Source organism: Phyllostomus hastatus, unplaced genomic scaffold (assembly GCF_019186645.2).
Source record: "Phyllostomus hastatus isolate PE091 unplaced genomic scaffold, TTU_PhHast_1.1 phas_scaffold_11, whole genome shotgun sequence".
Classification (NCBI taxonomy): Eukaryota; Metazoa; Chordata; class Mammalia; order Chiroptera; family Phyllostomidae; genus Phyllostomus; species Phyllostomus hastatus.
Genome location: NW_025334005.1, coordinates 5,628,406 through 5,771,882, shown reverse-complemented (window position 1 = coordinate 5,771,882; position 143,477 = coordinate 5,628,406). Strand labels below are relative to the sequence as shown.

Genomic DNA, 143,477 nt, shown 5'->3' with positions numbered 1-143,477 from the left:
GATGAGTGGATCCACAGAGGAAACATGCTGCACAGTGTCTGGAGGTCAATGTCATCTCTTACACTTACATCAGGAAGGAACAAATATAAACACTAAGTGACACAGAGTGAATCCCCTCATTCCTCAGTCAAACAGCAGATGGGGTCTAACTGACTCTGCCAACAGGAGTGTTTATTTCTCCCAAGTGTTTTGGCTCTGGTCCCACTGAGATTTCTATCAGTTAAGAGAAGATCATTACTTTTCAATCACTTCATTTACTATTTTATGACCACCTCTGAGTCACAGTTATTGTGATGTTAAACCCCTAATACAGGTTATTGGAGCTAAGAGGAGAAGAGGGTGGCAGGTGGGGATGGCTGTTACTTACCCAGGGCATGCAGGGTCTATGGGTTCTGTCCTCAGCAGGATGAGCAGATACATATGTCCCTCAGGTCTCAGGATGACATCCAGGAGTTGTGTAGTGTTTTGATCCTCAAACTGATAAACACACACCAGGGGGATGAAAACTTCTAAGGGACAGGGAAATCTCTGTGTCTTGCTCCCACAGCTGGCAGAACTCCACTCTGGGCATTCTCTGTCCCAGACCTGAGGTGCTGGGAGGGGAAGTATCCAGTGAGGGAGGTGACTCAGACAAAGCAGGGCTGCATCCTCTCTTAATCCTGAAAGTTGATATATGACACTATCTTGAGTTTAACAACCTTTCACTAAAAAGTTATGACTGGGATTATTGGTGTCCCCTTAAACTGTGTGACTCTCCCTGCAAGTGGCTATTGGCCCATTCTCTTGTTCCCACCATGACCTACAGTCAGGGAGGTTCAGGGGAGTTGCATTTGTTTCACAGGAATAAAGCAAAGCAGGAGATGTTGAGATTGAACCTCAGCCCTCCTCCCTTTGCCAGTCCCCAGAGTCCTGTCTGCAGGCAAAAGTTATGAACACCCTTCTGCTCACACTTCTGTGGGTCCTCTTCCTTCCCACGTTATCTGCTCACCCAGAAAGACCTCTGACCTTTCTCGGGACAATTCTGCTCCTTGCAGGGTTGACTCTTCCACCAGGCAAAACCCAAACAGGGAATTATGTAATCAATACTTTTAGGTTCCACCAAAGTGTTATAATTTCTTGACAACATTAACCTGTCATGAATATTGTGATAACAAATATGTACCAATGAATCTTTTGGGGTGTGTTTGTCTATTTTTAAAATTATATTTTATTGATTATGCTATTACAGTTATGCTATTCTTTCTTTCTCCCCTTTATCCTTCTCTGCTCAGTACCCTTAACCCCTCCAGCATCACCCCTTAGTTCATGTCCATGAGCCATATATACAAGTGCTTTGGCTTCTCCATTTCCTATGCTGTTCTCACCATCCCCCTGTCTATATCGTACCTACCATTTATGCTTCGTATTCCCTGTACCTTTCCCATTTTTGCTTCTCCCCCTCCCTGCTGATTACCCCCCATGTGTGGTCTCCGTTTCTATGATTCTGTTCCTGTTTTAGTTGTTTGGGTTTTTTTTTTTTTTGGTTCAGTTGTTGACAGTTGTGAGTCTGTTGTCTTCTACTGTTCATAGCTTTGATCTTCTTTTTCTTAGATAAGTCCCATTAACATTTCATACCATAAGAGCTTGGTGATGATGAACTCCTTTAATATGGACTTATCTGGGAAGCACTTTATGTGCCTTTTCCTTCTAATTGATTGCTTTGCTGGATAGAGTAATCTAGGTTGTAGGTCCTTGCTTTTCATGACTTTGAATACTTTTTTTAAAAAGATTTTATTTATTTATTTTTAGAGAGGGAAGGAAGGGAGATAGAGAGAGAGAGAGAAACATCCATGTGCGGTTGCTTGGTTACACATCCATGTGCGGGGTCATGGCCTGCAACCCAGGCATGTACCCTGGCTGGGAATCAAACCTGTAACACTTTGGTTCGCAGCCTGTGCTCAATCCACTGAGCTATGCCAGCCAGGGCCTGAATGCTTCTTCCCAGCCTTTTTTGCCTACAAGATTTCTTTGTCTTATTGGAACTCTTTTGTAGGTAACTCTCTTTCATTTCCCCTTACTGCTTTTAAGATTCTTTTCTTATCTTTAATCTTATGAAATGTGTCTGGGTGTAGTCCTATTTGGATCCAAGTTGTTTGGGCCTCTCTGAGCTTCCTGGACTTGTATGGCTATTTCATCACCAGACTGGGGACGTTTTCTGTCTTTATTTTTTCAAACAAGTTTTCAATTTCTTGTTCTTCATCTTCTCCTTCTGGCATCCCTATGATTTGGATTTTGGCAGATTTGGAGATGTCCCAGAGAATTCTTATACTTTCCTTGTTTCTTTGAGTTCTTGTTTCTTCATTCTGTTCTGGTTGAATGTTTCTTTTTTTCTTCTGTTCCAAATGATTAATTTGAGTCCCAGTTTCTTTCCCTGCACTGTTGGTTCCCTGTATATTTTTCTTCATTGCACTTTGTATAGCCTTAATGTCTTCCTTTATTTTGGGGCTGTACTCAATCATTTCAGTGAGTATCTTGATTATTAGTGTTTTTGGACTGTGATATGTGCTATCTCCTGGTCACTTAGTTCTATTTCTAGAGTTTTGATTGGCTCTTTAATTTGGCCCATATTTCTTTTTCTTAAATTATATTTGATTGATTATGCTAACACAGTTTTCCCACATTTTCCCTTTTATTTCTCCTCCACCCTGTACCCCCAACCCTCCAGTAATCTCCCCCTTAGTTCATGTTCATGAGTTGTACACGTAAGTTCTTTGACTTCTCTGTTTCCTATACCATTCTTAAGCTCTCCCTGTCTATTTTATGCCTACCAATTATGCTTCTTACTCCCTGTACCTTTCCTCACCCCATTCTTCCCCTCCCCATCCCCACTGAAATCCCTCCATGTCATGTCCATTTCTCTGATTTTGTATTTGTTCTACTTGTTTGCTTAGTTTTTGTATTTTTAGGTTCAGTTGTTGATAGGTGTGAGTTTGTTCTCATTTTTCTGCTCATAGTTTTAACCTTCTTTGGCCCATATTTCTTCCTCTAGGCACACCTGTTAATGTTGTAAGGGGCAGAGCCTTAGGTATTCTCCAGGGCAGGACAACCCACATAGCAGTGTTGTGGAGCTGTATGTGGGGGAGGGGACAGAGAGGGAACAATGGCACTTGCTCAGCTCTCAGCGCACTTTCAAGAGACTGGCAGTTTCTCCCACTGCAGCAACCCCCACAGGTTTTTACAGCCAGAGGTTCTGAGGGCTTATTTCACCCACTCTAGAACCCTGGATTGTGTGGGCTGTCTCACTCTCTAGTTGTTCCACCCGGTTTGTCTTCAGGCAAATGTGGGACTGTCTGGTCCACCAGTGGTCACCTTGCTATGCAGCTTCTCTGCCCTGGCTGCCCATGTCTGCTGCTCCCACCAGTCTAGTTGATTGTTGCTTCATTAACTTCTTCATTGTCAGGCTTCCATTCAGTTCGATTTTCTGGTAGTTCTGGTTGGTTTTTGTTTTTAAATAGGTTGTTTCCTTCTTCTGATTGTGCGAGGACATGAAGCATATCTACCTATGTCCATATCCTGGCCAGAACTCCTATTTTTCTTTATATCAATGCATACAGAAGAGGCTGAAAGTACCAAAGACTCAATAGGTCATAATAGAAAATATCTTCCACTTCTTCACAGCACCTCCAGGTTCATGACACTATTAGGCCCAGATAAAAGGATCGTGTCCCTGGATCTACACCTCACATTTTAACATTTTGCTTATTACACCCCCTACACACACACACTTGTTTATTAGGGACTCATGGTCAGCACTCAGTCTTGGTGCTTTGTACATACATGCAGAATTTGGCCTTAGCTCACTAATTGATGTGGTCCACTTGAAGAGGTGTCCACATATCTGCACTCAGACTGGACATGTGGAGGGAGCAACAGAAGGCCTGTGATGGGGAGTGAGAAGGAGAAGTATGACTGCAGTCACGGAAATGGCCATGCTTTCATTGGACTGGTTATTGGCTTGAAAGGGAGGAGAGGCCTCAGGATCCTGAGCCATGGCAGCTAAAAGGGGCCTCAGAGCAAGAGTGCAGAACCAAAGGTCAGCTTCTGGATTGGGCAGTCTGGGATGCCCCCCAACTCCTCAGACTCGGCTCCTGGACCATGTTGGCCCCAGGTACCTCAGGACATCTCCAAGCTAACGCAGTGCAGTTAGGGAACCATTTATGTGTTCTTGTGTTTCCTGCATGCTCCACCTGTTGCATGACATAGTTGGGGGGGGGAGTCAGTTAGAGGTCATTTGCCTGCATCTACTGGAAAAGATGCCATGAACCATGTAGGTTGTGTTGACACACCAGCAATGGCTGGAGAACAAGGTTGACTGAAGTATTAGAATGAATGTAGGAGACAGGGGCAGGGATGCACTGGCACCAGAGTTCCATGCCAAGTGGTGGTGTGTGTGGACCCCAGATGCGGGGGCTGACTCCTGAGAAACTGTCCATGCCCATATATCCAATCCACACCAGTGAAAATGCACCAGGCAGGCAGGGAGGAAAGTATCTGAAAGCTGTAGAAATCAACCAGGGAATGAACATTTTTGTGAAAGGGATTGAAGTAATTCAAGGGGGATTGGAAGATGTGAAAACACCTTTCAGACATAAGCTGCCCAATGCACACCCTGCCTGATGCCTGCTGGGAAGCTTGCCAGTAAGCTGTGGTGGCAGGCTTAGTGGGGGGACACAATCCAAGGGGTAAAGATGGGGAACAGATGAGCCACCACTTGGCTTAGAGGGGCCATCACAGATGCCTGATTCTCCAAGGAGGAAAGCCCAACATCATCAGAACCCAGGTGTGGAAAGTGGACATTCAGGCAAGGCTCAGTGCCTTGTCAGGAGGAGGAGATGACATTGATTTGCTGTTTGGGGAAATTTTTTCCCATAGGGGTTCACCTGTGGGGTGAGAATTTCCTCTTAGGGGTGTGAATTGAGGGAGAGGATCTTTGTTAGCACTGGGTGGAGGTTTCATGCACATAGATGGTGAAGGTCTTTGTCAGCACTGGGTAGAGACTTTGGGTCTAGGACATAGAATGCAGAGAGTGGAGCCAGGCCATGGTGAGAGGGCACAGTATCAATGTGAAACTCGCCATGAACCCAGGCACCTGAGCAGGCCACCATCACTAGGACCTGAGAGCCTTTCAGTGCCCCAGTGGTCCTGGGGGTGGGGATGAGGGAGAAGATTCACATGGTGGAGGCAGGATCAGTTTTGGGATGTGGGTGGTGAAGGACAAGATGCCCTTCAGATTTTCAGTTCTTTGCTCTTGAGTTCTGTAAACAATTATTGTGTGCTGGTGGGTGTGCATGTGCGTGTGTGCAAGCAACTCATATGTGACACGAGTCTCCCTAAGCCTCCATTCTATTCAAAAGCGAAGAAACAACTTGAGTTTTGCAGATGCTTTATTGAAATGTATGTGAGGTTTCAACAATCGGCTTGCATTTGTAGATCCAAAGACAAAGAAGGAAAGCTAAGCTGTGACTTCGACTCATGAACAGTCTGTTTCTGGAAAATCTCTGAGGTCATGTGGAAGTTAGTACCGAGCACACCAAAAGCTACTGTATATTGCTTGCTGGAAAACAAAAACAGAGACATCACTTACATCTCACTTGTTCCTACCAAGGTGCATCCTGAAGAATAAACATGCCTCCTCACTGTTTTCCTGGGTTGGTCCACACGCATTGACAGGAAGCTGGTGCTGGAAGAGAAGTTAGAATCATCTCATCTGTTCTATTGTTCAGGTGACCAATTACCTATCCTGAAGGGTGCTGGTGCTGCCTGATCTTGTCCCCACCAAAGATCCCTCAATCATTTTATCTTCATGTTTCCTCTTCTTTGAAATAACATAGCCAACAATATGCTGTGTTTCAGTTTTCAGTACCTCAGTCCAAATATAAGGGATGTGAAGTTCTGAGTTCCTGCACGTCTGAAGCAGAGTGAACAGCCCCATGTCTTCCGACCCCAGCCCCTGTGGTTGACAACACATTGCAGGTGTGTGCTCCTTGTGATCTGTCTAACCAAGGTTTTAAAGAAAATTCCTGTCATCTTGAATTGAAGGGACTGACAATTTAAATTTTTTTAATTACAGTAAACACACATACAAATGTTACCGTTTCAAAGCACAGCTAATCATGTGAGGAACATTCAGTCGGCAGCACACCTGACCTCCAGGACCTTCTCATCTTGCTGATGTGCAGCTGCAGACACTTATCCCCGGTCAGTTTCCTCCCCACCTGACCTGGAGACCTCTCCTTGACCTCTGTGTCTAAGAGATTTGCTACTTTACAAAGTGTGATATTTGTCTTTTGGTGACTGACTCATTGGTTTTCCCATAGTAACTCCAGGTTCATCCATGCCATCCCCTGTGTCAAGAATTTCTTAGGGATGTGCACTTTCTTCTTTGTGCTGTGGCAGTGTGTCCAGGTGGTTACCCTGGAATGTTGTAAATTGTATATTAGGGCAGGGAACGAGCACTAGAAAATACTACACAACATCTGTCATATGTGGAAAGAGTGCCACATGTGAAACCGCTGATTTCTGTTCTCAGCTCTCCAACCACCCAGGGGATTGACACCCATGGATTCAACATGTTACTATGGGGCCTTTGATTCACGGTCAAGGAATCCAAGCACTGGTGCCAGGAAACCTAGGTTGCTTGACAGTGCACTGAAGGTTGTGTTCATGAGATGGAAGGAACCTTCCTGACAAGCATGACCATCACGTGCTTCAAAAGAGTTGTCACAAACAGAGCTTGCATGTCCTGTCCCACAGTTCAAAAGCAGTTAAAGAGACACCAAAATTATCTTCATCTCCGAGACATTCTCCAGAGTTTCTTTTCTAAAATATATTTTATTAATTATGCTATTACAGTTGGCTCATTACCCCCCCTTCATTCCCCTCCACCCTGAACACCCTCTCCCACTCACATTCCCCTTTAGTTCATGTCCATGTGTCATAAGTTCTTTAGCTTCTACATTTTCCATACTGTTCTTGCCCTCCCCCTGTCTATTTTCTACCTACCATCTATGCTACTTATTCCCTGTACCTTTTCCCCCTCTCTCCTCCTCCCACCCCCTGGTTGCTAACCCTCTATGTTATCTCTATTTCTGTGGTTCTGTTCATGTTCTGGCTGTTTGCTTAGTTTGTTTTTGTTTTTGTTTTTGTTTTAGGTGTGGTTGTTAGTAATTGTGAGTTTGCTGTCATTTTACTATACATGTTTTTTTATCTTCTTTTTCTTAGATAAGTCCCCTTAATGTTTCATAAAATAAGGGCTTGGTGATGATGAACTCCTTTAACTTGGCCTTATCTGAGAAGCACTTTATCTGCCCTTCCATTCTAAATGAAAGCTTTGCTGGATAGAGTAATCTGGGATGTAGGTCCTTGCTTTTCATGACTTGGAATACTTCTTTCCAGCCCTTTTTTGCCTGCAAGTTCTCTTTTGAGAAATCAGCTGACAGTCTGATGGGAACTCCTTTGTTGGTAACTGTCTCCTTATCTCTTGCTGCCTCTAGGATTCTCTTCTTAATTTTAGTCTTGGGTAATGTAATTATGATGTACCTTGGTGTGTTCCTCCTTGGGTCCAACTTCTTTGGTACTCTCTGAGCTTTCTGGACTTCCTGGAAGTCTATTTTCTTTGCCAGAATGGGGAAGTTCTCCTTTATTATTTGTTCAAATAAGTTTTCCACTTGTTGCTCTTCCTCTTCTCCTGCTGGTACCCCTATAATTTGGATGTTGGAATGTTTAAAGATGTCCTGGAGGTTCCTAAGCCTCTCCTCATTTTTTTTGAATTCTAATTTCTTCATTCTTTTCTGATTGTATGTTTTTTTCTTCCTTCTGGTCCATTCCATTGATGTGAAACCCAGTTTTCTTTCCATCACTACTGGTTCTCTGTGCATTTTTCTTCATTTCACTTGGTGTAGCCTTCATTTTTTCATCTAATTTGCGACCAAAATCAACCAATTCTGTGAGCATCCTGATCACCAGTGCTTTGAACTGCACATCTGATAGGTTGGCTATCTCTTGGTTGCTTAAAAATACTGCTTGTGGGGCTTTCAATTCTGTTTGAGCCATCTTTTTTTCCCCTTTGGTCTGGTCATGCCTGTTATGTATGAGGGGCAGAGCCTTAGGTGTTCACCAGGGCGGTGCACCCCTGTTGCAGGGTTGTAACATTGTATGTGGGGGCAGGGTCTGAGAGGGAACAATGGTGCTTGCTCTGCTCTCCGTAGGGCCTCAGTCCCTTCCACCGCTTCCCCCAAGCAAACTGGGCCCCTCTGGTGCCAATTTCCATGTGGGAGGGCTTGTGCACCCTGTGGGACTTTCCAAGGACCTCTCTTGTAAGGCTGGGAGTCTCTCCCTGCGCCTTAACCCCCACAGGTGTTTTCAATCAGTGCCCAAGGCTCTATTACCCAGCACTGTGATCCTGGGTTGTGCGCAGTGCCTTGCTTCGCAATCGCTGTCTCGCTGGGTCTGCCAGCTGCCACTTGTGTGTTCAGGGTCCACCTGCTGTGGTCTTGCATTCCCTGGATGCCTTACACACCTGGTCCCAGTGCTCTCTGCTCTCCACATCGTGACCCACACCTGGCTGCCTGACTCTCCGCCCCTCCTACTGATCTGGATGAACGTGTCTATTTTAACTTCTTGGTTGTCTGACTTCCATACGGTTCAATTTTCTGTCAGTTCTGGTTGTTATTCTGTTTCTAAATTGTTGTTGTCCCTATCTTGGTTGTGTGAGGAGGCATAGTGTGTCTACCTATGCCTCCATCTTGGCCGGAAGTTCCAGAGTTTCTTTACTTTGTTGGAGAAAGCATTCCTTCATGAATGTGAAGGACTTTAAAGTTTCTTCACCTGGCAAGAACTCTTGGACATTATTGATGTATTCAGTCACACCCAAATTAGGATCAATGGTCATATTGACCACATTATCCAAAATATCACAGCCAATCCCTGGGATGAAAGCCTGCAAACCTAGGCTCAGTGACAGGTGTAAGCTCTGTGTGGGGCCTGACTGTGATGCCGTCATCTTATGACCCTGCAGGAACATTTGTTCAGAAAGGCCTTGGGAAGGGTTTGAGTCCTCAGTTCTAAGGGAGTGAACTCAGGACCTGGGATTTTCTTTTAGCCCTAAAACATCTGCCTCCTTGTCCTCTGCCCTCACCTGCCCCCATACACACAGAGCTGACACTAGAGAAATGGGCTGCTCTGCACAGGGGCTTGGGGAACAGCAGCACTTGCAGAGGGGCCCTGAGCACAGCCCTCCTCCATATCTGGCACTCTGTGCTCACGCAAATAGCAGTACAGGGGGAGGGTGGTCAGCATGAGGACTGCCACCAGCTTCATGGTTCAGGCAGCTGCTGTGGGCTGGTCACTCTGGTGTGACAGGGAAGAAGGAGGCTTTGTTGGAGGTGACTGTCCAGAATGCAGCCTTTTATTCTCCTGGCAGCTGCCCTAATCCCTTGCACGAATGATTGGATGAGTCACAGAGTAAACCTGACCCTGGGCTCTGTTTGTACTACCTGAGGAGACAGAGTTTTGGAAAACTCTCAAAGGTTTCAGAGGGATGGGGCACAGTTGCTGGGCTGCAGGGCAGCGAGTGGAAGAAAGGGCACTGTGCTGCATGTAGGACCCTGGCTACTGCCAGACTCTAGGAGAAGCCTGAGGCCCAATGGTGAACGGCAAAGGGACCAAGTAGCCTGGACAGTTATGTAGCAGCTACCTGCAGTTTCTGAAAGGGTGGTATTTTTAAAAGGTAGAAGGTACTTGGGGTGTACCTTGTGTCGTCTGGCAGAGGGTGTTAGGTTTTTTCTGGGTGTACTAGAGGGAATAGACTCTGAGTGGGAAGCTTGTCATTCTTTCAAAACTGCAGCTTTTGAGTAAGTGACCTCTTTCTGTTTTCACCAAACCTCTGACTGTGGATTTTTACCTAGAGGGTGGCAACATGCAGCAGAACCCCTGATAGTGTTCAGTGACATTTCTTCTGGAAAGAATCACTTTTCTTTGGGGTGATGTTCCAAAAGTCACAAAAAAGTGTGGAAAGTGAGTGAGCTACCCCATTTCATATTTTTCACCGTGGGGAAATTTTCTTAGTGCATTTATTTGGTGACTGTCTTTCCATCACAGTTGTGATGAGATCTGTGTCATTTCTGCATTTTTTAGTTAGACATGCTTTTCTTTTCTTTCATATTCCTGTCTTTTATATAGCAGAACCCAGAAAAGCTGGAATTCATGCTGCCTATCACCTACCAGACCCAATAACAGAGGCAGAGATTGAATCTTTATGGGAGCTTTATCCAGATGGTTGATGAACTGAGAAGGTGGGAAGTTTGTAACCTAATAGATTATCTTACATTTCCTTTTGCCTCACTGGAGGGTGGGCCCATCAGCCTAGTTGGGGCTCCCAGGGGAGGGGTAGGCTGGGCACAGACACTGTGCATTGGACTGTTCCTCCTGTAGTAAGTGTGAACTATGTGCATGTGGTTGCACGGATGGCAGTGGGGTGCTTGTTTCTGGGCCTTTAGAGGGGATTTGGGGGATGAAGAGTTGCTGAGGGTGGTGAGCAATGTGAGTGTACAGAGAGAAAAGAGTTCCCTGAAGGCTGAGCCCTGAGATTCACTACAAAGTGAGAAGTGGACAGAAAACAAATTACCCTGGACCCTCCCAGCATGGAAACCCAGGGTAGGGTGAGAACCAGGCAGGCTGTTTGAGCGTCTGATGGCGATGGAATGGCAGTGGGGCTGCTGGTTGGGAACCGTGTGACTGCTCAGGGAGGCAGCAGTTCCCTCAGCAAAGCCCAAGGGCAGGACCCTTAGGGGAGCTTTTGATCCCTCACCACACTTTTCTCTCCCAGCCCCATGACTGGGGGTCTGTGCAGGGATGTGGGATGGCTCCTGAGCCCGCAGTCTCTCTGGGATCCCTCCCTCAGGCCACCATGGTCACTGGATGCTGTGTCACTGAAATGTACTATGGACACTACCCAATGGCCACTTCATGACAAGAACCACCACAACTCCAGGGACAGACTGTTGGACAAAAACAAGACAGGGAGAGGAGTGCAGGGCAAGTACTTTATTGAAGCAAGATGTTGAAACCTTCACATTTTTCTGTGGGTGATGAGGCCAGCCTTGAATGACAAGCACTGGTGTGTAAGATTTTTGAAGTCTAGCTGTTACATTGGGATGCCGCCTTTTTCTGAAATAGAGAGAGACAGGGGGTGTCAATCATGCTGCCCCTGGAGATGATACATTTACAGGGACTTCTATTCACACCAACATGCGAGGTACATCCCACCTAGCAAAAGCACATGGAGCCACCAGTCAGGAGAGCCGAGTGGGTGGGGAATTCAACAGTCCTGGTACAGCCATCACAAACTGTGCAAGGCAGGGAAGAACATGTCCATAGCCCAACAGATAAAACTCAAGTGAGCCAGGTCTGGGACTCAGGTTTCTAATGGAGTCAGGACAGAGTCAAAGGTTTTGTTTTGTCAAGCAGCCCAGGATTTCCTTCCTCAGAGTCCAGGGTGTGATAGCCAATGATGGGTAAGATTCCTCAAGAAAGAAAGCCCTGGCTGGCATAGCTCAGTGGATTGAGCACAGGCTGGGAACCAAAGTGTCCCAGGTTCGATTCCCAGCCAGGATACATTCCTGGGTTGCAGGCCAGAACCCCCAGCAACTGCACATTGGTGTTTCTCTCTCTCTCTCTCTCTCTCTCTCTCTCTCTCTCTCTCTCTCCCCCTCTCTCTCCCTCTCTCTCTCTCTCTCCCTCCCTCCCTCCCTTCCCTCTCTAAAAATAAATAAATAAAATCTTAAAAAAAATATCAAAGTCTTTTAAAAAAAAAGATTCCTCAAGAAAGAAACGTCATAAAACAGGCACAGTCATGAAGGGGCCATCAGGGAAGGACTTAGGGGATAGTGGAGAAGGGACAAAAACCCTCACCCCTTGGCTTTATCATAGCCTGAGTCCTCACTGTATCTGCCAAGTCTCCTAATCTCCTGGCTGCCTTGCTGCCCTGGCCTGACTCAGGCCTAAAACAATGCCAATGGGAGGTGCAGTCCTGTGCCAGAACTGGCGGCTTCTGGAGGGAGACCACCACATCTCAGAAAGAATGCATGAAGTCCTGTGAAACCTGCTTTGCTAAGAATGTCCTCAATTTAAGTGTTAACAGTCCAAGCACAAAATAAGTTTGTTTCCCGAGGTTTTACAGCTGAGAAGTGTCACACTGTCATCAGACTCTGATTCAAAAGGACTCCCCATTTCAGAAATGTTATCTGTAAACCACACCTCCTTTCTTTGATATGCACCCATATGTAAGCTAAACTCAATAAGAGCCCATTGGGAGAGAGGCTAAAAAACCTTTCTCCTCTGAGAGACTGGTCAGCCTTCTTCCCCAAAGAGATTCTGTCTTGGTAAAATTATTCCCATCCACAGGGCACGAGGGAGCTCTGTGGGCAGACCTCACCCTTACCACTATCCTTGCAAACACATAACAGAAGTGTTTCAGCTCCAAGCAAGGCTGCCGAGGATGAGGACGTAAAGGATGGTCTTTGCCCATTGGCCATGATTGGTGAGGGCTGGGAGTGTGGGGCAGAGAGACAGGGAGGGGCTCACTCTGTGAGAGCTGGTGGATTCCCCGGCCATCCATCCCTTCATTCTGACCTATAGCCTGGGCTATCACCCTCCCTCTTGCTGTCTCCCCTCCATCACTCCCCATTCTCCATGAGAATCTCCAAGGTGCCACTGGGTAAGGGAACTGGCCCTCCAACCTCTAAAACCTCCTAGAGAGGGAGGCAGCAGTCTCTGCCCTTCAGCATCACCACCTGGGACCTGGTTGTCCTTTCCAGGACACTGTGGGTACATGTGGCCAAGGAGGTGACCTGAGAAGCAGGAACATGCTACATGTACTTTGAAGCCTTAGTGTAGCTCATCAGGTGTCATGTCATCATCCACCCTGTGGCCACAGGCCACTCTGTCAGAGGTGAGAAGAGGAGCAGGTGCCTCCCCACCCTGTGCCCACAGTCTAGCACCCTGACCTCCCTCCTGGCCATGCAGAAGCCCCTATAGAGGAAGGAGAAACAATTTACCACAATATTGTATATTTTCTGTCTGCCCTCTCTAGGCAAACGATCTACGCATTGCTTCACTTGAAGCGAAGCCTCGGCAGCTTCTCTAGGTGGAGCAAACATCAGAAGATGGATGTTGTACATGTTTTCAGTTTCCAAAAGGAAGCCTTTAAATTCAGACAGAAAAGCTGGACAGACTTCTGCGTTTGCTGGAGCAGAAGAAAAAGAAATACAATTAATGTAAGGAAGTCACTTTTTCCCCATAGCTCTCTGACATTAGACAGGAACACCAGAAGCTTTTATGGTCCCATCCCATAATTGTCCCAATGACAATGGAAAATCCTAGAAGTCATGACTTGCTCAAATCACAGAGCAAGCAGCAGGGCTCGTTCTGGAAAAAAAAAAAAAACATTCACCGAAACCCAGCTCAGTGGTTCTCCTGTGTAAAGTACATGCACGTCTTTCCAAGATACTCCTGCTTTGCTGAAACTCATATTCCCTAGATTTCAGAAATTAAGGTTTGGTCTGTCATTAGAGCCACACTTTTCTTTTTGTCTTGGATGGTGGGGGAGAGGAGCTATGACTGATCAGTCTTTCCAGTGGAGTGGGAGAGGACGATCTCATAGAGATCAGAGAACAGGGACCAAGCCTGGAGAGGAGCAGGGACAATGATTGAATGTTGGAAGATGCTCTTCTGAGAGTAAGTTAAACAGTAGAATTATGTCATTGGGTGAAAATAGCTAAGAAGCTTAGAAAGGAATCTGAGGCTTACACACCAACCATGACTAGCTCTTCTGGTCTGCACTGAATACAGAATTCCTTTGAGACAGTGGGAGCTTGCCACCAGGGTCCGCTTTTGGCTCCATGGGGATTGTGCTGAGACCTGAAGTAACCACTCTTCTTTGTCTGAACTCTCCATCCCCACCCCATACTCTGTCTTCATATCTTTACAACTACCTGTAGCTAGGAATGTGCCCTGCCAGGCTCCCATGAGACCCAATCAGGCAGCAAGTACGCAGAGATGGGGAGAGGTCTGATCAGAGGCAACACAGGGAAAGGGGAGGAGTTCAGAAAGTCAGAGGAAAGAGAAAGAGTCAAAAGCACTTGGGTCAGAGTTGAGGGCATGATGACACAACCAAGTATTGTTGGATGAGTGGCTAGAAGTCACCTAGAAATTCAGCCAGTGTGGCCCTGAGATTGCCCTGTTTCTTCTGATCCTGGGTGGACTTCCAGAAAAGGAGCAGGGTGTGGGGATGTGTTGAGTGCTGCTGCTCCTGACTGAATCCCGAGAGAGCCAGACTACACTGGTTCTACTTGAACTGAGAGCTCTCCTAACGCCCTCCCAGACTCATCATTCGATGAGTCTGAAAGACAGAGTTAGAGAGCTGGGGACTCAACTGGCACCAAAGACTCTGGGAAGGAGAACAGAGCTCATGAGACCCAGATCTAGCTTCTGACACCCTTTGTCTCACTCCATGGTTAGAGTTGCTCTTGCTGGTGGTTGTGGAAATCAAGGATGAGAGGAGACTTGGGTGATACAGCATTCTGTTCAAGTCACAGCTCCGCCGAGTGGCAGAACAGTGATGCAGAACCAAATCTTATCGCATCCTGCTGTTTCTGAGCATAGACCCTAGATGGGGAGTGAGGCTTCAGATGAGAAGCTCTTCAAAGTGGCCTGAAAGGGTTTTCTGGAAAGTTCCAGGGTGTTGGGGATTTATACAGGATGCTTTGGTGTTCAGGTGGCTAGTCCACAAGTAGCAGGGCCTGTTTGGATTCTGATTCAGTTCACCCCTCCTCCCCAAATAAGTTACCCACTTCAGAGAAGGTTACTTATCTGGGCTGGTGGTAGTCTGATTAGGCGTGATACTCACCCTCATAGCAGCAAAGGGCCAGAGTGACCAGCAGGACACACAGGGACAGTCTCATGGTCGACGTTGCTTTGAGTTCAGTTTTAGCAAACAATGAGCAGTTAGCAGCAGGACTCAGTAGCCTGGGGACTCCAGGGCTATTTGTACCCAGTGAGCCTCACAGGTCCTGCCCACTCAGGCGTGGCAGGACACAAGGCCTGGCCTCCAGCCCTCCCTTCCTCACTGAAGCTTGATGCCAACCATCATGGTCACAACCCCGGTGACTTGGTCAAGAATAGGCTTTGCTGGCACTAAACACATTTTCTTTGTGTCAAAAATCTAGGCTGGAGTTTTACAAAACTATAATCAGTGACTGGCAGGCATCCCCCAGTTTCAGCTCCTTAACTGGAGTTTCAGAAATTATGATCAGTTGATTGATGGGAGCCTCCTTAGAATTTAACTCCTTAATTGCAGGTAGTGACCAGTTTTGCTCACCTCTCAGCGTAGCGCCGGGCAGAGAGAAGAGGATCGGCACATAGTCCTGAAATGTTTGTTTTAGGTGCATCTTTAGTGCAAAAGGTTGCCTGCTGGACCAGGGTCACTTTGGGCAGTTGTGGGAGACAGGTAAGTGGCATGGGGACATTTGTGAGGTTGTCAGTTGTTCGGGTCTTGAGAGAATATGGTGCCAAGAGGAAGACTACCTCCCCAGCTCTGACCTTCCAATTCTCATCTAATGTTTTAAACACAGTCAAGAGAGGGTTCCATCAAATCAAGCAGGAAATTGTCCTGATGGTTTTCTTGTCAGTTAGTAGGTGGCACCTGCTGGGTCCTCAGGATCCCAGCAGCAGCAGCACCCATAGGGCCCATCCTCCTCCTTCCCTAAAGATGTGCAGAAGCCTCATGGAGGCCCTCGGGCATGGACCGTTCTGAGGAAAGACACTGGGAAGCAGTCTGGGTACAGAGGAGCATGATTGAGAGCCTCTCAGGAGAAACAGGGTTTGACATGAAGTGGTGTTGGGAGGAGGGATCCCTCAGCAACAGCACGAGGGAAGACCAGACACCATGACCCAGATGGTGGGTAGGGAACACAGGAACCCGTGCACGTTACCCTGAAACACCAGTGCCCAGTGGGACAGGGATGGCTTTGTGACTGGAGACGAGCTGGGCCAGGTGAAGCAGAGGGCCTATTGTGCTCTGGCTGCCCTGGGGATTGAGAGGGGGCTAAAGCAACACCACTCCACTTGACCCAGTGCTTTCCTCTGTGGGGCAACAGGAACTGATCCTCTGGGTGTTGGGAATGCCAAATAGTGCTGCCATTCAGGAGGGCAGTGTGGCCATTTCTTGCAAACTAAACATCCTCTGTTCCCTCCACCCAGCAATTGCATTCTGCAGGGACAAAGATGACACTGGGAGTGTGATTCTGACCACAGGGAAGGCTGTGCTTGTCTGGAAATGAGGGGTAGATGGGAGCATTGTGTATTTTGTGCTCCATCTTCTGTGAACCTAAAACTGCCCTAGAACTAAAGATTAGTAAACAAGAAGGCCAACATCCTGTCAGCATCATTTTCTTCAAACAAGGGGAAAAAACAGACAAAAAACAAATCAATGAATTGGTCATGGTGCTAGATGGTGGATTGTCTCACCAAGAAATCTACAATAACCTCCTGAGGAAAACTGCGAGAATGAATGAACGTTTGTGATGCAGCTGAATGCAGGATGGCCTGTGAATGACACTCTCTTCCCATAAACCAGTATCACCACGTGACCCAACAGATATAAGGGCACCACTGGCTACAGGAACTCCAGCAGCAACAAAAGTACACTGAGGTTCACACAGTTCAAAGATACACACCTTGAAATATAAAGTCATGATATTTACTCACAGATATGACAAGGGATCTGAAAACACCAAGGCACATACCTTGTTCCTGAAGAAATATTAGAAAATGTAAAGTCAACTATTCACAAATTACTGTAGAGTTTCAGTCCTGCCCACATCAGAATCCTAATGGGCCAGTTTTATACATTGTTTTGAATTGATAATTCTGTTTGGATCTTTCAAATTTAGGATGTGCTCCCTTACTGAGTTGTGAGGTAGAGCCCAATTTTAGGGCCTACCTGGGTTCAAGCTCAGCTCTGGAACTTTCTACTTCTGGGATCTTCAGCAAGGTGCTGACCCTCTCAGTCTGTTTCCTCATCTGTACAATAAGGCTGAGAGCAAAGGATTTGTGTGAGGATAAATAAATTAATTCAGGAACAATGCTCAGCACAGTAACTGGCAGTGAAAGTCAGCTGTTCCTATTATGCAACAAAAAGGAAAAATGTAAGTCCTGAGTTAAATGAAAAAAAAACACCTCACCCCCAAAGATAAATATCAGATTGAATATAATGACTTTGCCAAGGAACAATGTTGATTTATTCTCAATGCCAACTGATTGTGCTTCTGAATTTGGCTCTGGTTCCAGTGAGATTTGTCTTAGTTAAAATAAGATCATCACTTTTCAATCACTTCATATCCTGTTTTAGGATTATATCTGAGTGACTGTTATTGTCATTTTCTAACCCTAAGTACTGCGTATTGGAACTAAGAGTATAGGAGGATGGTGGGTGGGATGGGTACTAATTATCCCAAGACACATAGAATCCCTGGTCTGTGGTCTTGAGCAGGACACACTGGTGACAGATGTCCTTCAGCTGTGGCTGAAATCCCAGGGCTCCTTCAGCTCTCTGTGTCTTACTGGGGAACAGGAAGGTGGGGCATGGAAACACTGGAGACATCATCACTTCTGGATCATGATGTCCACGTGTACTTTCAGATTCAATTTATGTATTATCTGGTGACACTGGTCGTCCTGTGCCACCTGCCCTGCATCAACATCCTTGTCTCCTTTTACCAAGACAGATGATGTACAGGTTGCCTGTCAGACCCTACATGGCATTGACTCTGCATGTGCAGCTCTGGACTGCAAAAACCTCAGTGTAGGCAGTATTTTGCAGGACACAATTTATATCTACAGAGAGAGGTCTCTGTGTCCTGGCTTCGAATAACATCAAAGAAAGACATAATGTGCTGTGGCTGATAAACCATTAAAATAATTGTGAGTGGCAGATCCCTCTGTCAGTCTTGGCCCATTCTCCAAAGGAACACATGGAATCCAGTGACATTGGCACCACAGACTTATCCTTTTCACATGTACACAATCAAGTGGCATGTGCTTTCAGAGTCAAGACCTCAAAGGATGAACAATGTGACTAAACGGGCCTCATTTTTACCAATACATGATGCTCTCCAGGGATACATAACATCAAAAGCAGGCCTCATCCATCTCATTAAGAAAAGTATTTATCAATAACATTTTACTTTGATAAGAAATATCAAAAATAGAACGATATGTTTTGGAGCTTTACCCAAGGCAGCAAGGATCTATGATGGTGCCCGCATCACCCATGTGCCTCATCTGACAGACTCCATAGGCATGTTACCACTTCCTCCCTGCCTTGTGCACTGAAGAGCCCCTGAGATGTGCACCCTGAGGCTTCAGGGACACATGTGGGTGGCTGCGCCTCTTCTTCCCTCTCCCACTGGCCCCTGCCTGCAGCCCTAGGTCCCCTAACCATGACCTGACTGCTTGCTCCAATGGTGAGCTGCCAAGGGAGACCCACAACCAGAAAAGGGCTGGGGAATCAGAGATGGCTCCCTTCCTCTTGTTTAGCAACTCTACAACTCCATTGTCCTAGGATAGCTACATCTTTTATCTGTGTCATAGCCAAGAATATCAACTTAGAAGGAGCACTATTAAAAATATATGCAAAGTTTTACAATCAAATTACAAGCACATACCCTGCCCCAATCCCAGAGCTCTGGAAGGTCACACAGATCCAGCAGAAGGTAAAGACTGAGTAAATTACAAAAAAGAATCAACCCAAAAGTGGCGTCAAGCCCTCTCAGTGTCACAGTGACCATGCAAGCTGTGTGCAAAGGTGCTTGGGGCTCTGCTCATTTGACCAGTCTTGGGCCCAGGAGACTTCCAGGTGGAACCCAGTGGTCTTCTTCACCAGGAGAAGATTCTTGGGTGTCCAGGAGTCTCCTTCCATCTTGAGCTCCTTTCCAGCAGGAGTCAAGGTTACCAGGCTAATGGGAGGGTACTTGTGTTCTACCTGGGGACCTGACATTATACACAGCCATTCTGAGAAAGAATTGCCTCAAAGCCATGAAAGCCACGTCTTCACTCACCTCTTCCTGACCCTCCCCACATGGGGGAGGTGAGCTGGCCATCCTTGAGGTCTGTGATCCTCAGTGTACATCAGCCCACATGTGGACAGGAAACAGGAGGATTGTAAGTCATAACCCCACAAGGGTACTTCCCAGGGAGTTTGAGTCCTCTGCACACACAGGTGCCACTTAGGCTGATGAAAATAAGCAAATGTTCTATGTCCTGACCCTGAAGAAGAAGGGCACTATATTGGGCCACCCTTGGGAGACTGAAGGAATTTGATTAGGGATTCTGGAGGAACTCCCTGGGAAAAGAGGCCAAAAGGCCTCAGGGTGTGTCAGATGGACCAGGAAACTGATGAAGTAACACTCACTGGAGGATCCTCAAGACTACTGACTTTGCTTAACGTTACCCCCTGCTCATCAGAAAGACCTTTCTTCCTGAACAGGCTTTTGTGGTTAAGGGGACAACAGAAGTCTTCTGTTCCTTGTGGATATTGGTCCTCATTAATCCCTAAGCATCTGACATTCATGTGCACGTAGCCTTGGCATCTTCTGTAAATCCCTGTCATTGTAGATCTGCTGCTCTTTGGTGTAAGATGTAAGACATGAGAATGTACAGGAATAATTGTTTCTCATCATTGCCCAGTACACAGGTATTGACCAATAAAGCTTGTATGTTGTTTAGTTGATGTGTTTATTATGCTAATGAAGTCATCATTATCTTCTTGTAGACTATTTACTTTACCTGCTATGAACTTTTCTGCAGGTCAGAAAAATGGCCTCTATCAGGCTGAAAAGTAAAACCAGTCACCTGTAGATCAGGTCATTGTGTGCCAGAGCAGGTGTGTGTGCATCACAAGACATGGCAGTGTTTGCCGTGTCACATTCCAGTGACTAGTCCCATTGTTCACCTCCAACCCTCCGCCAAACCCCATGCAATCTGGCTCCCATAACAACCATTTCACTGAAATCCCTCACTTCTTATGTGTCAGTCTTGAAGAAAGTTCTGATTTTTTATATTGTAAGAGGTAGAAGTCTTGTTTTCTCTCTTGCTGATGATTATTAGTGATGTCTGACCAAAACAGTAGCCTTTTAGCTGTTGAGTTGTGATGTTGTTTATGCCATATATTAAGTTCTCTCTATGTGGACATCCATTTTTGAGTTACCTAACATGTTCCACAGTATAGTTGTCTATTTCTAAGGCTACACTAATCTGGATGAAGAAGAGTTTTTTATTAATCCACTTTCAATAGATGAGTGAAAAGTAACCACTCAGTGTTTTTCTCGATCTTTTTGGCCATTTTCATTCATATATTGTTCCACATGAATTTTTAAAGAATTTTATCCAGTTCCTCATTAGGCTCCAGTGGCAGTCATGTTGAAGGGACATTGAATTTATATATCAATATTGAAAAGATTGACATTTTTATAATTAGTCTCCAAAGACAAAATATATACTACCTTACTCAACAGATTTGTTTCTAGGTATTTTATGGTTTTGTGACTTTTGCCAATGGGACAGCTTCCATTTCTAATTCTCACTGTGTCCTACAGCATAGACAAGCTGTTGTATTTTTCTATATTGAGCATGTATTCAGTCACTTACAATGTATCTCCTCATGTCATTTTAATATTCTTAGTAGGTTGTCTGTGGTCCAGTCTCCTGTCTCCTGCTGAAAGATTTGTGTTGTCAGCAAGTGGAAGACTTTCATTTGATTTTTACAAATATTTAGAATTATTTCATGTTCTTATTTTAGTGTGACACTTAGAACTTGCAGACCCATGTGGACTAATACTAGGTTCATCAGGTATTCCTCCGCTCCCATTATAATGGAAGCACCTTTAGCATTCACTATTTTAGAGTGTTGTTGGCTGTTGGCTGTGAACATTAATTTTGTTGGTTCTAAGGACTTTTCCTCTATTCCTACTTTCTTTAGATGTTTTACTAAGAAAGTTCACCAGGTTTTCCTCCTTGGAGCTGGATGGGAGGAAGACCAAGTGGTGTCTGTTGGGTCCAGGTCTCAGGAAAATTCCCGTGCTCACTCCCTTCACCACAGAAATGCCTGCTGTCCACACAGGCAACATACATGTCAGATGGGAGCCCTCCAAAGTCTAGAGATCAGGACTCTGGCAATGGAGACACTATTGGAGACTCTTGTTGCACAGGTTACAGGTTGTTAACACCAATATAAAGGGGTCCTCTAATGAGAAGAGAGGTCATTCAAAGAAGGCTCAGGTTTTGGCTCCATGTGTTCAACAAGTAAGTGGCAATTCTTGGGGAATCAGAATAAAATAGCAAAGGAGAGTCAGTTACTCAAGGAGAAGCTAGTCTCTGCTGAAGAAGTTATAGAAAACAATGTGATTTGATGCAGGAGGCTGCAGGGGAATTTGCAAATGTCATCTGTTCTGTGATGTTGGCAATGTGGTTCAGCTCTCCACTGTTACCTGGCTACTGTTTGGGCTGACATGACAAGTGTCTACAAATTACTTGTTCAGCTGAAATTTGTGGAGATGGTATCTTTTAACTGAGGAATGATGGGGTTGAACAAGACTTGGGAATACAGTGGATAAACTTAACATCACAGCAGCTAAGAGGCAACAGGAAGTGAAAGATGTGGGCCATTGTGATCATGTGGGGGCACTTAGGGATCGATATTTGTCTTTCACATCCGTATTTCTCCCCCTTTCTCTCTCCATTCCCCTCTCTCTAATAATTAAATAGTTAAATACATCAATAAGTAAATAAATAAACAAATAAATTAAATCTTTTAAAAAAGGAACTGATGCACTCAATTCTACAATAGGTAAAAGGATGAAGAACACAGACCTGTGTAGACAGCTTCACAAACTCTCATGCACCCCTTGTCAGGTTCATTCCTGGAAATCAATGTTTCCCTATTAGTACTGATTGAACTTGCAAAGAACAGAAATGAGAAAGAAGTTAAAGAGGGTGTCCAAGTTTTCTGGGAACACGATAATGATTTGACTGAGGTCACCCACTTGGCCTGTTCCATTTCAAACAATGAAGAGGATATCAAACTTGTTCAGATGTCTGCAAGCCTGCTAGAAGCCCTCTGTCCTCGGGTTATCAATGCTGCATTGGCCATCACAGCAAAACCACAGAGTAAACTGTCCCAAGAGTACGTAGATCTTTTGAAAGAACAGCAGGAAAAACCATTCCATGTTCTGCCAGGGGGTGTCAGTGGTGTTATTTCCATTGATGACTTCCTGGCTGTCTCAGAGAATCACATATTGGAAGATGTGAGCAAATGTGTCATTGCTCCCCAAGAGAAAGATGTGGATTGGCTGGACAATGCAGCTGGTGCCACCTGCGGCCAAGCAGTCTGGGTAACTCCTGCAGTCACTTCAGCAATGGACATCTATGAGCCAGGGGACCACACAGAGAAGGTTCTGGAAGCTACTAAGCTTCTCTCCAACACGGGCATGCTGCACTTTACCAAACAAATGGATGCAGTGGTAGGAGCCCTCAGCTCAGATCTCGCTAGCCCATGGATGAGAATGAGTTGATTGAAGCCTCCACCTGGTGTGCAATGGCATGAAGGACACCAGGAAATAGGTCCTGGTGATAGGGACTCCTGAGGAGTTGGGTTACTCTGACTTTGAGATGGACAACTTCATTGTCTGAAGTAAAACAAGTGTCCAGACTGGACATGATCAGCCTAGCTGGCCAGAGTGCCCAGGCCATCATGGCTCAGACTCCCCTAGAGCAAAAAGCAAACACTGTGGGATGGGTAGCAGCTTCCAGGAAGAAAAGAACCACTTGGATGCTGAGTGTTCAGAAGGGACGACAGTGGTAACTGAGCGTGATCATGGTGGAAGCCATAGACTTCATCAAAATTTGAGATGACTCAAAAATACATCAGATGTCCAGTGGTCCAAAAAAAATTGCCAAGGCAGGATTCAGGATGGACAAGTGTGGCCACATTACTGCAGACCATTGCCCAGACATGGCCTGCAAGCAAGACCTGCAGGTCTCCTTGCAGCACATTGCCCTCTACTGTCACCAGCTCAACATCTGCAGCAAAGTCAAGGCCGAAGTGCAGAACCATGGTGGAGAGCTCATTGTCTATGGGGTAGACAGTGACATGTCCCTCATCTGGTCTTCCAAAAGCTTGATGAACACTGTAGTGTGGATGGTGAAGGCATCCTGTGTGGCCTCCTTGAAATATCAGAGGTCTCAGAGTATGGCTTTGTCCAACCTGCCAGCTGTGTCATGGAAGATGAAGGCACCTGAGAAAAAAACCTTTCTCAGGTGAAGACAGAGAAATAGGACAAGACACAGGCCAATATTAAGTGGGCATCTCTGGGACTTCTAGCCAAGATGGAGGTGTAGGTAGACAAACTGTGCCTCTTCACACAACCAAAAGAAAGACAACAATTTAAAAGCAAAAAACAACCAGAACTGACAAAAATTGAACTGTATGGAAATCCAACAACCAAGGAGTTAAAGAAGACACATTGATTCAGACCAGTAGGAGGGGCAGAGACAGGCAGCCGGGTGGAGAAGACTTGTGGCAAAACAGTGGCTGGAGGACTGGGGCAAGCAAGGCAGCAGCGGGCAGACCTGGAGAGGTGGTGGATTGTGGACTGGGTGGTCCCACATTCGTGCACAGATAAACTGGTAGAAACAAATGGGGAGCTGGATGGTCTGTGCAACCCAGGGCTCTAGCACAGGAAAATAAAGTCTCAAACCACTGATTCAAAACACCTATGGGGGTTGAGGTGGCAGCAAGAGAAACTCCAAGCCTCACAGGAGAATTTGTTGGAGAGACCCACAGGGTCCTAGAATGTACACAAACCCACCCACCTGGGAATCAGCACCAGAAGGGCCTAATTTGCTTGTGAGAGTGGGGGAAGTGACTGAAAGCCAGCAGAGAGTGGCACAAGTGCCATTGTTCACTCTTGGACCCCTGCCCACATACAGTACCACAACACAGTGACGTGGGTTACCCCACCCTGGTGAACACCTAAAGCTCCACCCCTTACTATGTAACAGTTGCGTCAAGACGAAAAAAATGGCCCAAACAAAAGAACAGATCACAGCCTCAGAAAAAATACAACTAAGCATGAACAGATAGCCAACCTATCAGATGCACAGTTCAAAGCACTGATGATCAGGATGCTCACAGAATTGGTTGAATTTGGTTGCAAATTAGATAAAAAAATGAAGGCTACACTAAGTGAAATAAATGAAAATGTACAGGGAACCAATAGTGATGGGAAGGAAAATGGGACTCGAATCAATGGAGCAGACCAGAAGAAAGGAAGAAATATCCAACCAGAAAAGAACGAAGAAACAAGAATTCAAAAAAAATGAGGAGAGGCTTAGAAACCTCCAGGACACCTTTAAACATTCCAACATCCGAATTATAGGGGTACCAGAGGAGAAGAGGAAGAGCAACAAGTGGAAAACTTATTTGAACAAAAAATAAAGGAGAACTTCCCCATTCTGGCAAAGGAAAGAGACTTCCAAAAAGTCCAGGAAATTCAAAGAATCCCAAAGAAGTTGGACCCAAGGAGGAACACACCAAGGTACATCATAATTACATTACCCAAGATAAAAATTAAGGAGAGAATCCTCCAGGCAGCAAGAGAAAAGGAGACAGTTACCAACAAAGGAGTTCCCATCAGACTGTCAGCTGATTTCTCAAAAGAGACCTTGCAGGCAAGAAAAGGCTGGAAAGAAGTATTCCAAGTCATGAAAGACAAGGACCTACATCCCAGATTGCTCTATCCAGCAAAGCTTTCATTTAGAATGGAAGGGCAGATAAAGTGCTTCTCAGATAAGGTCAAATTAAAGTAGTTCATCATCACCAAGCCCTTCTTATATGAAATGTTAAAGGGACTTATCTAAGAAAAAGAAGATAAAAACCATGTACAGTAAAATGACAGCAAACTCACAATTATTAACAACCACACCTAAAACAAAAACAGAAACAAACTAAGCAAACAACTAGAACAAGAACAGAACCACAGAAATGGAGATCACAGGGAGGGTTAGCAACAGGGGAGTGGGAGGAGGAGAGAAGGGGAAAAGGTACAGAGAATAAGTAGCATAGATGGTAGGTTGAAAATAGGGGGAGGGTAAGAATAGTGTGGGAAACGTAGAAGCTAAAGAACAAGGACACATGAACATGAACTAAAGGGGGGAATGTGAGTGGGAGAGGGTGTGCAGGGTGGAGGGAAATATGGGGGGGAATGGAACAACTGTAATAGCATAATCAATAAATATATTAAAGAAAAGTAGGAGACTAAAAATATTCTATTCAGACACAGAAATAATCTATAAAACATGATCTGAGCCTAGGTTGTGTGGCTCAGAGCATTGGAGCAACATCCCATAAACCCAAAGGTCACAGGTTCCATTCCTGGTCAGGGCACATGTCTAGGTTGGGGCATCAATTGCTGGTTGAGGTGCATACTGGATGCAAACAATAGATCATTTTCTCTCACAGTGATGTTTTTCTCCCCTTCCCTTTCCCTGACACCCCTCCCTCTAAAAATCAATAAGGATGTCCTGATGTGAGGATTTTTCAAAAATGAATTGATGAGGACTCATGGACATGGGCAACAGTGTGGTGATTGCTGGGGGGAGTCGGGTATAAGGAGACTAAATGATAATGGAGAAAAGACACAATAAATAATAACTTCAAAATGAATTGATGAATTAAACATTTAAGATAATCTACTGAAAAAAAACTGCTGGAACAGATAAGAATTCCTAACATTAGCTTAATACCTGCCCAGCAGAGATCAAGTGACTCCTCTCCTGTAGCTCAGTCATTCCCATCACATGACGTCATGGGCAGAGTGGAGCTGTGGCAACAGGAACTGTACCAGCAGCATAATGCTGAAAGTGTGTTCAGGAAAAATCTTGAAAGTGTACTCACTGAGCCACACAACTTGTTCTTCAAGGAAACATTTACAATTTTACAAGTGTCAAATATTCTCAAATAATTCTACAGATTCAATGTTGCCCCCACCAGAGCCCTAGCAGGACAGGTGTGCTCTGTTTTGAATTCTAAAGTGTCATCTGCATGACTCAAAATGAGAACGTTTGCATTTCTTGGTTAGTGGGGAGAATTCTGACTTTGGGCCCAGACTAGCGGATACAAGGTCAGCTCTGGGTCATTCTACCTGTGGGTCTTCAGCTGGTGCTGACCCTACTAGCCCCACTTTCCTCATCTGTAAAGTAAGGGTGATATCTTAGTGCCGACCTCAGAGGACGTGTGTTGGGATGAGTGGATCCACAGAGGAAACGTGCTGCACACAGTGTCTGGGGGTCAAATGTCAGCTCTTACACTTACATCAGGGAGGAACAAATGTAAACACTAAGTCACATAGAATAAATCACCTCATTCCCAAGTCAGATAGCAGATTGAGTCTAACTGACTCTGCCAACAGGAGTGTTTGTTTCCCTAAGTGCTGACAGAGTGTGTTTCTGTACTTGGCTCTGGCCCCACTGAGATTTCCATCAGTTAAGATAAGATCATTACTTTTCATTCACTTCATTTACTGTTTCATGATCACCTCTGAGTCACTGTTATTGTGAAGTTCAAATCCTAATACAGGATGTTGGAAGTAAGGGTAGAGGAAGGTGGTGGGTGGGGATGAGTGTTACTTACCTAGGTCACAGAGGGTCTGTGGACTCTGTCCTCAGAAGGATGCACAGGCACACATGTCCCTCAGGTCTCAGGATGACTTCCCAGGAGTTGCCTAGGGTTTTGATCTTCAAACTGGTAAATACACAGCACAGCAACGAAAACTTGTAAGGGACAGGGAAATTGCTGTGTCTTGCTCCCACAGCTGGTGGGGCTCCACTCTGGGCATTCTCTGTCCTAGATCAGAGGTGCCCTAAGGGGAACTCAGCCAGTGAGAGAGGTGACTCAGGCAAAGCAGGGCTGCATGCTCTGTTAATCATGAAAGTTGATATATGACATTTATCTTGAGTTTAACAACCTTTCACTAAAAAGTTATGACTGGGATTATTGGTGCCTCCTTAAACTGTGTGACTCTCCCTGCAAATGGTAATTGGCCCATTCTCTTGTTCCCACCGTGACCTACAGGTAGTGAGGTTTGAGGGACATGTGTGTGTTTCACAGAAATAAAGCAAAGGAGAGGATGTTGAGGTTGGACCTCATCCCTCCTACTTTTGCCAGTCCCCTGAGTCCTGTCTGCAGGCAAAAGTTATGAACACCCTTCTGCTCATACTCCTGACAGTCCCTCTTCCTTCTTGGTCGATCTCCTCACCCAGAATGAACACTGACCATTCTCAGGGCAGTTCAGCTCCCTTCAGGGCTAACTCTTCCACCAGGCAACAACCAAGCAGGGAATTAGGCAGTCAATGTTTTTAGGTTCCACAAAACTGTTGTAATTTCTTCAACACTATTAACCCAAAGTGACTATCGTAATGATGAATATATACCAATGAATCTTGAGGGGTGTATTTGTCTATTTTTCAAGTTATATTTTATAGATTATGTTACCACAGTTGTCCCATTCTTTCTTTCTCTCCTTTATCCTTCTCCTTCCCATAGCCCTATTTCCTCCAGCACTCCCTCCCTTAGTTCATGTTCATGAGCCATATATACAAGTGCTTTGGCTTCTCCATTTCTTATCCTATTCTTAACATCCCCCTCTCTACATTGTACCTACCATTTATGCTTCTTATTCTCCGTAATTTCCCATTTTCGCTTCTCCTCCTCCCTCCTGATTATCCTCCATGTGGTTTCCATTTCTATGATCCTGTTCCTGTTTCAGTTGTTCGATTATTATTATTATTATTATTATTATTATTATTATTAGGTTGAGTTGTTGACAGTTGTGAGTTTGTTGTCATTCTAGTGTTCATAGCTTTGATCTTCTTTTTCTTAGATAAGTCCCTTTAACATTTCATATTGTAAGAGCTTGGTGATGATGAACTCCTTTAATATGGACTTATCTGGGAAGCACTTTATCTGCCTTTCCCTTCTAATTGATTGCTTTGCTGGATAGTAATCTAGGTTGTAGGTCCTTGCTTTTCATGACTTTGAATGCTTCTTTCCAGTCTTCTTTTGCTTACAAGATTTCTTTGTCTTATTGGAACTCTTTTGTAGGTAACTCTCTTTTATTTCCCCTTACTGCTTTTAAGATTTTTTCCTTATCTTTAATCTTGTGAAAAGTGTCTGGGTGTAGCCCTATTTGGATCCAAGTTGTTTGGGACTCTCTGAGCTTCCTGGACTTGTATGGCTATTTCCTCACCAGACTGGGGATGTTTTCTGTCTTTATTTTTATAAACAAGTTTTCAATTTCTTGTTCTTCATCTTCTCCTTCTGGCATCCCTATGATTTGGATGTTGGCAAATTTGGAGATGTCCCAGAGAATTCTTAATACTTTCCTAAGTCTTTTTGAATTGTTGTTTCTTCATTCTGTTCTGGTTGAATATTTCTTTTTTTTCTTCTGTTCCAAATGATTGATTTGAGTCCTGGTTTCTTCCCCTGCACTGTTGGTTCCCTGTATATTTTTATTTCACTTTGTATAGCCTTCACTTCTTCCTTTATTCTAGGGGCAGTATTAAATCATTTCAGTGAGCATCTTGGTTAGTAGTGTTTTGAACTGTGTATCCAAATAGGTGCTATCTCCTGGTCACTTAGTTCTATTTCTAGAGTTTTGATTGGTTCTTTAATTTGGCCCGTATATGTTCTTCTTAAATTATATTGTATTGACTATGCTATTATAGTGTTCCCAAAACTTCCCCTTTCTCCCTCCTCTACCCTGTATCCCCAACCCTCAGCATTCTTCTTCCCCTTAGTTTAAGTTCATGAGGTGCACACATAAGTTCTTTGACTTCTCTGTTTCCTATACCATTCTTAACCTCTCCCTGTCTATATCATGCCTACCAATTATGCTTCTTATTTCCTGAACCTTTCCCCACCGCATTCTTCCCCTCCCAACTCCCACTGAAAGCCCTCCATGTGATGTCCATTTCTCTGATTTTATTTTTGTTGTACTTGTTTGCTTAGCTTTTTTTTTATTTTTAGGTTCAGTTGTTGATAGGTGTGAGTTTGTTGTCATTTTACTGCTCATAGTTTTAACCTTCTTTGGCCCATATTTCTTCCTCTAGGCACACCTGTTAATGTTGTAAGGGGCAGAGCCTTAGGTGTTCTCCAGGGCAGGACAACCCACATGGCAGTGTTGTGGAGCTGTATGTGGGGGAGGGGACAGAGAGGGAACAATGGCACTTGCTCAGCTCTCAGCGCACTTTCAAGAGACTGGCAGTTTCTCCCACTGCAGCAACCCCCACAGGTTTTTATAGCCAGGGGTTCTGAGGGCTTATTTCACCCACTCTAGAAACCTGGGTTGTGTGGGCTGTCTTGCTCTCTAGTTGTTCCACCCGGTTTATCTTCAGGCAAATGTGGACTGCCTGGTCCACCAATGGTTGCCTTGCTATGTAGCTTCTCTGCCTCGGCTGTCTGTGACTGCTGCTTCCACCAGTCTAGTTGATTGTAGCTCCTTTAACTCCTTGGTCAGGCTTTCATTCAGTTGGATTTTCTGGTACTTCTAGTTGATTTTGTTTTTAAATTGGTTCTTTCCTTCTTCTGGTTGCATGAGGAGGTGAAACATATTTACCTATGTTCCTATCTTGGCCAAAACTCCTATTTTTCTTTATATGAATGCATAAAGATGAGGCTGAAAGTACCTAAGACTCCAATGGTCATAATAAGGAACATCTATCCACTTTTCCACAGCACCTCTATGATGGTGAAAATATTAGGCCCAGAGAAAAGGACACTTCCCCTGGACCCACACCTCATATTTTAACATTTTGCTTATCACACCCCCTATACACACACTTGTTTATTATGAGCTCATGGGCCCTACTCAGTCTTGGTACTTTGCATGCACATGCAGAAGTTGAACTTTGCTCACTGATTGATGTGGTCCATTTGGAGAGGGGTCCACTTATCTGCACTCGGTTGGATGTGTGGAGGGAGCACAGAAGGTCTTTGATGGGGAGTGAGAAGGAGAAGTATAAGTACAGTCACTGAAATGGCCGTGCTCTCATTGGACTGGTTACTGGCTTGGAAGGGAGATGAGGCCTCAGGATCCTGCAGGGAGCTGCAATGGCAGCTCCAAAGGGCCCCAGAGCAAGAGTGCAGAACCAGAGGTCAGCTCCTGGATGGGGAAGCTAGAGAAAATCCTCCCACTACTAATCAGATATGACTCCTGAACCACGTTGGCCCCTCTGCTTCAGGACCTGCCCAAGCTGCTCCAGTGCACTTAGGGGGCCGTTTATGTGTTCATGTGTTTCCCATGGGCCCCTCTTGTCTCATGATATATTTGGGGAGGTGAATCAGAGGGCATTTTCCTGCATCCCTTGGAAAAGTCACCATGAACCACATGGATTGTGCCGACACACCAGCAATGGCTGGGGGACAAGGTTGATTGGAGTATTGGAAGGAATGTTGGAGATGGGGGTAGGGAGGCACCAGTGTCAGAGTGCCCATGCCAAGTAGTGGCCTGTGTGGACCCTCAATGGTGGGGTTGACTCCTGAGAAACTGTCCATAGCCAAATATGTCTGATTCATGCTGACAAAAATGAAGCAGGCTGGCAGGGAAGAAAGTAGCTGAAAGCTCCATAAATGAGCCAGGGAACGAACATTTTTGTGAAAGGGATCCAAGTAACCTGAGGGGAATGGGAAGGAGTGAAAGGGTCTTTGATGTGTAAAGTGCCCAGGTACACCCTGCCTGACACTCCCTGGGAAGCTCACCAGTAACCTGTGGAGGTAGGATGAGTGGGTACACACACTCCAGTGGCTAAAGGGGAGGAAACAGGTGAGACACCACTTGGCTTAGAGGGGCCCTCACTGATGCCTGAGTGTCCCAGGAGGAAAACCCAACATCATCAGAACCCAGGTGTGGAAAGTGGACATTTAGGCAAGGCTCAGTGCCTTGTCAGGAGGAGGAGATGACATTGATTTGCTGTTTGGGGTAAGTTTATTCCATTGGGATTCATCTGTGGGGTGAGAATTTCCTCTTAGGGGTGTGAATTGAGGGAGAGGATCTTTGTTAGCACTGGGTGGAGGTTTCATGCACATAGATGGTGAAGGTCTTTGTCAGCACTGGGTAGAGACTTTGGGTCTAGGACATAGAATGCAGAGAGTGGAGCCAGGCCATGGTGAGAGGGCACAGTATCAATGTGAAACTCACCATGAACCCAGGCACCTGAGCAGGCCACCATCACTAGGACTTGAGAGCCTTTCAGTGCCCCAATGGTCCTGGGGGTGGGGATGAGGGAGAAGATTCACATGGTGGAGGCAGGATCAGTTTTGGGATGTGGGTGGTGAAGGACAAGATGCCCTTCAGATTTTCAGTTCTTTGCTCTTGAGTTCTGTAAACAATTATTGTGTGCTGGTGGGTGTGCATGTGCGGGTGTGCAAGCAACTCATATGTGACACGAGTCTCCCTAAGCCTCCATTCTATTCAAAAGCGAAGAAACAACTTGAGTTTTGCAGATGCTTTATTGAAATGTATGTGAGGTTTCAACAATCGGCTTGCATTTGTAGATCCAAAGACAAAGAAGGAAAGCTAAGCTGTGACTTCGACTCATGAACAGTCTGTTTCTGGAAAATCTCTGAGGTCGTGTGGAAGTTAGTACCGAGCACACCAAAAGCTACTGTATATTGCTTGCTGGAAAACAAAAACAGAGACATCACTTACATCTCACTTGTTCCTACCAAGGTGCATCCTGAAGAATAAACATGCCTCCTCACTGTTTTCCTGGGTTGGTCCACACGCATTGACAGGAAGCTGGTGCTGGAAGAGCAGTTAGAATCATCTCATCTGTTCTATTGTTCAGGTGACCAATTACCTATCCTGAAGGGTGCTGGTGCTGCCTGATCTTGTCCCCACCAAAGATCCCTCAATCATTTTATCTTCATGTTTCCTCTTCTTTGAAATAACATAGCCAACAATATGCTGTGTTTCAGTTTTCAGTACCTCAGTCCAAATATAAGGGATGTGAAGTTCTGAGTTCCTGCACGTCTGAAGCAGAGTGAACAGCCCCATGTCTTCCGACCCCAGCCCCTGTGGTTGACAACACATTGCAGGTGTGTGCTCCTTGTGATTTGTCTAACCAAGGTTTTAAAGAAAATTCCTGTCATCTTGAATTGAAGGGACTGACAATTTAAATTTTTTTAATTACAGTAAACACACATACAAATGTTACCGTTTCAAAGCACAGCTAATCATGTGAGGAACATTCAGTCGGCAGCACACCTGACCTCCAGGACCTTCTCATCTTGCTGATGTGCAGCTGCAGACACTTATCCCCAGTCAGTTTCCTCCCCACCTGACCTGGAGACCTCTCCTTGACCTCTGTGTCTAAGAGATTTGCTACTTTACAAAGTGTGATATTTGTCTTTTGGTGACTGACTCATGTTTTTTTTCTCAAGTTTCTTCCATGCTGTCCCTGTGTCAGGAATTTGTTAGGGATATGCACTTTCCCCTTTGTGCTGTGGCAGTATGTCCAGGCAGGTGGTTACCCTTCCTGGTAAATGTTGTAAATGGTATATTAGGGCAGGGAACGACCACTAGAAAACACTACACAACATCTGTCATTGTAGAAAGACTGCTGCACGTGAAACCACTGATTTCTGTATTCCCTTCTCCCATAACCCAAGGGGGATTCACAACCATAGTTTCCACATGTCACTCTGGGGCCTTTGATTCATGTTCAAGGAATCCAAGCACTGGTGCTAGCACACCTAGGTTGCTTGACAGTGCACTGAAGGTTGTGTTCATAAGATGGAAGGAATCTTCCTGACCAGCATGACCATCACATGCTTCCAAAGAGTTATCAGAAAGTAAGAGCCTGTGTGTCCTGTCCCGCAGTTCGAAAGCAGTTAGAGACACTGAAATTACCTGCAGCTCTAGGACCTTCTCCACAGTTTCTTCACTCTGTTGGAGAAAGCATTCCTTCATGAATGTGAAGGCCTTTTCAGTTTCTTTGCCTTGTAAGAACTCTTGGACATTACTGGTGTATTCAGTCATGTCCACATTAGGATCAATGGTCATATAGACCACATCATCCAAAATATTGCAGCCAGTCCCTGGGTTGAAAGCATGCAAACCTAGACTCAGTGACTTCTGTGTGAGTTCTGTGTGGGGCCTGACTGATGCTGTCATCTTCTTATCTCCCTGCAGGGACATACACTCAGAGAGGCCTTGGGGAAGGGTCTGAATATTCAGTCATAGGAGAGTCAACTCAGGACCTGGGATTTTCTTTAGCCCTAAAACATCTGCCCTCTTGTCCTCTGCACAGCTACAGCATACCTCAACCCCACACAATGACACAGATAGTAGTGAAATGGGCATCTCTGCACGGGGGCTTGGGGAGCAGCAGCACTTGCACAGGGCCCTGAGCACAGCCTTCCTCCAAAGCTGGTACCCTGTCTGTGCTCACCCTCATAGTAGTACAGGGGGAGGGTGGTCAGCATGAGGACTGCCACCAGCTTCATGTTTCAGGGAGCTGCTGTGGACTGGTCACTCTGACGTGGCAGGGAAGAAGAAACTTTCATTGGAGGTGAGTGTCCAGAATGCAGCCTTTTATTCTCTTGGTGGCTGTCGTAATTCCTCCCGTAGATGACAGGATGAATCACAGGGTAAACCTGGCTGTGGGCCAGGAAGGGACTGGGAAAATCTGCCAGACCCAGCAGCCTGGGCTCATTTCCTATAGCCTGAGGGGGTCAGAGCTTTGAAAACCCTCAAACATCTTGGAAATGCAATAATGGTGAGGATGTTAGATGAAATTAATGCCCAAGTGCCTGCAAAGTAATAAGGCAAATGACAACCTTGTGAGCCTCTGTTGTGATCCCTGTTGCTTTCTTATTGTTGTAGTCATTATCTCTTGCTACTTTTCCAGTTCTTCCTCCCCTTCCCCTCCTTCTTTTTCTTCACCATCAACTCTTCCTCCCCTTCTACCACTCTACTCCCTTCCTCTTCTTCCCCACCATGTTACTCTTCTTGTTTCTCTTTTACCACTTCAGGGTACAACACTCTTCACATTCAGTCTCTGTTCCATTTGAGTCTCCAAACACCTAGTCTGGGTGCAATTCCACATGCCGCCTCTGGAGAACAGATTTTCCTCTCCCATAGACTCCAATGCAGGTGCTTTTGCTTGGGAAATAGAAATAATTTCTCACCTTTTTTGAAGGTTGTTTTCACCAAGACCCTATCACTTAGGTCAACTTCAAAAAATAAGGTATGAATTCAGAATTAAGTTTAGTTTTTTGTTTGTTAGGGTTTTTGTTCCACTGATTCGAAGGATGATGTGAAAAGTATGATTACAAATGCTTGGGGTGAAGGTGGGTGGGAGTGATGTACAATGACGAGGATAATAACCTGGGCTCATGCAGCTGTAGATTTGAGTCTTGGATGCAACCACTAGTCATGACATGTTCTTGGGCAAGTTGTAGTGCTGGTTGTCCTGAGCTTCCCTCTCTCATTTCTGAAGTGGGGACACATGATTCCATGCCAAGCTTTGTGAGGATGGCTGACATTTATGTCAAAAGCCTATGACAGGGCTGAAAACAGAGTAGTTAGGACTAAATTAGAGGTTTCATTCTTCCATTCACCCATCCACCCATCCATCTACCCATCCATCATTCATCCATGCATTCATGTATTCATCCATAGTCCTTGCAACCATGAATCTCCTAGGATGGGCCCTGTGCTACATGTCTTAGATTCCATTAGGAACCAGTCAAGCAGGACCTTGCACTTATGCACGTTCCCTCTAACTGGAAGTAAGAAACAGCCTACAATTGTATAGGAGAGAAATGGAAAGTCACTGTGTCAAGAACAACCAAACAACCACAAGGGCAGCATCCTGTAGGAGGTCCAGGCAGGCTATTGTATTGGGACTTTTCAGCTCACTTGAGTAAATGGTTAAACCCAGGGCACCTTCTGGGATGATTTGCCTAGTCAGAGGGAATAGCAAGTACACAGGCCTTGAGTGCAGGTGGCACTTGGCCAGCTGGGGAAAGCAGACAATGTGTCTCTCTTGGTGTCAGTGAGGGGTAGGACAGCCTCATGGTACAGAAACACCACATCAGCATAAGCAGTGCTGATATGGAGGAACAAGGGAATCAAAGTTGCAGGGGAGTAAAGAGAAAAGACATGGATGAGAGAGCCTGGGAAATGCATCAATGGTCAATCACCTGTGGGTGCATTGTTCTCTGTTGGGATTGTTGGAGACTTATGTCTTTTGATCATTCAGCTAATCTGAAGTTGCCAAGAATAACATTGATTTAGGAAGTAGCTAGAAATGGAAAGAAAGTCATGTTCTTATGTGTGTACTTTCTTCCTCTGGATCACTGTTGGTGATCTTCATTCCAAAGGCAAGGGAAAAACTTTTGTAAGGAAATGGAGCTTGACTCATTGAACAGGCCTTGGTTAGGGTTCTGCCTGGTGCCCAATGGTTTGGACCTGCCCTGTTGTCTGCTGGGACGCTGGACCCTGTGCAGGTTTTGTCCTCAGCAAAAGCAATCTCACATCAAGTACAACGAAATGTGTGTTTCTTCTTCTTAGCCCACGATGACCTTTCCTGGTCAAAGGACTATAACTCCACTCACAAAACACACTTTTAAAAGCAAGCATTCTTAAAACAAAATAGAGAAATGTAAAAAGTGTGAAAGCTGATATTGTCAGGCTGGTGTTTTCTCCTCCCAAAGGTACTTGATTCAGGTGCCCAAATCAAATTGAGAAACTGGAGGTGTGAGGTAGCCTTTGGTTCCCATGTTGGTATGACATTTGCTGATCACCTGCTATGACAAACCATGCTGAGAAGGAGAACTACTCAGATTTTACCCTGTATCTCTTGGGTCATGTGGAACAGGTACATGTGTGGTAACTGAGAATCATATTGGGCCTGTCCTCGGGCTCAGTGAAGACCTGAGATATATTCACACTAATATTTTATCATCTGAGGTCTTGCCAGGTTCAATAAAAGTAATAACATGCAGTGAAAGCTATTTTTCCTCAGTGATTCATGCATGGGTACTAAGCCTATGAAAGAGTTCTGAAGATGAGATGGTACCTGACTTTTGTTCATTGTGAGTTAGTCCAGGAATTCAGCCCCACAGACTGTGGGCACAAGATACTTCACGCTTTTCTTTTGCTCTCATTCTGTAAAGTTGGTTTTGCCCCTTATCTCCAGGGCTGACATTAGCTGCCAAGATTATCTTTGGATCGGAACTTCTCTAACCTTCTAATCAAGCCACCATCTAGAAGTTGGGTGGGGTAGTACTTTCCCACATCAAAAACTTCAGGAAAGGCCCTGGACTTGGAGACATCTTTATGACAGTGAGATGTTTACTGATCACAGTTCCCTGGACACTCCTGGACCAGGTGCCTTCCAAGCCTCAGGGCAAGGCTGCTGTGGAGCTGTCTCTGCTGGGTATCTTCAGACATTGGGAACGGTTCATGGGTTGGCATGAGGCCAGAGTGAGTTACAGAACTTAAGTCCTCACATGGGGGCTGGTCACAGTGCAGGGGCTGCCTCCACACCAGCTGTCAGAGATTAGTTTGTAACATGGAGGAGGTTGTTCTGATCCCCAGTAGAGGACTGCTCAGACTACTAGAGACCCCTGAAACTTGTTGCTACTTTACATTCTCTACAAATCTAGAGATAATCTTGTTCCATTAGGAGGGAAACTACCAGATTTTAAAATAAGTCGCATATTTTGATCTATTCTTACTTGGTATTTGCCTGACACTTTCTTGAAGAGTTTTACTGAGGCGTCATTTACACATTGCTTTTGAACATATTGTACCTCCTGGTGGCCTGTTAATCTTCTCAAAATGTAGCTCCTACCTGTGCTACTTACTTCCAGATTTAGTAAAACACAAGTGGCAAACCATTATAGAGCACTTAATTGATTCTGGGCACTGTGACCACTGTGACCACTGTTTTTAATCTTCACAACAACCCACTGAGCAGAGTGATGAAAAATTACTGGCGAAAACTGAGGGCGATCCAGAAGGTAGAAGAGGTCACAGAACGGATGGAACAACAGAACAGGAGCACAGACCAGACCTCTGCTGAGCAAAGGGAGATGTGTGGTTTCTGATCCATGAGGCAGTCATATCATTTCCCCCCAGCTCAACACGGTGGGACTGAGAGGTCAAGTGACCTAACCAAGGGCACACAGCTAGTGTGGGGCAGAGCTGCCTAAGGAGCCAGGTGTCTGACATCAGAGACAGCTCTCAACACTATTGATCTCTTTAGTCTGACCCCTGTGGGCCTTCACTTTATGAGTCAGGTGGATTCTTGTGACCTTGACTTGCACAACTGTCCTTGTGGATTCCAGGTAGATCTTTGTGCAGGCCCCACAGTTTTTTGCTGAGGCCATTGCTCCATCTGAAGTTCTCTCCTCTGCTGTTCTTGCCTGAGTCCCTTAAGGTTAAAACTCCTTATATATTCTCGATGCCACATCAGAGAAAGCCTACTTCCTGTGTCATATCATGGTCTTAAATCTCTGGGGACCTCCTTTCCAAGACCCCAGGGCCCTCTGTGTACATCTTTCTCCTGGTGACCGGGACCTGACACCATAGCTCTTCTCTCTCTGTGAAGCTCCAAGAGAGCATGACCTGTGCTCTTCTGCTATTTGTGTCACAAAGGTGACATGTAGGCATTTAATTAGTTGATGTATAAATGTTGTGTGGGACAGATTTTGGGATTCTACAAAGAATTTTCTGATTACATAACATGTGTTATTCTTGGGTGTTTTTAGAAAGAGAAGCTCATTTAAAATAAGAAGTCACATAAAGGCAACACTCCCACCCAAGTCTAAGCCTGGGCACCAGCCTGACATCCTGGTGCTAACACCACGTTCTTCATGTTTCTGGAGAAAGCTGTGGACTCAGCCACCACAGGCAGGGCCAGGTGAGGAGAGGAAGAAGTTGGAGCCCTGACATCCAGGGACTTGGGCACTCAGACCTTCTGTTCCCTAGAAGTAAACATTAGCTTGATCCAACCTAACCCAGATCCATCCAATGACTGGAACAAGGAGCCGGATTTGGAAGGTGAATCAGGATCAGGTGTCGCCTGTAGGTATTCTCCTTGGCTTAGTCACCTAAACCCTGAACTTTACAGAACTTGACATTTCTTCAAAATGTGTGGTTAAATATTTAATCTACACACACTCATGACATTCACTGGGTCATTATATTTCTACACCAAATCATCTCTATTCAGTTAGTTATTTTCCCTCTGCTAATGCTCACATTTTCTTCTAACCATGGGCCTCCAGAGTGTGCCCTTCTGGACCTTAGGGTCATTAACACAGAGAATATGGGAGATGTAACAATCTGGTTTTGTACTGCTAGAATGGCAATTCTCTATTGGGGTGGATCTTCTCCCCCCTTGCACCCATTCCTGTGGACCTTTGTCCATGTCTAGAGATATATTGGTGTCCCCACAGGGCGGGTGGTATGCTATTGGCCTCAAATGGGTAAGACCAGGTGTGCTGCTAAACCAACCGTGATGCTCAGGGATTTCACTGCATAGAGACTCTGCAACTCCAATGGTATTAAAGCCATGGTGGAGACTCCCAGTGATGGAGAAATCTCTGTCAACTTTGTGGCAACATATGAGGAGTGTGAGGAGGCCTCAGTGGACAGTGAGTAGAACTGTAGTGCAGACTGATCCTGCAGCCCTGGGAATATCTTGGTTTTGACTTTTAGCCTCCATAACTATGAGACAATTAATTCCTGTTGTTTTAAGTTCCTTAGCTTGGGGGGTGCAAATGAGGGGGAGGTGTGGTGGGCTAGGGAGGTATGGGCTGGGCTGGGGGGAAAAGGCAGAAAACTGTACTTGAACAACAATTAAAATAAAAATGAAAAAAGAAAAAAAGAGTTCCTTAGCTTGTGGTAGTTTATTACAACAGCTGTTGGAAATGAATACACGAAACCATTTCTCACCCTGACCTTCCTTCGCATGACCTCAAACTGTTATTGTCTTTGCAGCAATTACGTCTTGTCCTCTGATGTGTTCAACACCATTCTTGTCTTCTCCTCACCCACCCTCCTGGATAGCAAATCTTAGCAGAGTCGTCCCTGGGTCTGCCTCATCCACACCTGAATTTCTACTGCCTGGAACCATACCTGATATATAACACAGACAAATACGTGAGTCATTTAGCCAGTTAAATGATGTTCTTTCCTTCCACATTCCTTATCATTATCATCTCCAGGCAATCATAAAAAGAAGAACAAGAAAAGTCTTCTTCTCTGATGTCCTTTTAACAAAATACAGCAAGTGTGGTGCAGTGTAGATTTCCGGTTGACCAGAGATGATGTGCAGCATTGTAACCTAATTTTTGCCAAATTTTATCTCCACTAATTTGAAAGCTGTCCTCCTTGCCATTTCTGTCTTAAATGTCCTGTAACTTTCAACATTTTTATGTTAAAGGTGATGGTATAGGAACATTGTCCCCAAAAGGAAATAATGAGAAAGAACTTCTGATGAGAAGCAAGAAATGCCTCTCTAAACTCGTCCACACCAGCTGCACCAGCCTCACCTGCAGCTTCTTTCACCGTGTCACCTGGTGTTGAGTGTGGGAATATTTTATACCCCTCTCTGTGGATGCATTATAAACACCCATGTTCGGTGCTGTGGTCACCTGATTGCATGCCTCATCGTTCTTTATCTAGGCCATTTTGTAGAGCATATTCTCTCCTGCCTTCTGAGAAGATCATTGGAGATAAAACTTTTGAAGGTTTGCAGTTCTGAAACATACTTATTTTCATGCTTAGAGGCTAGCTGACTGCATAAGAATTCTAGTTGTATACAAGTATAGGTCAGAGCTTCTGAATTTTCAGTATTACTTTGTGTTCTTTTATAGATTCAATTGATAGATATGTATGTTTTGCCTTTTTATTGTTCATAGTTTTGATCTTCTTTTTCTTTTTCTTTTTTAAAATATATTTTATTCATTATGCTATTATAGTTGTCCCATTTTCCCCCTTCACTGCCCTCCCCCCTGCCCACCCCTCCCACCCACATTACCCCCCTTTAGTTCATGTCCATGTGTCATAAGTTCTTCAGCTTCTACATTTCCCACACGATTCCTGCCCTCCCCCTGTCTTTTTTCTACCTATTGTCCATGCTACTTATTATCTATATCTTTTCCCTCTTTCTCCTCCCACTTCCCTGTTGCTAACCCTCCATGTGATCTCCATTTCTGTGGTTCCGCTCCTGTTCTCTTTGTTTGCTTAGTTTGCTTTTGTTTTAGGTGTGGTTGTTACTAACTATGAGTTTGATGTCTTTTTTTACTGTTCATATTTTTATCTTCTTTTTCTTAGGTAAGTCCCTTTAACATTTCATATAATAAGGGCTTGGTGATGATGAACTCCTTTAACTTGGCCTTATCTGAGAAGCACTTTATCTGCCCTTCCATTCTAAATGAAAGCTTTGCTGGATAGAGCAATCTGGGATGTAGGTCCTTGCCTTTCATGACTTGGAATACTTCTTTCCAGCCCCTTTTTGCCTGCAAGGTCTCTTTTGAGAAATCAGCTGACATTCTGATGAGAACTCCTTTGCTGGTAACTGTCCCCTTATCTCTTGCTGCTTCCAGGATTCTCTCCTTCATTTTTACCTTGGCTAATGTAATTATGATGTGCCTTGGCTTGTTCCTCCTTGAGTCCAACCTATTTGGGACTCTCTGAGCTTCCTGGACTTCCTGGAAGTCTATTTCCCTTGCCAGATTGGGGAAGTTCTCCTTTATTATTTGTTCAAATAACTTTTCCACTTGTTGTGTTTCCTCTTCCCCTTCTGGTACCCCTATAATTTGGATGTTGGCATGTTTAAAGATGTTCTGGAGGTCCCTATGCCTCTCCTCATTTTTTCGAATTCTTGCTTCTTCATTCTTTTCTGTTTGGTTATTCCTTTCCTCCTTCTGGTCCCTTCCGTTAATTTGATACCCAGTTTTCTTTCCATCACTTTTGGTTCCCTGTGCATTCTCCTTTATTTCTCTTATTGTAGTCTGCATTTGTTCATTTAATTTATGACCAAAGTCCACCAATTCTGTGAGCATCCTGATCACCAGTGCTTTGAACTGTGCATCTGATGAGTTGGCTATTTCTTGGTCACTTAAAAAAAACTAGCTCTGGAGCTTTTAACTCTGAGCCATCTTTTTTATTTTATTTTATTTTTCTCCCTTGGTCTGGTCATGCTTGTTACATGTGAGGGGCGGAGCCTTAGGTGTTCACCAGGGAGGGGAACCTCAGTCACTGGGTTGTGATGTTGTATGTGGGGCAGGGTCTAAGAGGGAAGAATGGCGCCTGCTCCATTCTCACTAGGACTTCAGTCCCTTTTGCCGCTTCCCACAAGCAAATTGGCCCCCTCTGTTGCTGGCTCCCGGGCAGGTGGGTTTGTGTAATTCCTTGGACTCTGTGGGTTTCTCCAAAGAGCCTCCTGTGAGGCTGAGAGAATCTCCTGGCCTCAACTCCCACAGGTGTTTTCAGTTGGGGCCTTTAGGCTTTGTTTCCTGGCACTGGGTCCCTGCGTTGCGCAGTCTGTGTCGCCGCCCATTTTCGCTTAGTTTGTCTGCACGTGATTGTGAGGCTGCGGATAGCCAGCTACCTCTAGAGCCTCCCTGGGCCTGCTCTTTGCCTCCCACACCCAGGGTCTGCCACTGGTCCGTCAGCTGCCCCTGTGCTTCTGGGGTCCACCAACTGCCGCCTGTGCCCTGTGTGCCCGCGTCTGCCAGCCACCTATTTTTCCTGCTGGTACCCCTTGACCCCTCTCTGTAGGCCTCCAACTCCGCCCCTCCTTACTGGACTGGATGTATGGTATTCAGACTTCCGTTCAGTTCATTTCTCTCTGTTCTGGTTGTGTTTTTGTTTGTAAATTCTTGTTGTCCTTAGTTTTGGTTGCGTGAGACGGTACAGTGTGACCACCTATGCCTCCATCTTGGCCGGAAGCCCCCTTTTTCTTTTTTTAACCTTTATTTTTTTCTAACTTTATTTTAATCATTGTTCAAGTACAGTTTTATGTCCTTTACTCCCATCCCAGCCCACCACCCCTACTTTGTGTTTTTCAGTCTTGCATTGATTGAATTTTTATTGTCCACCTTTGCCTGTGACTTAGTGCTTCTGATAGAGATGGGTCTCTAAGAGACCTGGCTAGACAGGGGTAGGGAGGAGCTGAGTGAGGGATGGGTTGCAGGAAACACCATAGGTTGAAAATGTGAAGCCACTAGTGTGGCGAGTGACAGTTGTCTCTCCCCACAGGCTGAGACTCAGTGAGAAGGAGGTCCTGCTTGTATTTGGCCCAGGCTGGCCATTGTGATTGACAGAAAGAAAAGCCCACCTACACCTTTCCAAAAAATGGTGGCAGGGGCAGGTGATGACCTGCCAGACTTGCTTGGGAAAAGGATGGGATTGGCTGTGGAGGCAGACCCCTTCAGAAGGGCACAAAATTTGGTCCTGGAGATATAAAACAGAGGGTAGGGAGAAAGAGGTGGGGTTTCTCCCTCTTGCTCCCTGTGTTGGGAGTCCAGAGTGCCTACAGACCAGTGGGCATTGCAAGCCACATGGCCAGGAAACAGGACCCGCCCCTGTCCCTGGTGCAGGAAGGGGCAGAGAAGCTGGTGACTGGTGCTGCACTGTCCTATTCTGCTGGTTGCAGCAATGTGCCAGCAAGCTGACAGCCAGAGGGATTGGGCACAGTTGCTGGTCTGCAGGGCAGCGAGTGTAAGAAAGGGCAGTGCTGCAAGCAGGACGCTGGCTACAGCCAGATTCTAAGAGAAGCCCTAGGCCCAACAGTGAAGGGGAAAAAAGCTAAGTGGGCTGGACCATTGTGCAGCAGAAAACTGCAGTTTCCCTATACAGTATTTTAAATGGAAGAAGGAACTCAGGGTTCACCTTGTCTCTGTCTGGCAGTGCATGGCTGGGTGTTCCAGAGGGAATAGGCTTTGAGGTGGAAGCTAGCTATTCTTTCAAAATTGTGTGGCTTTTGAATAAGTGACCTCTTTCCATTTTCACGAAACCTCTGCCTCTGGATTTTTACCTAGAGGGTGGCGGCGTGCAGCAGAACCCCCGTTACTGTTCAGTGACATTTCTTCTTCAAAAAATTACTTTTGTTTGAGGTGATGTTCCAAAAAGTCACAAAAATGTGTTTTCATGTGGTAAGTGAGTGAGCTAGTCTATTTGATATGTTTCACTGTGGAGAAATTTTATTAGTATATTTATTTGGTGACTTTTTCCCCACCACAATCTGTCTCATTTCTGAATTTTTTAGTTAGCAAAGACAGAAAAAGAATTTTCTTTTCTTTCATATTCCTGTGTGTTACATATACGAATCCAGAAAAGCCGGCATTTGTGCTGTCTGTCATCTACCAGAACCAAAACAGAGGCAGAGATTGAATCTTTGGGGCACTTTATTCAGATGGCCAAATATCACACCACAGAAAAGTAAAGTGCTGCCAGAGGCATGGCAGTGCCATTCTGTGTGTGTCTGGTTGTGACTGCATGTGTGCCTGTGGACTGTGTGTAGGCCCACGTGTGCATCAGAGAGTGTAACCTGTGTGTCTGTGTGTAAAGTTTTATTGTAGGATGTGAGAGAGGGAGGTCTGCCAAGGAGGGGATGTGAAAGGGGCCTCACAGTTGAGGCAGTCAGATGTCCCGTGCCAGGGACAATACAGAGGCACAGGGACCACCACCAGCCCCGTGAAGAAGTGTGACCCAGTGTAACACAGGAGGAATGGCACATGGACAAGGATGGCTGAGTAGAGAGCCTGGTGAGCAGGATGATGGGGTCTGAGGGCCCGGGCTCAGGGTGGTGAAGGGCCTTGTGTGCAACACCAACTGAGGAGCCACATGAGGAGCATGTGGTCCCCCATGCTCCTCATGTGGCCCCATCTGTGTTTCTCAGGCTGTCCCAAGGGCATCACGAGTCCCTGTGTCTACCAAGTATAGTGTGTAGACTGACTATATAATTCACTTCAGAAAACAGAGACTAATGTAAGTGTCCATGTTTCCCAAAGTGATCAAAAATACACATTTATTGTAAAAACTTTATACATAATGAATAATGGTAGCTAACTCTTAATTTTTGATTTCTGAATCATAGCTTGTCCTTCACACAACCTTCATAATTAGAGAATGGGACAGATCTAATACAAAGTACTCTTACCTGAAACATCTAGGAACTTAGGACCTCAGGTGTTTGCAAGTTGCAGAAGTAAGTTTGGATCCCACTTGGAAGGTCACATTGGGGTCAATAGGGAGGGTGTATCACAGGAAGGGCCTCTGTGACCCAGAGGGCTGCTTAGGGGACCTGGGTGCAGTGGTAAAAAAGATCTGGGACTGGGCTGTGATGACGACTGCGTGGATGGGAAGGCACAAGTTATGTGAGGGGTGCTGGGACCTGGAGGAAGCAAAACTTAGTGGACTCTTAGGTGTCAGGAAGCAGATGAGCTGAAATAACCTCATAAAGCCCTACCCCACCCACCACCCCCTACCAAATCCATACACTAAACTTGGGGACAGTCGTTTATCCACCATGGCACAAGGGGCTTTGCAGATGTGATGGGGGTGTAGATTGTGAGTTAGGGAGAAATTCTGAATTTCCTGGTGGCCTCCAAATGCCATCCCATATACCATGAAGGAAAGACACAGAGAGATTTGCAAACACACAGAAAGGGAGAAGGCAAGGTCCCCTCCCAGGACAGAGACAGGACCAATGTGGTAGCCGGACCAGGACCAATGTGGGTGCCATCAGCCTTCAAAGGTGAAAGCAACCAGGAACAGATTTTCACCTTTCCTCTCCAGGGCCAGCTTGGCCCTCCTGATGCTGTGATTTGGGCAGAGTGTTCCAGATGTTAGACTTTTATCCCCACACCTGAAGAAAATACCTTCTGAGAAGCCACGAGGAATGTGGTGCAGAATTCAGGCAGACACTGGAAACTGATCAGGGGAGCCTAGGGTGTGCCCAGTGCTCTGAGTCAGTGCCCTCACTGGAGGGCGGGCCCATCACCTGGGCTGGGCTCCTGGGGGAGGGGTTGGCTGGGCCCAACACTGTTGATGGGACCATTCCTCCTGCAGTAAGTGTGGACTATGTGCACAGGGATGCTTAGATGGCAGCAGGGTGCATGTTTTTGGGTCTTTAGGGGGGACCTGGGGGATGAAGAGTTGCCGAGGGTGGTGAGCAATGTGAGTGTGCTGAGAACAGAGTTCCCTGAAGGCTGAGCCCTGAGATTCACTACAAAGTGAGAAGTGAAGAGAAAACAAATTACCCTGCACCCTCCCAGCATGGAAACCCAGTGAAGGGCAAGGACCAGGCAGGCTGTTTGTGCTTCTGATGGGGATGGAATGGCAGTGGGGCTGCTGGTTGGAAATTGTGTGACTGGTTAGGGAGGCAGCAGTTCCCTCAGCAAAGCCCATGCTGGGACCCTTTGGAGTGATTTTGACCCCTCACCCCCTTTTCTGTCCTGGCCCTGTGACTGGGCATCTGTGCAGGGATGTGGGATGGCTCCTGAGTCAGCAGTCTCTCTGGGATCCCTCCCTCAGTCCACCATGGTCACTGGAAACTGTGTCTCTAGTATGTTCTCTGGAAACCACCCAACAGCCACTTTGTGACAAGAAATACCCCAACTCCAGGGACAGACTGTTGGACAAAAACAAGACAGGCAGAGAAGTACAGGGCAAGTACTTTATTGGAGCAAGACATTGAAACCTTCACATATTCTGGGAGTTATCAGGCCATCCTTGAATGATGAGGCACTTGCTTGTGAGATTTTTAAAGTTTAGTTTTACATTTGGATGCTATCTTTTCCTGAAATAGAGAAAGAGAGACAGGGGGCATCAGTCATGATGCCCCTGGAGATGACACCTTCACAGGGACTTCCGTTCACACCAGCATGTGCTGGGACATCTCCAGCAAGGACACTGGTGCCACATGCTGTCAGGAGAGCTGAGCTGGCAGGGAATTCATTAGCCATATGCAGCCATGACAAACTGTGCAGGGCAGGGAAGAACAGGTCCATAGCCTGACAAAGAAACCACGAGTGACTCGGGCTTGGGACTCCGGTTTCTAATGGAGCGAGAAGAGGGTCAAGGGTTGGGCTGAGCAGCCCAGGGTTTCCTTCCACTGAGTACCAGATCTGAGGGTTCTACATTTCCACTACAAAGTGGACAGAGGTTGAGAGAACAGGATTGGGACGAGAGGGGACATGGGATGTTCTGCTTGCAGGTGATGTGATGTCCTCTGTGTGGAAATCAATCTGATAGCACGTGGACTTCCCCACACTGAGCATCTAGCCTGTGTGGAAATTTGTGCCTAACCCAACCTTATTCCAGGAGTGGACCAGCTGGGAAATGATTGTAAATATCTGATTTCTTCTTTGGGGACCATCCTGCCTGGTTTTAGGAGGTGTAACCCCGCTAATAGGTGAACAGTTCCCTTGCCTAGGGGACATGGGACCATAAGCCACTAAGGAGACAAACCTTCTCCTCCTAGCAGAGGCCCAGTGTATAACCCTTTACTGCACTCTGCTTTCCCCCTAGAGGATGGCTGGATAGCCAATGATGGGTAAGATTCCTGAATAAAGAAACAACTTAAGACCGGCACAGTCACTAAGGAGCCATCGGGAAGGTCTCAGGGGATTGGAGAGAAGGGACAAAATCTTTCACCCCTTGGCTTTATCATAGCCTGAGTCCTCACTGTATCTGCCAAGTCTCCTAATCTCTTGGCTGCTTTGCTTCCCTGGCCTGATTCAGGCCTGAATGCCGATGGGAGGTGCAGCCCTGTGCCAGAACTGGCGGTTCCTGGAGGGGGACCATCAGGTCTCAGAAAGAATGCATGAAGTCCTGTGAATCCTGCTCTGCTAAGAATGTCCTCAATTTAAATATCAATGGTCCAAGCACAAAATAAGTTTGTTTCCCAAGGTTTTACAGCTGATAGGCATCATACTGTCATCAGACCCTGATTCAAAAGGACCCTGATCTCAGAAATGTTATCTGTAAACCATACTTCTTTTCTTTGACATGCACCCCTATGCAAGCTAAACTCAATAAAAGCCCATTGGGAGAGAGGTTAAAAGCCCTTTCTCCTCTGAGAGACTGGTCAGCCTTCTTTCCCAAGCAGATCATGTCTTGGTAGAATTATTCTCATCCATGGTGGCACAAGTGAGTTCTGTGTGTGGGTCCCTCTGCCTCCACTTTCCTTGCAAACATATAACAGAAGTGTCTCAGCTCCAAGAGAGGCTGCAGAGGATGTAACAGGGAGGGTCTCTGCCCATTGGCCATGATAGGTGAGGGCTGGGAGTGTGGGGCAGAGAGACAGGGAGGGGCTCACTCTGTGAGAGCTAGTGGACCCCCCAGCCAGGCACCCCTCCATCTTGACGGAGGGCCGTGGACAGTGCCTTCCCTTCTGCTGTCTCCCCTACAGCACTCCCCACACTCCATGAGACTCTCCAGGGACTGTGCCATTGGGTGAGGGAACTGGCCTTCCAAACTGTGAAACTTCCCAAGCAGGGAGGCAGCAGTCTCTGCCCTTCAGCATCACCATCTGGGGCTTGGTTGCACTCTCCAAGACACTGTGGGTACACCTGCCCAAGAGGTGACTGGCTGAGAAGTAGGAACTTGCTATATGTACTGTGCAGCCTTAATCTAGCTCAGCAGGCATGATGTTATCATACACCCTGTGGCCACAGGCCACTGTGTCAGAGGAGAGAAGGGGGCAGGTGCCTCCCTGCCCTGTGCCCACAGTGCAGCACCCGGACCTCCCTCCTGATAGTGCACCTTAGCAGAAGTCCCTACAGAGGACGGAGAAACAATTTACCAGAACATTGTAAATTTCCTGTCTGCCCTGTATGGGCACTTGATCTACACATTGCTTCACTTTTAAAGTGGCCTCGGCAGCTTCTCTAGGTGGAGCAAATCTCAGCATGTGGATGTTGTAAGTCTCTTCAGTATCCGTAAAGAAGCTTCTAAAATCAGACATTACAGCTGGACAGACGTTTGCATTTGCTGGAGCAGAATAAGAATACAATTAATGTAAGCAAGTCACTTTGAAAACCATGGGAGTTTCCCCCATGGCGCTCTGACCTTAGACAGGAACACCAAGGGGTTTTATGGTCCTGTTCCATAATTGCACCAATAACAATGGAAAATTCTAGAAGTTGTGACTTGCTGAAATCACAGAGCAAGCAGCAGGGTTCGTTGTGGAAAACAGGTTCATTGAGCCCCAGTTCAGCGGTTTTCTCTGTAAAGTACATGTAGGCTTTTCCAAGACTCTCCTGCTTTGGTGAAATTCACTTTCCCTGCATTTCAGAAATTAGGGTTTGGACTCTCATTACATGACAGGTTCTTTGGTCTCGGACATAAGAGCAAAGGAGCTCTTAGTGATTAGTCTTTCCAGCCGAGTGGGAGAGGACGATCTCACAGAGATCAGAGAACAGGGACCAAGTCTGGAGAGGAGCAGGGACAAAAATGGAATGTTGGAAGAAGCTCTTTTGAGAGAAAATTAAACAGGAGAATTATGTCATTGGGTGAAGACGGCTAAGAAGCTTAGAAAGGAATCTGAGGCTTACACACAAACCATGACTAGCTCTTCTGGTCTGCACTGAATACAGAATTCCTTTGAGATAATGGGAGGTGGCTACCTGGGCCTGCTTTCTGCTCTACGGGGATAGTGTTGAGACCTGAAGTAACCACTCTTCTTTGTCTGGTTTCCCCATCAGCACCCCCTATTCTGCCCCCATGGCTTTAGAACCACCCACAGCAAGGAATGTGGCCTTCCAGATTCCCACTTGACATGATGAGACAGCAACAATGCAGAGATGGAGAGAGGTCAGATCAGGCAACACAGGGAATGGGGAGGAGTTCAGAAAATCAGATGAAAGAGAACAAGTGAAAGGCACTTGGGTCAGAGTCGAGGGCATGATGACACAACCAAGTATTGTTGGGTGAGTGGCTAGAAGTCACCTAGAAACACAGCCAGTGTGGCCCTGAGATTGCACTGTTTCTTCTGATCCTGGGTGGACTTCCAGAAAAGGAGCAGGGTGTGGGGATGTGTTGAGTGCTGCTGCTCCTGACTGATTCCTAAGATAACCATATCACACTGGCTATTCTGAAACTGAGAGCTCTCCTAAAGCCCTCCCAGCTGGAGCATTTGATGAGTCTGAAAGACAGAGTTAGAGAGCTGGGGACTCACTGGCACCAAAGACTCTGGAAAGGAGAACAGAGCTCATGAGACCCAGATCTAGCTCCTGACACCTTTTGTCTCACTCTGTGGTTAGAGCTGCTCTTGCTGGTGGCTGTGGAAAGCAAGGATGAGAGGAGACTTGGGTGGTACAGCATTTTGTTCAAGTCACAACTCTGCCAAGTGGCAGAATCCTGATGCACATCCAAGTCTTATCTCCTCCTGCTGCTTCTGAATATAGACCCCAGACAAGTAGTGAGGATTCAGGTGGGAAGCTCTTCAAAGTGGCCTGAAAGGGTTTTCTGGAAAGCTGCAGGGTGTTGGGAATTTATACAGAAGCCCTTGGCATTCAGGTGGCTAGTCCACAAGTAGCAGAGCCTGTTTGGATTCTGATCTGTTCAACCTCCTTTCTCAAATAAGTTATCTAGTTCATAGTAGGTTGCTTACCTGGGCTGGTGGTAGTCTGATTAGGAGTGGTACTCACCCTCATAGCAGCAAAATGCCAGAGTGACCAGCAGGACACACAAGGACAGTCTCATGGCACACGTTGCTCTGAGTTCAGCTTTAGCAAACAATCAGCTGTTGGCAGCTAGACTCAGCAATAGGGAAGCCCAGAGCTATTTGTACCCAGTGAGCCTCACAGGTCCTACCCACTTGGACGTGGCAGGTCACAAGGCCTGGGTTCCAGCTTTCTTTTTCTCACTGTGGCCAAATTCCAACCACCATAGTCACAGCCCCAGACTTGATCAAGAACAGCCATTGCTGGCACCATGCACATCTCCTTTGTGTCAATCCCGAGGCTGGAGTTATACAAAACTACAACCCGTTGACTGGCAGGTGCCTCCCAGGTTTCAGTACCTTAACTGGAGTATTAGAAATGTACAATCAGTTGATTGATGGGAGCCCCCTTGGAGTTTAAGTCCTTAATTGTGGGGTCTGACCAGTTTTGCTCATTTGTCTCAGCCTAGTGCCTGGGACAGAGAAGGGGATCAGCACACAGTTTTGAAATGTTTGCTTTGGGTGCATCCTTAGTGAAAAAAAATGCTTCCTGGATCCGGGTCACTTTGGGAAGTTGAGGCAGAAAGGTCTGTGGTGTGGGGACATTTGTGAGGATATCAGTTGTTTGGGTCTTGAGAGAACGCCATGCCAAGAGGAAGGCTACCTCCCCAGGTCCCTCCTTCCCACTCTCATCTAATGTTTCAAACGCGGTCAGGGGAGGGTTCCATCAAGTCACGCAGGAAACTGCCCTGACGATTTCCTTCTCAGTTAGGAGGTTGACACGTGCTGGGTCTTCAGGGTTCCAGCAGCGGCACCTAGAGGGCCCATCCTCTTCCTGTCCCAGGCCCCAGGAGTGCAATGCCAAATTGTGGGCAAGGCTGTGTCTGTCTGGAAATAAGGAGTAGATGGGAGCATTGCGCACTTTCTCCTCCATCTTCTGTGAATCTGAAACTGTCCTAGAGCAAAGGACTAGTAAAGAATGAAGGCCAACATCCTGTTGGTGTCATTTTCTTCAAACAAGGGGAAATGTAAGACAAAAAACAAGTCAGTGAATTGGTCATAGTATGCAGATGGTGGGTTACCTCTCCAGGAAATCTACAACAACCTCATGAGAAAAACTGAGAATGGATGAAAGTTTGTGATGCAGCTGAACACAGGATGGCCTGTGAATAATGCTCTCTTTCCATAAACCTGTCTCACCACCTGATGCAACAGATAGAAGGACACTGCTGGCTACACAAACTCCAGCAGAAACAAAAATACATTGAGCTTCACACAGTTCAAACAGGCAAACCTTGAAAGATAATATCATGAAAATTTCCTCACAGATACAACAAGGTATCCAAAAATACCAAGGCTCACACCTTGTTCCTGAAAAAATATTAGAAAATGTAAAGTCAGCTAGTCTCAGGTTACTGTAGAGTTTCAATCCTGCCCACATCAGAATCTTACTCAGGGAGTTTTCCACATTGTGTTGAATTTGGCAGTGATGTTTGGGTCTTTCAAATTTAGAATATATTGGACTTCCGGCAAGACGGAGGAATAGGTGGACGCACTGTACCTCCTCGCACAACCAAGAATAGAACAACAATAATTTACAGATATAATATCACTCAGAACTGGCAGAGGATTTATCTGAATGGAAGTCGGACAGCCAAGAAGTTGAAGTAGACTCATACATCCAGACTGGTAGGGGACGACAAGCTGGGCAAGCACGGGGCTGGCGCGGGTCGGCGGCACGCGGAAGTCAGGGGAAAATTTAGGCGCAAAATTGGCGCGACAGCCATCCGTGGCGCAAGAACGCAGCGGTGATCCCTGAGTGCACAAGCTGCGGCTGGGGGGCCCGGTGAGGCAGCAATTGTGGACCAGGGCGAAGCTTGCGGCCCAGGATCCCGAAAAGGAGTCTGAGCCCAGGAGAACGGAACTACCACCCTTGTTCCCGCCCGTCCCCGCTCCCGCCCCCACCCCCGCCGCCACATATAACGTCACAATCTAGCAACTGGGGTGCCCAGCTCTGGTGAACACCTAAGGCTCCACCCCCCACTGTAACAAGAGCGACCAGACCGAAAAAAAAAAAAAAAAGGGGAGACAGGGAAAGACATAAGACATGTTTCCAGCAGAACAAATCAGTCCCCCAGGACTCATCCTTTTGAGCAACCAAGAAATAGCCAATCTATCAGATGCACAGTTCAAAACACTGGTGATCAGAAAGCTCACAGAATTGGTTGACTTTGGGCGCAATTTAGATGAAAGGATGCAGGTTACCATAAAAGAGATGCAGGAAGATACGCGGAGGAGAGCCAATAGTGAAAGGAAGGAACCTGAGTCTCAAAACAATACAGTGGACCAGAAGGAAGATAGAATCAATCAAGTAGGAAAGCATGATGAAAGAAGAATTCAAGAATTGAGGAAAAGCTTAAGAGCATCCAGGACACCTTTAAACGTTCCAACATTCGAATTATAGGGGTACCAGAAGGGGAGCAGCAACAAGTGGAAAAGTTATTTGAACAAATAATAAAGGAGAACTTCCCCAATCTGGCAAAGGGAACAGTCTTCCAAGAAATCCAAGAAGCTCAGAGAGCCCCAAAGAAGTTGGACCCAAGAAGAAACACACCAAGGCACATCATAATTACATTAGCCAAGGTAAAAACGAAGGAGAGAATCCTAGAAGCAGCAAGAGATAAGGGGACAGTAACCTACAAAGGAGTTCCCACCAGACTGTCAGCTGATTTCTCCAAAGAGACCTTACAGGCAAAAAGGGGCTGGAAAGAAATATTCCAAGTCATGAAAGGCAAGGACCTACATCCCAGATTGCTCTATCCAGCAAAGCTCTCATTTAGAATGGAAGGGCAGATAAAATGCTTTTCAGATAAGGTCAAGTTAAAGGAGTTCATCATCACCAAGCCCTTATTTTACGAAATGTTAAAGGGACTTATCTAAGAAAAGAAGATAAAGAAAAGACATGTATAGTAAAATGACAGCAAACTCACAATTATTAACAACCACACCTAAAGCAAAACCAAAAGAAACTAAGTAAACAACTAGAACAGGAAAAGAACCACAGAAATGGAGGGCACATGGAGGGCTGGCAGCAGAGGGGTGGGAGGAGGAGAGAGGGGGAAAAGGTATAGAGAATAAGTAGCATAGAATGTAGGCTGAAAATAGACAGGGGGAGGGCAGGAATAGTACGGGAAATGTAGAAGCTAAAGAACTCACAAGTATGACACATGGGCATGAACTAAAGGGGGGAACGTGGGTAGGAGAGGGGGTACAGGGTGGAGGGGAGTGAAGGGGGGAAATGGGACAACTGTAATAGCATAATCAATAAAATATATTTAAAAAAACAAATTTAGAATATATTCACTTACTGAGTGGTGAAGAAGAGCCCAATTTTAGAGCCTATCTGGTTTCAATCTCAGTTTTGGAACTTTCTACTTCTGGAGTCTTCAGCTAGGTGTTGACCCTCTCAGCCTCATTTTCCTCATCTGTAAATGAAGGCTGAGAGCAAAGAATTTGTATGAGGATGAATAAATTAATTCAGGAACAATGCACAGGACAGTAACTGGCAGTAGAAGTCAGCTATTCCTGTCATGCAACAAAAAGGAAAAATATAAAAATATAAGTACGAAGTCAAACAGAATAACCACCTCATCCCCAAATACAAATATCAGACTGAATCTAATCGACTTTGCCAAGGACCTGTGTTGATTTATTCTAAATGCTAAATGATTGTGCTTCTGAATTTGGCTCTGGTTCCAGTGGAATTTCTCTTAGTTAAAATAAGATCATCACTTTTCAATCACTTCATATCCTGTTTTATGATTATATCTAAGTGAGTGCTGTTGTCATTCTAATCCTAAGTACTGCATATTGGAACTAAGAATATAGGAGGGTGGTGGGTGGGGTAGGTACTAGTTATTCCAAGACACACAGAATCCCTAGACTATGGTCCTCAGCAGGGTGCAATGGTGACAGGTGTCCTTCAGCAGTGGTTCAAATCTCAGGGTTCCTTCAGCTCTCTGTGTCTTACTGGGGAACAGGATCATGGGGTATGGAAACATTGGAGACATAATCACTTCTTGATCATGATGTCCACATGTACTCTAAGTTACAATTTATGTATGATCTGATGACACTGGTTGTCCTGTGCCACCTGCCCTGCATCAACATCCTTGTCTCCTTTTACCAAGATGGATGGTGTACAGGTCATCTGTCAAATCCTACATGTCATTTACTCTGCATGTGCAACTCCAGACTCCAAAGAGCTCAGTGTGAGCAGTATTTTGCAGGCAATAATTTATGTCTACAGAGAAAGGTCTCTGTGTCCTAGCTTTGAATAACATCAAAGAAGGACATAATGTGCTGTGGCTGATAAACCATTAAAATAAGTCTGAGTGGCAGATCCCTCTGTCAGTCTTGGCCCATTCTCCAAAGGTATACCTGGACTCCAGTGACATCAGCACCACAGACTTATCCTTTTCACATGTGCACAATCAAGTGACAAGTGCTTTCAGAGTCAAGACCTCTAAGGGTGAACAACGTGACTAGACGGGCATCATTTTTACCAATATATGATGCTCTCCTGGGATATATAACATCAAAAGCAGGCCTCATCCATCTCATTAAGAGAAGTATTTATCAGTAACATTTTACTTTGATGAGAAATATGAAAAATGGAAAGCTATATGTTGAGCTATACCAAAGGCTGCAAGGATCTCTGATGGTGCCCACATCACCCATGTGTGTCATCTGACTGACTCCATAGGCATGTTACCACTTCCTCCCCTGCCTTGTGCACTGAAGAGCCCCTGAGATATATGACCTGAGGCTTCAGCAACACATGTGAGCAGCTTCACCTCTCCTCTCCCACTGGCCCCTGTCTGCAGCCCTTGGTCCCCTAACCATGACCTGACTGCTTGCTATGAGCAGTGAGCTGCCAAGGGAGACCCATGACCAGGGAAGGGCCAAGGGCATTGAAGATGGCTCCCTTCCTGTTGTTCAGCAACTTTTGCTATAACTCCATTGTCCAAGGATGGCTATATGTTTTTTTCTGTGTTGTAGCCAAGGATCTCAACTTAGGAGGAAAGTTTTCCAAGGTATGGAAAATTGTACACATCAAATTACAGCCACATACCCCACCCTAATACAGAGTTCTTGAAGCTACCACAGATCCAGTGACAAAGTAAAGGCTGAGTAAATTACAAAAAAAGTAACCCCAAAGTGGTTTCAAGTCCCCTGAGTGTCACAGTGACCACATTGGGTCGGTGCAAAGGTGCTTGGGTCTCTGCTCATGTGACCTGTCCTGGGCCCAGGAGACTTCCAGGTGGGGAACCAGTGGTGTTCTTCACCAGGAGAAGATTCTTGGGTGTCAAGGACTCTTTCCATCCTGAGCTCTTTCCAGAAGGAGCCGACGGTGCTGGGCCAGTGGGAGGCTCTGTCAGTGTAGACGTGCTGTACTTGGGGAGCTGTTGTCACACACAGCCACTTTTGAGGAAGAACTGCCTGAAAGCCATGAAGGCCTCCTCTTCTTTCATCTTTTGGGTCCCTCCCCACATAGGGCAGGTGAGCTGGCCATCCTTGAGGTCTGTTCTCCTCAGTGCACATCAGCCCACAGGTGAACAGGAAATGGGAGGACTGCAAGTCTTAACCCCACAAGGTATTTCCCAGTCATGGGAGTTTGAGTCCTCTGCACACACAGGTGCCACTTAGGCTGATGAAAATAAGCAGGTGTTCTACATCCTGACCCTGGAAAAGAAAGGCACTATGTTAGGACTACCATGGGAGGTTGAAGGAAGTGGTTTAGGGATTGTGGAGGAACTCCCTGGGAAAAGAGGCCAAAAGGCCTCAGAGTGTGTCAGATAGACAAGGAAACTGATGAGCTAACTCTCACTAGTGGATCCTCAAGACTATTTACTTTCCTTAACTTGATCCCCTGCTCACCAGAAAGACCTTTCTTCTTGAACAGGCTTCTGTAGTGAAGGAGACAACAGAAGTCTTCTGTTCCTTCTGGATATTGGTCCTCATTAATCCCTAAGCATCTGACATTCATGAGCATTTAGCCTTGTAACCTTCTCTAAATCCCTCTCATTGTAGATCTGCCACTCTTTGGCGTGAGACATAAGACCGAAGACTGTACAGGAACATTTTTTTACCCAACATTTCCCAGTACACAGTTATTGACCAATGAAGCTCATGTGTTGGTTTGTCAATGTATTTATTATGCTACTAAATTCATTGGTATCTTCTTGTAGTCTATTATCTTTACCCACTATGAACTTTTCTACAGGTAGGAAAAATGGCCTCCATCAGGCTGAAAACTGAAACCAAGTGTCTGTAGATTAGGTTAGTGTTTGCCAGAGTGGGTGTGTGTGCATCTCAAGATGTGGGAGTGTTTACTGGGTCACACTCCAGTGACTGGTCCCACTGCTCACCTTCCAATCCACCTCCCACCCCAATGCATTCTGTCTCCTGCACCAACTATTTCACTGAAATTCCTCACTTCCTAGTGTCAATCTTGAAGCCGGTTGTGATTTTGTATATTGTAAGAGGTAGAAGTCTTGTTTTTTCCCTTGTTGATGGTTAATAGGGATGTTTGACCAGAAAAAGGAACCTTTCCACTGCTGAGTTGTGACGTTGTTTATGCCATAGATTAAGTTCTCTCTGTGTGGGCATCCATTTTTGAGTTACCTATCATATTCCACAGTATAGTTGTCTATTTCTAAGGATATACTAATCTGGATGAAGAAGAGTTCTTTTATTAATTCACTTTCAATATGTCAGTGAAAAGTAACCACTCAATGTACTTCCGAACCTTCTTGGCCATTTCCAGACATATATTGTTCTATGTGAATTTTTAAACAAGTTTATCCAGTTCTTCATTAAGGTCCAGTGGAATTGGGGTGAAAGTACATTGAATTTATATATCAACTTTGGAAAGGTTGACATTTTTATAATTAGTCACAGTATATACTACCTTACTCATTAGATTTGTTCTTAGGTATTTTATGATTTTGTCACTTGTGCAAAAGAGACATTTTCTTCCATTTCTAATTCTCTGTCATACACCATACACAAACTTGTATTTGTCTATATTGAGCATGTATTCAGACACTTACAATGTATGTTCTTGTACTATTTTAATACTCTCAGTGGTTCTGTGTGATCCAGTCTCCTGTTTTCTTTTGAAAGAATTGTGATGTCAGCAAGTGGAAGAGATTCATTTGATGTTTGCACATATTTAGAATTATTTCATGTTCTTGTTTTAGTGTGACACTTAGAACTTGCAGACCCATGTTGACTAATACTAGGTTCATCAGGTATTTCCCCCCTCCCATTATAACGGAAGCACCTTTAGCATTCAGTGTTTTAGAGTGATGTTGCCTGTTGGCTGTGAACATTGATTTTATTTGTTGTAAAGATTTTTCTTCTATTCGTACTTTCTTTAGAAATTTTTCTAAGAAAGTTCACCAGGATTTCCTCCTTGGAGCTGGCTGGGAGGAAGACCAAGTGGTGACCATGGCTCTAGGCCTCAGGAAAATTCCTGTCCTTGCTCCCTTCCCCACGGAAATGCCTGCTGTCCACACAGACAACACAGACTTCAGATGGGAACCCTCTGAAGTCTGGAGATCAGGACTCTGGCAGTGGAGAGACTATTGGAGACCCTATTTGCACATGTTGTGACTGGTGAGCACCAATAGGAAGGGGCCCTCTAATGAGAAGAGGGGCCATTCCAAGAAGGCCCAGGTTTTGGCTGCATCTGTTCAACAAGCAAGTGAGAGTTTTTGGAGAGTGGCATAAAATTGCAAAGGAGAGTCAGTTTCTCAAGGAGAAGCTTGTGGCTGCTGCAGAAGATATTGGAAAAGAAGGTGCTTTTAAGCAGAGGTTTGCAGGAGAATTTGCAGATACCTACTCTTTTTTGACCTGTGGCAGTGTGGTTCAGGCAGCTTGAGCTTTGCTTTGTGCTGTTACCTGGCTGCTTGTTTTTGCTGACATGTCCGGTGTGTACAAATTACTTGTTCAGGTGAAAGTTGTGGAGATGGTATCTTGAAACCAAAAAATGATGGTGCTGGAGAATTCCTGGGAATACAGTATAAAACCCAGGATCCTCATGTGGATTATCAGCTCATGGCAGATAAAAGGCATCAGGAAGTGAAAGATGTGGGCCATCATGATCACATGGTGGTGCATAGGGATCAATGTTTGTCTTTCATATCGATATTTCTCCCCTTCTCTATGTCTCTCCATTCCCCATCTCTAAATAATAAATAAGTAAACAAATGAATAAGTATATAAATGTTTTAAAAAGGAACTGATGTTCTCAGTTCTGCAATAGGTAAAATGATGAAGAAGAACAGAGACCTGGGTAGAGAGCTTCAGAAACTCTCACATAACCCTGGTCAGATTCATTCCTGGAAACCAACGTTCTCCTGATAGTATAGGTTGAAGCTGCAAGGAATGGAAATGAGAAAACAATTAAAAAGTGTGTCCAGTTGTTCCACCAATGTGCCAACAAATTCAGGTCACCAATGGATACTGTTACATTTCAAACAAGGAAGAAGATATCAAGCTTGTTCGGATATCTGCAAGCCTGCTGGAAGCCCTCTATCCTAAGTTTGTCAATGCTGCATTGGCCGTCACAGAAAAACCACAGAGTAAACTGGCCAAAGAGTACATGGATCTTTTGAAAGAACAGTGGGTAAATCAAGTCTATGTTCTGCTAGATGCTTTTAGTGATGTTATCTCCCTTGATGACTTCCTGGCTGTCTCAGAGAGTCATATATTGGAAGATGTGAACAAAGTGTCATTGTTCCCTACAAGAAAGATGTGGGTGGGCTGGACCACATCACTGGTGCCTCCAGAGGCCAAGCAGCATGGGTCATTCCTGCAGTCACTTCAGCAATGGACATCTATGAGCCAGGGGACCATACAGAGAAGGTGGTGGAAGCTACCAAACTTCTTTCCAACACGGTGATGCTTCATTTTACTGAGCAATTGGATGCAGTGGTGGAAGCCCTCAGCTCAGATCCCATCAGCCCATGGATGAGAATGAATGAGTTGATCGAAGCCTGCTACCTCATGTACAATGGCATGAGGGACACCAGGAAAGTGGTGTTGGTGATAGGGACTCCTGAGGAGTTGGGTTGCTCTGACTTTGAGAGAGATAACTTCATTGTCTGAAGTAGGGCAAGTGTCCAGACAGAAGATGATCAACATATAGCTGGCCAGAGTGCCAGGGCTATCATGGCTCAGCCTCCCCAAAAGCAAGAGGCACACTCTGTGGAATGGGTGCCAGCATCCAGGAAGAGAAGAACCACCTGGATGCTGAGTGTTCAAAAGGGATGACGGTGGTAATGAGATGATTGTGGGGCCCAGGCAGATGAGCAGGTTCATGGTGGAGCCCAGAGACTTCACTCAAACTTGAGACCTGTCAAAAATACATCAGATGTGTACTGCTGCCAAGGAAGGATTCAGGATAGACAAGCGTGGCCACAGCAGTGCAGACCAATGCCAAGACGTGACTTGTAAGCCGGACCTTCGGGCCTCCCTGCTGCGCATTGCCCTCCACTGTCACAAGCTCAACATCTGCAGCAAATTTAAGGCCAAGGTGCAGAACCATGGTGGGGAGCTCATTGTCTCTGGGGAAGACACCACCTTTTCCCTAATCTGGACCACCAAGCACCTGATGAATGCCATGGTGAGGATGGTGAAGGCATGCTATGTGGCCCCCACCAAACACCAGAGGTCTCAGAGTATGGCTTTCTTCAACGTGCCTCCACCAAATACCACAGGTCTCACAGTATGGCTTTGTGCAGCCTACTGGCTATGTCATGGAAGATGAAGGCACCTGAGAAAAGGTCTTGGTGAAGACAGAGAAACAGGCCAAGACACAGGCCAAGATTAAAAGGGCATCTCTGAAGATGCAGGTGAACCCTGTGCAGGCCCTCAGAGAATTCAGAACCATGGACAGCACCCAAGGCTGCCCTAGCCAGCTGCCACCATCTCTCTGGGCCCTTAATATCAGTCACAGCTCTTTACTAGAATGATTTTGCAGAATGCACTGAAGTGAGACTGCACAGATTTTTCAACGTGGCCAGCCACGGAATTTTGGAAGGGCACAGTTGTGTTTCAGCCCGTCATAAACACTCTCAGAATTCTGGAATATATTTCTAGCTATATTTTTAATAAATAAAATGAAAATGTCATAACCAAACAGAATCCCACATTAAGTTGTAACTAATGCCCTTGGCCAAGTGTGATGCCTGTTGTCCTGGTGTGACTTCAGGGTTTGAATGAAGGGGAGAGCTGACTCACCCTGCATTCAGGGAGGGGCCTTTCACCAGCCCTGCATCCTGGCATTTTGGCTGCTATTCAATGACCAAACTAAGTCAGGGAAAGCAAAGTGGATATCTCAGGAAACTGTCCCCAGAGGAGCAATGTCCCTAGAAGAAGTTCTGAGAGGGAGAAACCACATGAAACTCAGTAAAATGTAATCTGTCATGAAGAAAACTGATTACTCTTAATGACAGAAATGAGAATTTTAATGCATGGGTATAATTACTCACCTACACTCTGCTGTAGAACACATCAGCCAAGTTACCTTTGTTCAGGCTACAATGTTGTGACGCTGAAGTCAGAACATGCCATTTACCCTTTCTGAAGCCTCAAAGACAAATACAACATTGGGCTCCCTTCCAATACCTGCAGTGTTTCCTTCCTGAGCTTGCAACAGAGCCTAGGAGAAGAAGTTTGCTTAGGCTGTAATTGGGACCTTACCTTATTTGTGATTAAAAAGTGATTACCATAGCTACAAAGTACACTTTTACTGTCTTTTTTAAATTTTATGGAATGCACTTTTTACATTAACTTTTCCTAATAAAGTCCACCTTGAAACAAAGAAAATTCACAAGATTTTACTGTGTACAATTGCAAAGGTAAGAATGTCAATTAAAACCTTAGAAGTGGAGTTAGACTTTTCCTTCTGGAATCCACTGCATATGTTTAACTTGTGAAGGCAAATCTGCTCTCTGGCCTTCATCTAATTGGCAAACAGCACAAACGTCACCATAGGCACACACACTTACATGACACTGCTAATGGGACCCTCTGACCCAGGGTGTCTAGGGCAAAAGTATGTTAATAAGAACATTAAGTTTTATGCTCCCAGGTCAAACCCATTCTCTCACAGGTATGCAGTGAAATCTTCCAGAGACTACCTGACATGTGATATTGCAACAGAGTGAAGAGTGAAGCAAATTTGTGAATGCCCCTGTCTTCCACTGAGCCAGACATCAAGAGACTTGGGCAGATCTAAACAGTGCCACTCTCCACACTGAGAAGATACATTTGCATAGAGACCAAAGAGGTCAGACTCATGTGGCTCAGTTGGTTGTGCGTCATCCTGTGAAGCAAAAGGTCACTGGTTCTATTCCCGGTCAGGGCACATGGCTGTGTGCAGGCTTTTTCTCCAGTCAGGGTACTGTGTCCTCCAACCAATCTTTGTTTCTCTCTCTTTCTTTCTCCCTCCCTTCCCCTCTTTATGAAAATAAATACAATCTTTTTAAAAAATACCAAAGAACTAACAGAATTTGAGGACAGAGTAGAACAGGATTGAGACACTGCTGCACCCTGAATGTGCAACAAAAAATAACTACTTGAAGTATGTCATTTGGTGTAATTTGGAAAACACGCTACTCAGAGACAAGACCAAGGTGGCAATCTATTCAATGTTGTGTGCATTCTTCTGAGTCCCCAATCTTCCTTTTCCTCCAGAACACACATCAGTCATCATCTTGCTATCTTTTACCTTGCAGTGGATTAAAACATAGTGGCTTATCTTTGTGACATCTGGGTGTAGTGCAGAGGCCAGCAGAGGGGATATGCTGCAGGATGCCCTGAGGTCAGAGGGAGGGGCAATGGTAGTGCCCCCAGGGGTGTGGGCCATGAAGGGTGCAACATCTGTGGAGAACTAAGAAATGAGATAAAAATGGAAATAAGTATACTGCTTTTGATTATCACCATGGTCCAGTGTTCTCAACAGTATCATCAATAAGTCAGTCCTCAGTGATGGGCACTCTGAACAACTGTTGCCTTGACCTGAAGTCTACTGCTCCCAGATGCCTGTCCAGGACAAGTCCTGACCTCAAGTGTTCGTTGGGGATGCAAGCTTCTCCCTCTGAGTGGCTGCAGCATCTCAAGGCCCTTAGGGCTTACAGGATCCCTGATGCAATCGCAGGCATTGGGAGAGGTCAAAACCGTGGAGACATTAAAAGATTAGTCAGTGTTCTCCAGGGGTTGGGGACAGGGAGGGAAAGTAGGTGGAGTACAGGGACTGGAGGGCAGGAAAGCTCTCTGCACTGTAAGGGTGGGTCCCCATTGTTGTAAATTTCACCAAACACATGGAATGTAGAACACAAGTTAGAACCCTAATGGTAACTATGGCGTACGTGATACTGGTGTGTCCATAGTGGTTTGTCAGTTGTGATACGTGTCCCAGTCTGGTGGGGCTGTAGTTTGGGGGCATGGAGGTTGTGCTTATTTGTGAGTGGGATGCATGTGGGAACTCTGCACTTGCTGTTGAATTGCTCTGTGAACCTAAACTGCTCTAAAAAATTGTCTGTTAAAAAAGGAAAGTAGGCCTGGCTGGTGTAGCTCAGTGGATAGAATGCTGGCTGTGAACCAAAGGGTTACCAGTTCGATAACAGGGCACATGCCTGGGTTGCAGGCCAGGTCTCCAGTGGGGGCCACGTGAGAGGCAAGCACACATTGATGTTTCTCTCCTTCTTTTTCTCCCTCTGTTCCCCTCTCTCTAAAAATAAATAAATAAAATCTTTAAAAATAAAAAAGGAAACTTGGAAACTGTAAAAAATATTCTCTTCAGGCAAAGAAAAAATCTATATAAAAATGATTTGAGCCTTAGTCATTGTTTCTCAGAGGGTTGGAGGGACATCCCATCAACCCAAAGGTCAGAGGTTTGATTCCTGTCCAGAGCACATGCCAAAGATGGGGGCTTAATCCCTGCTTGGGGTGCATACCGGAGGCAACCAACAGATAATTTTCTCTCACATTGATATTTTTCTCCCTTTCTCTTTCCCTGCTACCCCCTCTCTCTAGAATCAATGAGCACATCATCGAGAGGATTTTTGAAAAGTGAATTGATGAAGACTCATGGACATGGGCAAGAGAGTGGTGATTGCTGGGGGTAGATGTGTATAAGGGGACTAAATGATAATGAGAAAAATACAATAAGGTTGAAATTAAAAAATAAATTGGTGAATTAAACATTTAAGGTAATCTACTGAAAAAAAATTGGTTCTGATATGAATTCCTAACATTAGCTGAACACATGCTCAGTAGAGAACAAGTGACTCCTGTCCTGTAGCCCAACCTTTCCTGTCACATGATGTTGTGGGAAAAGAGGGACTGTGGCAACAGGAATAGGACCAACAGCATAATACTGAAATGAAATAAGTGAGCATGCAGCGTGTTCATGAAAAATCCTGAAACTTTACTCACGGAGTCACACACCTTGTTCTTTAAGGAAACATTTACAGTTTTACAGGTGTTGACTTTTCTCAAATAATTCTCCAGATTCAATGCTGCCCCCACCAGAGCCGAGAAGGACAGGTGTGCTCTGTTTTGAATTCTAAAGTGTGGTCTGATAACACTGAGGAAAGAAATCAAGGAAGACACAAACAAATGGAAACATATACCATGTTCATGGATTGGAAGAATTAATATCATCAAAATGTCCATACTACCCAAAGCAATTTACACATTCAGTGCAATACCTATGAAAGTACTAATGGCTTATTTCACAGACATAGAACAAACACTTCAAAAATGTATATGGAACCATAAACGACCCTGAATAGCTGCTGCAATTTTGAGAAAGAAGAGTAAAGTAGGAGTGATCACAATACCTGACACTAAACTATACTACAAGGCCACTGTAATCAAAACAGCATGCTACTGGCATAAAAACAGGCACATGGATCAATGGAACAGAACAGAGAGCCCAGAAATAAGCTCAAGTCTCCACAGTCGATTAATATTTGACAAAGGAGGCAGCAACATAAAATGGAGTAAAAATAGTCTCTTCAACAAATGGTGTTGGGAGAACTGGATAGCTACATGCAAAAAAAAAATGAAACTCAAGCACCAACTTACACCTTATACAAAAAATAAATTCAAGGTGGATAAAAGACTTAAATATAAACCATGACGCCATTAAAGTCCTAGAGGAGAACGTAGGCAGGAAAATCTCAGATATTTCACACAGAAACTTTTTTACTGACATGTCCCCTAGAGCAAGGGACATAAAGGAAAGAATAAACAAATGAGACCTCATCAAAATAATAAGCTTCTGCACAGCTAAAAAAAAAAACAGTATTAAAATAAAAAGAGAACCAACTGTATGGAAAACATATTTGCCAATGATACCTCAGACAAGGGTTTAATCTCCAAAATATATAAAGAACTTACATGACTCCACTCTAAGAAGAAAAGCAACCCAATTAAAAAATGGGCAAAGGACTTGAACAGACACTTCTCCAAGGAGGACATACAGAGGATCCAGAGACACATGAAAAGATGCTCAATATAGCTAGTTATCAGAGAGATGCAAATTAAAACCACAATGAAATACCACTTCACACCAGTCAGAATGGCCATCATAAACAAAGCAACAAACAAGAAGTGTTGGAGAGTTCGTGGAGAAAAGAGGACCCTAGTGCACTGTTGTTGGGACTGCAGACTGGTGCAACCACTATGGAAAACAGTATGGAACTTCCTCAGAAAACTAGAAATGGATCTGCCTTTTGACCCAGTAATCGCACTGCTAGGATTATATCCTAAAAACTCTGAAACACCAAGACAAAAGAACTTTTGCTCCTCAATGTTCATTCATATCAGCACAATTTACAATAGCTAAGTGCTGGAAGCAACCTAGATGTCCGTCAGTAAATGAATGGGTCAAAAAACTATGGTACATTTACACAATGGAATTCTATGCAGCAGAAAGAAAAAAAGGAGCTCCTACCCTTTGCAACAGCTTGGATGGAGCTGGAAAGCATTATGCTAAGTGAAATAAGCCAGGCAGTGAAAGACAAATACCATATGATCTCACCTTTGACAGGAACTTAAACAACAAAACAAAGAAACAAGCAAAATATAACCAAAGACACTGAAATAGAGAACAGGCTGACAGTGTTCAGAGGGAAGGGGGGGTGGAATTTCAGGGGAGAATGGGAAGGGTTTACAGGAACAAATTTAAAGGACACATAGACAAAAACTAGGGGTAATGGGAGGGAGATGGGGAGGGTTGGGTGGGTGGGCTGGAATGGGAGTAAAAGGGAGAAAACTATACTTGAACAATTGTTATACTTGAACAATGATTAAATTTTTAAAAAATCAGCAAAAAAAATAATAAAGTGTGGTCTGCATGCCTGAAAAATTAGAACATTTGCATTACTTGAATAGTGGAAAGAAGCCTGACTTTAAGGTGGTTTCAAGGTGAGCTCTGCAACTTTTTACCCATGGGTCTTCTGCTGGTGCTGACCCTACTAGCCCCACTTTTCTCATCTGTAAAATAAGGGTGTTATCTTAGTGCCGACCTCAGAGGACTTGTGTTGGGATGAATGGATCAAGATTGGAAACGTGCTGCACACAGTGTCTGGGGGTCAAATGTTAGCTCTTACACTTACATCAGGAAGGAACAAACATAAACACTAAGTCACACAGAGTGAATCACCTCATTCCTAAGTCAAACAGCAGATTGAGTCTAACTGACTCTGCCAACAGGAGTGTTTGTTTCCCCTAAGTGCTGACAGAGTGTGCTTCTGAACTTGGCTCTGGCCCCACTGAGATTCCCATCAGTTAAGATGAGATCATTACTTTTCATTCACTTCATTTACTGTTTCATGATCACCTCTGAGTCACTGTTATTGTGAGGTTCAAATCCTAATATGGGATATTGGAACTAAGGGTAGAGGAGGGTGGTGGGTGGGGATGGGTGTTAGTTACCTAGGTCACAGAGGGTCTATGGACTCTGTCTTCAGAAGGATGTGCAGGCACACATGTCCCTCCGGTCTCAGGATGACTTCCTAGAAGTTGCCTAGGGTTTTGATCTTCAAACTGGTAAACACACACTAAGAGCATGAAAACTTGTAAGGGACAGGGACTCCGTTGTGTGTTGCTCCCCACAGCTGGTGGGGCTCCTCTCTGGGCATTCTCTGTCCCAGACCCGAGGTGCTGGAAGGGGAAGTATCCAGCGAGAGAAGTGACTCAGACAAAGTAGAGCCACATTCTCTCTTAATCGTGAAAGTTGATATATGACATTTATTTTGATTTTTAACAACCTTTCACTAAGAAGTTATGACTGGGATTATTGGTGCCCCCTTAAACTGTGTGACTCTCCCTGCAAGTGGCTATTGGCTCATTCTCTTGTTCCCACTGTGACCTACAGGCAGTTGGGTTTGAGGGACATGCCTGTGTTTCACAGGAATAAAGCAAAGCAGGAGATGTTGAGATTGGACCTCAATCCTCCTCCCTTTGCCCATCCTCAGAGTCCTGTCTGCAGGCAAAAGTTATGAACACCCTTCTGCTTACATCCCTGCCAGTCCCTCTTCCTTCCTGAGCTACCCCCTTACCCAGAATGACCCCTGACCATTTTCATGAAAATTCTCCTCCCTTCAGGGCTGACTCTCCCACAAGGCAACACCCAAACAGGGAATTAGGCAATCAATACTTTTAGGTTCCATGAACCTGTTATAATTTCTTCGAAAACATTAACCCTAAGTGACTATAGTAATAATGAATATGTACTAATGAATCTTTTTGGGTCTATTTGTCTATTTTTAATTATATTTTATTGATTATGCTATTACAGTTGTCCCATTCTTTCTTTCTTTCTCCCCTTTCTCCTTCTCTCCCCAGTACCCCTATTTCCACCAGCATCCTCTTCCCTCAACCCCTTAGATCATGTCCATGAGCAGTACATATACGTTCTTTGGCTTCTCCATTTTCTATGCTGTTCCTATGACCCCCTGTCTATTTTGTACCTACCATTAATGCTTCTTCCCTGTACCTTTCCCCATGCTCCCCCTTCCCCTCCCTGCTGAATATCCTCCATTTGACTTCCATTTCTGTGATTCTGTTCCTTGTCTAGTTGTTTGCTTAGTTTTGTTTTTAAGGTTCAGTTGTTGATAATTGTGAGATTATTGTCATTTTATGGTTCATGGTTTTGATCTTTTTCTTTTTCTTACATGAGGCCCTTTAACATTTTGTATAATAAGAGCTTGGTGATGGTGAACTCCTTTAATTTTACCTTATCTGGGAAGCACTTTGTCTGTCTTCCCCTTCTAAATGATTGCTTTGGTGGATAAAGTAATCTAGGTTGCAGGTCCTTGATTTGCATGACTTTGAATATTTCTTTCCAGCCTTTTCTGCCTGCAAGATTTCTTTGAGAAACCAGCTGGCAGTCTTATTGAAACTCTTTTTTAGGTAACTCTCTTTTTTTCTTTTACTGCTTTTACAATTCTTTCCTTATCTTCAGTCTTGGCCAATGTGTCTTGGTGTGGTCCTCTTTGGATCCAAGTTGTTGGATCCGAAGATTCCTGGACTCTCAGAGCTTCCTGGACTTGTATGTCTATTTCCTTTGCCAGATTGGTGTCTGGCAAGTTTTGTGTCTTATTTTTCAAATAAGTTTTTAATTTTTTGCTCTTCCTCTTCTCCTCTGGCATCCCTATGATTTGGATGTTGGCAGATTTGAAGATGTACCAGAGTCTTATACTTTCCTTGTGTTTTTTTTTTTTTAATTCTTGTTTCTTCATTCTGTTCTGGTTGAATGTTTCTTTCTTCCTTTTGTTCCAAATCATTGATTTGAGTCCCGGTTTCTTTCCCTTCACTGTTGGTCCCCTGTATATTTTCCTTTATTTTACTTTCTATAACCTTCACTTCTTCGTTTATTTTGGGGCTGTACCGAATCATTTTAGTGAGCATCTTGGTTAGTAGTGTTTTAAACTGTGCATCTGATAGGTGCTATCTCCTGGTCACCTAGTTCTATTTCTAGAGTTTTGATTGTTTCTTTAATTTGGCTCACATATCTTTTTCTTAAATTTTATTTTATTGCTTATGCTATTACAATTTCCCCAATTTTTTCCCATTTACCCTGCTCCACCTTGCACCCCAAACCCTCCAGCATCCCCTCTTCTTAGTTCACATCCATTAGTTGTTAAAATAAGTTCTTTGACTTCTCTGTTTCCTATACCATTCTTAACCTCTTTCCATCTATTTTATGCCTACCAGTTGTGCTTCTTATTCCCTGTACCTCCACTGCACATTCTTCCCCTCCCCATTCCCACTGAAATTCCTCCGTGTCATGTCCATTATTCTGTTTCTGTTTCTGTTCTACTTGTTTACTTACTGTTTTTTTTTATTAGGTTCAGTTGTTGGCAGTTGTGAGTTTGTTCTCATTTTACTTTTCATAGTTTTGATCTAGTTTGGCCTAGATTTCTTTCTCTAGGCATACCTGTTAATGTATTAAGGGGCAGAACCTTAGGTATTCTCCAGGGTTGGGCAACCCACATGGCTGCATAGTGGAGCTGTATGTGGGGAGGGGACAGAGTGGAACAATGGCACTTGCTCAGCTCTCTCCAAATTTTCAAGAGCCTGGCAGTTTCTCCCACTGCCACAACCCCCACAGGTTTTTACATCAGTGGTTTGAGGGTTTATGTTGCCCACTATGGAACCCTGGGTTGTGTGGTCTGTGTCACTCACCTGTTGTTCCACTTGGTTTATCTGCAGGCAAATGTGGGACCATCTGGTCCACCAGTGGTCACCTTGCCATGCATCTTTTCTGCCTCTGCTGTCCGTCTCTCCTGCTCCCACAAGTCTAATTGATTGTTGTTTCTTTAACTTCATGATTGTGAGGCTTCCATTCAGTTAAATTTTCTGGTATTTCTGGTTAATTTTTGTTTTAAAATTGGTTGTTTCCTTTTTCTGATTGTGCAAGGAGTTGAAATATATTTACTTATGACTCCATCTTTCCCAGAACTCCTATTTTTCTTGATATCAATGCATAAAGAAGAAGCTGAAAGTACCTAAGACTCAATAGGTCATAATAAGGAACAGCCTTCCACTTCTCCATAGCTCCTCCAGGATGGTGACAATATTAGGCTGAGACAAAAGGACCATGTCCCTGGATCCACACCTCACATATTGACATTTTGATTATTATGCCCCCTATACACACTCTTGTTTATTAGGAACTCATGGGCCCTGCTCAGTCTCAGTGCTTTGCACAAACATGTAGAAGTTGGCCTTTGCTCAGTGACTGATGTGGTCCACTTGGAGAGGGGTCCACATATCTGCACTTGGACTGGACGTATGGAGGGAGGCACAGAAGGCTGTGATGGGGAGTGAGAAGGAGGAGTATGACTGTAGTTACTGAAATGGCCATGTTCTCATCGAAGTGTTACTGGTTTGGAAGCTATGAGAGGCCTCAGGATCCTGAGCAATGGCAGCTCCAAGGATTCCCAGAGCAAGAGTGGAGAACCAGAGCTCATCCACTGGATCAGGCTGCAGGAGAAGACTGACCTAAGTCCTCATTCTTGGCTCTTAGACCACATTGGCCCCACTTGCTGAAGGTCATGCCCAAGCTGCCCCAGTGCAGTTAGAGGGCCGTTTATGTGTTCAAATGTTTCCTGGGGGTCCCTATTGTCTCATGATATATTTGGGGAGGTCAGTCAGAGGGCATTTTCCTGCATCACTTGGAAAAGTCACCATGAACCACATGGATTGTGCCGACATACCAGGAATGGCTGGAGGACAAGGATGACTGGAGTATTGAAAGGAATGTTGGAAACAGGGGCAGGGAAGCACTGGTGTCAGAGTGCCCATACCAAGTGGTAGTCTGTGTGGGCCCCAAATGGGAGGGGGTTGTCTCCCAAGGAACTGTCCATGGTCAAATATGTCCAATCGACATCAGTGAAAATGCACCAGGCAGGCAGGGAGGAAAGTAGCTGAAAGCTGCAGAAATGAACCAGGGAGTGAACATTTTTGTGAAAGGGATCAAAGTAACATGAGGGAGATGAGAAAGAGTGAAAGGGTCTTTGAGGCATAAGCTGTCCAACTTGCACCCTGCCTGACACTCCCTGGGAAGCTCGCCAGTGACTATGGAGGCAGACTTAGTGGGGGCACACAATCCAAGGGATAAAGAGGGGGAACAGATTAGCCTCCACTTGGCTTAGAGGGGCCATCACAGACGCCTGACTATCCCAGGAGGAAAGCCCAACATAGTCAGAACAAAAGTGTGGAAAGTGGACATTCAGGCAAGGCTCAGTGCCTTGTCAGGGGGAGGAGATGACATTGATTTGCTGTTTGGGGTAAGTTTATCCCATCAGGGTTCACCTGTGGTGTGAGAATTTCCTCTTAAGGGTGTGAATTGAGGGTGGGGATCTTTTCAGCACTGGCTGGAGACCTGGGGTCCAGGAGAGACTGCTAACAGTGGAGCCTGGTGGCCTTGGTGAGAGGGCGCAGCATTAGTGTGAGACCCACCAAGGATACAGGAACCTGAGTAGGCCACCACCACTAGGACCTGAGAGACTGACAGTGACCCACTGCTCCTGGGGATGGGGATGAGGGAGGACTGTCACATGCCAGGGACAGGATTAGTTTTGGGCTGTAGGTGGGGAGAGACAGGGTGACTTTCAGATTCTCAGTATTTCGACCTTGACTTCGGTAAGGAATGATTGCGGGCCCGTGGGTGTCCATGCGCATGTGTGAGAGGAACTCATGTGTGACATGAGCCTCCCTAAGCCTCCATTTTATTCAACAACCAAGAAACAACTTTAGTTTTGCAGATACTTTATTGAAATGGAACTGCATGTGAGGTTTCAACAATCGTCTTGCATTTGTAGATCAAAACATGAGGAAAGGAAGCTAAGCTGTTCATGGCTTCTACCCATGAACAGTTGGTTTCTGAACAATCTCTGTGGTCGTGTGGAAGTTATTACTGAGTACACCAATCACTACTGTGTACTGCATGCTGGAAAAAAAAAACCCAGAGACATCACTAACGTCTCACTTGTTCTTACCAAGGAACATCCTGAAGAACAAACATGCTTCCTCTTTCTTTTCCTGGATTTGTCCACACACATTGACAGGAAGCTGTTGCTGGAAGAGATGTTAGAACCATGATACTTGTTCTATCGCTCAGGTGACCACGACTGATCCCAAAGTGTGCTGGTGCTGCTCAATCTTGTCCTCACCAGGGTTACTTCCATGGTCATTTTGTCTGCATGTGTCCTCTTCTTTCAAATAATGTAGCCAAAAATACGATGTGTTTCAGTTTTCAGTACCTCAGTCCAAAAACAAGGGATGTGAAGTTCTGAGTTCCTGCACATCAGAAGTAGAGCCAACAGCCCCAAGCCTTCCCAACCCAGCCCCTGTGGGCAAAAAGTTTTCAGCCATGTGCTCCTCGTGATTTGTATAACCAAGGATTTAAAGAAAAATCTCATCATCTTGAATTGAAGGGGCTGACATTTAATAATTTTTAAATTACAGTAAACACACACACAAATGTTACTCTTTCACTGCTTTCAAAATACAGCTAATGGTGTGAAGAACATTTATTGGGCAGCGCACCTGACCTCCAGGACTTCTTATTGTGCTGAGGTGCAGTGGTAGACACTCCCCCACTGCTAACATCCTTCCTACCTGACCTGGAAATCACTCTTCAACCTCTGTGCCTAAGAGAGTGGCTCCTCTATGAAGTGTGATATTTGTCTTTTTGCGACTGGTTCACTTTTTTTCTCACAGTAACTCAAGGTTCATCCATGCTGCCCCCTGTGTCAGGAATTTTCTAGCGATGTGCACTTTCTCTTTGTCCTGTGGGAGTACGTCCAGGTGGTTACCCTGGAATGTTGCAAACGGTATACTAGGACATGGAATGAGCACTAGAAAACACTACACAACATCCATCATACGTGGAAAGACTGCCACATGTGAAACCACTGATTTCTGTTCTCAGCTCTCCCACCGCCCAGGGGGGATTCACACCCATGGTTTCCACATGTCATTCTGGGGTCTTTAATTCACAGTCAAGGAATCCACCCACTGGTGCTAGCACACCCAGGTTGCTTGACAGTGCACTGAAGATTGTGTTAATAAGATGGAAGGAATCTTCCTGACAAGCATGACCATCACATGCTTCAAAAGAGTTGTCACAAACAAATCTTACATGGCCTGGCCCTCAGTTCAAAAGTAGTTAAACAGACACCAAAATTACCTTCATCTCTTGGACCTTCTCCAGAGTTTCTTTGCTCTGATGGAGAAAGTATTCTTTCATGAAAGTGAAGGCCTTTTCAGTTTCTTCACCTGGCAAGAACTCTTATATGGTATTGATGTATTCAGTCACATCCACATCAGGATCACTGGCCATATCGAGCACATTATGGAACATATCACAGCCAGGCCCTGGGACAACAGTATGAAAATGCAGGCTCAGTGACACAGGTGTGAGCTCCATGTAGGGCCTGACTGTGATGCTGTCTTCTTACCTCCCCGCAGGGACATATGCTCAGAGAGGCTGTGGGAAGGGTCTGAGTCCTCAGTTCTAGGAGACTCAACTCAGGACCTGGGATTTTCTTTTAGCCCTAAAACATCTGCCTCCTTGTCCTCTGCCCAGATACTCCATACCCTACCCACACACAGCAATGTAGACACTAGAGAAATGGGATGCTCTGCATGGGGGCTTGGGGAACAGCAGCACTTGCACAGGGGCCCTGAGCATAGCCTTCCTTCAAAGCTGGCACCCTGTCCATGCTCATCCGCATAGCAGTACAGGGGGAGGGCGGTCTGCATGAGTACAATCACCAGCTTCATGGTTCAGGCAGCTGCTGTGGGCTGGTCAGTTCAATGTGGCAGGGAAGGAGCTTCTGTTGGAGGTGACTGTCCAGATCAAAACTTTTTATTCTCCTCATGGCCACCCTAATCCCTCTTCCTGATGACGGGATGAGTCACAGGGTAAACTTGGCAGTGCACCAGGAAGGGACTGGGAAAATCTCCTAGACCACACCCTCCTGTGCTCTTTTTCTACAACCAGAGGGGACAGAGCTTTGAAAACCCTCAAACATTTCAAAACTGCAATAATGATGAGGACATTAGATGAAATTAATGCCAAAGTGCTTGCAAAATAATAAGGCAAATGACAACCTTGTGAACCTGTGTTGTCATCCTTGTTGCTTTCTTATTGCTGTGGTCCTCATTATCTCTTCCACCTTTCCCAATTTTTCCTCCCCTCCACCCTCCTCTTCTTTCTTCACCTACAACTCTTTGTCCTCTTGATCAAGGGCACACAGCAAGTGGGTGGTAGAGCTGCTTAAGGAATCAGGTGTTCTGGCATCAGAGACAGCTGCCAACACCATTGACCTCTTTAGCCTGACCCCTTTGGGCCTTCACTTTATGAGTCAGGTGGAGTCTTGTGACCTTGACTTACACAGCTGCCTTTGTGGACTCCAGGTAGATCTCCATGCAGGCCCCACAGTTTTCTGCTGAGGCTATTGCTCCACCTGAAGTCTTCTCCACTGTCCTTGCCTGAGTCCCTTAAGGTTAAAACTCCTTATATATTCTCAATGCCACATCAGAGAGACCCAACTTCTTGTGTTGTATTGTGGCCTTGAGCCCTCTATCTGCAAGTTTCTCCTAGTGAATGGGAACTGACATTATGACTCTTCGTTCTCTGTGAAGCTCCTAAGGAGCACGACCTGTGGTCTCCTGCTCCTTGTGTGACAAAGGTGACACCATAGGAATCTAATTAGTTGTATCACTGGTTTTTGAGACAGATTTTGAGATTATGGAAAAAAAATTTGGATTACATAACATGTGTTATTATTGGGTGTTTTGGAAAGAGAAACTTGTTTAAAATAGAAACTTGAATAAAGGCAAGACTGCCACCTAAATCTAAGCCTGGGCACCAGCCTGACGTCTTGGTGCTAACACCACATTCTTTGTGTTTCTGGGGAAAGCTGTGGACTCAGCCACCACAGGCAGGGCCTGGCAAGGAGAGGAAGAAGTTGGAGCCCTGACATGCAGGGACTGGGCCACCTCAGACATTGTGTTCCCTAGAAGTAAACATTCTCTTGATCCAACCTAACCCAGATCCATCCAATGACTTGGGAGAAGGAGCTGGAGTTGGAAGCTGAGTCAGGATCAAGTGTCACCTGCAGCTATTCTCCTTGGCTCAGTTACCAAAACCCTGAACTTTACACAACTTGACATTTCTACAAAGTGCATCGTTAAATATTTACTAGGCACACACTCATGACTTTCACTGATTCATTAGATTTCTGCATCAAATCTTCTCCATCCAGTTAGTTATTTTCCCTCTGTTCATGCTCATATTTTCTTGCTAACTGTGGTAATCCAGAGTGTGCCCTCTGGCCTGTAGGGGTGTGAACACAGAGAATATGAGAGACCTAATCATCTGTTTCCACACTGCTAGAATTGCAGTTCTCTACTGGGGCAGATCTTCTTCCTCTTCCCATCCACCACTGTGGACATTTGTCCATGTCCATGGATCTTTTGGTGTCCTGACAGGGTGGGTAGTGTGCTATGGGCATCAAGTGGGTGAGACCAGGTATGTTGCTAAACAACATGTGATGCTCAGCATTTCCACTGCAAAGAGACTCTTCAACTCTAATCACACTATAGCCATGGTGGAGACTCCCAGTGATAGGGAAATCTCTGTCAATTTTATGGCAAAAGATGAGGAGTCTGAGGGGGCCTCAGTGGACACTCAATGGACAGTGAGTAGAACTGTAAGGTAGACAGATACCATAGCCCTGTCAATACCTATGGTCAATACCATAAGTATGAGACAATTAATTCCTGTTGTTGTAGCTCCCCAGCTTGTGGCAGTTTGTTACAGCAGCTGTAGAAAACGAATACCTGAAACCATCTCTCACTCTGACCTCCCTTCACATTGCCTCAACCTGTTTCATTTTCTTCCCAGCATTTACCCCTTGTCCTCTGACCTGTTCCACACCCTTCTTGTCTCCTTCCCACCCACCTTCCTGGACTGCAAATCCCTTCAGTCATCCCTGGGGCTGTCTCATCCACTCCTGCATTTCCAGTGCCTGGCACCATACTCGACACACAACACAGATGAATATATGAGTTAAATGGCAACATAAAAGGTGTTCTTTCCTTCCATATTCCTTACCATCATCATACTCCAGGCAACTATAAAAAGAAAAAGGAGAACAAAGTCTTCTTCTCTGATGTTCTTTTAACAAATACAGCAAGTGTGGTGCAGCATAGATTCCTGGTTGACCTGAGATGATGTGCAGCATCTTAACCTATTTTTTGCCAAATTTTATCTCTGCAAATTTCAATGGTATCCCCCTTGCCATTTCTCTCTTACTCTTCCTGTCACTTTCAACATTTTTATTTTAAAGGTAATGATATAGGCACATTGTTCCCGAAAGGAAATATTGAGAAAGAACTTCCGATATGAAGCACTAGATGCCTCTGCAGTCTGGTCCACACCTGCCACACCTGCCACACCTGCCTCACCTGCAGCTTCTTTTACTGTATCTCCTGGTATTGAGTGTGAGAATATCCTATACTCTCTGTGGATTCATTATAGTCACCCATATTCTGTCCTGTGTTGACTGGGTTGCATGCCTCGTCAGTCTTCATCTAGGCCTTTTTGGAGAGCATATTCTCTCCTGCCTTCTGAGAACACCACTAGAAATAAAACTATTAAAGTTTTGCAATTTTGAAACATATTTATCTTCATGCTTAAAGGCTAGCTGACTGTAAAAGAGTTCTAGTTGTATACAATTATAGGTCAGAGACTCTGAATTTTTAGTATTACATGTGTTTTTCAGTCTTGTGTTGATTCAATTTTTATTGTCCACCTTTGCATATGACTTAGTGTTTCTGATACAGATGGATCTGGAGGAGACCTGGCTAGATGAGGGGCAAGGAGGGTCTGAGTGAGGGATCAGTTGCAAGAAACACAGTAGATGGAAAGGGTGAAGTCCCTAGTGTGGCCTGAGACACATTTCCCTCCACACAGGCTGAGACTCAGAGAGAAGGAGGCCCTGCCTGGAGTCTGCCCAGGCTGGACATGGTGATTGACAGAGGGAAAAGCCCATCAACTCCTTTCCAGAACATGGTGGCAAGGGCAGGTGATGATCTGCCAGACTTGCCTGGGAAAAAGATGCAACTGGCTGGGGAAGCAGTGCCCTTCTGGAGTGCACAAAGTTTTTGGCCTGAAGATATAAAACAGAGGGTAGGGAGAAACACCTGGGTTTCCCCTCGCCCCTTTCTCACTATATTGGGAGTCCAGAGTGCCTGCAGATCAATGGGCACTGCAATCGATGTTACCATCCATATGGCCAGAGAACAGGACCCATCCCCTGCCCCAGTGCAGGAAGGGGCAGTGGAACTGGTGACCAGTGACTGTGTGTGTGTCCTATTCTGCTGGTCACACCAATGGGCCAGTGAGCTGTCAGCCAGAGGGATGGGGCACAGGTGCTGACTGGGGAAGCAGTGAGTGGAAGAGAGGACGGTGCACTGCATGCAGGGCACTGACTACCGCCAGACTCCAGGAGATGCCTGAGGCCCAACAGAGAAGGGGAAAGAAGCCATGTTGCCTGAACAATTGTGCAGTGGCCACTTGCAGTTTCCCAAAGGACGGTGTTTTTAAATGGGAGAAGGAATTCAGGGTTCACCTTGTCTCCCTCTGGCAGAGGGCGCTGGGGGGGGTTGTGAGGGTGTTCCAGAGGGAATAGGCACCGAGCAGGAAGCTAGTCATTCTTTCAAAATCATTCAGCTTTTGAATATAAGACCTCTTTCCATTTTCACCAAACCTCTGCCTCCGGATGTTTACTTAGAGGGTTGGGGCATGCAGCAGAACCCCCGTTACTGTTCAGTGACATTTCTTCTTGAAAGAATCACTTTTGTTTGGGTGATGATCCAAAGAGTCACAAAAATGTGTGGAAAGTGAGTGAGCTACTCCATTTCATATTTTTCACTGTGGAGAAATTTTCTTAGTATACTTATTTGGTGACTTTCTTCCCACCACAATCTGTCTCATTTCTGAATTTTTTGGTTAGATATGGTTTTATTTTCTTTCATATTCCTGCCTTTTATATATAGGAACCCAGAAAGGCCAGCATTTGTGCTGCCTGTAACCTACAAGAACCAATAACAGAGGCAGAAATAGAATGTTTATGGGAGCTTTATTCAGATGGCCAATGAATTGAGATGATGGCAAGTTTGTACCCTAATGGACCATCTTAAATTCCACTTTCAACTGACCCTTTCAATAGGGAGAGAAAAGTGTAGGTAAGGGGATTGGACTTCAGGGGAAAAGTTCATCAGAAAAAAGTTGCAGCATTCTTTCATCTGTGTAAACTCTGTATGCAAACTCTTACATGTTTTGGGAATAATAACAATGAGAACATTGGTGCTTTCATATTGTCAGTTTAGTCAGGACGGTCTCCAATGAACTTTGTGGTGTGAATACCACACCACTGAAAAGCAAAGTGCTACCAGAGCGACAGCAGCACCATTCTGTGTGTGTGTCTGGGTGTGACTGCATGTCTGAAGGTTGGTTGTGTGTGCCACCATGTGCACCACAAGTGTGCTGAGAGTGTAACCTGTGTGTCTGTGTATAAAGGTTTATTACAGGATGTGAGAGTTAGAGGAGGCCCTGCTGAGGAACGGACATGAAAGGGCCTCACAGTTGAGGTCATCAGCTGTCCTGTGCCAGGGAAAATACAGGGGCACAGGGGCCACTACCAGGCTCGTGCAGAGCTGTGACCCAACCTCACACAGGAGAAATGGCACCTGGACAAGGATGGCTGAGTAGAGAGCCTGGTGAGCAGGATGGTGAGGTCAGGGGGGCCCAGGCTCTGGGTCCAGCAAGGCCTCGTGTGCAATGCCAGATGGACCTGTGTGCTCCCCACATGGCCCCATCTGTGCTTCTCAGGCTGTCCCAAGGGCATCACAAGTCCTTGTGTTTATCAAGCATAGTGTGTAGACTGAGTATATAATGCATTTCAGAAAACAGAGACTAATGTAAGTATATATGTTTCCTGAAGTGATCAAAAATACACATTTATTGTAAAGACATTGGACATAGTTAGTAATAGTAGATAACTTAATTTTTGGTTTCTGAATCATAGCTTGTCCTTCACACAACCTTCATAATTAGAGATGGGTTAGATCTAACAATAGGTACTCTTATTTGAAATATTAAGAAACCCATGACCTCTAGTGTTTCAAAGTTGCAGAAGTCAGGATGGAATCCCACTTGGAGGGTCACTTGGGGTCGATAGGGAGGGTGTATTGCAACAGGGGTCTCTCTGACCCAGAGGTCTGTTTAGGGGACCTGGGCACACTGGGTAAGGCCTGCACTGTGAGGATGGCTATGTGGATGGGAACACCAAGGTATCCGAGGGATTCTCAACCATGAAGGGAGCAGAAGTTAGTGGACTATTAGGTGTCAGGTGCACATGAGCTGAAGTAGGCTCATAAAGCGCCCCCCACCGCCTACCCCCCACCCCCCCCACCAAATCCATACCCTAAATCGGGGCCTGTGGTGTATCCTCCATGGCACAAAGGGCTTTGCTAATGTGACATGGGTGCAGATTGTGAGTTAGGGAGAAAATTATGAATTTCCTGGTAGCCTCCAAATGCCATCCCATGTATTGTAAACAAAGAGGCAGAGAGAGATTTGCAAACACACAGAAAGGGTGACATCAAGGTCCCCTCCCAGGGCAGAGACAAGAGTGATATGGGTACTTCACGATGAGAACCACCCCAACTCCAGGGACAGACTGTTGGACCAAAACAAGACAGGGAGAGAAGTGCAGGGCAAGTACTTTACTGAAGCAAGACGTTGAAACCTTCACATTTTCCAGGGGGTGATCAGGTCATCCTTGAATGACAGAGGCACTCATGTATGAGATTTTTAATGTCTAGTTGTTACATTTGGACTGTAAAGCTTTCTGAAACAGAGAAAGAGAGACAGGGGACATCAGTTATGCTGCCCCTGGAGATGCCACGTTCACAGGGACTTCTCTTCACACCAACACGTGAGGAAAACTGCACCCAGGAAAGGCACATGGAGCCACTAGGCAGGAGAGCTGAGTAGGTGGGGAATTCAATAGTCCTGGTGCAGTCATGACAAACAGTGCAGGACAGGGAAGAACATGTCCATAGCAAGACAAATAAACCTGGAGTGATCCAGGCGTGGGACTTGGGTTTCTAATGGAGCTGGGATAGAGTCAAGGGCAGGACCGAGCAGCCCAGGATATCCTTCCTCAGAGTCCCAGGTCCGAGGGTTCTATGTTTTCTCTCCAAAGTGGACTTAGGGTGAGAGAAGAGGACAGGAGCAAGAGAAGACATGGGACATTCTATCTGTAGGAGATGTCCTGTCTCTTTGAGAAAATCAAACTGACAGCACATGGACATCTCCACACTGAGTATCCAGCCCCTGTGGAAATGTATACCAAGTCCAACTTCATTTCAGGGGTGGACAAGCTGGGAAAGTATTATAAATATCATATTTCTTCCCCAACATATAATGGAACTGTTCCAGCTCCACTCGAGGCTGCAAAGGACATAACAGGGAGGGTCTCTGACCACTGGCCGTGGTTGATGAAGGCTGGGTAAGTGAGGCTCAGGTATAGGGAGAGGCTTGTTCTGCTGGCGGAGCCCCAAGCAGCCACCCCTCAATCCTGCTGTAGGGCCTGGGTCTGCCCCTCTCAGCAGCTGATTCTCTCCAACATTCTCCACCCTCCCTGAGGCTCCCCCGGGACTGTGCCACTGGGTGAGAGATCTGGTGTCCAACCTTTGAAACCTCCCAGGAAGCAAGGCAGCAGTCTCTGCCTTTTAGCATCACCACCTGGGCCCTGGTTGTCCTCCCCAGGACACTGTGGGGAATGTGGTGCCCAGGAAGGTGACCTGAAAAGGAGGAACATGTTACATGTAATGTGCAGCCTTAGTCTAGCTCAGCAGGTGTCATGTCATCATCCACCCTATGGCCCCAAGTTTCTTCATTTGAGTTGAGAAGAGTTGCAGGTCCCTCCCCACCATGTGCCCATAGTGCAGAACCTTGACATCCTTTCTGGCTGTGCAGCTGAGCAGAAGTCCCTACAGAGGAAGGAGAAACAACTTACCACAACATTGAAAAATATTCTGTCTGTCCTGTCTGGGCATAAGGTTGGTACATTCCTTCACTTTTACCATGGCCTCAGCAGCTTCTCTAGGGTGGAAGAAATTTCAGAAGATAGACATTGTAGAGTTGTACAGAATCCAAAAAAGAAGCTTCTAAGTTCAGACATAAAAGATGGACAAACTCTTGCATTTGCTGGAGTAGAAGAAGAAGAAATACAATTGATGTGAGGAAGTCACTTTTCCCTGATGGCCCCTAACCTTACAACTAGACAGGAACACTGCGGGGTTTATGGTCTCATCCCATGTTTGAGCCAATGACAATGAAAAATACTAAAAAGCCATGACTTGCTCAAATCACATAGCAGCAGCAGAGCTGGTCCTAGAAGACAGGTTCACTGAAATTCAGCTCAGCTCTTCTGTGTCAAGTACATGCACACCTTTTGAAGACAATCCTTCTTTGCTGAAATTCACTTTCCCTGGATTTCAGAATTTAGGGTTTGATCTGTTGTTAGGGTGACATGTTCTTTGGTCTTGGACGTTGGGGACGAGGAGTTGTTAGTGATCAGTCTTTCCTGCAGAGTGGGAAGGGCCGATCTCGCAGAGGTCAGAACAGGGACTAAGACTGGAGAGGAGCAGGAACAATGAATGAATGTTGGAAAATGCTCTTCTAAGAGCAAGTTAAACAGTAGAATTATGTCATTGGGTGAAAAGAGTTGAATAGCTTAGAAAGGAATCTGAGGCTTACATATGAACCATGACTAGCTCTTCTGGTCTGCACTGGATACAGAATTCCTTTGAGGTGGCAACCAGGGCCTGCGTTTGGCTGCAAAGGGATTGTGCTGAGACCTGAACTAAACATTCTTCCTGGTCTGGATTCCCCATCCCCACCCTCTGCTCTGTCCCCAGGTGTTTATAGCCACCTGCAGCAGGGAATGTGCCCTACCAGGCTCCCATGTACCTGATCAGACAACAACTATGCTGAGATGGGGACAGATCACCAGCAACACAGGAAAGAAGAGGAGTTCAGAAAGTCAGATGAAAGAGAGTCAAAAGCAATTTGATCAGAGTCAAGAGCATGACGATACAACAAAGTATTGGTGGATGAGTGGCTAGAAGTTGCCTAGAAACACAGCCAGTGCAGCCCTGAGATTGTACTGGTTCTTCCAATCCTGGGTGGACTCTGAAAAACAGAGCAGGGCGTGTGCGTGTGTTGAGTGCTGCTGATCCTGACTAATTCCTGAGAGAGCCAGACCACGCTGGCTCTTATTGAACTGAAAACTCTCCTAAAACCCTCCCAGCTGGAGCATTCTATGAGTCTGAAAGACTCATAAGCCATGGTTCAACTGGCACCAAAGACTCTGGGAAGTAGAACAGCTCCTAAGACCCAGAGCTGGCTCCTGACACCCTTTGTCTCACTCCACGATCACAGCTGTTCTCATTCATGGCTGTAAAAATGGAGGATGAGAGGGCTCATGGAAGGCTGAGCATTTTGTTCAAGTAACAGCTCTGTCGAGTGACAGAAGTGTGATTCACAACCAAATGTTATCACATCCTGCTGCTTCTGATAATGGACTCTAGAGAAGGAGTGAGGCTTCAGATGAGAAGCTCTTCAAAGTGGCCTGAAAGGGTTTTCTGGAAAGTTCCAGGGTGTTGGGACTTGATACAAGAGCCTTTGGCATTCAGTGGGCTAGTTCACAAGTAGTGCGTCTGGTTCTGATCTGTTCACCTCTCCTCCCCCAAATAAGTTACCCACTTCAGAGAAGGTTACTTACCTGGTGGTAGTCTGATTAGGAGTGATACTCACCCTCATAGCTGCAAAGGGCCAGAGTGACCAGGAGGACACACAGGGACAGTCTCATGGTTGATGTTGCTTTGAGTTCAGCTTTAGCAAACAATGAGCAGTTAGCAGCTGGACTCAGCAGCCTGGGGAGCCCAGGGCTATTTGTACTTAGTGAGCCTCACAGGTCCTGCCCACAAAGACATGACAGGTCACAAGGCCTGGCCTCCAGCCCTCCCTTCCTCACTAAGGCGTGTTTCCAACTGTCATGGTCACAGCACTGGTGACTTGGTGAAGAATAAGCATTGCTGGCACCACGCACATCTCCTTTGTGGCTAAAATCGAGGAGGGAGTTTACAAAACTGCGATCAGTTGATTAGCAGCCCCCACCCCAGGATTCAGCTCCTTAACTGGAGTTTATGTGAGCTTTGTTTGATGTGATCCCCCTTAATTTTTAGCTCCTTAATTGAGGGTAGTGACCAGTTTGCTCACCTGGCTCAGCCTAGCCCTTGGCATAGAGAAGAGGATGGGCACATACTCCTGGAATGTTTGCTTCCAGTCCATCTTAGTGTGAAAGGATACCTGATGGGTTAGGGTGACTCTGAGCAATCGAGGAAGAAAGGTTAGTGGTGTGGGGATATTTTTGAAGATACCAGGGGTTTTTGGGTGTCGGGAGAACAGTGTGCAAAGAGGAAGCTTTCTCGCCATCTCCCACCCTCTGACTCTCATCTAACCATTGAAAGATGGTGTAGCAAAGATTCCATCAAATCAAGCAGGAGACTTTCCTAACTGACATTTCTTTTGTCAGTTAGGAGGGTGGCACCTTTTGGTTCCTCAGGGTCCCAGGGCAGTAGCGCCCCACAAGGCCTATCCTACTCCTTCCCTAGCCATGCACAGATACCCCATGGAAGCCCTTGGGCATGGACTGTTCTAAGGAAAGACATTGAAAACAGTCTGGGTACAGGGGAGCATGCCTGAGAGCCTCTCGGAAGAGATAGGGTTTCACATGAAGTGGTGTTAGGAGGAGGGATCCTGTGGGAACAGCACGAGGGAAGACCAGACACCATGAACCAGATGGCTGGTAGGGAACACAAGAACTCATGCATGTTACCCTGAAACACCAGTGCACAGTGGGACAGGGACAGCTTTGTCAGTGGAGACAGACCATGCCAGGTTAAGCAAAGGGCCCTGTGCCCTGGTGAACACCTAAGGCTCCGCCCCCCACCGTAGCAAGAGCGACCAGACCGGGGAAAAAAACGGAAAAAAAGAAGAGACAGAGAGAGACATGTTTCCAACAGAAGAACTGATCAGTCCCTCAGGACTCATCCTTTTGAGTGACCAAGAAATAGCCAATCTATCAGATGTACAGTTCAAAACACTGTTGATTAGAAAGCTCACAGAATTGGTTGATTTTGGGCGCAAATTAGATGAAAAGATGCAGGTTACCATAAAAGAGATGCAGGAAGATACACGGAGGAGAGCCAATAGTGAAGGGAAGGAAACTGGGTCTCAAAACAATACAGTGGACCAGAAGGAAGATAGAATCGACCAAGCAGGAAAACATGATGAAATAAGAATTCGAAAAAATGACAAGAAGCTTAAGAGCATCCAGGACATCTTTAAACGTTCCAACATCCGAATTATAGGGGTACCAGAAGGGGAAGGGGAAAAACTCCACTGCTTTTGATAATCACTGAGGTTCAGTGTTCTCAATAGTATCACAGATAACAGAGTCCTCTGTGATAAACACTGTAGACAACTTGACTTGGAGCCTACTGTTCCTGGACACCTGTCTGGACCAGATACACCCTGACCTCAAGGGTTAGTCCGGGATCCAGGTTTCTCCCATTGACTGGCTACAGCATCTCACAGGCCCTTAGGGATTACAGGATCCCTGATGCAATGGCAGACATTGGGAGAGGTCAAAGCCAAGGAGACATTGAAGGATCAGTCAGTGGTCTCCAGTAGTTAAGGAGAGGGAGGGAAAATAGGCGGAGCACAGGGACTGGAGGGCAGGAAAGCTCTCTGCACTGTAAGGGTGGGTACATATTGTTACACATTTCACCAAACACATGGAATATGCAACACAAGTGCAAACCCTAATGGTAACTATGGGCTGTATGTGATACTGATGTGTCAATAGAGGTTTCGTCAATTGTGACACGTGTCCCAGTCTGGTGGGGCTGTAGATGGGGGGTGGGGAGGTTGTGCGTGTTTGTGAGTGGGATGCATATGGGAAGTCTGCACTTGCTGTTGATTTGCTCTGTGAATCTAAAGAGCTCTAAAAAATTGTCTATTAAAAAAGGAAAGTGGGAAACTGTAAGAGATAATGGTCTTCAGACAAAGAGAAAAAAACTATATAAAATAATCTGAGTCCCAGACAGTGTGGGTCAGAGCACTGGGGAAACGTCCCATAAACCCAAAGGTTGCAGGTTCAATTCCTGGTCAGGGCACATGACTAGGTTGGGGGACCAACCTGGGGTTGGGGTGCATAGCAGAGGCAACCAATAGATGTTCTCTCACATTGAAGTTTACTCCCTTTCCCTTTCCGTGCCATCCCTCCCTCCCTCTAAAATCAATAAGCACGTCATTGAGTGAGGATTTTTCAAAAGTGAATTGATGAGGACTCATGGGCATGGACAACAGAGTGGTGATTGCTGGGAGGAGATGGTTATAAGAGGACTAAATGGTAATGGGAAAAATACAATAAAGATTAAATTAAAAATGAACTGATGAATTAAACATTTAAGATAATCTACTGAAAAAAACTCTTGGATCTGATAAGAATTCCTCACATGAGCTGAACCCATGCTCAGCAGAGAACAAGTGACTCCTCTCCTGTAGCTCAGCTATTCCCATCACATGAGGTCGAGGGCAAAGTGGGACTGTGGCAACAGGAACAGAACCAGCAGCATAATACTGAAATGGACCTGCAGAAAAGTGCAGTGTGTTGAGGAAAAATCCTGAAACTTTACTCACAGAGTGACACACCTTGTTCTTCAAGGAAACATTTACAGTTTTAAAGGTGTCCACTATTCTCAAATAATTCTACAGATTCAACGCTGCCCACACCAGAGCCCTAGCAGGACAGGTGTGCTCTGGTTTGAATTCTAAAGTGTGGTCAGTATGACTCGAAATGAGAACATTTGCCTTTCTTAGTTAACTGAGAGAATTCTGACTTTGGGCCCAGACTAGTGGATTCAAGGTCAACTCCATAACTTTCTACCCATGGGTCTTCAGCTGGTGCTGACCCTCCTAGCCCCACTTTCCTCATCTGTAAAGTAAGGGTGATATCTTAGTGCCGACCTCAGAGGACTTGTGTTGGGATGAATGGATCCACAGAGGAAACGTGCTGCACAGTGTCTGGGGGTCAAATGTCAGCTCTTACACTTACATCAGGGAGGAAACAGTGTAAACACTAAGTAACAGAGAACAAATCACCGCATTCCAAAATCAAACAGCAGATTGTGTCTAACTGACTGTGCCAACAGGAGTGTTTGTTTCCCCTAAGTGCTGACAGAGTGTGCTTCTGAACTTGGCTCTGGCCCCACTGAGATTTCCATCAATTAAGATGAGATCATTACTTTTCATTCACTTCATTTACTGTTTCATGAGCACCTCTGAGTCACTGTTACTGTGGTGTTAAAACCCTGATAGGGGATATTGGAACTAAGGGTAGAGGAGGGTGGTGGGCGGGGATGGGTGTTACTTACCCTGGGCATGCAGAGTCTTTGGACTCTGTCCTCAGCAGGATGTGCAGGCAGGCATGACACTCAGGTCTCAGGATGACATTCAGGGACAGCCTAGGGTTTTGGTGTTCAAACAGGTAAACACACACTTGGGTAATGAAAACTTCAAAGGGAGAGGGACATTGCTGTGTCCCTCCAGCATCCCCCACTTAGATCATGTCCATGAGCTGTACATATAAGTTTTTGACTTCTCCACTTTTTATACTATTCTTAGCATTCCCCTGTGTATTTTGTACCTACCATTTATGCTTCTTATTCCCTCTTCCATTCCCCATTCTTTCTCCTCCTCCTTCCTGATTATCCTCCATGTGATCTCCATTTCTGTGATTTTGTTCCTATTCTAGTTGTTTGCTTAGGTTGTCTTTGTTTGGTTTTTAGGTTCAGTTGTTGACAGTTGTGAGTTTGTTGTCATTTCGCTGTTGATAGTTTTGATCATCTTCTTTTCCTTAGATAAGTCCCTTTAACATTTCATGTAATAAGAGATTGGTGATGAACTCCTTTAATTCAACTTAACTGCAAAGCACTTTATCGGCCTTTCCCTCGTAAATGATTGCTTTGCCTGATAGAGTAATCTAGGTTGCAGGTCCTTGCTTTTCATGACTTTGAATACTTCTTTCCAGCCCCTGTTTTGGCAAGATTTCTTTGAGATATCAGTTGACAGTCTTATGGGAACTCTTTTGTAGGTAACTCTCTTTTTTACCCTTACCGCTTTTAAGATTCTTTCCTTATCTTTAATCTTGGGCAATATGTCTTGATGTTGTCCTTTTTGGATCCGGGTTGTTGGATCCAAAGCTTCCTGGACTCTCTGAGCTTCCTGGACTTGTATGTCTATTTCCTTCGCCAGATTGTGGGAGTTTTCTGTCTTTATTTTTCAAGTAAGTTTTCTATTTTTTGTTTCTCCTCTTCTGCTTCTGGGATCCCTGTAATTTGGATGTTGCACATTTGGAGATGCCCCAGAGTCTTCTTACACTGTCCTCATATTTGTTGAATTCTTGTTTCTTCATTCTGTTCCAGCTGAATATTTCTTTCTTCTTTTCATTCCAAATCATTGATTTGAATCCTGGTTTCTTTCCCTTCACGGTTGGTTCCCTGTATAGTTTTCTTTATTTCACCTTGTACAGCCTTTACTTCTTCCTTTATTTTGGGGCTGCACTCTATCATTTCAGTGAGCATCTTGATTATTAGTGTTTTGAAATCTTTATCTGATAGATGCTATGTCCTGGTCATCTAGTCCTATTTCTAGAATTTGATCAGTTTTTTAGTTTGTCCCATATTTCTTTTTTAAAGTATATTTTATTGACTATGTTATCACAGTTTTCCCAATTTTCCCCTTTATGACTCATGTGCCCTGTACCACCCAATCCTCCAGCATACTCCTCCTTAATTCATGTCCATGAGCTGTACATGTACATGCTTTGACTTCTCTGATCCTTATACCATTCTTAACCTCTCCCAGTCTATTTTATGCCTACCAGATATGATTCTTATTCCCTGTATCTCCCCCACTCATTCCCACTGAAATCCCTCCATGTCATGTCCATCTCTCTCGTTCTGTTCCTCTTCTACTTGTTTATAGTTTTTGATTTTTTAGGTTCAGTTTTTTTAACATTTATTTTATTTTATTATTATTATTTTTTAATCATTGTTCAAATACACTTTTCTCCTTTTTACTCCCAATCCAGTCCCCCCTCCCACCCTCCCCACTTCCCTCCCATTACCACCCTCCCCTTAGTCTATGACCATGTGTCCTTTAAGTTTGATCCTGTGAACCCTTCCCACTGTCCCCTTAAATTCCCTCTTCTCTCCCCTCCGGTCACCATCAGCCTGTCCTCTATTTCAGTGTCTTTGGTTATATTTTGCTTGTTTCTTTGTTTTGTTATTTAGGTTCCTGTTAAAGGTGAGATCATATGGGATTTCTCTTTCACTGCCTGGCTTGTTTCACTCCTCAACATAATAAAGGCCATATATGAGAGACCTTCAGCCAACATCATTCTCAATGGACAAAAATTAAAACCTTTTCCATTAAGATCAGGAACAAGACAAGGCTGTCCACTTTCACCACTTCTGTTCAATATAGTCCTGGAAGTTTTAGCCACAGCAATCAGACAAGAAAAAGAAATAAAAGGCATCCAAATCAGAAAGGAGGAAACAAAACTGTCAATGTTTGCAGATGACATGAGAGTATACATAGAAAATCCTATAGACTCTACCAAAAAACTGCTTGACCTAATAAATGAATTTGGCAAAACAGCGGGATACAAAGTCAATATCCAGAAATCAAAGGCATTTCTATACACCAACAATGAAACAGCAGAAGCAGAGATCAAGGAAAAAAATCCCATTTGAAATAGCAAAAAGAAAAATAAAATATCTAGGAATAAACCTAACCAAAGAGGTAAAAGACCTGTATTCAGAAAACTACACAACACTGAAGAAAGAAATCAAGGATGACACAGACAAATGGAAACATATACCGTGTTCACGGATTGGAAGAATTAATATCATCAAAATGTCCATACTACCCAAAGCAATTTACACATTCAATGCAATTCCTATTAAAGTACCAATGGCATATTTCACAGACATAGAACAAACACTTCAAAAATTTATATGGAATTATAAACGACCCCAAATAGCTGCTGCAATTTTGAGAAAGAAGAGTAAAGTAGGAGGGATCACAATACCTGACACTAAACTATATTACAAGGCTACTGTAATTAAAACAGCCTGGTACTGGCATAAAAACAGGCACATAGACCAATGGAACAGAACAGGTTCAGTTGCTAATAGCTGTGGGAGTGTTCTCATTTTACTCTTCATGGTTTTGATCTTCTTTGGCCCATATTTATTTCTCTAGGCACACCTGTTAATAATGTAAGGGGCAGAGCCTTAGGTACTCTCCTGAGCAGGGCAACCCACATGTCTGTGTTGTGGAGCTGTATGTGGGGGAGGGGACAGAGAGGGAACTATGGTGCTTTCTCAGCTCTATACACGCTTTCAAGAGACTGGCAGTTTCTCCTACTGCCACTCCCCCACAGGTTTTTACATCAGTGGTTCAGAGGATTTATTTTGCCCACTCTGGAACCCTGTGTTGTGTGGTCTGTTTCTCTCCCCTGTTGTTTCTCTTGCTTTATCCACAGGCAAATATGGGATTGCCTGGTCTGCCAGTGGTTACCTTGCCACGTGTATTCTTTGCCTTGGCTGCCTGTCTCTGCTGCTCCCACCAGTCTAGTGGATTGTTGCTTCTTTAACTCCTTGGTTGTGAGGCTTCCATTCAGTTTAATTTTCTGGTATTTCTGGTTGATTTTTGTTTTTAAACTGCTTGTTTCCTTTTTCTGGTTGCGTGAGGAGGGGACACATATCTACCTACCTATGACTCCATCTTGGCCAGAACACCTATTTTTCTTTAAATCAATACATTAAGAAGAGGCTGAAAGTACCTAAGACTCAATAGGTCATAATAAGGAACATCCTCCCACTTCTCCATAGCACTTCCAGTTTGGTGACAATATTAGGGCCAGACAAATGGACCATGTCCCTGGATGCACACCTCACATTGTAACATTTTGTTTATTACACCCTTTATACACACACTTGTTTATTAGGGACTTATGGTTTCTGCTCAGTCTTGGTGCTTTGAGCACACATATAGAAATTGGACTTTGCTCACTGATTGATGTGGCCCACTTGGAGAGGTGTCCACATATCTGCACTTAGAATGGACATGTGGAGGGAGCCACAAAAGGCCTGTGATGGGGGAATGAGAGTGTGAAGTATGACTGTAGTTACTGATATGGCCATACTCTCATTGAAGTGGTTACTGGCTTGGAAGTGAGGAGAGATCTCAGGATCCTGAGCAATGGCAGCTCCAAGGATCCCCAGAGCAAGAGTGGAGAAGCAGAGGTCAGCCCCCAACTGGGTGGAGGAGAAAACACCCCCAGCTCCTCAGACTAGGCTTCTGGATCATGTTGTTCCCACCTGCTTACTGACATGCCCTACCTGCCCCAGTACAGTTACAGGGAAGTTGATGTGTTCAGGTGTTTCCTGGGCGTCCCTCTCATCTCATGATATAGTTGGGGAGGTCAGTCAGACAGCATTTGCCTGCATCACTGGGAGAAGTCTCCAGGAACCATGTGGATTGTGCCAACACACCACCAACTGCCAGAGGACAAGGTTGATCAGAGTATTGGAAGTTATGTTGCAGATGGGGGCAGGGAAGCATCGATGCCAGAGTGCTCTTGCCAAGTGGTGGTGTCTGTGGACCCCAGATTCAGGGGTTGCCATCTGAGAAACTATCCATCACCAGATATGTCCTGGTGAAAACGCACTAGGCTGGGAGGGAGCAAAGCAGTTGAAAACTGCTGAAATTAACCAGGGAATGAAAGTTTGTGAAGGGATTAAGATAATGTGAGTGGGATTTAAGGTGTGAAAGCATCTTTAAGTCAAAGATGATAGGACCACTGCTCCGCTTATGTGGCAGCATAAGCTGCCGAATGCACCCCCCTGACTGACATCCCCTGGGAAGCTCGCTAGCGACCTGTGGAGGCAGGCTCAGTGGGGGCACACACCAGGTGTTAAGAGGGGTAAATAGACGAGCCACAACTTGGCATACAGGGCCATCACAGACGCCTGACTGTCCCAGGAGGAAGCCCAACATAGTCAGAACCCGAGAGTGGAATGTGGACATTCAGGCAAGGCTCAGTGCCTTGTCAAGAAGAGGAGGTGACATTCGTTCACTGTTTGGGTGAAAGTTCATCCACAGGGGTTCACGTGTAGGGTGAATATTTCCTCTTAGGGGTGTGAATTGAGAGTGAGGATCTTCATCAGCACGGGGTGGAGGTTTCATGCACATAGATGGTGAGGGTCTTTGTCAGCACTGGATGGAGACCTAAGGTCTAGGACAGAGAATTCCCAGAGTGGAGCCCGGCCATGGGAAGTGAGCACACCATCATCTTGAGGCCCACCATGTATCCGGGAACCTGAGCAGGCCACCATCACATAGGATCTGAGAGCCTGAAAGTGTCCAGGTGGGCCGGGGGGCGGGGATGAGGGAGGAAAGTCACATGCCATGTTTCCTCTTCTTTGCAATAACATAGCGAACAATGTGCTGTGTTTTAGTTTTCTGTACCTCAGTCCAAAAATGAGGGAATGTGAAGTTCTGAGTTCCTGAGTGTCAGAAAAAGAGCCAACAGCCCCAGCCCCCCACCTGTGGTTGACAACACATGGCAGGTGTGTGCTCCTTGTGATTTGCCTAACTGAGGATTGAAAGAAAATACCTATCATCTTGAACTGAAGGGGCTGATAATTTAAAATGTTTTACTTACAGTGAATACACATACAAATGTTACTCTTTCACCACTTTCAAAGCACAGCTAATCATGTGAAGAACATGCAGTCAGCAGCACACCCGACCTCCAGGACCTTCTCCTCTCACTGATGTGGAGCTGCAGACTCTCCACACCTGCAAATTTTCTCACTACCCACCCTGGAAACCTCTCTTCAACCTCTGTGTCTAAGAGATTGGCTACTCTACAAAGTGTGATATTTGTCTTTTTTGTGACTGGCTCATTTTTTTCCCCCATCGTTCCTCAAGGTTCATCCATGCCATCCCCTGTGTCAAAAATTTCTTAGTGACGTGCACTTTCCTCTTTGTGCTGTGGCAGTATGGTGTATTAGGGCAGGGACTAAGAACTAGAAAACACTACACAACATGTGTCATATGTGGAAAGACTGCTGCATGTGAAACCACTGATTTCTGTTTTCCCCTCTCCCACCACCCAGGGGGGATTCACAGCCATGGATTCCATGGGTCACTCTGGGGCCTTAATTCACAATCAAGGAATTCAAGCACTGGTGCCAGGAAACCTAGGTTCCTTGACAGTGCACTGAAGGTTGTGTTAAGAAGATGGAAGGAATCTTCCTGACAAGCATGACCATCACGTGCTTCGAAAGAGTTGTCACAAACTGAGAACCTGAGTGTCCTGTCCTGCAGTTCAAATACAGTAAAAGAGATACAAAAATTACCTGCAGCTCTTGAACCTTCTCCAGAGTTTCTTTGCTCTGTTGGAGAAAGCATTCCTTCATGAAAGTGAAGACCTTTCCAGTTTCTTCACCTGGTAAGAACTCTTGCATGTTATTGATGTATTCAGTCATGTCCACATTAGGATCAATGGTTATATAGACCACCTCATCCAAAAGATCTCAGGCAATCCTTGGGAAGAAAGCAGGCAAATGCAGGCTCAGTGACAGAGGTATGAGCTCCATGTGGGGCCTGACTGTGATGCTGTCATCTTACCTCCCCACAGGGACATATGCTCAGAGAGAAGGTGGGAAGGGTCTGAGTCCTCAGTTCTAGGAGACTCAACTCAGGACCTGGGATTTTCTTTTAACCCTAAAACATCTGCTTCCTTGTCCTTGCCCCGCCCCCCCCCCTATACACACAGTGCTGACACTACAGAAATGGGCTGCTCTGCTCATGGAGATGGGGAGCAGCAGCACTTGCACAGGGGCCCTGATGACAGCCCTCCTCCAACAATGACATTGTGCCCATGCTCACCAGCATAGCAGTACAGGGGGAGGGCAGTCAGCATTAGAACTGTTACCAGCTTCATAGTTCAGGCAGCTTCTCTGGGCTGGTCACTCTGAAGTGGTGGGGAAGAAGGAGCTCCTGTTGGACATGGCTGTCCAGAGCAAAGCCTTTTATTCTCCTGGTGGGTGTCCTAATGCCTCCCACAGATGACAGGATGAGTCACATGGTAAACCTGGCCCTGGGTCAGGAAGGGACTAGGAGAATCTCCCAGCCCCAGCCCATCTGGGCTCTGTTCATACAACCCAAGGGGACAGAGCTTTGAAACCCTCAAACATCTCAGAACTCCAAGTGATGGTGAGGACATTAGATAGAGTTAACATCAAAGTGCCTGCAAAATAATCAGGCAAATGACAACCTTGTGAGCCTCTCTTGTCATCCCTGTTGCTTTATTGTTGTCATCCTCATTATCTCTTCCCCCTTCCTGAATTCTTTCTCCCCTTCTCCCTCCTCCTCCTTATTCACCTTCAACTCTCCCTCCTTCTCTACCACCCTCCTCCCCTCTTCTTCTTCTTCCACCCAGTTACTCCTCTTGTTTCTCTTTTACCTGTTCAGGGTACAACAACACATTTCACATTCAGTCTGTGTTCTTCCTGATTCTGCAAACACCTGGGCTAGGTGCTATTATTCCACATGCTGCCTCTGGAGGACAGACTTTCCTTACCCATAGGCTGAAACCCAGGTGCTTTTGCTTGGGAAATAGAAATAATTTCTCATCTCCTTTGAAGGTTGTTTTCAAAAAGACTTTCTCACTTAGGGCAACTTCATAAAATTAGTCATAAACTCATAATTAAGAATAGTGTTTTTTAGTTCATTAGGGATTTTGTTGCACTGATTCAATGGATGATTAGAGATGTGTGATTACAGATGCTGGGAGGGGGGAGTGATGTATGGTGAGAAGTTTATAACCTGGGCTCATGCGGATGTAGATTTGAACCTCTGATGCAACCCCTAATCATGACATGTTCTTGGGCAGGTTACAGTGCTGGTTGTCGCAAGGTTCCTTTTCCTCATTTCCGAAGTGGGCACACATGCCTCACTATGTAAGGGCTGACATTTATGTCAAGAGCCTATCACAGGGATGAAAACAGAGCACTTAGGACTAAATTGGAGGTTTCATTCTTCCATTTGCCTGTGCACCCTTCCATCTATCCATCCACCATCCATCCATCTACCCATTCATGTATCTATCCATGCTCTTAACAACCATGAATCTCCTAGGATGGTCCCTGTGCTACATGTCACAGATTCCATTGTAGGAACAAGTCAAGCAGGATGTTGCACTTGTGCAGCTTACCTCTAACCTGAAGTAACTGCAATTGAATAGAGGAGAAAGGGAAACTGATTGCATCAAGAACAACAAACAACTGCAAGGGCAGCATCCTATAAGAGCTCCAGGCAGGCTGTTGGACTGGAACTTTTCAGCTCACCTGAGTGAACACTGTAACCCGGGGGTCTTTTGGGATGAGTTTTCTAGGCAGAGGGAATAGCAAGTACACAGGCCTTGAGAGCAGGTGGCACTTGGCCAGCTGAGGAAAGCAAGCAACGTGTCCCTCTTGAATTCAGGGAGGGACAGACAGCCTCCCAGAACAGAAACACTGCATCAACCTAAGCAAGGACAGTATGGCGGAACAAGGGAAACAAAGTTGGAGGAGAGTAAAGAGAAAGAAATGGGTGAGAGAGCCTGAGAGATACATCAATGGTCAATCATCTATGGATGTATTGTTCTCTATCGGGATTGTTGGAGACTCATGTCTTTCCATCATTCAGCTGATCTGAAGTCACCAAGAACCATATTGATTTAGTTAGAAGCTAGAAATGAAAGAAAGTTATGTTCTTATGTGTGTACTTACTCCTTGTTCACCATCGTTTGCGATCTCCATTCCAGAGGCAAGGAAAACACTTTAATAAGTAAATGGGGCCTGACTCATTGAACAGGCCATGGTGGGGGCTCTGTCTAGTGCCTAGTAGTTTGGACCTGCTCTGCTGTCTGTTGCAACACTGGACCCAGCCCAGGTTTAGCCTCGGCAAGAGCAATCTCACATCAAGTACAATGAAGTGTGTGTATTTTCATCTCCATGTTTCTGCATAGCCCACGGTGACCATCCCTGGTATGTCAAAGGACTATAACTCCACTCACAAAACACACATTTAAAAGCTAGTATTCTAGGACTTCCGGCAAGATGGAGGCATAGGTGGACGCACCGTACCTCCACGCACAACCAAGATTAGAACAACAACAATTTAGAGGCAGAATAACACCCAGAACTGATAGAGAATTTATCTGAATGGAAGTCGGACAGCCAAGAAGTTGAAATAGACCCATTTATCCAGACCAGTAGGAGGGGCGGAGATGAGGGCGGGTCGCAGAGAGCGGAGTTCGAGGAGAGCTGGGCACCTAAGGCAACTGGGAGTGCGTAAGCCATCCGGGGTGCACAGCGGGTGGACCCTGAGTACTTAACTGGTGGACCCAGTGAGTCTGCGATTGTGGACCAGGGCAGAGCGTGCAGCCCAGGATCCCAGGGAAGAGACTGAGATCCCAGGAGAGTGGGGCTGCTGCCATTGTTCCTTCCCGCCCCTGCCCCCACATACAACGTCACAATCTAGCGACTGGGGTGCCCAGCCCCAGTGAACACCTAAGGCTCTGCCCCTTACTGTATCAGGAGTGACCAGACCAAAGAGAGAGAGAGAGAGAGAGATGGCTCCAAAAGAAGAACAAATCAGTGCCCCAGAACTCATCCTTTTGAGCGACAAAGAAATAGCTAACCTATCAGATGCACAGTTCAAAACACTGGTGACCAGGAAGCTTACAGAATTGGTTGAATTCAGTGCAAATTACATGAAAAAAATGCAGGCTACCATAAAAGAGATTAAGGAAGATGCACGGAGAACCAACAGTGATGGGAAGGAAACTGGGACTCAAAACAATAGAGTGAACCAGAAGGAAGAAAAACAAAAAACAAACACACAAACAAAAAACACAGGAAAGAATGAAGAAATAAGAATTCAAAAAAATGAGGAGAAGCTTAGGAACCTCCAGGACATCTTTAAACGTTCCAACATCTGAATTATAGGGGTATCATAAGGGGAAGAGGAAAAGCAACAGATTGAGCATGTATTTGATCAAATAATAAAGGGGAACTTCCCAAATTATGGCAAAGGAAATAGATTTCCAGGAAATCCAGGAAGTTCAGAGAGCCCCAAAGAAGTTGGACCCAAGAAGAAACACACCAAGGCACATCATAATTACATTAGCCAAGGTAAAAATGAAGGAGAGAATCCTAGAAGCAGCAAGAGATAAGGGGACAGTAACCTACAAAGGAGTTCCCATCAGACTGTCAGTTGATTTCTCAAAAGAGACCTTACAGGCAAGAAGGGGCTGGACGGAAATATTCCAAGTCATGAAAGACAAGGACCTATATCCCAGATTACTCTATCCAGCAAAGCTTTCATTTAGAATGGAAGGGCAAATAAAGTGATTCTCAGATAAGGTCAAGTTCAAGGAGTTCATCATCACCAAGCCCTTATTTTATGAAATGTTAAAGGGACTTATCTAAGAAAAGAAGATAAAGAAAAAACATGTATAGCAAAAGGACAGCCAACTCACAATTATTAACAACCACACCTAAAGCAAAACCAAAAGAAACTAAGCAAACAACTAGAGCAGGAACAGAACCACAGAAATGGAGATCACATGAAGGGTTATCAACATGGGAGTGGGAGGAGGAGAGAAGGGGAAAAGGTACAGAGAATAAGTAGCATAGACTGTAGGTTGAAAACAGATAGGGGGAGGGTAAGAATAGTATGGGAAATGTAGGAGCTAAAGAACTTATAAGTATGACACATGGACAGGAACTAAAGAAGGGGATATGGATGGGAAAGGGTATTCAGGGTGGAGGGGAGTGAAGGGGGGAAAATGGGACAACTGTAATAGCATAATCAATAAAATATATTAAAAAATAAAAGCTAGTATTCTTAAGCAGAAATAGAAGAATCTAAAAGGTGTGAATCCTGGTATTGGTGGCCTACTGTTTTCTCCTTTCAAAGGTACTTTGATTCAGGTTCCCAAATTAAATAGAGAAACTAGAGGAGTAGCCTTTGCTTTCCATGTTGGTATGACATTTACTGACAACCTGCTCTGACAAACTATGCTGTAGGAGAGAACTATTTAGTTTTTACCCTTGATAGCTTGGGTCATGGGAGACAGGTACATGTGCAGAAAGTGGGAATTATACTGGGCCTGTGCTTCAGCTCATTGAAGACCTGAAATACATTCACTAATATTTTATTCTCTGAGGTCTTGCCAGGCAGAATAAAAGTAGTAACATGCAGTGAAAGCTATTTTTCCTCACCAAACCCATGAAAGAGTTCTGAAGATGAGATGGTACCTGACTTTTGTTCATGGTAAGTAGTTCCCAGAAGTCAGCCCCATAGTCTTTGAGCACAAGATACCTCGTGCTTTTCTTTTTCAGAGATTGGGAAAAGCTGGTTCTGCCCATCACTTCCAGGGCTGACATTAGCCTCCAGGATGGTCTTTGGATGGGAACCTCTCTAACCTTCTGATTCAGCCAACATCTAGAAGTTGGGTGGGGAAGCACTTTCCCAGGACAGAAACTTTAGGAATGGCCCTGGTCCTGGAGATGTCTGTATGGCAGTGAGATGTTTTCTGATCACAGTTTCTTGGCCACTCCTAGAGCAGGTGCCTTCCAGGCCTCAGGCCAATGCTGCTCTAGAGCTGTCCCTGCTTGGTCTCCTTGACAATCAGAATAATTCAGGAGTTGTTGTGATGCCAGAGAGAGTTACAGCGGGTCAGTCCTCACATGGGGATTCAGCACAGGGCATGGACTGCCTTCCCATCAGCTGCTAGAGATTAATTTTTAACATTGAGGGAGCTGTTTTGATACCCTGGAGTGGGCTGCTCAGGCCACTAGAGACCTCTGAAAGTAACTGCTACTTTACATTTTCTACAAATCTAGAGACATTCTCGTTCCATTAAGGGGAAAGCCACCAGAGTTTAAAATAAGCCCTATATTTTGATCCATTCATACTTGATATTTGCCTGATGCTTTCTTGAAAAGTTTTATTGAGACATCATGTATACATTGCGATTGAACATATTCTACCTCCCGGTGGCCTGCTAATCTTCTAAGAATATAGCTCCTACCTGTGCTACTTACTTCCAGATTTAGTAGAGCACAGATGGCAAACCATTACAGAGCAATGACTTGATGCAAGGCCTTGTCAACACCACTTTTAATCTTCACAACAACCCATTGAGCAGAGTGATGAAGAAATTATTGGCCAAACTGAGGGCAGTGCACAAGGGAGATGAGGTCACAGAAAGAATGGAACACCAAAACAGCAGCACAGACCAGGCCTCTGCTGAGCAAAGGGAGATGTGTGGTGTCCAACCCACCAGGCAAGCATATAAATTCTCCCCAGTTGTACTAGGTGGGACAGAGAGGACAAGTAACCTGACCAAGGGCACACAGCTAGTGGGGGGCAGAACCACCTAAGGAGCCAGATGTTCTCGCATTACAGACAGCTCTCAACACTATTGACTACCTTATTCTGATCCCTATGGGCCTTCACATTATCACTCAGGTGGACTCTTGTGACCTTGACTTGTACAACTGCCCTTGTGGACTCCAGGTAGATCTCTGTGCAGTCCCCACAATTTTCTGCTGACACCACTGTTCCACCTGAAGTCTTCTCCTCCACTGTCCTTGCCTGAGTCCCTTAGGTTAAAACTCCTTATATATTCTCGATGCCACATCAGAGACAGCCTACTTCCTGTGTCATATCATGGCTTGAGTCTCTGGGAATCTCCTTTCCAAGACCGCAAGGCCCTCTGTGTGCACCTTTGTCCTAGTTAGTGGGACATGACATTATGGCTCTTCTTTCTCTGTGTAGCCCCTAGAGACCTGTGCTCCTCCACTCCTTGCATGACAAAGGTGAAACAGTAGACATGTAATTAGTTGTTCAATAACTGGTTTTGGGGACACATTTTGCGATCATACAAAGAATTTTCTAAATGTATAACATGCTATTTTGGGATGTTCTTACAAAAGGAAGCTCATTTAAAATAGAAACTTGAATAAAGGCAAGACTTCCACCCAAGTCTAAGCCTGGGCACCAACCTGACATCCTGGTGCTAACACCACATTCTTTGTGTTTCTGGAGAAAGCTGTGGACTCAGCCACCACAGGAAGGGCCAGGTGAGGAGAGGGAGAAATTGGAGCCCTGACATCCAGGGACTGGGGCACCTCAGACATTCTATTCCCTAGAAGTAAACATTCTCTTGATCCAACCTAACCCGGATCCATCCAATGACTGGGGACATGGAGCCGGATTTGGAAGCTGAGTCAGGATCAGGTGTCACCCTTAGCTATTCTCCTTCACTCAATCACCGAAATCCTGAACTTTACACAACGTGACGTTTCTACAAAATATGTGGTTAAATATTTAAACAGCATACACTCATGACATTCACTTGTCCATTAGATTTCTACACCAAATCTTCTGTGTTCAGTTACTTATTTCCACTCTGCTCATGCTCACATTTTCTTGCTAACCATGGGCCTCTAGAGTGTGCACTTCTGGTCCTTAGGGGCATTAACCCAGAGAATAGGGGAGAACTAACATTGCATTTCCACACTGCTAGAACCACAATTCTTTACTGGAGTGGATCTTATCACTCCTTGTACCCATCCTCATGGACATTTGTGCATGTCCAGAGATATTTTGATGTCCCCACAGGGTGGGTATTGTGGTATTTGCATCAAAAGGGTGAGACCAGGTGTGTTGTTAAACATCATGCCATGCCCAGGGATTCCACAGAAATGAGAGTCTCACCTCCAATGGCACTAAAGCCATGGCAGAGACTCCCAGTTTGCACTGTGTCACACCTGCCACAAACCACTGCCCACCTTGTGGCAGGAGGTGAGGAGTGTGAGGGGGCCTCAGTGGATACTCTTTGGACAGTGAGTGGAGCTCCAGTGCTGACTGACACCACAGCCCTGTCCATATCTCTGTGTTCAATACCATGAGTATGAGAAAATTCATTGCTATTGTTTTAAGCTCCGCAAGTTTTGTTACAGCAGCTGTAGGAAACAAATACCTGAAACCATCTCTCACCCCGACCTTCCTTCATTTCACCTCAGCCTGTTTCATTGTCTTCCCAGCAATGACCTCTTTGTCTCTGATGTGTTGCACACCATTCTTGTCTCCGTTCCACCCACCTTCATGGACCTCAAATTCCATCCGAGTTGTCTCTGGGTCTGCCGCATCCACTCTTGCATTTCCAGTAGCTGCCACTGTAGCAGACACAGAACACAGATAAATACATGAGTTAATTAGCAACTTAAATGGTGTTCTTTCCTTCCATCTTCCTTATCATTATCGTAGTCCAGGCAACCACAAAAAAATTTAAAAAAAGGGAAGAACAAGGGTCTTCTTCCCTGATGTTCTTTTAACAAATACAACACGAGTGGTGCAGCGTAGTTTCCAGATTGACATGAGATGATGTACAGCATCTTAACCTATTTTTTGCCAAATTTTGTCTTGCAAATTTCAGTCCTGTCCTTCCCTGGCATTTATGTCTTTAACTTCCTGTCACTGTCAACATTTTTTAAAAGGTAATGATATAGAAGCATTGTTCCCAAAATGAAATGATGAGAAAGAATTTCCGAGGAGAAGCAATAGACACCTCTCCAAACTGGTCCACACCTGCCATGCCAGCCTCACCTGCAGCTTCTTTCACTGTGTCTCCTGATGTTGAGTGTGGGAATATTTTATACTCTTCTCTGTGGATGTATTATAAACACCCATGTCCTGTCCTGTGCTCACCGAATTGCATGTCTTGTCATTCTTCATCTAGACCTTTTTTGTAGAGCATATTCTCTCCTGCTTTCAGAGAAAAAGGTCATTGTTGATAAAACTTTTGACTATTTGCAATTCTGAAACATATTTATCTTCATGTTTAAAGGCCAGCTGACTGTGTAAGAATTCTAGTTGTACACAAGTATAGGTCAGAGTCTCTGATTTCAGTATTACTGTGACTTTTTCAGTCTTGTGTTGATTGAATTTTTATTGTCTATCTTGCCTGTGCCTTAGTGTTTCTGATAGAGATTGATCTGGAGGAGACCTGGCTAGATGTGGGGGTGGGTGGTGGTGAACAAGGAGGGGCTGAGTAAGGGATGCGTTGCAAGAAACACTGTAGATGGAAAGCTTGAAGCCACTAATGTGGCATGTGACACATTTCCCTCCATACAGGCTGAGCCTCAGTGAGAAGGAGGCCCTGTGTGGGAGTCGGTGCTGGCTGGCCATAGTGATGACAGAGGAAAAGCCCACCAACTCCTTTCCAGAACATGTTTGCATGAGCAGGTGATATCTTGGCAGTCTCACTTGGGAAAAGGGTGGGATCTTCTGGGGAAACAGAACCCTCCAGGAGCGCACAAAATTTTTGGCTTGAAGATGTAAGATAGACGGTAGGGAGAAACACCCAGGTTTTCTCCCAGTTGCTCAGTGTTTTGAAAGTCTGGAGTTCCTGTCAAACAGTGGGCACTACAAGCCATTTTTCCAGAGGAGAGGACCTGCCCCCTGTCGCCAGGTAGTAAGTGGCAGCTGAGCCGGTGACAAATGCTGCACTACCCTAAACCACTGGTTGCATGGATACAAGGGTGAGCTGACAGCCAGAGGGATGGGGCACAGGTGCTGGGCCGAGGAGCACCAGTGGAAGAAAGGGCAGTGTAGGGCACTGACTACCGCCAGACTCTAGGAGATGTCTGAGACCCAACAGCGAAGGGAAAAGAAGCCATGTTGCCTGGACAATTGTGCAGTGGCCACCTGCAGTTTCTGAAGGGATGGGGTTTTTAAATGGGAGAAGTAACTCAGGGTGCACTTTGTCTCTGTCTGGAAGATAGTGGCGGTGGGTTTTCTGGGTCTTCTAGAGGAAAAACGCTCTGTGGTAGAAGCTTGTCATTCTTTCAAAATCTAACAGACTGACTTCACTTCCATTTTCAACCCACCCTTTCAATAGGAAGAGGAAAATGTAGGTAAGAGAAGAGGGGATTGGATTTCAGGGAAAAAGATCATCAGATAAAAAGCTGCAGAATTCTTCCATCTGTTTCCTGGTTGGAGGTCTTCCATCTGTGTCCTGGACAGTGGTCTCTATCTGTGTCCTGAGCAGTGGGCGTCTCTCCCTGGAACAGAACGGCTCAGATACCATCTTCCTTGCTTGCAGTCCTCCTGAGGTACAAAAGTGGAACTGCTGATGGTCTCCTGGAGTCAGGGCCATACCTTCAGTTCCTGAAACAACACTTTGTTACATACAGTTATTACTATGCTTACTAGCTATTACCTGAAACCAAAAATTTTCCAACATTTGAGTCCACCTTCATAGATACTTTTGTTGCACTATTTTGCTTTGTCTTCCATATCCATTAGGACATTTTCCTGCTGTCATATTTTTTACTTTTCCAGAACACTTTGTTTTACTGTAAATGTTTATTAACTGTGAGGCAAGAACAGATCATTGTAATATAAGCTTTCTGAAGATCCAGGAAAGTTCTGTTTGAACGAGAGAACTTGGAATAGTCTTAAAGGAGTATGTGTCAATTAAGATCATGCTTGGCTCTCTCATCCTTACCTTGCCTTCTCGGCTGAGCCTTGGAGACCAGAGTGAGAAGTCAGGCCAGGCTGAGAGTAAAGCTGATGGCTGTGAAATACCATAACACTACTGGCTTCTCTGAAAAGATGAAACAGAATATAGAAATTTTAGTGTTTGGCTTGCAGACCAGAAAACCAGACACTACAAGATTGAAGTCACAGTAATTTAAGCAACATCCACAGCAGTGACTGGTCCATGTTTTTTGAAAAGTATCTCATAGGTGTTAGCTGTCCTTTCAAGATTCAAGATCTCAAGAAACAATTGACTGTTTTCTTGGCTTAGCTGTTAGAATTGAATAGGGACATAATGCTGAATATTACAAGGACTCAGTATCTGAAAATACAAGAGGCCCACGGTGCAGCTAAAAACGTGGAAGCACTCATCATTGTGCATGTACATAATGCTGATTTTAAGACCAGAGTACCGACCTTAAGGTCAACTAAGGCTGGCTGACCTTCAGATTCTAAGTCATGAAGATCACCTCGTAATGCTGAAGGTCACATGCTGCTCTGTCTAGGGTCACCTGCCACAGGCACAGTTGCTAAAGCAAAGCAGACAACAGGAGGGTTGATTGTCAGTTGCTTTAGAGGAGCACAGCCTTGGTTTGACACAGGAGATGCAGTCCTTATGAAGCTGCTCAAATTCTGCAACTGCTGCACACAAAAGAGCTCAGAGAGACACAGACCAGAATTATTGCAGCCATGGTAGCTGTTCAGACAATTGCTGCTGATCCAAAGACAGACCAGAGCCTGGGGAAGGCTGGAAGGTGAACATTTTAGGATTCCAGCCTCTCACTAACCCAGCACAGTTGAGAACCACTGGCATGTGTTTGGAAATCAAACTTCACACTTGCAAGGAAAGCATCCCAGAAAATTGACTACATTGGAGAGATTACCATCCTTGCTTTTTCTTCCATAAAGGTTGAGAAAGTTCTTTCTTGTCTTCTTGTCCCTTCCCATCTTAATGCCCTAGTATGTCAGAAAGGAAGGTTAGCATATGAGAGAGCGAAGGTGGAAGTAAAGGAGAGAGACAAAGAAGTAGTGTTTGTTTGGACCCAAGGTGAAGTTTGAGGATCACACAGGCCTGAGCACACTAATTAGTGTGTGGAGTCATGAATCTCATGTCATCAGAGTGGAGAACCACTGAACATTTGCATTAAGTAAGCTTATATGACAAGGCAGGGCTTTGGGTTCTGAACACTGACCCTGTTACAGAGTGTAAGTTGGTTTGAGGAACAGAGTTTTGGCAGAGAGAATAATGTGTGTCCTTAGGCAGAGTTAGAGGCTTCGGAGATGAAAGCAAGAGACTTGGCTGAAGTCCATCCTTTGTACCTGGAGAGACTCAGTGAGTGGGTTTGAGCCAGACTTTCTAAAAATCTGTGCTCTCTTCCAAGAAGGAAAACCCAAGAGGCAAATCTAACAGAAGATTGGACATGACATGTCACCATTGCTGAGACAGGGTGTTCAAGGAGGATCCACACACAGACCCCCTTGCCATTCACTGTCACCTCTCTGCTGCCTCTCAGAGAGCTACAGTTTGTGGGACTGTCTCCTGTGTGTTTGGTAAAATACACAGATCTAAGGTGGGCTTTTCATCCTCGTTTGAGTGTACATGCACTGGCACTGGACACAGTCCCAGTTGGTTCTTTCATCATCTCCAGTGGCAGCATGTTGGCTCAGTAGTTCTCCCTTGGAGCCATCCCTCTCCCACATCTCTCCTCCACCCTGACCCTGGTGTCAGGTGATCTCTCCCCTCCCACAGAGCCAGCAAGTCCCAACCAAAAGGATCCTTCATGACGCCCTAAGTCTCTCAGTGTGACAACAGGGAAACATCCCAACGACCTTCAGAGGCCAGACTCCCAGGGCTAGGGAAGAGGTCAGGGGAAGTTCTCCAGGTGACAGCCCATAAGGCTGGGTGCTCTGACGGCCATGCACAGCCTTGATGTCCTCCCTGGGTCACTGTTGTTGTCAGCCACTGAAGTTGCTCTGCTGAGTGCTGAGCTCCTAGAACGAGGAGATGAGGAAGGGGAAGCACATGAGTTCTACTGTAGACGTCCCCGCATGTGGGTCTTGGAGTGGGGCTTGGGACTCACTGTCTTTTGGTGTCTTCCCAGTTGATTCTGAGAAGACACAGAGGCAGTCTTCTTGGGCAGTGGGTAGGAGGACATCCTTCATCCCCCTGGCCATGGTAGTAAGAGTCTGTTACCTTCCTGGAGGCAAGTCAGGGTGAAATGAGACTGAAAATGTCAATCTTCTGGGACAATGTCGCCCATAGGGCTGTTCAATGCATGTGAAGGCTTATGTGTTTTAGCAAAGTGAACATTGGTGTTTTCATATTGTCATTTCAGTCAGTATGGTCTCCCATGAACTTTGTGGTGTGAATACCACACCACAGAAAAGTGAAGTGCTACCAGTGGGACGGCAGTGCCATTCTGTGTGTGTGTCTGGGTGTGACTGCATGTCTGCAGGTGGGCTGTGTTGATGACCACCTCTAGCCCAGTGTGAAGGTTTGACCCCACATAACACAGGAGGAATGGCACATGGACAAGGATGGCTGAGTAGAGAGCCTGGTGAGCAGGACAATGTGGTCAGAGGGCCCAGGCTCGTGGTCGTTCCAGCCCTTGTGTGCAACACTAACCATGGTCCTCCATGCTCCCTATGAGGCCCTGTCTGTGTTTCTCAGGCTGTCCCAAGGGCATCACAAGTCTTTGTGTTTACCAAGGGTGGTGAGCAATGTGAGTATGCTGTGAGTGAAGAGTTTCCTGAAAGCTGAACCCCGAGATTCACTGAAAAGTGAGAATTGGACAGAAAACAAATTACCCTGGACCCTCCCAGCATGGGCACCCAGTAAGGGGTGAGGACCAGGCAGGCTGTTGAGCTTCTGATGATAATGGAATGGCAGTGGGGCTGCTGGTTGGAAATGGTGTGACTGCTCAGGGAGGCAGCAGTTCCCTCAGCAAAGCCCATGCTGGGACCCTTTGGAGTGATTTTGACCCCTCATCCCCTTTTTTTCCTGGCCCTGTGACTGGATATGTGTGCAGGGATGTGGGATGGCTCCTGAGCCAGCAGTATCTCTGGCATCCCTCCCTCAGGCCACCATGGTCACTGGAAACTGTGTCTCTAGAATGTACTATGGACACCACCTAATGGCCACTTCATGACAAGAACCATCCCAACTCCAGGGACAGACTGTTGGACAAAAACAAGACAGGGAGAGAAGTGCAGGGCAAGTACTTTATTGCAGCAAGACATTGAAACCTTCACATTTTCCAGGGGTGATCAGTCCATCCTTGAATGACAGAGGCACACTTTGTAAGGTATTTAAAGTCTACTTGTTACATTTAGATTCTGTGTATTTCTGAAATAGAGAGAGAGAGACAGGGGATATCAGTCATGCTGCCCCTGGAGATGACACGTTCACAGGGACTTCTGTTCACATCAACATGTGAAGGACATCGCACCCAGCAAAGGCACATGGAGGCACGAGGCAGGAGAGCCAAGCGGGAGGGAATTCAATAGTCCTGGTGCACCCATCACAAACCATGTAGGACAGGGAAGGACACGTCCATAGCCTGACAGATAAACCCTGAGTGACCAGGCATGGGACTCTGGTTTCTAATGGAGCCAGGAAAGATGCAAGGGTGGACAGAGTAGCCCAGGATTTCCCTCCTTTGTGTCCGAGGTCTAAGGGCTCTATGTTTTTACTCAAAACTGGATGCAGGGGAGAGAAAAGGATGGGGGTGGGGGAGGAAACATGGGATGTTCTGTCTGCAGGAGATGTCCTGTCTCCTGTGTGGAGACCAACCTGACAGCACATGGACATTCCCACACTGAGCATCCAGCTTGTGTGGAGATTTGTGCCAAACCCAACCTCATTCCGGGGGTGCAAGGCTTGGAAATGATTGTAAATATCTGATTTCTTCCCCAACACATAACAGAAGTGTCTCAGCTCCATGCAAGTCTACGGGCGACATAACCAGGAGGGTCTGTGCCTGCAGGCTATGACAAGTGAAGGCTGGGAAAATGGGACAGAAGTACAGGGAGGGACCCACTCTCTGAGAGCTGGTGGAGCCTTCATCCAGCCACCCCTCCATCCTGACCCATGGCCTGGGCTAGTGCCCCTCCCTTCCATGCTGTCTCCCTCTACCACTCCCCTCCCTTCATGAAACTCCCCAGGGACTGAGCCTTTGGGTGAGGGAACTGGCCCTCCAACCTTTGAAAACTCCCAGGCAGGCAGGCAGCAGTCTCTGCCCATCAGCTTCACCACCTGGGCCCTAATTGTCCTCCCCAGAACACTGTGGGTACATGTGCACAAAGAGGCGACTTGAGAAGGAGGGGAACATGCTACACCTACTATGCAGCCTTAGTCTAGCTCAGCAGGTGTCATGTCATAATTCACTCTGTGGCCACAGCCACTCTGTCTGAGGTGAGAAGAAGGACAGGTGCCTTCCCACCCTGTATCCACAGTGCACCTCCCTGATTTGCCCCCCTGGCTGTGCAGCTGAGCAGAAATCTCTACTGAGGAAAAAGAAACAATTTACCATAACACTGTAAATTCTCTCTCTGCCCTCTCTGGGCATAAGATTCACACAATTCCTCAGCCCCTCTAGATGGAAAAAATGACAGAAGCTGGATGTTGTAGAGCTGTGTGTGATCAAAAAAGAAGCTTTTGACTTGATTCATAAAAGCTGGACAAGCTGTTGCATTTGCTGGAGCAGAAGAAAAAGAAACACAGTTGTTGTAAGGAAGACATTTCCCCCCATGACCCCCTGACCTTTTTACTAGACAGGAATGCCAGGGGGTTTTATGGTCCCCTCTCATAATTGTGGTAATGACAACAAGAAATCCTAGAAGTGCTGACTTCGTCAAATCACAGAGGAAGGTAGCCAGGCTGGTCCTGGAAAACGCGTTCACGGTGTCTCAGTTCAGTAGTTCTCCTGTGTAGAGCACATGCAGGCCTTTCCAAGACTCCCCTGCTTTACTGAAATTCAGTTTCCGTGGATTTCAGAAATCAGGGTTTGGACTGTCATTGCAGTGACACACTCTTTTCTCTTGGACGAAAGGGGAGAGGAGCTCTTACTGACAGTCTTTCCAGCAGAGTGGGAGAGGACAATCTCACAGAGATCAGAGAATAGGGAAGAAGTATGGAGAGGAGCAGGGACAGCAATGGAATGTTGACAGATGTTCTTTTGAAAGCAAACTAAACAGTAGAATTATGTCATTGTGTGAAGACAGCTAAATAGCTTAGAAAGGAATCAGGATTACACACCAACCATGACTAGCTCTCTCTGTCTGCACTGAATACAGAATTCCTTTGAGACAGTGGGAGGTGACAACTGGGCCTGTTTTCACCTCAGTCGGGATTGTGCTGAGACCTGAAGTCACTACTCTTCTGGGTCTGGATTCTCTGTACCCACCCGCCCCTCCTCTGCCGCCAGGTCTTTATAACCACCTGAGGTGGGGAATGTGTCCTGCCAGGCTCCCACGTGACCTGATCAGAAAGGAACTATGCAGAGAAGGGGAGAGGTCAGATCAGAGTAAACACGTGGAAAGGGGAGGAGGTCAGAGAGTCAGAGGAAAGAAAAAGAGTCAAAAGAACATGGGTCAGAGTCGAGGGCATGACGACATAACAAAGTATTGTCAGATGAGTGGCTAGAAGTCACCCCAAAACACAGCCAGTGCTGCTCTGAGATTTTACTGGTTCTTCCAATCCTGGGAAGACTCCCAGGAAAGAAGCTGTGTGTGTGGATGTGTTGAGTGCTGCTGCTCCTGACTGATTCCTAGGGGAGCCAACCACACTGGCTGTTTTTGAATTGAGAACTCTCCTAAAACCTTCCCAGCTGGGGCATTCTGAGTCTGAAAGACAAAGTTTGAGAGCCATGGACTCAACTGGCACCAAAGACTCTGTGAAGAGGAATGGCTGATGAGACCCTTTGTCTCACTGTGTGGTCAGAGCTGCTCCTGCTGGTGGCTGTGGAAACCAAGGATGAGAGGAGACTTGGGGAGGTTGAGTATTTTGTTCAAGTCACAGTGCTGCTGAGTGGCAGACCGTGATGCACAACCAAACCTTATCTCGTCCTGCTGCTTCTGATTATAGGCCCTAGATGGCGAGTGAGGCTTCTGATGGGAAGCTCTTCAAAGTGTCCACAAAGGGTGTTCTGGAAAGTTCCAGGGTGTTGGGGATTGATGCAGGAGACTTTGGCATTTGGTGGGCTAGTCCACAAGTAGTGGGGCTGGTTTGGATTCTGATTCATTCACGCCTCCTCCCCACATAAGTTACCTACTTCAGAGAAGGTTACTTATCTGGGCTGGTGGTAGTCTGATAAGGAGTAATACTCACCCTCATAGCAGCAAAGGGCCAGAGTGACCAGCAGGACACACAGGGACAGTCTCATGGTCGATGTTGCTTTGAGTTCAGCTTTAGCAAACAATGAGCAGTTAGCAGCAGGACTCAGCAGCCTGGGGAGCCCAGGGCTATTTGTGCCCGGTGATCCTCACAGGAACGGCCCACAAAGACATGACAGGTCACAAGGTCTGGTTTCCAGCCCTCCGTTCCTCACTGAGGCCTGATGCCAACCATCATGGTGACAACCCCAATGACTTGGTCAACCGTCAGCATTGCTGGTACCATGCATATCTCCTTTGTGGTAAAAACTGAAGCTGAAGTTTTAGAAAAGTATGATCACTTGATTAGCAGGCACCCCCCAGGATTCAGCTCCTTAACTAGAGTTTCAGAAATGTAAAATCAGTTGATTGGTGGGAGCCTCCTTAGGATTTAGCTCCTTAGATGGGGGAAGTGACTGGTTTTGCTCATCTGTCTCAGCCTAGCATTTGGCACAGAGAAGAGGATAGGCACATAGTCCTGGAATACTTGCTTGTGCTACATCTTAGTGGAATAGGGTGCATGCAGCTTCAGGGTGACTCTGGGCAGTGGAGGTAGAAATGTCAGTGATGTGGGGACACCTGTGAAGATATCAGTGGTGCCCGGGTCTCGAGAGAACACTGTGCCAACAGGAAGATTACTTCACCATCCCCCACCTTCTGACTCTCATCTAATGGTTGAAACATAGTGTAGCGAGGGTTCCATCAAATCAAACTACTCCTAACTGGTAGTTCCCTTGTCTGTTATGAGGGCAGCACCTGCTGGGTCATCAGGGTCCCAGGAGCAGCTGTGGGCACAGGGACTGTCCTCCTCCTGTCCCCTGCTACACTCATGCACCCCAAAGCAGCCCAGGGGCATGAACTCTTCTGAGGAAAGGCATTAGGAAGCAGTATGGGTACAGAGGAGCATTCATCAGATCCTCTTAGGAGAGACAGAGTTTGAGATGAAGTGGTGTTGGGAACATGGAACCCATGGGAACAGCTCGAGGGAAGACCAGATACCATAAACCAAGTGGCTGGTAGGGACCACAGGAATCCATGTGTGTTACCCTGAAACGCCAGTGCACAGTGGGACAGGGATGGCTTTGTGACTTGGGAAAAGGATAGGACTGGCTGGGGAAGCAGAACCCTTCAGTTAGGCACAACATTTGTGGCCTGAAGATGTAAAACAGAGAGTGGGGTGAAACATGCTGGTTTCTCCCCCTTGCTTGCTGTGTTTGGAATTCAGAGTGCCTGCAGACCAGTGGGCACTGTAAGCTCCATGGCCAGGGGACAGGAACTGCCTCCAGTCCCCCGTGCAGGAAGGGGCAGAGGAGCCAGTGACTGGTGCTGCACTGTCCTACTCTGCCTGTTGCCCTGATGCACCAACAAGCTGACGGCTAGAGGGATGGGGCACAGGTGCTGGGCTGCAGGGCAGCGAGTGGAAGAGAGGGCACTGTGCTGCATGCAGGACGCTGGCTACCTCGGGAGAAAGGCAGATTCTAGGAGAAGCCTGAGGCCCAAGAGTGAAGGGAAACAAAGCCAAGTGGCCTGGACCATTGTGCAGCAGCCACATTCAGTTTCCTAAAGGACGGTGTTTTTAAATGGGAGAAGGCACTCAGGGTGCACCTTGTCTCCCTCTGGCAGAGGGTGGCAGGGGGTTTTCTGGGTGTTCCAGAGGGAATAGGCTCTGTGGAGGAAGCTAGCCATATTTTTGAACTTATGCAGTTTTTGAATAAATGACCTCTTTCTGTTTTCACCAAACCTCTGCCTGTGGATTTTTACCTAGAGGGTGGCGGTGTACAGCAGAACCCCCAATACTGTTCAGTGACATTCTTCTTGAAAGAATCACTTTTGTTTGGGGTGATGATCCAAAAAGTCACAAAAATGTGTGGAAAGTGAGTGAGCTACTCCATTTCATATTTTTCACTGTGGGGAAATTTTCTTAGTATATTTATTTGGGGACTTTCTTCCCACCACAATCTGTCTCATTTCCAAATCTTTTTAGTTAGCCATGCCTTTGTTTTCTTTCATATTCCTATCCTTTATATATATGAACCCTGAAAAGCTGGTGTTTGTGCTGCCTGTCGCCTACCAGAACCAATAACAGAGGCAGAGACTGAATCTTTATGGGCACGTTATTCAGATGGCCGATGAACTGAGAAGACAGCGAGTTTGTACCCTAACAGACCGTCTTCAATTCCATTTTCAACCGACCTTTCTATGAGAAGAGAAAAGTGCAGGTAGGGGATTGGAACTCAGTGGAAAATGTTCATCAGATAAAAAGCTCCAGCGTTCTTTCATCTGTGGCCTGGGTGGTAGTCTGCATACGTCATCCTCCAGTTTGACTCTAATTCATAAAGAATTTGAGAGAAGAAGAAGCGTACTCTGTGGGTCACCGTCACTGGGCCAGACAGGGTCTCTCCTGCCTCCGTCCCAGAGTTGTCTGTCCTACTCACCTCTCTGTTACTGGAGCTGAAGTCCTTCAGGTTCCACATCCCAGGCCCCCGTCCAGCTGCCTTCTTGTTACCGTCTGCGTGGAAGGCTCTGGTGGGAGATTGAAGCTGGGAAGAGGGCAGGCACACGTGATAGTTCTCAGCTTTGACATCGCCTCCTTCAGGGGTGGCAGGAGTGGTGTGTGTGGTACCCACAGCAGCCCAGGGAGGCTGAGCCGCACCCGTGGCTTCATGGGCAGGCTTCTGGGTTCTTGCTCAGTCAGCTCGGTCCCAAGAGCAGCAGCCTCAGCTTCCCCTGCAGCCATGGGGTCTGGGCAACACCATTTGTCTTTCTCTCTTGCACTTCCAGAAACTGTCTTCCTACCATCTGCAGTCAACAGGCAGCCTGTGTAGTCTCTTTTTCACTTCTCCAGTCTTGCAAACTCCTTTACTACCAACTCCTTGTTGAGCTTCTCCCGGTTCAATAGACCTTCAGTGTTTTTCCTTTTCCTTATCGGACACAACCTGATAAACACCAGGGAAGACTGCTTATGGCTAACAGGACTGTATGCACAGAAATGCATAACTTGTAGAGTCACAAAGGGATGAGCGGAGCCCCATCCCGGACAGGACTGGGGGTCCCACTGACTGCCAGCTGGAGGGAAAAATTAAAGCACCCACATACAGTAAAATCTCAACATTTTACATTCTCCGAACCAATATTCTTGACATCTTCAAAAGCATGAGATCAGCACCATTGCCAGTACTTCAGAAACTGTGCTAATCTGTGGCTCTTTTGACAATTAACGCTATATAACATTTTGTGATGCAGTGTCGTTTTGTCACTTTGGTGTCGCCAGCTAACCTGTAACTTATTGCTCCTACAGGAAGTCAGTTGTGCAACCTTTGACTTCTGTCTTCTGTGGTGAAACACCGCATCCTGAGCAAACCCAGGGAACGGGAGAGAGGCAGCTGCCCGGCACTGGTCACCTGCTCCTCCTCCCACCCTTCCCTCCTCTCCGCATTAAAAATTATTCACGTCCCACCCTGACCCTCCATTCCTCCTTTGCACAGAAATCTGCTCACTCTGAAGGAGTTTTCTCCAGCACACGCTTGGGCTTCTCTTCCTTCAGATTTATTTCTCAGTGGACTTCATCCTACCTGCTCTCTATCTGCGTGTAAAACACTTCTAATCAAATGTTGTCAGTTTCTTTTCCCACCACACTGTTGAGTTTACTGTTTTATTCTTTCCCTGTGTTAATCTCGTCCTGTGGTTTTTTGGTGGGAGGCAGATTTCAGAGGAGGATATGCAGCGATTAAGTCCATGGCTGTTCTGCGCTGCCGATTCCCTTTTGGGTCATCTGCTGAGTTCCGCTGTGGTCCAGGGCTTTGATTGATCATGACCTTGTGGTGGCAGTTGGAAGTTTGTCTATGGGTTATTTTTTAAGCAAGTATAACTCCCTCTAAATCTCCTTTTGAAATATGTTTCTGTGCTGAGAAACCTTAATTTCCTACATTGGATGATAGTGACAAAGCTAAAGATATTTGTAGCAGGGAAATCGTTTGAATATCATTTAAGGGACATGGGGAGGGCCTCTGCCTACGCTGAAACAGGACTCCAGGGCCTCCTTCATAAGGGCTGGCTCAGGTGGCAGGAACACAGCACAGGCAGGCAGTTCAGCGCAGGCTTCTCCCTCAAGTGCACTTTACCTGAGAGGTCCTGTGCAGAAATAGCTGCCAGGCTGTTTTTTTAAAAACTTATGCCCAGTTAACCACCAGGAGCCCTTCTTAGTAGGTGTCCTTTTCCTTAGAGATCACACTCTCCATTTCGAAACCTTCACGGAAGCCCAAAATTGGAGATTCCCCTTGGTCTTGATGCCATAGACCACTGATTGACACTTGGCACGTCCTTTCTCCAGCCTTATAAGAAAGAGGAGGAAAAGATGGAGGTGCGCAGGATCCCACTAAGAATCTCTGCTGGGTGGAGAGACCGCGACGTCCCCCGTCTGGGAGCCACACAACTCCTGTCCAGCCAGAAGCGGAGACCGGGCAGATGTGCGACACTTTGGGCCACCGCCGCAGTCGGAGCTTTACGGTAAATCTGCGCTGTGCGCCTCGCCCTCGTGCGCAGGCGCGGTACCGTTGCACGCAGGGCAGTTGCTAACCCAGCGGTTTTCAGAGCTGCCTCGCAGAGAGCCTGGGCGGTCCAGGTTCCGAGGCCGACGGGGCGGCTTCGCCCATCCTGAAGCCCCCGGCGTCCTCGGTTAGTCGATAGCCCTGCCCTAGCAGCAGCCCGAGCCTGGGGAAGAACCCTCCCTGGAGCCGGTGGTTCGGGGGGGCGCAGATGAGAGAGCACTGCTGGGATGTCAAGGCCAAGGAATGCCCGGGAGCTACGGCTTGAGGGGAACGGGCAGGACCTCAGCGCACAGTTGGCCCCGGAAGTCCATGCCTGTAAAACCGGGACCCGAGGTGGAGCCCGTGGCGCCATTCTGGCATCCCCCCCTGGCCCGTGGCCCAACGTGGATCAGGGACAGCGGTGCTCGGAGAAATTGAGGCCCGCAGGTGCCCCAGGCCTGTGCGGCCTCGGAAGCTCCGGACGCCAGGGGGCGCTCTAGGGTTTTCCTGCAAAGTTCAGACCCAGCCGCCTCTTCTCCCACCAACCCTCTTAGTTTCAAGAAATGGCCCGATTCCACATATAAGTGAGACCATATAATATTTGTCTCCCTCTGACTTGCTTATGTCGCTTAGCGTAGTAATCTCCAGGTCCGTCCATGCTGTCGCACAGGGTAAAAGTTCTATCTTTTTTTTACAGCCCAATAGTATTACATTATGTAAGCGACCACAGTTTTTTTATCCACTCATCTCCTGATGGGCACGTGGGCTGTTTACAGATCTTGACTACCGAAAATAACACGGCTGTGACCATAGGGGTGCATACATCCTTTCTGACTGGTGTTTTTGGATTTTTAGGGTATATCCCCTGAAGTGGCATCGGTGGGTCAAAAGGCAGTTCCATGCAACAGACTGAGAGATTGCGGCCGGGGGGCGGGGGGATTGGATAAAAGATGAAGAGATTGTTAACAGGACTCAGGAAACTAACAATAGGGTGGTGAAGGCCAAGGGAGGGGGCGGGGGGGGGGGCCGGGTGGAGGTGGGTAAAGGCGGGAGTGAAATGGGGGACACCTGTGATAGTGTCAACAATAAAAATTTATAAAACGAAAGAAAGAGAGAGAGAAATTGCCTGAGCTGTAAGCCCTGCCTTCTTCCCGGAGCAGAAGCTGAACCTTGTCCCCAACGGAAACTCCCAAGGAAATTGCGCCCCTCGAGGTTTTCCTGAGCCCTTTGAAAAGACGTTTTCGTCTTCCTGATCGCTAGGGTCCGTCGGCATGAATCCCGTGGTCGTGGTCCACGGTGGCGGAGCCAGCTGTATCTCCAAGGACCGCAAAGAGCGGGTGCGCCAGGGAATCATCCAAGCCGCCACCACGGGGTACAACATCCTAAAGGAGGGAGGGAGCGCGGTTGACGCTGTGGAAGGAGCCGTGACCGTCCTGGAAAATGATCCCGAGTTCAACGCAGGTAAATTTGCAGCGCAACTAACCAGGTTACACTTCTCCCCCAGAATATCAGAACCTTTCTAAAGTGTCAACAAATCCAGTCACCTTTGTGGTAGAACTTAATATGCTTAAGAGGTTTAATTGTTCTCTTATTACCTGTTGGCCAAGTTGCTTTAAGAATTTTTAAACCTTTCCACCCCCTTCTTTTTTCTTTAACCCGCTTCTTAGAATTCACATCCCAAGAGGCTTTTTAATTACATTTTTGGGCGGGGGGGGGGCGGGGAATGGGGATGGACTACATACCGTATACTGTGCCTACTTTAAGTTTTGAAAAATGTGTAAGACACCTGTGTGACCACACCACAATCAAGATTTAAAACATTTCCATCACCCCCAAAAGCTGCTTGGTGCTGCTTCGCAGTTAATCTCCTCTCTAATCCCCAGCACCAGGCACCCACTGATCTGCTTCTGTCACCCTAGTTTAATGTTCATTCTGCAGAATGTCGTGTAGATGCAGTCATGCAGAATGGATTCTCTTGTGTTTGCCTTCTTTCACTCAACTGATCAGAGTAATAATAATCATAACTACTGTGTACCAAACAATGATCTAAGAAATGTGCACGGCTAACTAATTTCATCTGCACCATCGTTTTGCGAGTTAGGTGGAATTGTTATGCTCATCTCTCAGATGAGAAAACTAAGGCACAAAAAGGTTCAGTAACTTGCCGGAAGGCACTCATGTCTGCTTTATTTTAAAGTAGAAAACCTAAAATGTAGGGATTAAAATACTTCTTGGGATTATGCCACCCACCGAACATCTGTCAGGGAAAAGAATTTCAGGAAATCTTAACCAATTAGTCATCAACTCTTTACTATTTGCCCTGTCCCCTTGCCTTTGCTAAGCAGTCTTTAACACTTATGCAAAATTTCGTAAATCAGCCTGACACTAGTATGAGGCATAACTGCATGTTCATGGCTGTTCGTTGAGCCGGAATGCGCCAGATGCTTCCCCTGGCCGGCGGGAGGGGCAGCCTGCTGTTTCAGTGGGACACTCGTTACACTAAAACGCCTGTTAGTCGCTGCCCTCTTGGTGACACACACCACTCACTCACGAAGGCCCTTGATCTGGAGCAGGTGGTTGTGGTTTCCCACCTTCTCTAACAGGATCAGGCTTCTGCGTGAATTAGGGACGTGTGGGTTAGGGAACTCAGCAGCTAGGCCTTGTGACTTTGCTCTGTAACCAGGGCTGCGTCTCCGTTCCGGTTCCCTAGACCTCTGCTATTCAGCATGTGCAGAGTGGAGAGAGTGGGGCTGAAGAGATGAGAGATGGAGGAAGGGGGAGAGGTGGGACTTTTAAGGGCGGACTGCCCCCCCCCTTGACCTCTGTTTCCCCTTCGCTCCCCCCATTCCCCCCCCCCCCCCCCCGGCTGAGGTCAGTACAAACAGTACTCCTGGTAGCCTGCGCTCTAACCCGCTGGGACAACTATTCAGGAGCTTCCTACAGAAGCTGACTCTGGGCAGTGACTGCATTAGGGGTCGGTAATTCGCACAGTGACTCGGCTTATCCCAATGCTTATAAAAACATGGTCTGTGTCTACACTGTATTCACATTTCAATATGGATTTCACTTTAGGTTTAAAGCTTATGTCATAATCACTAGTTTATTAAAATTAGTTTATTTGTTAGAAACCAGCACTGGAAAAAAATGAACTCTTAGTCAGAGTGATAGAAATATTCTGTAAAGACTTTGAATACTGGCAACCAAATAATGATACGTACCCAATGGTAGCCATTATTGGCAACCAAATAATGACCACTTGCTTTCACTGGAGTCGAGCAGTACTTAACACAGAACTTGAACTAGTTACTTTATTCTCCCTAGAATTCAATTGGATTAGCTCTGACAGAGTCTTTGAGAGAACAGGATTTTTATTTATCCACCCTCTCTGAAGTACCAGGTCTAGAATCCACTAATCTAATCCATATCATTTTAATGGGCTTTTTCCAGTGCCATTTTTGCATACAGTAAAATTCCCCCTGTTTCAGTGTACAGTTCCAAGAATGTGATCAAGTCATTCTTAACAAGTTTTTGTATGTGGTGCAAGGTACGTATGAAGGTTCGGTTTCTGCTCCATTGTGCCCAGCACCTGTTGTCGAAAAAGCAGTCCTTTCCCCACTGCCTTGTCCGTTCACCCTTGTTGCAAATGGGTCGTTGGCTTTATGCGCTAGACTCCGTTTCTGGCCTCTGCTCTGTTCCACCGATCCACACGTGCATTCCTTCACCCGCCCCGCCCCGTCTTGACTACTGTGCTTTTATGTTGTCTTAAAATTAGATACTAAGTCTTCCAACTCCGTTGGTTTTTCATGATTGTTTTGGCTGTTCTCGTCTCTTTGCCTTTCCCACCAATTTGAGAATCGCCTTGTCGATTTCTAGCAAAAAAATTCTACCAGGATTCTGATTAGGGGTGTGTTGAATCTGTAGATCAGTATGGAGAGAATTAAAATCTTAGTACTGAGCTCTCCGATTCATGAACACAGTACGTACTTCCACGTCCTTACGTCTTTGATTTCTTCTGTCAGTGTTTTGTGGTTTTCAGCATTCGTATGTTGTTTTTTTTTTGTTAAATTTATACCTAACGACTTCATGTATTGTGATGGTATTGTACATGCTACTTTTTAAAATTTCAATTGCCTAGTTCACTGCTAGTATATGAAACTAGTTGATTTTTACATGCTTATTTGTCATATATGCTTATTTGCATGTATCTTCTTTGCCAGGGTGTCTGTTAAGGTCTTTGACTCATTTTTTTAATCAAGTTCGTTTCTTATTGTTGAGTTCTAAGAGTTTTCTGCACATGTGGATAACAGTCCTGTATCAGGTGCGTCTTTCACAAACGCTTCCTCCCAGGTCGTGGCTCGTCTCTTCAGTCTCTTGACACTGCCTCTCCCAGGGCAAACACTTTCCATTGTAATGAAATCCATCTCGATGTTCTCTTTCGTGGTTCAGCCCTTTGGCGGTGCACCTAAAAAGCCAGACCCAGGGTGGTGCATATTTTCTCCTGTGTTATCGTCTAGGCATTTTATACTTTTTCACTTTACATGCATGTCTGTGATCCACTTTGAGTTCATTTTTCTGAAGAGTATCTGGCCTGGTTTTTTTTACCTGCGGGTGTCCAGTTGTTCCAGCAGCTTTCGTCAAAAAGACTTGTCTTTGCTCCCTTTGATCGCTTTCTCTCCTAAGATTCTGTGCCTCGTCCCAGCGCGTGTGGGTTTTCCCACGGCGCCGACCCGACCTCGGGCACCAGCTCGGTGTCAGCCACATGGCTCGATCCCGACTCCATCTGCATCCCTGCCTTGGTGTTAACGCCATGCAGTACTTTTTGTTTCAGACTTGTTTTTTCCATCTCAAGAAGTTCTCTTTGAACCCTTTTCATATTTTTCTCCACATTCTGGTACATATGGAACAATAGTTATAACAGCTATTTTAACTGCTGCTTTACTAATTCTTATCATTCCTGTCATTTCTAGATCTGTTACCATTGATGGATTTTTTTTTCACTTCTTATTATGGGTCAGATTTTCTAGTTTCTTGGGTGCCTGGTAATTTCTTACTGGACACCAAACACTGAATTTTACCTTGTTAGGAACTGGATATTTTTATAATCCTTTCAATATGCTTTCCCTGGCCAGGTGGCTCAGCTGGTTGGAGTGTCATCCTGTACACCAAAAGGTTGTCGGTTCGATCCCTGAGCAGGGTACATACAGGAGGCACCTGATCGATGTTTCTCTCTCTCTCTCTCTCTCATTCGCTCAAATCAATGAACAGCCCTGGCCAGGTGGCTCAGTTGGTTGGAGCACCCCCGCCATGAACCAAAAGGTTGCAGGTTTAATTCCAGGTCAGGGCACATTGAGTGGGTTGTGTGTTCGGTCCCCGGTTGGGGCACCTGCGAGAGGCAACCAATCAATGATCCTCTCGCACATCTATGTTTCTCTCTCTCTCTTTCCACCTCCCTTCCTTTCTCTCTAAAATCAATAAAAACATATCTTGGGGTGAGGATTAAAAAATAATAAAAATTTTAAAAATGAAATCAATGAGCATATCCTCCGGTGAGGATTAAAAATAATAAGCCCTGGCTGGTGTAGCTCAGTGGATTGAGCGCAGGCTGCGAACCAAAGTGTCGCAGGTTCGATTCCCAGCCAGGGTACATGCCTGGGTTGTAGGCCGTGACCCCCAGCAACTGCACATTGATGTTTCTCTCTCTCTCTCTATCTCCCTCCCTTCCCTCTGTAAAAATAAATAAATAAAATTTAAAAAATAATAATATATATAAATAAATAAATATTCTTGAGCTTTGTTCTTATTCCATTTGTACAGATGAGGAGACAGTCACAAAGAGGTTAAGAATAGCTAGACGCATAGGCATTAACCTAGGCAGAGAACCCGGGAGGAAGGATACTAGTGGTGAAGAGAACAGCATTGCCAAGGGCACAGAGCAATGAGAGCTTACGATACATTCGGGGAAAGCCAGCATTTCAGTAACATGTGGCCAAGGAGAGGAGATGAAGCTGGAAACGTAAGTCAGAAGCCAGGTCAGGAAGGCTTCATACTATCGATTTTACAGGCCATGGGGCACCAAGTCAGATTTTTGTCTCCTCTGGCGATGGACTGCAGGGTGAATTGAAGGAGGCAGCTTAGAGGAAACTCAGAAGCGACTTCTAAATTCGTGCTTTCCACTCCTCTTTGGGTCTAGGCTGTGGCTCCGTCTTGAACGTCAATGGTGAGGTGGAGATGGACGCCAGCATCATGAGCGGGAAAGACCTGTCTTCAGGAGCCGTGTCCGCAGTCCGGTGCATCGCAAATCCCATCAGGCTGGCGCGGCTCGTCATGGAAAAGGTACGTGTGGCCCTCGCACCCTTTCCTACGGCATCGTCACCGCTGTACTTCAGTGACTAAAGGGGACAGACCATACGGAAATGCTTGAGGCCACCCCCCCTAAAACTGTATAAAAGGACAGAAGTAATGTTGACTTTCTCAAATAAGCCAGGATTCTGGCTCTGCAGACAATGTAATTTGACTGGCAGTCCCTGGACCAGTGATTCCTTTGTCTTCATGTCATCGTCCTGTGTTCAGCCTTCTCTCAACACATATAAAACACAGGCGCACTGAACAGTTTTGCTGTTTAATAGCGTATCTTAAATACAAATAGACTAAGTTCTCCAAATTTATGGTCATGTATGTCACATTCCTAGCAATATGCCATCATGGGGCGGGGGGCGGGCGGGGGTTAAATACAAAACTCAGAGCCAGGCTCCTTCCTTCCTCTTTCTTTCTTTCTTTCTTTCTTTCTTTTTTAGATTTTGTTTATTTATTTTTAGAGAGGGGGGAAGGGAGAGAGAAAGAGAGGGAGAGAAACATTATGTGTGGTTGCCTCTCGCACGTCCCTGACTGGGGACCTGGCCCGCAACCCAGGCATGTGCCCCTTCTTGGAATTGAACTAGCGACCCTTTGGTTCGCAGGCCTGCACTCAGTCCACTGAGCCACACCAGCCAGGGCAAAATACAGAACTCAGAGCCAGGCTTCTTTCAACATTCAGAAAAGCAAGCCACTGAAATTTGCATTTTTAAGGCTCACAGTAGGAACAGTTTAAAAGGTTTTTTGTGGTTTTCTTCATTTTTTATTTCATTGATACTTCTTTTTTTTAATATATTTTATTGATTATGCTATTACAGTTGTCCCATTTCCCCCCTTCACTCCCCTCCACCCTGCACACCCTCTCCCACCCACATTCCCCCCCTTTAGTTCATGTCCATGTGTCATAAGTTCTTTAGCTTCTACATTTCCCATACTATTCTTGCCCTCCCCCTATTTTCTACCTACCATCTATGCTACTTATTCTCTGTACCTTTTCCCCCTCTCTCTTCCTCCCTATTGCTAACCCTCCATGTGATCTCCATTTCTGTGCTTCTGTTCCTGTTCTAGTTGTTTGCTTAGTTTCTTTTGGTTTTTGTTTTAGGTGTGGTTGTTAATAATTGTGGGTTTGTTGTCATTTTACTATACATGTTTTAAATTGCCCCGACTGGTGTGTCTCAGTGGGTTGGGTGTTGTTCCACAGACCAATTGCTGGTTTGATTCCTGGTCAGGGCACATGCCTGGGTTGTGGGCCAGGTCCCCAGTTGCGGGTGTGCAAGAGGCAAACAATCAATGTTTCTCTCCCTCTCTTTCTCCCTCCCTCCCCCTCTCTCTAAAAACAAATAAATAAAATCTTTTTAAAAAAAAGGTTTTAACTTTTTCAAAAACTAACCATTTTTCCACTTCTTTCTGGTTCAAGACACCTCACTGCTTCCTGACTGGCCAGGGTGCCACAGAATTCGCAGCCGCCATGGGGATCCCGGCGGTTCCTGGGGAGCAGCTGGTAACAGAGAGAAACGTCAGGCACCTGCAGAAAGAGAAGCAAGAGAAAGCTGCTCAGAAACCACACCAGCAAATGTAAGTGCCCTCCGCGGCGCACAGCGGGGCGTCATTCAAGTGTGAAAGTTTGACAAGTACATGATTATTTGCATTTCTTAAGTAAGTCAAATATCACGTGGCAGTTCGTTGTTTGAGCACAATAATGCACTCTAAGTATGGGGAGACTGCTCTTTTGATTCTTACATTTAACCCCCGTGTATTACTCCTATGAGGAGTGACTCAGACTAAGCTAACAGAGTTCCTTCTCCAACATGACTCAACAGAGGAATGCCTGGTGTTGATGAGTGAACCCTCCGAGTGCTTCTTGATGAGTTTGTCACCTTGAGTTGACTAAACAGGCTCCCTGGCGTCGTGCACCCCAGGAGCCCTTTCACAGTGGGGAGAAACCAGTGCCGCTCTTGGGGGTTCGGGTTAACCATGCGTTCTGAACTGCGGTTTTCTGTGGTGCAGGGGTCAGGATCCCAAATAAAACTCCCCTTATTTAAACCAAAATCTGAAAAATATAATTTGAATATGGCCTGGGAGTTTATAGTGAAATATAGCCTGTTAACTTTGCATACTTTTTTAGAGTTGTACTATTTAACCATATACTTCAGTATCACCTGGGGAGCTTTTCCAAAACAAACATAGCTGGGCTCTTTCCCTGAAAAATCTAGTTGAATAGATCGGAGGTCGAGAGGCCAGGCAGGTGTATTAGGAGAAAGTTGCCCAGGTTGAGAAGGTGCTTCCCGAGACTGGCCCTCTGCTGGTAGCTGGTGAGAGCCCCGCCTAGCCTGCTGCTGTGTCTGCAGGCTGGAGCGGCAGCAGTGGGCTTACTCATTCAGTGGTCCGTGGACATCCCACAGACGTTGCCGCAACGTCTCCCAAACACTGTACAACAACACACGTCTCCACCAGCCCGTACTGCTCTTAGGTAACAGCAAGAAGGGCTTCTGCCCCGCGCCCTGCACATGGGAGCACCCTCGTGTCATAGCTACGCAGAACAGCTGGTTGGTTACAGGTGCCGGGGCACCTCTGGCACCCAGCGCCGGCACAGCATCGCCCACCCCATCATCCGCTCATGTGACTGACACCATTCAGCCCCCAGGGAAATGCTTCCGTGCGTCTCCTGCTCTGTGTCACCGAAGCAAAGAGCCCCTGAGTCTCACGATTTGTAGACTGTCCCACTGCAGGTATCAGGGGTGGGCACAGCTGTGGAGTGTGGGAGACAGTCGAACAGCAGGAGAAAAGGCAAGTTCCTCACTTGTCAAATAAATTCTTGCATGACCAAGTATTGTTCCTCCATAGCACCAAATGTCCGTTGTCTTCCCTTTCTCCCCGTTGAGGCTCGGGGTCCTGGGGTGTTCATGAGTCAGGGCAGTATCTGCAAGCCTTGCTCGTGACGGCTGATTCCTGCCACTCTGACCTTTGTACGTGTGTGTAGGTCTACACTGGCACTGTCCACTACAAGTATGAGCGCCATGTTTTTAAAAAGTAAAGAACCCTGGCTGGTGTAGCTCAGTGGATTGAGCACCGGCCTGTGAACCAAAGGGTTGTCGGTTCAACTCCCAGTCGGGGCACATGCCTGGGTTGCAGGCCAGGTCCCCAATAGGGGGCTTGTGAGAGGCAACCACACATTAACGTTTCTCTCCCTCTCTTTCTCCCTCCCTTCCCCTCTCTCTGAAGATGAATAAATAAAATCTCTTTTAAAGAAGTAAGAAGAGGTGAAATTAACTATATTTGACCCATTGTGTCCAAAATATTATCTCAACATGGAATCAACATAAGAAATTATTTGAGATAGTTTATCTCCTTGTTTCATACTAAATCTTCAAACCCTGGTGTGTACTGCACACTTACAGCGGGCCTCCCCTCACCCTACCCCTGGTCACCCCGTGTCCGGGGCTCAGCACCACAGCAGCGAGCGCCTGCTGGGCCGCACGCACGGTGCAGCTCTGGACCACCTGCGGGGAGAACCAGCTCTTTAGGTCGGCAATGAAATGGACACTGAATATGAGAATTAGGAATGGTTTTATTCTTATAAAATTATTGAAAAGATTTAGTTAAATGTTCAAAAGTATAAAGTTAACATTTTCAGCTTTTAAATAATTTTGATATTAACATTATCGTAATTCATGGTTTGACTAACAGTAATAGATAATTCTGCATAGTTTGGGGAAAGCTAACTTTTTGAAATTATATCTGCAACTTTTTTCCATTTTTTGCTCACTCTTTTTTATGAAAATATATTCTAACTTGACCCATTCAGTATAATTACATCTCATTTTTTAATCTCTAGATGATTAAAAATGAGTGAGAGTCTTGAGAACTTGATAGAAAAAGAATACTAAAGTGGAGCTCACAAAAAAAAAAGAAGAAGTAAAAAATCTTGAAGAAGCAGTCTGCTTGCATTTTTGGAAACAAAACAGTAAAAGTAAGCACTCTTCTTCCAGGACGACCCACATAAAATTTGCAGACGGGACATTACAAATTTTTTGTTCAGTGGAGATTTAATTACTCATCAAAACAATGAAAATTAGTAACAATATTGTTCTCTCCAAATCCACAGCCTGAACAGCTCAGCTGAAATCCCTGAAACATCATGTCCGTTACTAGAGGAGGATCTAATTGCTAGTGGCAGAGACTCACGCACAGGAAAGGACATGGGGAGGCCCTAGCACTGGGGGGCAGGCTGAATAAACAACCGGCAACTGATAACACTGGGAAAATGGTACCAAACATCGGGGTAACGGCCTTGGGGGAACAATACTATGTGTCCAGTGTTAGCCACACCTCATGATGCTTTTTGCGCATTTTCGCGCTGCCATCAACACAGTGTTTACAAGAAACAGTGGAAATTTTCTAGGTTCAGTAACAATTATTTCAACATTTGATAAAATGCCAAACGTAATTACGACAAATAATGAATCTAATGATTACTATCTAGACTACAGAATACAGAATCATTTAATGGGTAATAAGTGAAAGATGAAACCACACATAAAATTTTTTATTTTTTAAAAAAGATTTTTATTTATTTATTTTTGGAGAGAGGGGAAGGGAGGAAAAAAAGAGAGGGAGAGAAACATCAATGTGTGGTTGCCTCTGGTGCGCCCCCTACTGGGCATGTGCCCTGGCTGGGAATCCAACTGGCAACTCTGGTTCACAAGCCAGCACTCAGTCCACTGAGCCAGTCCAGCCAGGGCACATGCAAAATGTTTTCAATACTCAGTTCAACTAGAATGTTCCATGGTGAGAAGACATGTTGAACAACTAACATTATATGCATCGTTCCACTGCCCAAAGAAAAAAAAACAAGTCTAAATCAATGTTTTGAATGAAGAGAAGAATTGGGAAGAATTTTTTTTATCTTAGACTAAAGTTAATTTTTAAAACTATCGAAAGCAAGCCTATGACAATGGAGCTAATGTGGTTGGTAATTAAAAGGCCCGTAAGCATGAAGTTTGTCCCAGAACCATCTACGTGACGCAGACGGCTCACGGTTTGAGTTCTTCCAGGAGACGTGCCCTCGGCGGCGGCAAACCGAGCAGTGGAGGGGATGCGGGACCGCGAAGGGCCTGGCCCAAGGTCTTCCCGGTCTGCCCAAAGACGGAGCAGCTCGGTTAGACTCACGTCCGGCCTTGTCATGAATCTCAGACGTGTGGTGGGAGGACCAGCTAAATGCTGTTGAAGTAGAATAATTTAATTTTGATCAAAACTGAAAAAATTTTGATCAAAACCACAGGAGATTCTCAAAGAACAAATTATTGACTCTAACAGAAAGTGAAGTTTTGAATCCATGCAGTTACTTAGATTCTACAGTTACTTAATTTGAACTGTTCGTTTCTATTGATAAGCTTAACAAAAGCTTTGAAAAACATCTGCTGGCTGTTTCATTTTCAAAAGGATTAAAAATATTTTTTTAAGTTTAAAGAAACCAAACCAAAACTGCCCGTGAAATAAATATGCAAGAAAAATGACATTCCAATAAAAATACAAGGAAACTGAAACAAGGAAACAAAAACATTGGCCCGACTTGGAGAAGATTCGAGCACAAATAATCCTGAAACCAGTTTCTACAGAGGCTGTTTTCCTCTTCATTATGTATCAGAGCGCAGCATCATTTGAAGAGAGTTTTGAAGAAAACTGAACAGCATACTTGCAGTTTTCTTTATAGTATACGAGCACTGAAGTGTGGAAGAACTTAAGATCTTCTACGTGGCTCTAAATCTTGAGAGATGATGAAAATGACAACCGTAAGTGATTGTGAAATGTGAGGTCAATGCAATAGTGGTCTCTTCCATGACCACATATCCCATGTGATCCCATGCGGCACGTGAGCGGGTGATATCAAAGCCAGGGTCCATTTCCAAACCTACGTATCGCTTTAAGAATTCCGTTGAAAATTCCAGTTGCTACTGCCTCCGCAGAGTGATGCTGCTCCAAACTGAAACTCATTAAAAACTTGCTAAGAACAACAATGACTCAAGGAAAGTTGTCTTATTTGGTACTTCCTGTATAGAGTGTGCATGTACGGGAATGTTAATTAGGAGAACATAATCAGTATAAAGCAAGGAAAGTGAATTTTGTGGAATAAATACACAAGTTATGTATCGTGTGTGTACGTGTGTGTGTGTGTGTTTTCACTCACCCAGCAGATCAACAGAGGACTCAGATGTGGACAATACTAATTAAGTCATCGTCAGTAGTTTGTTGACTTTCAGTCACGTGAAAACCATAGCTTTACTATACAGGGTCCGGCAGAAGTAGCGCCACAGAGTATGGCTGGTGGGTGTGTGAATGCCCCGCACGAGATGGACAGCAATGTGAACATTTCACCTGAAATGCCATGTGGTGTGCCTGAGAGTGATATTGTTATGCTACAGAATTACACACGTATGATTTTGTAATAAAAGATTTTTATGTGATAAAAAGGGGGCATTATTTGTGCCAGACCCTGTATTTTTGATTTCTGGATATGGACTTTGTATCCTGCTGTTTTGCCAAATTCATTTATGAGGTCGAGCAGTTTTTTGGCCAAGTCTATAGGGTTGTCTATGTACACTATCATGTCATCTGCAAACAGTGACAGTTTTGTTTCCTCCTTTCCAATTTGGATGCCTTTTATTTCCTTTTCTTGTCTGATCGCTGTGGCTAAAACTTCCAATACTGTGTTGAATAGAAGTGGTGAGAGTGGACAACCTTGTCTTATTCCTGATCTTAGTGTGAAAGCAGACCCTGTATTTTTAAGGTGCATTTATCACCCTAAAATACTAGAACACATTTATAACTTCCAAATATCAAACATGAAATGTTGGCCTCCATCTGTATTGTATGCTTGCCTTGACCCCTGCCCAGTGCTGGGCGTGGGCCTGCCACCAGCAAGGGCTGCCAGCACCCCCTTCCTCATCTCACACAGGAAGGATGACACTGTCACCTTAAATTGGCTCTTCCCAGACTGAACAGCCCAGTGTTCCGCATTTGTCAAGGGCCGTTCCTTGCCGGGAGTTTGCACGTTTTGTACTGTGATTATTTTTCTCTTTAGTTGTTTTGTCTCCTTATCAGTCTTAAGCCTGTCTGGTCTGTGTCAAATTTCCCCCAGATCTGTAGTCGTTAATCTTGCTTTTACTTTGCTGATGGCGTTTTGCCATGTGTCAGCTTTCATTTCCTGTCATCGAGTGCGCGCACTACCTTTTCTTGTGCAGGTCGTGAGGCTAGAAACGTAGAAGGATCCCCCGTGCTGAGACAGGAGCCACCTAGATTTTCTAGAAGAATGTTGTTTTACTTTTTAGATTCAGGTCGTCAGCTATCTGGAGTTGGTTTTTGTGACTGGGCTCCTGTTTACTTCTAAACAGAATGCCGAGTCTCCCTGTCTAGCCCCCGGACGCCCGACTATGTCTAGCGCAATTCAGACGCTCCCTGATGGCCTGGCAGGTGCCTCAGTCTGGTGTCCAAAACTGAACTTTTTATCCACCCCCCACCCACCCGCCCTCCACTCCACACACACCAACAACAAAACAAAACACCTGTCCCTAATGATCTCCAACGTTGCCACCAGTGCTTCTTGCAGCCTTTCAGCTCTGGAGCCCGAAAGCCTTGGAGTTGCTCTCACGTCTAGTGCGCCTGCACATCCCCCCACTCACCCTTCATTGTCCCAAGCCCAGCCTACTTCTCACCTTCTCCACTGAAACCACCCCCACAGACCGCCGTCTGTCCCCCCTCTTATCTCCCTCAGTCACACACACCAACCACAGTGGTTGTTAAGATAACCTTTTGCAGGAGCAGAGCACGCATGCAGAAGTGCGTAAGCCACACGCGCACCGTGGTGCATTTTCAGAGTGGACACCCCGTGGGCTCAGCGCTCAGAGCAGGAAATAGAGCATTGCAGAAGCCACACACCTGCCCCCAGTCCCTTCCCTTCACTGCCTGCCCTCCAGGTGGGTCAGCACTGGGAGCCCTCCTCTCGTTTCCAGGTTGTGGCGATACAATAGCACTGCTGTGAACACGCGGTGCCCTTGGTGAGCGGGGTGGCACATTTCTTTGTTGTTCTATTACTGTTGTTCCAGTTCTTCCCCCGTTGCTCTCCCCTACCACCTTCCATCCCATGTTCCCACATGTATAAAGGACCCATGGGCATGGACAACAGGGTGGGGGTTGGCTGTGGGAGCACAACATTGCTCTCGGACAGAAATGTAGGAGTGTAATCGCTGAGTGGGCTTTGGTAGGCGCCGCCGGGTGGTCTCCCAGGGGGCTGTGGCCGTTCACCTTTCTGGCGCTGGAGGGAGAACTCCAGCCCTTGCACAGCCTTGCCCACGCTCGACACCAAGCCTTTCGTTTCGGCCATTCCGAAACAGAATGGTGGTGGTGGGAATGCGATTCCTTCTCAAACGCAGCTCACGTGGTGACCTATCTCGGCTCAAGCTCGCCAGTGTCTTCCCACGTCACTCCGTGGGGGCCTTACAGTGGCCCGTAAGCAGGATGACGACAGGATTTTGTGCTCAAACTGGAACTTAAACTCTGAGAGTGAAGGGGCACTGCTGAGCCAGGGCAACGGGCGCGAGTTGTCTGTTGGTCACGGGGTCCCCAGGCTGTGCGGTCACCGCCTCCCCCGCCCCGCCCCCGTCACAGCCGTGGCGGTCTGGCTGCTGCACTCTCTCCCTCGCTTTGTTCTCTGCGACCACAGTGGCCTCCTTGAGACTCCGTGACGTGAGCGGTCACGCTCCTGGCCCTGCCCCAGGGCACACTTCCTTCCGAGAGGCCCAGCCCCACCGTCGCGCTCCCCAGATGCCGCTGCAGCCGTCTTAGTCTCTGTTGCTCTTCCACACAACCCAGCAATTTCGTGGCTCTGTTACCCTCTGGCCCGAGCAGCCCCGTGGGAGCAGGAACGTTGTCCCCGCAGCTCACAGCTGTGTCCCAGCACTTACAAACGTGCCTCGAATGTCACTCACCACGGAATCTGGGTGGCAGGCAGAGGGCTGACACTCAGTGTCTTCAACTTTTCTACCTGAAGATGTAAAACAGAATGGTAGGGGGAAGTTACCTTTTTTCACCTTTACGGCCAGCCTCGGAAATAGGCAAAGTGAGGTCCGATGGGCAGCATCAGCGTCCCCTGGGAGGCTGTCCCACCCCAGATCTACCGACTCGGGGTCTCGGGGCGGGGGGGGGGCAGGGAGCCGGAGACTTCTGTGCACACCCGGGTGGGAGACGCACTCGGCCGCCTTCACCGCCGTGTTGCAGGCGGGGTAATGAGACTACACTGAGGCTCACAGCCCGCGGATGGCTGGCGCGGCCGGGCCGAGGTCCCCTTCACGCGGAGGTCCCCTTCACGCGGAGGTCTGAAGACGTGTCTGCAACCCCGCTGACTTGTCGAGCACGAAGCCGACAGCCGAGGCCCGCCATTCCCGCGAGTCCAGAATGCCGGGACCGAAACGTGTCACGTGTGCTTCTCTCGTGGATGGGGCCCAGGCTGCGTTGCTCCTCCTCCTCCACCTGTCACTTTTTGTCTCCTTATTTTTGGCAGAAGCTTGGGAACCGTGGGAGCCGTCGCCCTGGACTGCACGGGGAATGTGGCTTACGCAACCTCGACGGGGGGCATCGTGAACAAAATGGTCGGCCGTGTGGGGGACACACCGTGCGTAGGTACTCCTGGCGGGGGGCTCCCGCCCCCTCCTTCCCTGTCACCAAGTCCCCGCTCTCTGCTCTTCCCGTCTCCTCTTTCCTCATGTCTTGTTCCTCCCGGTGGCAGCTTCAGAATTTCTGGCAGCGGCAGCCGGGTGGGGAGGTGCTGCCGCACGTCCCGCGGGCACTCTGTCTGTCCTCGGCCACGTGACTTGAGGGGTCGCCCCCAAGCTACCCGCAGTGTCTCTTCCTTCTCTGTAGCTCCAGTTTCAGGGCCCACAGACTTGGTCCCAGAGGGTTAAATACACAAAACCTCTCCCCAGGCGTGGGTGCAAATGAAGGAGCTAAGAAAGCTGAGAATTTAAGGTTGCAGTTATGACACGTGCATGGCACGGAAGTGACGCACTGCTACTGCAGAAATGTTACAGGTTGAAAGGTTCTTTGCGTTAGGGTTGAAGCGGATCCTGGCTAACTCCCAGGAGCGGGCGAGGGGTGGGGGTGGGGGTGGGGTGGTTGTGCGAGTCCCCACCTGGGGAAGACCAGAGGTTCGGGGCACAGGAGGAGCCGTCCCGGAGCGGCTGCCCCGTGGAAGGTCAGGCCTACAGCCCCCCGCCCGCCCCGGCGCCCCTCGTCCTCCTGACTCCAGGGCAGCACACGGTGCTTGCCAGTCCACCGCTGCATCCCAAGACCTTTGTGTACACGCTGGTGCTCCTTGGGATGGAACATTTACGTAGCGCTAGACGTGCAACACGCATTCGAATCTCTTCACTGTTACTCAGAACCATCTCCTTCCCTGGGCAGGATCCGGAGGTTATGCTGACAACGGCATCGGAGCCGTTTCAACAACGGGGCACGGGGAGAGCATCCTGAAGGTGAACCTGGCCAGACTCACACTCTTCCACGTAGAGCAAGGTACGGGGAACAAGTGCGTCTGTCTCGCTGTTTGTAAATCGATGGCAAAGCCCCCGAAACCCTCCCTCCTTCGCTGCGGGTGTTGCTTTCGGGGGAACACCGTCTCGCCTCTTTCCCGCCCGCTGTTGGGACAGGAGCTGGACTAGGAGAGCGTGAAGAGCACTGCCTGCCGCACGTCCAGGCCGGTGGGGAGGCTTGGAGCCTGGGCCCCAAGAAAGGGCAGCCTGCCAGGGCTGGGGCCAGGCCCGCCTCGGGGCCAGGAGGGCCGTGGGCGGTGCGGGTCCTGCCCGGAGCCCTCCAGCAGAGATCGCCGACCGGGAATCTCTGTCGCCTCACTGTGGTTCTCCACGCTGCAGATGACTTGTCCATCAGATTCCTACAAAAGTGACGTGTCACTTCTCAGTGTTTCCTTATTTCCAGGAAAGACACTGGAAGAGGCTGCTGAGATGTCGTTGGATTATATGAAGTGCAAGGTCAAAGGTTTGGGTGGCGTCATCGTGGTCAGCAAAGCAGGGGACTGGGCAGTGAAGTGGACCTCCGCGGCCATGCCCTGGGCGGCTGCCAAGGACGGCAAGCTGCACTCGGGCATCGATCTCAGCGAGACCAGCGTCATCGACCTGCCCTAGGCCCCCGGAAGGTTGTGTTCTAACGCCAGCCTGCAGGACAAGTACGGTTTCCCGGTGTGGAGACTCCGCTTAATCAATTAGAGCTAGAAATGGAAAAATTCTACAGTCTGTCACTCGTTTTGTTGCCTTGATCAATGAGTACCTGAGTGTTTGGTGCAGGGTGGATTCCACAGTGATGAGAGAAATGCCTGTAGGAGGCCCAGTGTAAGACTGGGCCTCTCCCATAACCCACTGTCCTAGGCTGGAGAGAAAAAATGACGCGATCTTGACCCAACTGGGCGCAGGGAGCGCCCTTGGAATTGGGAGGCCTGCCCCCGCAGTGCCCCTCCCCCCCACTCTCTTGGTTGCACTTTCCACCAGGACCCCTGGGGAGGCCCAGGTGGGAAGGAGAGAGTGGGGGAGGGGCCTGAAAGAGGCGGGGCGGCAGCGCTAAGGGGCGGAGTCTGGCGGAGCAGCGGGAGGTCGCAGCGTCCCCTGGACTCAGAACGAAGTTGGGTGGAAGCCGCTGTGAGAGGGTGAGTTGATTTTCCTGAGAAAGTTCAGATCTTCTCTGGCTTACTAATAGAGACATGTCCAGATAAGGGCCCTCTGGTAGCCGCAGCTCCCTAATCCGTGGGTGAGGGTGATAATGCAGACAGCGGATGGCGCTCCTTCAAATCCCAGCATTCTCTTGGGCTCGCACTAGAGCCGTGGGCTGGCGACCTCTCCGCCTCTCCTGAGACAGGGAGGGCGACTGCTGCGGAGAGGACAGTGTGACGGTGACTGGCCATGCTGCGGCCCCCACCCCCGCACGGGGCGCGAGTGCCCTGCGGTCAGGTCAGCGTGGTGAAGAATGTGGTGTCCTTGGCAGGTGGGCGGACAGTGGGGGGTCCCCATCAACCTCCCTTCACTCTGGAGCCGCGTTTCTGCTGTGCCGTATCTGCTCCTCTTTCTAATCTGTCAGGGCTGACCTTCTTTCTGGAAAGAAATTGCTTAACCTTCAATTCCATGTGCCTCTAATAAAATGTATTTTGAAAGAGTAACTGTGGTTAGGAGTCACTGTTGACAAAGACCGGAGTGTGTGCGGGCGCCCCCTTGGCCTGGCGGCGCAGAGAGGTGCCCAGGGAAAGGCCCCGTGAGGTGAGGGGTGTGCAGATCACTGTGAAGGCCAGAGGAAAGGAAAGAGTTGCTCAGTGTCTGTCCTGAGGGTCCCGCGGACATGTGTGGACGCTGGCCCAGCCCGGGAGGGGGTCTCCAGGTCTACCGCCTCGACAGCCTCAGCACGCAGCGCCTGCCTGCCAGAAACGAGGGTTTTGTTAGCGGGCGTATTCGTTTGCTAAGCCGCCAACGATGAGCGTTCACCGGCAGCGGCTCACACACAGTTATTCTGTCCCAGCTCTGGCGGCCGGGAGTCCACGAGGAAGGTGTCAGCAGGTTGGGCTTCCCCTGAGGCCTCTCTGCGGGCCTTGCAGGCGGCCGCCTTCGCCCCCTGTGCTCCCGTGGCCTCTCCTTCGAATGCACTGCGGCCAAATGTCCCTTCTTTTACGGACGCGGTCGGACTCAGGGTGGGCCCGCTGAGCGGCCTCACTCGAGCTCCGTCACCCTCCAGAGGCCCCGCCTGCAAATGCAGTCGGGGCTGGGGCTTCAGCAGCACACGGGTGTTGAGGGGGCACTGTGCAGCCACCCCAGGAGGCAAAGCAGAATCGCTTTAGGGCAGGGGCCGCTGGCCTCCCTCCTCTCCGTGGGCACCACCCACATTACCGCCTGAGCCCCGCCTCCTGTCTCCCCAACCCACTGCACCCCCACCCCAGTCCCTGGAAAAATTGTCTTCCATGAAACCAGTCCCTGGTGCCAACAAGGTTGGGGGCAGATGCTTTAGGGGTTGGGAAAGGAGAGTCTCTTTGGAGAAGATAACGACCACGGAGTAGAAAAGGGGAAAGGCGGGAAAGAAGGGAGGATGGGCTAGTGGAACGACCTGATTTGCGCTCATCAGCCTGGCCATTCCCAAGGGGAGTGACTCCAGGTACCAGGGGCTGCAGGAGGCTGCGTTTGCGGTGCCCCTGACCTCCTTGGCCAAGCAGCCCCACTAGGTCTGCACGTGGGCAGCCCCTTCGTGCAAGCCAAGGTGCTCGCCCCGGGCCCTGAGTCTGTGAAAAGTCGCCTCCACCAGCCTGGGAGTTGCATAAGCAGAGACCATGCCTGGGTCCCTCTGCCCCACGCTTTGTCCTGTGGCCTTGCTCCTTGCTCCGTGGAACAAATAAACAAGCAAGATAGTATCCAAAAGAAAAAGATGATCTTTCCAGCACTTCTCAGCCACAAGAGGGCAGCAAAGCACAAAATGTCCAACGGTTTCCTCAGCCCAGCAGGGAAATAATTGATCTTGATTCTGGATCAGAACAATCGACACAGAAAACATAAAACCGAAAGAGCGTTCCTGTTCCCCACCTTCAGTTCATCCAAATGCCACAATTTATTGCAGAGCAGAATTGTCCAAATCGCACACACACACACACCAGCAAAGGCCCCACAAGCCCATCAGATGCACCGCGTCTCTGACAGAGACAGAAGGGAGCCAGCTCCACAGGGCCAGCTGCCAGAGCCGGACCCCAAGGCGAGCGTGCCCGGGCAGCCCCAGCCTCTGCCCCATGGCTCTGTTCAGCCAGGAAGGCAGGCAGACCGTAATTTGGCCTAAACTTGAAGAAAGGCTGGGACAACCCTGAGAGGGAGCTTGGGGAGCAGCACCTGCCCCGCAGGTGATGCCGCCAGGGCCCCGGCTGCCCTGTAGCTGTTGCACAGTTAATGGTCTTCCCAAACGATGCCCTGTCTGCACGTGCTCCTTTCTAGCCCGAGAGTCTATTCGCTCCGAGGGCAGAAGTGCAGTGGAGTGCGGTCAGACCTCATCAGCATCCCTCTCACCAGAAATGGTGGCCCATGGGAAACCGGCAGGGGACACGGTCCTTCCAGCCCACACCTTCCCTGGGGTCCTCCTGTCGGCCTCCAGCCACCACCTTCAGACTTCCAGCAACTTTGGGGGAGCGAGGAAGTGGCCCCACAGAGACTGCCCAGCTGAGATAAATACAGGGGCCCCCTCCTCTGCAGAGGTGCGGGCATGACCTGGGCAGGAGTGGGTGCTGGGCTGCAGGAGGGGGCTCGGGAGGAGGTGAGGGCCTGGAGCGCAGGTCGGGGCAGGGCCAGGAGCGGGTGCGGGTGCCCATCCGCTGTGTGTTCCGTCCAGAGGGCCAATACCACAGACACCACGGCGGCCAAGCGGCCTCTCTGCCTCACCTGGCCCGCACACCTGCACCCGGGAAGAGCGGAGGAGCCGGAGTGGTGCAGAGCTGGACCGTTTCGAGGAAGTGACGAGGTGCGAGGGGGTGGCCCTTGGGAAAGACGAGGCAGGGAGGGTCCCAGGGAAACCGAGTTTCCCCGGGGGCATGCAGCGCACTCAGGTTACACGGAGGCTCACCTGAGCAGGGCTCCCTGTGGCCCTGCAGTGACAGCGCCGTCACATCCTTCACGGCGACCAGCCTCCGCCAAGGCTGAGGGGCAGCCCGGGAGCGTCCCAGGTGAGAAGCAGGAAAGAACAGCACGTTCTGGGCAACGTTATCCTTCAAGCCCTGCTCCGCTATTGAAGGAGCTTGGAGCTCCCAGACACAGGGAGAGGTCTGGGCCAGCATGGGCTGGGTGGACAGAGGAAAGCAGGCTGGGACTTTTTTTTTTTTTTAATCGCCGATCATCTAGGAGTTAACCACTTCCGGCTGCACAGCTGTCAGCACCTTCTGGATCCCCTGCAGCTTGGTTCTGAGCTACGGCGGCGGGGGGGGCAAAGGAGAAAAGAGCCTCGCCCATCCTGCAGGTCTGAGGCTTCCCCACGGAACACCCCCCTCACACAGGCCCTGGATTGTATCGTGCAGGGTGGCGATGTTTTAATAAACATTTTTAAGTTAAAAATAACCTTGTCATACACTAAAAGGGATATGTCTGCATCAGAGAGATTGGAAAAACCAGATTCACGGTCTCAGAAATGTTTGAGTAGACAGATCCACAAAAATAAGAACTAAGGGGGGACATTTCCTAGCAGCCAGGGACTGTCAGTATCAATGCATTATTCATTAGTATTTCTCCCAGAGTGAGATCATACTAGGCATGCTTTCTCAGTTAACCACTTTGCCACATTAAACTTTCGCATTAGGCAATACTCGGTCAATATTCAAATTTCTGCCGTTCTCTCAAAAAAACGTCCCTGGCAGCAGATCCTTTCAGTCCCGCCCCTTGCCTGGGCTGGTGACAGTGCCCCTTCTAGGCGGTGACTTGGGTAGACCCGGTCCCCAGCACCGCCACACCCTCCAGGCTGGTCAGGTTGCCGCTTTGCGGGACAAGGTGAACGTTCGGCCAGAACCCATCGCAGGGGCTGGGAGCCAGGCATCCCGTTTCAAACAGAAACGTCGACCCCCCCGCCTTCTGCCGCAGAGGCCCACGGCGTTGGGCTGTGGGAACAGGACTGGGCTTAAGGTCTGGGAAGGGGAAGGTAGGTTGTGCCGAAAGCCCAGGGTCCCACCCAGAAGTTGGGCAAAGAGGGACTGGAGTCGGAAGAGCAGGTGGGAGCCAGTTCGCCCTGGGCAGCCACCAGGAAAGGGCTGGCCCACCACGCAGCCTGCTCGGAGCCTCCCCAGCAGCCTCTGCCCAGGTCACTGCCTCTCCCCCGCTGCACGCACCAACCTCTCCCCAGGCCCGAGCTGCCGCACAATAAGCCAGAGCTACCCAAGGGCCTCCTGGGCAAAGGGCAGTTTTCAGAAGTATTGCCGGCCTCCTCCCAAATCCAGAGGACCACACCATGGGCTGAGAACAAAGCGGGGTCCCTGGCCTTCCAGAACGACGTCCCACTGTCCGCCCCATGCCAGGTCCCTGGAAGTTGGACTCCTGGACTCTCTCTCCCAAGTGTCTTCTCAGACATCAGGTATTTAATCTTTTTGAAAAAGTAAGAAAGAGCCCTGGCTGGTGTAGCTCAGTGGATTGAGCGCGGGCTGAGAACCAAAGCATCGCAGGTTCGATTCCCAGTCAGGGCACATGCCTGGGTTGCAGGCCACGGCCCTCAGCAACCGCACATTGATGTTTCTCTCTCTCTCTCTCTTTCTCCCTCCCTTCCCTCTCTAAAAATAAAAATAAATAAAATCTTTAAAAAAAAGACTGAGGATACAGTCTTCAGTAGTGTTTAAAAAAAAAAGAAAAAGTAAGAAAGATCTAGACGAGTTCTTCCCTTCCCCTCTCCTTCCGGCTGGCTTCTCTCCTCCCTCCCCCTCCCCGGCCCACCCCCCTCAGCTCACTTTGGAGCCACATGCTTCCCCGTGACCTCACCCCGACTCACCGACCCCCTCCCACCCCAATCTTCCTGGTCATCTCCCTTCATCTTATCTTTGGTCTCACACAGATAAGCACACCCTGGATGCCTCATGACTCAGGCCTCTGCCATTTCTCCCCCAAGCCCTTCCCCACCCTGTCTGTCTTCCTCAGAAATTCCAGCACGGTTTGTCAACGGTTCTCACGCAGGAATGAAGGGTCAGGGCCCAGGGTAGGGGCCCCCTGCAGAACGGAGTCTCCCTGGCACCCGCGCAGCCGGTCCAGCCCCAGGTCCCAGCTGGACGTGCGCAGAAAACAGGCATCCCGTTCCTGGGAGTGTGACGCGCCCCACGCATGGGTTTGCACCCGAGTTCTCACCCTGGAAGGCCTTCCCCGTGGCCAGCTCAGCAGTGGCCTCCCCAGCAAGGGGCTTCATTGTATTTGAGAGAGAAGGTTCCAGCACCGATTCCTGCCTCCGACCCCCCTCCCATAACCCAGAGCAGGTCCGGCGGCCTGCGGCTGCGAAAGCCCGTAGTCAGAGGCTGATGGGCTGGGGTTTATTTCCAGGGGCCAGCCACCTGGAGGATGGGGTCTCGGGTCACAAAGCCCATCTCCTGGGAAGACGGGGGACTGGCATCTCAAATCCCACCTCCACCTCTCAGTGCAGGCAGGGGTTTTTGTAAGGAGGGGAGTGGACAGAACCGAGAGATCGAGGGAGGGGGTTGCAAAGCTCTCTACAGGCAGACGAGCACGGTCCATTCCAACAAGGCCCGTGACGGACCGGTGTGGGTCAGCCTGGTTTGGTCACCCCGGCTTCATGGTCGAAGGTCAGCAAACCTCCTTCAACCTCGAAGGCTGGAGTCCGTATCTTCTGAAGGCAGTTCCTAGGATTCTTACACACACACGCTGGTCATCTACAAGCTACATGTTCCTCAGAGTCAGCACGTACAGGAACAGTGTCAAAGGAATGGTGGGGCGGGTGACAATCCCCCACTGTTACATTCCCCACTGTTACACTGCTGCCCGGGGGCTCAGGCCCGGGGCGGGGGGCAGGGTCGTCCTGCTGGCTGGGCAGAACGGGCCAGGCTCCTCTCACGCCCGCCCTCCCCGGGGTCAGCTCCCAGGACGGTGGGGGGTGGGGAGGGGATGGCGGCGCACCCGGGGCCCACGCCAGGCCACGGGGCCACCGCCCTGGCCCGCTGGGGCTCTGGGCCCCGGCCCCCACCCCACAGACCACCCAGCCTCTGAGCCTGTCCTGGCGGCAAGACTTCCTTCCCATGGGGGCCACTTGGGTGGCAGCCGGGCCTGTGCTCCAGTGTGAAGACAGAAGAATGAGGAACCCCGGCCTCGTTCTTTGCCCTCTGCACCCCCACGGTCAGTCTGCCCCGGGCCCTCCGCCCAGGAGCCCCGCCCGGCCCACCCAAGAGCCTTGCCTTGCGTTCCTGCTGCTGACGAAACCCCTCGGCTGGCAAGGGGCTGCCCAGGCCTCTGCACTCCCAATTCCCTCTCCCCCAAATGCCTTTCTACCCTTAAAAGTGTTTAAAGGAGGAGTAATAGCTACCTCCCTCAGAGGGTCATTGTGAGGACTGATCTGCCACGACAAGAGAAACTCTCAGAAGGGCGCCCGCACGTTGTAGGTGCTCAGGACGCGTGGGCTGTCTGTCCTTCCGGAGTCACCGGTTCCCAGGCCATGCCGACCGGAGGGAACCCCTCCTGTCCTGCGCCCCTGCCACTCTTCGGGGTCACCAGCCAGCAGCTCCCCAGATGGGCCCCTGTTCCAGGCACCTGCAGGTGGCTTTGACCAGCACAAACAGGTGGGCCAGGTCCTCCTCCACCTGCAGGCCCGGCTGTTCTGTGCAGGGCGAGGTCCCTGGGCAGAGCCCCACCCGGGACGAGGCCAGCCCGAAGGAGACCCCCACTTTCATAGCTGATGTTTTACAAAGAACGTGCACGTCTGTTTCTTCTTTGCAGAGTAGGCAGAGCAGAAATAGTTGCTCTGGGTTTTCCACACGGGGCCTTGGACGCACGCGGAGGCCGTGAGACCCTCTCCAGGTCGCACTACGAGTGAGTGGTCCCATCGGGGCTCTGCCTGGCCCCAAGGCCAGAGCTTCGTCCTCAGCACCGAGCTGGGTCACCACCGGTTAAGGGCCTCCTCCTCCTCCTCCCCACGACGAGAAGCTCAGATGCCAAAGGAATTCGAGGCTGCTGCTCGATGCAAACCAGACACCCGGCCCTTGTCTCTGGACCAGCTCCCAGGAAAGAAAGAACAACTGACACGCGGCCTGGGCCCGCCCCGTGAGCTCAGCTCCTGGCCGACAGGGCCTCCCCGGGGAGGGCCCGACGGGGCCCCTGGGCCCGGGGGAGACTCTTCCCGGAGCTGGGGCCAGACCGCAGGGCCCCTTCAGTCCAGCCTGCGCGGCCACTAACCCTCCCGAGCCCTAACTCTCCTGCCAACCAGGCGCTGGACCCATTTTTCAGAGGGGAAAACCGAGGCTTGGAGAACCGTGACTTTCTAAGCTGAAGAAGGCTGAAGGGCAGCCTGCGCCTCAGCCCTGCCACCGCCTTGCGGCAGACCCACCCCGAGACCCAGGGAAACGCAGCCAGCTTTGCCCCAGCCCCGAGGCAGGGCCCGCCGGGATGCCCCTGTCCCCCAGTAGCCATTTCACGGGTTTAGGAGACCCCCTTGCTGCCAGGGCGGTGGGGTCAGCTCCCAGGAGCAGTGAAAACTTTCTGAGCAGAGTCCCCCGCAGGTCCGGGCCTGGGGGAAGGGGCCAGGGCCCCCGTGAAGACGCCCGTGGGGCCCGGAGAGCAGGGGTGGGGGTGGCTGAGGACGAGACAGGCAGAGCGGGAGGCCAGGTCTCAGACGCCCCAGGTCACCAGCCCCAAATCCCCCTTCAGGGGCCACTTCTCTAGGCCGCTCTCCCACCCGATGATACGAGGGCTTGTGGGGGCTGAGGGCAGGGCCGGGCGCCAGAGGAGCTGGGGAGGCAGCCACTGGCCCGGGCGCACGTGGGGGTGTGTGTGCGGGTGGTGTCCTGGCTGAATCCAAGTTCACGAGCCCAGCAAGGGGATCATTCACGTTCATCTAACAAACATCCCCGCCCGGACCACGAAGTACAAATAACAATGAACTCAGACTACACCCAGCCGGTCCTCCGGCACGGCACGCGGTGCTGCGAGAAGGCTCGGTGAATCGAAGGGTGTGATTGGTGCCTGGCTTTGCCCGCCTCCCCGGCCTCGACAAGCCCTGTCCCCCTTGGCCCACTGCTCATGGGACGCACTTCCTTCCTGCCGTGCCGCCCACTGCCCCCACCGTCCCCGCTCCAGCCTCCCCCGGAGCCTGCCCTCGACCCCTGGAATACCTCTGTAGCACCCTGTGACCAACTCACACCCGAAAGCCACCGCTTTGCGGCCAAGGCTCTGCGTGGACAGCCCCGCCCGGAGGTCCCCAGCCGCAGGGAGCACGTCCGGCCGGCCGTGCTAACGTCCCGTGTGTGTGTGCCCTGGCCCCTCGGCCACCACACTGCACGCACACTCTTCCCTCTGCCCAGAGAGCTCTCTCCTCCCCTTCACTAGACGCTGCCCGCGGCCCCCACAGAGTCACCCAAGAGACACTGCCTCCAACACCCCAACCCAGTGACACCCGTGACTGGCCCAGGTCTCCCCATCATGGGGCTCGTCACCATGGCAGTCAGCATCTGTTCCCACTCTAGACGGTGTCCCCAGAACCGGCACCGGGCCTGGCACTCAGCGGGGCCTTAACAAAGGAGTGACGGACGAAGAAACAGCAGGTGAAGGTACCTGGCTTCTCCAAGCTCTGACCTTGCTCCCTCCCAGCCCCTCCAAGACCCAGCTCGAGACACCTCCTCCAGGAAGCCTCTCTGCTCCCACTCAGAAGTTGTCTTTTCCTTCTCTGAGCAACTCCTAGGGGACCGCCCACGAACCACAGTCGCCTTTGTCCATCTGCCCGCCCACGGGCTCGGGAGACCCTTGAGGCAGCGAGCGTCCTGGGCCGGCCAACCCCAGTCGCTTGCCCACACCACGCCCTCTCGCCACTCAAACCGAGGACTTTCTCCTCTGGAATGCCTTAACTTCCTTTTCCCTCCCTTACTAAGCTCTGACAGCGTCTCTGGGAGGGACGGCTGGTGGCCTCCATTAGTCCCAATTTACAGAGGAGAGCACTGAGGCTAAGAGGAAAAGAGCCCCAAGTTCTGAACACTTGGTCCGTGGAGATGTCGGGGTCCCAGACATGCCAGCCTCAGGCCGGAGGCCTTTCCGCACTCAGGCCCCGCCCTCGACCCTCCCGAGGCAAGAGACGAAAGGCTGCATTCCTTCCCTCCGACTGTATTTTAAAACTTACCCTGTAAACCGTTTGGAGGGCAGAGGAGGGTGTCACACGGGCAACGTGAAGCGTGACGGTGACATCCACAGTCACAGCTTTTCATTTGCCAAAGTCCTGCCAGCCCCTTCCTGGCGCGTGACCTGCTTTTCCATCAAAACTTCCCCGTCTAGTTGTACAAAACCTGTATTTTTATGGGCTTATGACAGTTACTTTAAGACAATTGATTTAGCCCTGACTGGTGTGGCTCAGTGAGCTGGGCATCACCCCGCAAACCGTCAGGGCGAGTGAGTGCCCGGGTTGCAGGCCGGGGTCCCCGGTCGGGGCGTGTGCAAGACGCAACCAGCCGGTGTTTCCCTCGTCCACCGATGTTTCTCTCCCTCTCTGTCTCCCTCCCTTCCCCTCTCCCTGAAAAGAAATTATAAAATATTTTTTAAAGCCTGTAATAAAAGATAAAGAGAAAAGGATACCCCTCCACCACACCACACCCTCCCCCCCCAAAGGGCAGGTGCTCGGGGTACGGGGAAGGAGGGTGGGAGTCGGGTTCCATCCGACCCAGCCTCAGCTGCTGAGGCTCGGAGCACAGCACGCAGAGTTCCCGGAAACAGCAAACAGCGAGGAGCACACAGAGCTGCAGGCGGGGACGGTCCAGGGGGGCCCCTGGCTCGCTCCAGGCAGAGAGCAGCGGCCGGTGAGGGAAGAGGCGAGGTGAGACTGGAGGAGGGTGCGCTCCGCAGCAGAGGGGGTGTCCGAGCCTGGGCTGCGGTCGGCGCCCTGGGTTGGGGTCCCAGCTCCTCTGCTTGGCGACTGCAAGGCCTCGGGCCACTTTCCGAGCCTCTGTCCTCCCTTCTTTGCAGGGGGAACAGGCACAGAACCCACGTGCTAGGACTGCTGGGAGGGTGAAACAAGAGAGAGCATCCGGCAGGTGCCCGGCAGAGGGTCCCTAGGAGTCCCCGCTGCTGTCCTCGGCACTGTCACTGGCATATTCTCCCTGAAGAGGGACAGCAGATTCCGCGCAAGGCTGCCTGGCCCGGGTCCTGAAGGTAAGGAGGATTTCAGGAGGCAGGGACAGGGAGGGCAGGACCTGCATGAGCATTTCAGGAAACAGAGACATCACTGAGGCCAGGCCCGGGGGTGGGAGGGCCACAGCTGCCCCAGAAAAAGACACTGAGCACTTCACAGTTTAGTCTGTGCGGTGCACATCCTCCCACTGACGCTCACAGAACACCTGGCGATGACCCCGAGAGGGGAGCGCGGCCCTGCAGGGCAGAAGGCCCAGGGCCCCTTGCAGCCATCCAACAGCTATTTCATAAGCACTTACTCTGTGCTGGGCAATCGTAGGGGGAGCATGAGCTTACCTTCTACAGGGAGACCGGTAAGAACACAGGTAAACTCATAAGCGAGATCATCTCAGATGCAGACAAAGGCTCTGAAGGAGAGAAGCTGGGTCCTGAGGCCCACAGTGACTGGGGAGAAGGCCCGCGGTGACAGGGGACGCTTCTCTGCAGAGGGGCCTGGGGGTGGACCTCTGTGACAATGCTAGAGGGCAATCAAGGAACAGGAGGCAGCCAGGCGACGATCTGGGTGGAGCAGCCAGGCAGAGAGAGAGCCAGAGCGAAGGCCCGGCTGCGAGCGGCCAGGGAGGCCGGTGTGGCGGCAGGGTTCTGAGTCAGAGGGCGAGTGACCCGGGACAGGGCTGGAGAGACAGGGGAACAGGTTGCCGGGCAGACCAGGTGAGATCTGGGATTTGATTCCAAGTGTCGTGGGAAGCCAGGTGGGGTTTACACAGAAAAGGGACCTGGCCCGATTTACGTTTTTAAGAGATCAGCCCGGCTGCTCTGGGGAGAGCTGACCTCATGGGTGCACTGTGCGTGGAGACCTTGACCTTGGACATGAACCCCATGCTGAGCCAGAAGCCCAGGGAGGCAGTCCCCACACTTTCTATCCCCTCAGGCCTGAGCCACCGGGAACAGGCGGCTCCCAGCTGTCCTCGCCTGACCAGTGCTCCCCCGTCTCCAGCCTCTGCCACGGAAGGACGTGTGTTCTCAAGTGAGCACAGTTCCTGGCATTCCGCATCCACCCAGAAAAGACCCACAGCGGCTTCAGAGGAAAGTGAATTACAGCCGGCAGTGGTTGTTTTTCAGCAATGTTACAGGCCCCAAGGGTCCAGGAGGTTCAGAGCATAAGTGCATCGAAGTGTGTTTGCTCCTAAGATACTGGGCGCACTCAGGGCTGAGCAGCGAGCAGCAGGGCCGGGCTGTGCTCTGCCGTCCACGGCAGCAGGAAGACCCCTGGGCGAGCGTCACAGGACCCGGCTTCGAGTCCTGTCTCTGTCTCTAACACTGGGCTACCTCTCACAGCTTCCAGCGTCTCTCTGGGCCCAAACCCCCCTGCTCCAGAACCCAAGAGGGCGGAGCAGAGGTTCCCACAGCCCTTGCAGATAACAGAGGCATCTGCCCCTCGGGTCGCATTTGGGCAAGCTCGAGGCTGCTGCAGAGAACCGCCCAGCAACCTGCTGGGATGGGCCTATAGCAAAACAAGACCCTCATGAGGGCCTCCCAAACACAGCGGGTGCAGAAACATTAAACCTAATGTCATTTTCTCTTATCTTCCTTTCCTCTCGTGGTTCTTTGTCTTTCTTAGGCGGCCGCAGGGAAGGGTCGTATCAGGGGAAGGCGGAGGAAGGGGGAGTCATTTCCCAGATTCGCAGCTCAAATGCCTGGAAAGGACGTCAGCACTGTTCTGTGTAGGAGCCAGGCTTCCAGAGCCCCCGCCACACCCCCAGCCTGAACAAGGACTCCCAGGGTGGGCGGGAGGCAAAAGGCAAGTGTTAGCTCGAGTTGGTGGGCCCTGCTAAAGCCTGTGGCCTGCTCCCCACTCCAGGTACGGGAGGTGAGAAGACCTAAAAACAACGATAGGACCCACTACAAAGTATTCTTTGTATCATCGCCATGTGCCAGCTATTCCAAACAATGTTGGTGATTAAAAAACAAAAACAAAAAAAAAAGAAACTGTTACCGAACTCAAGGGATTCACAGCTTAGGCTGTTCTATTCAAGAGCAAGATGTGGTTGTCTGGTTGCAGTTAAGGTAGTACTATTTTATTTACTTGAGCAAGTAAGGGGAGGCTTAGCCCTTGCTTATAGACACTATTTGTCCATTGCATGTTGATTTCTTCTTTGCAGTTGGCTACAGGATGTTATACATTTTAACATTTAGTAAGACAGCATTTAGTTAAGAACCACCAAGACCTTGAGACCCTTGTCCTGTCTAACAGTTCTGCTCCCTAAACAATTTCCTAAGCATTTGCCACGGTTACTATTGAGTTTTCATCACGTAGGTGTAGGCTGCCCATTAGCACATGTCTATTGCTTATCTTTTACTAGACATTGAATTCTACATTATCTCCAAGAACTCCCAGTTAAACAGTGGTCTCCCACCTGTCGTGAAGCCTCGGATCCTTGGAGCCGGCTGCAGGTTCGGCTCCGGTCTGCGGCTCTCACAAGCCGCACGCCGAGGCATCTGAACAGAAATGGAGAGCAGAGGACAAAGCAT

General features: G+C 47.3%; 2 protein-coding genes and 3 pseudogenes across 3 annotated transcripts; 4 read left to right on the top strand and 1 right to left on the bottom strand.

Annotated features, from left to right (window-relative positions):
• Nucleotides 1-11,175: 11,175 nt before the first annotated feature.
• SCGB1D2 (secretoglobin family 1D member 2) lies at nucleotides 11,176-15,034 on the bottom strand. Its single transcript, XM_045854751.1, has 3 exons — nucleotides 14,945-15,034; nucleotides 13,095-13,282; nucleotides 11,176-11,205 (listed from the first exon to the last, which is right to left on the bottom strand). The coding sequence occupies exons 1-3, from the start codon at nucleotides 14,997-14,999 to the stop codon at nucleotides 11,176-11,178; spliced, it is 273 nt and encodes a 90-aa protein (XP_045710707.1). The 5' UTR covers nucleotides 15,000-15,034.
• A 6,914-nt stretch (nucleotides 15,035-21,948) lies between these two features.
• LOC123829238 lies at nucleotides 21,949-23,413 on the top strand (annotated as a pseudogene).
• A 33,995-nt stretch (nucleotides 23,414-57,408) lies between these two features.
• Nucleotides 57,409-59,885, top strand: LOC123829237 (annotated as a pseudogene).
• A 22,991-nt stretch (nucleotides 59,886-82,876) lies between these two features.
• LOC123829236 lies at nucleotides 82,877-102,586 on the top strand (annotated as a pseudogene).
• A 10,157-nt stretch (nucleotides 102,587-112,743) lies between these two features.
• Nucleotides 112,744-131,290, top strand: ASRGL1 (asparaginase and isoaspartyl peptidase 1). Of its 2 annotated transcripts, none has more exons than XM_045855064.1 (7): nucleotides 112,744-112,873; nucleotides 113,986-114,186; nucleotides 118,916-119,058; nucleotides 120,494-120,651; nucleotides 128,636-128,751; nucleotides 129,532-129,642; nucleotides 130,063-131,290. In XM_045855064.1, exons 2-7 carry the CDS (start codon nucleotides 113,997-113,999, stop codon nucleotides 130,266-130,268), a joined length of 924 nt encoding a protein of 307 aa, XP_045711020.1. In that variant the 5' UTR covers nucleotides 112,744-112,873; nucleotides 113,986-113,996; the 3' UTR covers nucleotides 130,269-131,290. The 2 variants fall into 2 exon arrangements, with proteins under 2 accessions (XP_045711020.1, XP_045711019.1); XM_045855063.1 differs by having other exon boundaries at nucleotides 128,633-128,751.
• Nucleotides 131,291-143,477: the final 12,187 nt, after the last annotated feature.

Coding starts and splice junctions, on each gene's coding strand:
- SCGB1D2 (XM_045854751.1), bottom strand. CDS start 14,999: ATGAGACTGTCCCTGTGTGTCCTGCTGGTCACTCTGGCCCTTTGCTGC. Junction 13,283..14,944: donor GGCCCTTTGCTGCTATGAGG/GTGAGTATCACG, acceptor CTTCTGCTCCAG/CAAACGCAGAAGTCTGTCCA. Junction 11,206..13,094: donor AGAAAATATACAATATTGTG/GTAAATTGTTTC, acceptor TCTCTATTTCAG/AAAAAGGCGGCATCCCAATG.
- ASRGL1 (XM_045855063.1), top strand. CDS start 113,997: ATGAATCCCGTGGTCGTGGTCCACGGTGGCGGAGCCAGCTGTATCTCC. Junction 119,059..120,493: donor CGCGGCTCGTCATGGAAAAG/GTACGTGTGGCC, acceptor TTCTGGTTCAAG/ACACCTCACTGCTTCCTGAC. Junction 120,652..128,632: donor CAGAAACCACACCAGCAAAT/GTAAGTGCCCTC, acceptor TATTTTTGGCAG/AAGCTTGGGAACCGTGGGAG.